Genomic DNA, 144,179 nt, shown 5'->3' with positions numbered 1-144,179 from the left:
AATTTTATTTTGTTAGTATTTTCTTGCTGTTATTTAGAATAATGTTTTGCATCTTTTATTTCAATAAAAGTGGCAATGATAGCCTTTGCCATGCTTATTTTGCAAGTATATATGTTGCTGTCTGAAAACAGAAATGTTACGTTGTTGCAAAAATTCCTTAGAAAAGTCAGAATGTGATAAAATGTTTTTTTTTTGAAAAATGAGCTCTGATAAATTTTCTACAGTGTGGCAAATTTTCATAACTTTTGGAGTTAGGGAAGTATTGATACTCTTGCATTCTTTACAGACTGTACTGTATTGGCAGATTGCTGTTGTGTTTGCATTGTTTGCATATGTTTGCTTGTTTAATGATTCTTTTTGAGTATAGGAGTATTAAATATGAAGAGGCATTTAGTGTGCAATGCTGAATAATAATTTTAGTGATTTGCTACAGTAGAGAATGATAAGGTTTTTGCATTGGTTTATACTAACTTATCTCACGAGTCCTTGTTGACTTTTGTGTGGATGAAGCTTTTGAGATTTAGGAAAACCGTTATATGAGAAAAATTAAGGAGACACAAAAGCTCAAGCTTGGGGATGCCCAAGGCATCCCAAGATAATATTTCAAGAAGTCTCAAGCATCTAAGCTTGGGGATGCCCCGGTAGGCATCTCACCTTTCTTCTTCAACAATTATCAGTTAGTATCGGTTGAGCCTAAGTTTTTGCTTCTTCACATGATGTGTGCTATTCTTGGAATGTCATTTTATTTGTGCTTGATGTTTTTAATAAAATGCTTAGATCTGAAAGTTTTTGAATAAGAGAGAGTCCTCAAATAGCTACCTATTTACTTAACTACTCGCTTGATCTTCACTTATATCTTTTTTGGAGTAGCTCGTCATTTACTCTTGTGCTTCACTTATATCCTATGAGTAAATCGTTGAATGAATTGAATATCATGAAGTTGAAATTATATCATGCCTAGTGGTAGCTTCACATTGGGTTTAGAAAGTGAATCTTTTGAGGCTTGACAATCACAATATTGGTCATACAAGCAATTCACGAATAATTAGTATAAGGAAGAGAACTTTCACATGCAAATACACTATCATGGAAATCTTTTGTGATTGTGAGCCCCCATCAAAATATTATATGCCAAAATTGTTGACGTTGGACAAGGAAGACAACGTAATGGTATATGTTTGTTCATATTCACACAGAAGTTATATTGTCATAGATCCTTCAACATGTGGTGCTTGACCCCCATCCTTAGCCAAAAATTCGGCACCAAGTAGAGATACTACTTGTGCATCCAAAAACCCTTAATCCCAAATCTTATCTTCAAGAGTCCACCATACCTACCTAAGGATTGAGCAAGATCCTTCAAGTAAGTTATCATCGGTGCAATAAGGCAATAAAAATTACTTCTAAAAGTGTGAGATCATTTAGTGTAAGAGAAAATTGAGCGTTGTATGAACTTGTGATGGTGAAGAATAAAAGCGATAGACTGCATAATAAAGGTTGCCATCACAAGGGGCAATACAACGTGATGTTCTTTTGCACTAAGGGGTTGGGCATACAAACAAATAAGCGCATGGCAACCTCTGCTTCCCTCTGCGAAGGGCCTATCTTTTACTTTTATGTATTTACTTTTATGCAAAGAGTCAAAGTTCTTCTCTATATTCCTTTTTATTTTTCTCTTTTGGCAAGCATCATGTGGTGAGGAAAGATCTAGGAACATATGTCCAGTTGAATATGGGTAGCATGAGTTATTATTGTTGACATCACCCTTGAGGTGAATACGTTGGGAGGCAAAATTATAAGCCCCTATCTTTCTATGTGTCTAGTTGAAACGTTTTTCTCATGTGCATGTGGTGAGTGTTAGCAATCATAGAAGACTATATGATGGTTGAGTATGTGAGCTCTTACTTAAACTCTGTTGAATAAGTTGAATTACAATTTCTTGGTGACTAAGAACATAGGTTGTTGAGTTTGAAGAGAATTCATTGTTTGAACCTTAAAATGTGAATTGGTTGCTACTAGAACATGAGAAGTTTTATAAGAAATAATTGCTATTATGATGCTAGGAGAAGTGATTGAAATTGTCATTGATCAAACTTATGCACTTTGCTAGCATTCACACTTCATAAATTATTTCTTTCATCATTTACCTACTCGAGGATGAGTAGGAACTAAGCTTGGGGATGCTGATACGTCTCCAATGTATCTATAATTTATGAAGTATTCATGCTGTTATATTATCATTCTTGGGTGTTTTACAATCATTTTATAGCAACTTTATATCATTTTTTCATACTAACCTATTGACCCAGTGCCTAGTGCCAGTTGCTGTTTTTTTGCTTGTTTTTTACATCGCAGGAAATCAATATCAAACGGAGTCCAAACACAACGAAACTTTTTGGAGATTTTTTATGGACTAGAACACCCAGGATGGGCCATAGCAGCACCTGGGGGGTGCCCCGAGGGGGGCACAACCCACCAGGGCGCGCCTGGGGGCCCAGGCACGCCCAGGTGGGTTGTGCCCACCTCGGTGGCCTCCCGCACACCCTCTTTACCCTATAAATTCCCAAAAATTCCAGAAACCCTTGGGGTTAACCTAGATCAGAAGTTCCGCTGCCGCAGGCCTCTGTAGCCACCGAAAACCAATCTAGACCCCATTCTGGCACCCTGCCAGAGGGGGCAATCATCTCCGGTGGCCATCTTCATCATCCCGACGGCCACCACGATGAGGAGGTAGTAGTCCACCCTCGGGGCTGAAGGTTTGTACTAGTAGCTATGTGTTTAATCTCTCTCTCTCTCTCTCTCGTGTTCTTGAGATGTCACGATCTTGATGTATCGCGGGCTTTGTTAATATAGTCAGATCATATGGTGTTTTCCCCTCTCCATCTTGTTGTGATGAATTGATTTTTTCCCTTTGAGATTTCTTTGTTATCGGATTGAATACTTTTATGGATTTGAGAGTGAGGGAGTCCTGGACTAAGGGGTCCTCGGGCGTCCGGCCTATTGGACATGGGCCGGACTAATGGGCTGTGAAGATACAAGACCGAAGACTCTCTCCCGTGTCCGGATGGGACTCTCATTGGCGTGGAAGGCAAGCTTGGTGACCAAATATGAGATTCCTTTCTCTGTAACCGACCTTGTACAACCCTAGTCCCCTCCGGTGTCTACATAAACCGGAGGGCTTAGTCCGGATCGATATACATAATCATAGTCATACAGGCTAGACTTCTAGGGTTTAGCCATTACGATCTCGTGGTAGATCAACTCTTATAATACTCTTATTCATCAAGATCAATCAAGCAGGAAGTAGGGGATTACCTCCATAGAGAGGGCCCGGACCTGGGTAAACATTGTGTCCCTTGTCTCCTGTTACCATAGACCTTAGACGCATAGTTTGGGACCCCCTACCCGAGATCCACCGGTTTTGACACCGACATTGGTGCTTTCATTGAGAGTTACACCGTGTCGTCCTCAAAAGGTTTGATGGCTCCTTCAATCATCCACAACAATGCTGTCCAAGGGGAAGTCTTCCTCCTCGGACAGATCTTCGTGTTCGGCGGCTTCGCACTTCGGGCCAACTCGCTTGGCCGTCTAGAGAAGATCGACAGCTACGCCCCTGGCCATCAGGTCAAATTCGGAGCTTGAACTACGTCACGGATATCCGTGGAGACTTGATCTTCGACAGATTCGAGACCACGGCAGTCGCTCCCCGTCACCTCGATAAACATGACTTAGAACTGTCATCAGGCCATACCTAGGAAATTGCATATGTAACCGCTTTGGCCTTAGATCCGGAGCAGATCGCGCCATCCGAGGACGGGAAGCTCAACCCCGCCATGGAAGCCGCAGACTCCACGGCGTTAAAGCCACACACGGACCTAACCTCTGGTGATGTCTGTGTCACCGGAACCTCGGACTCGTTTCTGGCCATAAGGTCTGAACCATGTGCGTCCGCAAATGTCGAGCAGGATTGGTCTTCGATCGCCGGATTTAGTGCCGCGGACATCTTCCGGCACTCGCCTTTAGGCGACATGCTGAACTCATTAAAAAAATCTATCCTTAGCAGGGGATTCACAGCCGAACTATATCCGGTTCGAACTGAAAGCTGATGACGGGGAATTTTGCTTCCCACCCACCACCCACTTCATAGCCACTATCAAAGACTTAACCGATATGCTTGATTACGGCTCCGAAGACATCGTTGGCATGAAGACGATGCAGATGAGGAGCATGGCCAAAACCCGCCATTCACGGACGCTGGACGACCACTTCTTCGTATGATGTCTACATGGTGGATACACCTAAAGAACCTAACGATGACGACAGAGAAGATCCAGTCGAGGATAAACCTCCTGGGACACAACCTAAGCGCCGACGTCAGTGGCGCCGCTCTAAGTCACGTCGTGCAAAAGATAGCAATACCGGCACAGGAGAAGATAATACTCCGGATGGTGCCGAAGATAATGAAGACCCCGTTGAAGCAACTTCCGAACAAGAAGAACGGGAAGATGGGCAAGTTAGCCCCGATGAACAGGCCATAAACGAAGACTCGGAGGACAGTAATTATCTTCCGCTCTCCGAGGATGAGGTGAGCCTCGGCAACGAGGATTTCATCGTGCCTGAAGAACCCCTCGAGCAGGAGCGCTTTAAGCGCCAGCTAATAGCCACTGCAAGGAGCCTGAAAAAGAAGCAGCAGCAGCTTCAAGCTGATCAAGATCTGCTAAATGATAGATGGACTGATGTCCTGACAGCCAAGGAATACGGCCTTAAGCGCCCAGCCAAAAGTTACCCGAAGTGCAAATTGCTACCTCAGTTCGATGATGAGGCGCTGGAGCCCATACCATCATCATGCAATGGGGCTGACTGACCACCACATGGTTGGGATAAAGCGGCAACTCCAGCCGAACACCAGCCCGCCCCGCCTCATTATAAAGGCAGAGATAAAACAGCTCATGGTCACACATATGATGTAACATCCAAAAATTCTAAATTTTGGAATGTTATAAACACATAGATAGATTGATTGATTGTTTGATTGATTGCGTGAATTGAGTGAAATTTGAATTCTTTTTGAAAGTTAAATGAGAGGGAATAAAAGGACTTTCCCAAACTTTCATATTGGTTTTCTGATCTTCGTGAATTCAAATTCTTTTCAACACAAAACCCCGGAGAGAAGATGACATGACTTCTTCCATTTATTTAAATGACAAGGGGTGTTGAAAATATTTGAATTTCATTTGAAAATATTTCCAATTCAGAAACTTTAAGCAACTCAATGATTTTCACGAGAGAAGATAAAATGACTTCTTCAAATTATGAAATATGAGTTGGGAGTTTCAAAGAATTAAATTCAAAGTTCTTTTGAATTTATTTTTCAAATTGGAATACATTAGATCATCATGCATATCCTATTTTCTTGCATTTTGGTCGATCCTAGAAATTTCACGCAACTCAAGGACCTTCGGAGAGAGTTGGAGATTTCGTTATTTTCTTATTTGAGAGTTTTCTCAAAATTTGAATAGAGGATCATTTGATTTATTTATTTCATCTTCAATAATTTTTCCGTTATAAAAAAATATAAGAGAGGGAATAATATGACTTTCCCAAAATATAGGGAAAATGAAGATTTAATAAATAGATCAAATTTCGTTTTCCGGTGTGTGTTTGTTTTTCTTTGGATAGGGAAAAATGCGCGTTTTTGAAAATTTTATTTTAGGCCCAGAGAAAAGTTCATTTTGTTCGGCTCATTTTTAGGAGTCGGGGAAAATTTACTTTATTAGTTTTGGAATCCGGTAGATTTTGTTTTTCTGTGTTTTTCCAAGCGCGGATCTGTTAAAAAAAAACTGCAGCGCCTTGGGCCAAAGGCCAAAGCCACCAGTCGGCCGAGGCCAAGGCCATCGCTAGCGCCCTAGCCTCCCCGTGCGCAGGCGCCAGGCGCCAGGGAGCCGCCGCCTCTTTCTTTTAGGAAATCCTAGTAGGACTTTTGTCCTACTTCCGTTTATTTTTCTAGATCTTTCCTACTCTTATTCTTATTTCTTGTCCCCTACCCCAAGTCTCCTCACCCCTCCCCAATATAAATACCCAACACCCCCCTCTCCCCACACAAAATCCCAAGCCCCTCTCTCCTCTCCAAGCCGCGCCCCACCCCGCGCCTCTCACCCGCGCCGCGCCTCTCGCCCTGCGCCGCACCTTGCCGCATCGCCGCCGCCCTGCGTCACCGCCACCGCCGCACCTTGCCGCGCCGCCGCCGCCCTGCGTCACCGCCGCCGCCCTGCGTCACCGCCACCGCCGCACCTTGCCGCGCCGCCGCCGCCCTGCGTCACCGCGCCGCCGCCGCCCTGCGTCACCACCGCCGCCGCCGCCCAACGCCGCCGTCGCCGCCGTTCGCCGGAGGTACCGCGCTGCGTCTCTTCTCTCCCTCGGTTCGGTTTATCTTATAAACCGTTCCGATTCTTTTCTTCTCTACCGATTCGTTTTCTCTCCGATCCTTCGCCAAACCGTTCCGGTGTTCTAGATCGGTTTTTCGTTTTGATCTCTTTTTCCGAAAACCCTAGATTGGTTTTCGTTCTTCTTTCGGACCGTTCGTCTCAACGAACGTGATCACCGATTATTTCACGGTTAACGACGCCTGTTCGTATAACCATTCTTCTTTTTCTTCTCGTCGGATTTATTCCGCGATCGCGATCTCAGATCCGATCTTCGTTCTAGTTTATCTTCTCGCTCGTTTATCGGAATCAGGTGATTCAAGCGCCTCGAGTTTCATCTCGAAACCGCCGTTCCGTCTAATCAACTTGAACAAGCTTTTGCTACAGTAAAATTTGACCTAGTTTCAACTTGCTAGAACCGAGTTGTTTTCTTCCGCCGTTTGTTTTTCGTCGTTTGTTCGGCTCGTTCTTTCTTTGCAACCGGAGTTCTTAAGTTGAACTTTCTGGTTCGTTCTCTCGTTCGAGTTTTACTTGTGCATTAGATGAGTACTTATTGTGTGGTTACTATTGTTTGCTTACGATAGATTGACCGGAGTGTGACGAGTAGATCTATCAAGAGTTTTAAGTGCGAATCATCTTCATCTACATTGCAGGCAAGTTCACACTTTGATCATACCTTTTCTACAACCCAGTTTTATTGCATTAGATCAATCCTCACACATTGCATGATTAGGATCTAATTAAATTGTGGGATGGGAAGTAGATGAGGTAGTACCTATTACCTGTATTATTATCAAACCCTTGGGAGTTACTTCTACGTTGCTTATTATGCCATGCTATGCTAGTAGACGTGGATTGGGTGAGTGATATCCATGACAGATGTGAGATGATAATTTTAATGGTTTATCTAAGGTGGCAACTTAAACACACATCTGGGTGGATTGAGGCACCTGATGTCTATCAGGACTTGCCTGTTTTTTTTGGACCGCCACCCAGGCTCAAAGGGATCATAAGATCTTTCATGCTAGAAACTTCCGTGTGCGGCCACAAGCCATTATGGGCTCTGGCATAGTTGACTAAGTAGTGCGAACTCTTACGGGGTGGACTAGCAGATGTAGGGGATGTAGGTGTACCGGTCTACCCCACATGTAAGGTGCTAGCGCTTCTGAAAGACTATGTCTCGGTCATCCGTCTTCTCAAACACCATGTAGTGCGAGAAACCAAACGGAGGCGATCGAGTCTTGTGGGGAAAAGTGCGCAAACCTCTGCAGAGTTTACAAACTAATCATGATTAGCCGTGTCCCCGGTTATGGACAACTTGAGTATCTAGTACTTGAATATCATTGTGAATCTCATCATGTTACTTCTAATTAATGTTGTTGGGTTTTAATTATTTTTAATTGGGATTGAGAATGCTGTCAACCATTCTCAATGTTTCACAACCACCCTGATAGTAATTAATCTTATTCCTTTGCAGTAGGGAAAAATTGGCTTTACGTAAAAACCTTATAACCATAGAGCTTTTCCACCAGCCAAATATGCATGTAGTGATAGTCATTGTTCATCATTCTCTATGGTGTGAATTTGCCAGTACATTCAATGTACTGACCCGTTTCGGGCTGCAACGTCTCATGTTGCAGGTTTCTTACGACGAGTAAGTGATACGTTAGGGTTACGATTTCTACACTCAACTTTGCCGTTGGTGTTGATGGGAAACCACAACCTTGTTGCTTCCGCTATATTGGATTGAGGTAATAGTATTTACGTTACTTTATACATGTGATTTACCTCTGTTATAAATCCTTCGAGTACTGTGTGTGTCAGCATACTGATCCAGGGATGACACATAAGCACAGAGACTTGATCCATTTGGGTCGGGTCGCTACAAGATGGTATCAGAGCACATGTTGACTATAGGACATGACCCTAGAAATTGGCAAGCCCATAGCAAAGATTTTCTCTACAACTTTCCCTTTCAAAAAGATCTTTTACCTCTCTTCTCTTCTGAGCTTATTCAAAAATTCCCTTTAGTGAGACCATACCCCTTTCCCCTTTTGACCATTCGAAGATTCAACGGATGAGACCACTCCAAGAAGTACAGGATATCAGACCAGTAAGACCATTCGGAATGAAGAGGATTTTACCATACATTATGATAATGGAAACTACAGCTGTTGAAGACCGAAGACAAGTAGAATTGAAGGCTCTGAAGAATCCCCAGATTTGTATGACCTAGGAAGGCTACCCTTATGGAACTTGGCAGACTACGGAAGTTGTCAATAACCGAGATCAAGGTGTATCGGAGAAAGACTGAAACAAGGAGTATGAGAACTCGAAGTTTTGTCAAAGAAACCCTAAGGCAGGAGATATCAACTATGGAATGATAGCTCATGAATGACAAGAGCAGAAACATGGTTACCCATGATGTCATCGCCCGCTGATGCTACTGTCACCGTGCTGAGTTAAGGATGCATTTCTTCAGAATGGATTTGATGGAAGAAGGCTGATGGAGCACCTAATAGTAAGATGAAGTTTTAACCTTAGCCGGTGTAACACCAGGGTCTGGAGTAGTACATCAAGAAGTTTAAGGTGGAGCTCCAGGAAGTCGTATTAGACAAGGAAGCATTTCGTGAAGAACTTAAGACCAGAAGTTGAAAGCAGCCAAGCTAGAGAAGTAAAACCTTGAGATACCGGAGATTTGTCAGGAACTGGAGGACAGTATGACCATGGTTCATGTGAAGGATGTTGAAACCTAGAAGTTTGAAATGCAACTCCAGAATATTCAAGGATGTCATGAGAGACTTCGCGTCAACAGAGTTGATCTGGCGAAAGGACTTGAGAAAGATCAAGGACGACCGAAAGAAGCCATTGGAGGCATGAACAAGGCTTGAAGAGTTTGGAGACGTTGAAGATTTATTGACCTTTAGAAGACCAAGCCCCTGTTATATACCTACGTTAGATGCGATGATTGTGAGCTGTCATTTGTTTGATGTTTTTCGATAGCCACAACAAAAATCTGTCTTTTCAAAACTGTTGTTTGCATTGTGTGTATCCCTCTCTATCTCTCTCATCTCACCCCAAACCCATGGACCCAATAGATGATGAATGGATATGAGCTTGTATTTTCTGGACCGATGAGTCAATTGGAGACAGACCGATGGATTCAGAACATGGAGGATCATATGGAGAACAACCCTATAGTTGGAAAGGATATGACCCAGCATGCTCTTCAGTGCTTTGAAAGAGGTGCCGCTACTTGGTGGAGGATGTACCAAACCACGAATGGATGGCAAGGAGTAACCACTTGGAAAGAATTTAAGTTGACTTTGCTAAAGTCTCAGTTTGTGTCCCAGAAGTTGAAGCCTTATGGAAAGGATATGAAGAAAACTTGTGCATGCAAGCTTTGTGGAGAAATAACCCATAAAGAACACAAGGAGGAATGCCCTAATTGTGAAGGAAGTCACCCAGCTGAAGAATGCCCAACTAGGCAGATCACTTGTTTCTTGTGTGAAGGGACTACCCACTACCCTGCTCAGTGTCACATTTACCCCTTGGTACAAAGAACCATCCAGCAGAAGAAAGAAGTACCGAGAGGAGCCCTTATGGAAAGTTTAGAAGAACCTGTGATGAAGGAAGATGTGGAGGACACACCCAAAGAAGAGCCAATTAAAACCTGCACTAAGTCATGCTATTCATGTGGAGAAGAAGGACACATCTCCCAGAATTGTATGAATGGGGATCTAGTAGAATTCCCGACAGAGGAAGTAGAGTATGACCCACAGGAAATAGAAGCTCTGGTTGGAATGGAAAAATCCAGAAAGAGACGTAGATTGGATTCCAGGAAGGACCTGAGTCATATCACATGTTTCAGGTGCAAAAATTCAGGACACCACTTCAATGATTGCCCAAAAGGAAAGATGAGGACCCCAGGAGGCTATACAATCACAAGGAAACCTCGAAACTTGTCAGAAGTAATATGTTTCTGTTGTAATGAAGCAGGGCACTTTGCCAGAGAATGCCCCAAGGAGAAGGAAACTTGTGCTAGATAGTTGAGTTTGCAACAAAAGAAATGGAGTAGTAGAAGTGAGAACATTTTTCTTTTATATAGAGGTATTGAGTTGAGGCATGTAATGGAAAAACAGGAGATTGTAATCATTTGAGAAGGAATAAAGTAGCATCGTTGGTACTGATATGGATTTTATGAGTTGTTACTCTATGAAGAAGAATTTTGACCATTTTGAGGATAAGAGAAATATGGTCTATGGAAGATTGTGCATTTTAAGGGTGAAAGTACCCTGCAAGAACCTTTGACCCCCAGAAAGGATAAAGATACTCCACTGCGTGGATTTTGGACAAAATGAATACGAGTTTTGTCTCGATATGTGTGATGCCCCAAGAGTATGTGGGATGAAGTTGGAGACCGACAGTTGTTTGGACCAAATGTGATCAAGGAGTCAGAAGAGAATGTTAAGTTGATTCGAGATAGGCTGAAGGTAGCTCAGTCCAGGCAGAAGAGTTATGTAGACTCACAAACTCAAGGAGGTAGTCTATGAAATTGGAGATAGAGCATGTCTTCATGTGTTCCCTCTGCGAGGAGTTAAACGGATTGGAGTTAAGGGACAGTTAGCCCCGAGATTTGTAGGACCATACCGAGTTTTGGAGCATATGAGAGAAGTGGCCAACAAGTTGGAGTCACCCGAAGGACTGTCAGGAGTTCAAGATGTGTTTCACGGTTCCCAGTTGAAGAAGTGCCATGCAGAGATGGCCAATATTCCCCTGTAAGGACGCTTGACCCTGGAAAGGATAATGATGTGCCACGAAGTGGAATATGGACGTCATAAGTATAAGTTTTTACCTCGGTATGAGGGATATCCCACGAGGATGAAGAGACGAAGTACTATTGGATATAAAGGAGGTATGATGTTGGAAATATGGATCAATGGAAAACTCCATGATGAGTCTGAGTAAACATGTCCTAGTTTGGAGCCAATAGAAGGAAGGAAGACAGTACAATTGGATGGATTTAAGAATAATAGGAAGTTGGAACAATGGTCAGTTGCCCGATGATAAGTTCAAGGACTACAAGTGATGAGATGGGCCATAACCCACAGGCCCAGGACCTGCGAAGAAGCAAGCACATTCTTGCTGAAGGAAGAACCCTGGAAGTGGATATACCTTTGTCGATAGACGATTTTATAGGAGTTTACGCAAAACCTGAGAGTTGTGAAGGAACGATAGATGTTTGTCTGGCTTGCAGAATCCATGGATTATCCGAACTTAGTTCGTCGACAAGAGAAATTCTGCAATGCTTGTGAGGATGACCGAGTGTTAGAATGCGAGATTCGCTAAACTGTATACAGGGTAATGACTTGGGTGCGGGATGGATTGATCACCATACCGACTTACTCTTATTATTCGCCTTGTTATATGGGATGGTAAATCTGAGTGACTTGCCTATAGTAGAGAGACGACGATATTAAACCTTGTTAAACCTTAGAATGGTATAAGAATTTTCCCTTGTACACGGCAGCTTTGCCAACCGTAGGTATTACGGTGAGGATCAACCAAGACCCATTTCCTGCAGGAGAAACCATAAATTGTTGACCACCATGAGATATCGATAGTTGTTTAGTTTTGGCGCCAGACCCGTCAGCTAAGAAGACCCAATCTCGGAATAACCTTACCAAGAGGAAAGGACAGAAGAATTGAGGAAAAGATTATGCCACTACCTGAAGAGCTCAGAGAAGAAATTTTCTCGAGGATTTGAGAAGACCGACGCTGTCAAGAATATGGATGGAGTATATGAGTATTGATGGAACAGTAACGATGTTTCTAAGGGTGGTAGCACCCCAGACGCCGGAGACGATTGATGGATTTTTTTTAGGAGACCCCCAAACCCTAACCTATTTCTTGCTAGCCTCTCCGAATCTCGAGGACGAGATTCCTTTTAAGGGTGGTAGGTTTGTAACATCCCAAAATTCTAAATTTTGGAATGTTATAAACACATAGATATATTGATTGATTGTTTGATTGATTGCGTGAATTGAGTGAAATTTGAATTCTTTTTGAAAGTTAAATGAGAGGGAATAAAAGGACTTTCCCAAACTTTCATATTGGTTTTCTGATCTTCGTGAATTCAAATTCTTTTCAACACAAAACCCCGGAGAGAAGATGACATGACTTCTTCCATTTATTTAAATGACAAGGGGTGTTGAAAATATTTGAATTTCATTTGAAAATATTTCCAATTCAGAAACTTTAAGCAACTCAATGATTTTCACGAGAGAAGATAAAATGACTTCTTCAAATTATGAAATATGAGTTGGGAGTTTCAAAGAATTAAATTCAAAGTTCTTTTGAATTTATTTTTCAAATTGGAATACATTAGATCATCATGCATATCCTATTTTCTTGCATTTTGGTCGAACCTAGAAATTTCACGCAACTCAAGGACCTTCGGAGAGAGTTGGAGATTTCGTTATTTTCTTATTTGAGAGTTTTCTCAAAATTTGAATAGAGGATCATTTGATTTATTTATTTCATCTTCAATAATTTTTCCGTTATAAAAAAATATAAGAGAGGGAATAATATGACTTTCCCAAAATATAGGGAAAATGAAGATTTAATAAATAGATCAAATTTCGTTTTCCGGTGTGTGTTTGTTTTTCTTTGGATAGGGAAAAATGCGCGTTTTTGAAAATTTTATTTTAGGCCCGGAGAAAAGTTCATTTTGTTCGGCTCATTTTTAGGAGTCGGGGAAAATTTACTTTATTATTTTTGGAATCGCGATAGTTGTTTTTCTGTGTTTTTCCAAGCGCGGATCTGTTTAAAAAAAAACTGCAGCGCCTTGGGCAAAGGCAAAGCCACCAGCCGGCCGAGGCCAAGGCCATCGCTAGCGCCCCAGCCTCCCCGTGCGCAGGCGCCAGGCGCCAGGGAGCCGCCGCCTCTTTCTTTTAAGAAATCCTAGTAGGACTTTTGTCCTACTTTCGTTTATTTTTCTAGATCTTTCCTACTCTTATTCTTATTTCTTGTCCCCTACCCCAAGTCTCCTCACCCCTCCCCAATATAAATACCCAACACCCCCCTCTCCTCACACCAAAACCCAAGCCCCTCTCCTCCCCAAGCCGCGCCTCACCCCGCGCCTCTCGCCCTGCGCCGCACCTTGCCGCATCGCCGCCGCCCTGCGTCACCGCCACCGCCGCACCTTGCCGCGCCGCCGCCGCCCTGCGTCACCGCCGCCGCCCTGTCACCGCCCGCCCCACCTTGCCGCGCCGCCGCCGCCCTGCGTCACCGCCACCGCCGCACCTTGCCGCGCCGCCGCCGCCCTGCGTCACCACCGCCGCCCCTTGCCGCGCCGCCGCCGCACCTTGCCGCGCCGCCGCCGCCCTGCTCCACCCGCCGCCGCCGCCCCCGCCGCAGCCCTCGCCGGAGGTTGCCCCGCGTCTCTTTTCCTCGGATCGTTTTCTTCTAATCGTTCCGATTCTTTTCTTCTCTTCGATTCGTTTTCTTTCCGGTTCTTTTCTAAACCGTTCCGGTTTTCTAGATCGGTTTTCCCTTTCTTTTCCGAAAAACCCTAGATCGGTTTTTCTTCGGACCGTTCGTCTCAACGAACGTGATCACCGATTATCCCCGGTTAACGACGTCCGTTCGTTTAACCGTTCTTATTTTTCTTTTTGTCGGATTTATTCCGCGATCGCGATCTCAGATCCGATCTTCTTTCTAGTCTTTCTTCTCGCCCGTTTATCGGAATCAGGTGATTCAAGCGCCTGGAGTTTCGTCTCGAAACCGCCGTTCCGTCTAATCAACTTGAACAAGTTTTTGCTACAGTAAAATTTGACCTAGTTTCAACTTGCTAGAACCGAGTTGTTTTCTTCCGCCGTTGTTTTTCCGTTTCTTTGTTCGGTTCTTTCTCTCCTTGCAACCGGAGTTCTTAAGTTGAACTTTCTGGTACGTTCTCTCGTTCGAGTTTTACTTGTGCTTTAGATGAGTACTTATTGTCTGGTTACTATTGCTTGCTTACGATAGATTGACCGGAGTGTGACGAGTAGATCTATCAAGAGTTTAAGTGCGAATCATCTTCATCACATTGCAGGCAAGTTCACACTTTGATCATACCTTTTCTACAACCCAGTTTTATTGCATTAGATCAATCCTCACACATTGCATGATTAGGATCTAATTAAATTGTGGGATGGGAAGTAGATGAGGTAGTACCTATTACCTGTATTATTATCAAACCTTTGGGAGTTACTTCTACGTTTGCTTATTATGCCATGCTATGCTAGTAGACGTGGATTGGGTGAGTGATATCCATGACAGATGTGAGATTGATAATTTTAATGGTTTATCTAAGGTGGCAACCTAAACACACATCTGGGTGGATTGAGGCACCTGATGTCTATCAGGACTTGCCTGTTTTTTTGGACCGCCACCCAGGCTCAAAGGGATCATAAGATCTTTCATGCTAGAAACTTCCGTGTGCAGCCACAAGCCATTATGGGCTCTGGCATAGTTGACTAAGTTGTGCGAACTCTTACGGGGTGAGACTAGCAGATGTAGGGGAATGTAGGTGTAACGGTCTACCCACATGTAAGGTGCTAGCGCTTCTGAAAGACTATGTCTCGGTCATCCGTTTCTCAAACACCATGTAGTGCGAGAAACCAAACGGAGGCGATCGAGTCTTGTGGGGAAAAGTGCGCAAACCTCTGCAGAGTGTACAAACTAATCATGATTAGCCGTGTCCCCGGTTATGGACAACTTGAGTATCTAGTACTTGAATATCATTGTGAATCTCATCATGTTACTTCTAATTAATGTTGTTGGGTTTTAATTATTTTTAATTGGGATTGAGAATGCTGTCAACCATTCTCAATGTTTCACAACCACCTGATAGTAATTAATCTTATTCCTTTGCAGTAGGGAAAAATTGGCTTTACGCAAAAACCTTATAACCATAGAGCTTTTCCACCAGCCAAATATGCATGTAGTTGATAGTCATTGTTCATCATTCTCTATGGTGTGAATTTGCCAGTACATTCAATGTACTGACCCATTTCGGGCTGCAACGTCTCATGTTGCAGGTTTCTTACGACGAGTAAGTGATACGTTAGGGTTACGATTTCTACACTCAACTTTGCCGTTGGTGTTGATGGGAAACCACAACCTTGTTGCTTCCGCTATATTGGATTGAGGTAATAGTATTTACATTACTTTATACATGTGATTTACCTCTGTTATAAATCCTTCGAGTACTGTGTGTGTCAGCATACTGATCCAGGGATGACACATAAGCACAGAGACTTGATCCATTTGGGTTGGGTCGCTACATATGACCTTCGGCAGGACCTAAACAACAGAGCAGGATATACCAGATCGATCTACGGATCGCGAGGACGTGCCTCGACACGTGTCGACGGCTATCTATCCGGACATGACAAACCTAGTCATGCACGGGCCGAATGCCGCAGACGGACTCCATCGGAGCGACGTCGCGATGCAGCCCGATATAGAGGCGCCGCACACCCTCTTTGCTTCACTAACGAAGTAATGGATCACGAATTCCCAGAAGGGTTTAAACCCATAAATATTGAATGATACGATGGAACAACTGACCCCGCGGTGTGGATCGAGGACTTTATTCTCCACATTCATATGGCTCGTGGAGATGACCTCCATTCCATCAAATACCTCCCGTTAAAACTCAAAGGGCCAGCTCGACACTGGTTAAATAGTCTGCCTGACAATTCTATTGGCAGCTGGGAGAACTTGGAAGAAGCCTTCCTTGACAACTTCCAAGGTACATATGTCCGGCCACTAGATGCCGATGACTTAAGTCACATAGTTCAACGGTCTGGGGAGTCAGCCAGGAAATTCTGTACTAGGTTCCTAACTAAAAAGAACCAGATCGTCGACTATCCGGATGCCGAAGCCCTAGCGGCCTTTAAACATAGCATCCGTGATGAATGGCTCTCCCGCCACCTCGGCCAGGAAAAGCCGAAGTCCATGGCAGCCCTCACGGCACTCATGACCCGCTTTTATGCGGGTGAGGATAGTTGGCTGGCCCGTAGCAAAAATACAACAAATGAAACGGGCACCTTCGAGGCCAAAAATAGCAGCGGCAAGCTCCGACGCAGCAGACACAAACGCAGAAGCAATGGTGATAACACCGATGACACCACAGTCAACGCCGGATTTAGTGGCTCCAAGTCCGGTCAGCGGAAGAAGCCATATAAAAGAAACAATCAGGGGCCATCCAGCTTGGACCGCATACTCGATTGTCCGTGCCAGATCCATGGCACCCCAGACAAACCAGCCAATCATACCAACATAGATTGTTAGGTTTTCAAACAGGACAACAAATTAAACGCCAAGAACAAGGAAAAGGGATCGCAAAGTGAGGACGATGACGAGGAGCCCCAACAACCGAACACAGGGGGACAGAAGAAGTTTCCCCTCAGGTCAAAACAGTGAACATGATATATGCTACACACATCCCCAAGAGGGAGCGCAAGCGCGCGCTCAGGGATGTCTATGCGATAGAGCCAGTCGCCCCAAAATTCAATCCATGGTCATCATGCCTGGTTACTTTTGACCATCGGGATCATCCGACCAGTATCTATCATGGCGGTTCAGCCGCACTGGTCCTCGACCCAATCATTGATGGATTCCACCTGATGCGAGTCCTCATGGATGATGGTAGCAGCCTCAATCTGCTCTATCAGGACACAGTGTGCAAAATGGGAATTAATCCATCACGGATCAAGCCCACAAAGACTACCTTTAAAGGAGTCATACCAGGTGTAGAGGACCGCTGTACGGGCTCAATCACACTGAAGGTTGTCTTCAGATTGCCGGACAACTTCCGAAGCGAGGAGTTAATCTTCGATATCGTCCCTTTTCGCAGTGGCTATCATGCACTGCTCGGACGAACCGCATTTGCTCGATTCAACGCCATGCCACACTATGCATATCTCAAGCTCAAGATGCCAGGACCGCGCGGCGGCATAATAGTTAATGGAAACACGGAACACTCCCTCCATACTGAGGAGCACACCACTGCCTTAGCAGCAGAAGTACATAGCGGCCTTTTCAAGCAGAACCTCAATTTGGCGGCCGAGCCCCCAGACACTGTCAAGAGAGTCCGGACTACTCTGCAGTAGGACAGCTCAGCTCGTCAAGAGCTCGACTAGCAATTCGGCCTCCGTCCCAGTCCCGATCAAGTAGCGGCGTTCATACCCGCGCGTACATAACTACGCACTCAAGATACCATGGGCATAGACGGAGGCATAACTAGCCTGTGATCCACAATACGGCTCGACCGCTCCCGGACACACATACTCTCACTGCTTCCTTTTCTCATTTTCAGGTTTTCTTCCCGCAGGTTCCCCCTGGTGGCCCGATCATCGGTCCTTTTAAAGGATAAATATACCAAGATGGCACGAAGCACAGACGTATAGGGGAATTTTTAGGTGGTTTCTTTAACAATCACTCTACCTGTTTTCAGGACCCACACGCAGCTCTCTCTTGGTACTGGCTTAGCTCGTTGCTTATTGCACTATTTGTATCAATGCGCTTCAATGTATTAATCAAATTATAACGGAAACAGTTTGCGGCCCAAATTCTGTGGCCTTGGCTCATTACCCTTGCTCCTTTTTCTTTTTTCCTTTTCCTATTGATAACCTTATCAGATAGCACCTGTACACTTTGGTACGTTCCAATTTGCCAGGGGCTTCATAGCGCCCCACAACACGGCAACAAAGTCCGAACACTTTTTACTGTTCGGCACCCCAAATTTAGCACTATATGCACTGGCTCCGAATCATGTCTTTGGTCAATAGTTGGGTTGCCCAGCTCCTGTGCTTACTACCCTACATTCCACTATATCGGCTAGGGTAGTAAAGGGATAACTACTGCGATTGTGCCCTGGTTTGCCCAGATGAGCACCTCACTAGAGAAAGCCGAAAACTGACTGTCATGATGCAGCGAGAGCCGGACAGCTCTTCGGAGGTCTCAAATCGTTAGAGATTTTGCGCATTACGCGAGGGATTGGTACTTGCCCGATCAGGTGTTTATAGCTTCCTAGTTCGGATACCAGGGGCTGCGCCTAAATTTTTATCGTCAAACTCCTATGGCTAAGTGAGGGTGTTCAAGCCGAATAGTCTGATTGCCTGGTTCGCTGTGCTAAACACCTCCTTCAAGGACCAAACAATTGGATCAAGAGTGTTTAGATTATATCCCGAACACCCCCATACTTCCTACGTGGGGGCAAAAGTCGACGACTGGCTAACTCTCAGATTTCACACAATACGACCGCACAGGAGTTGAATTTTTTTAAACAAACATTATATTATATAACAAAATTTGTTTCATCATACAAGGCAGAGACAACATGAATATATTCATTCAAAAATAATGTCTCGCGCACATTGCGTCACCACAATGCGGGACCCCTCCAGGACGTCTTCAAAATACCGCTCCGGCGTGCGGTGCTCCTTGCCTTTAGGTGGCCCCTCGGTCACAAGCTTGACAGCATCCATCTTCACCCACCACACCTTGACGTGGGCGAAGGCCATGCACGCGCCCTTGACGCAGGCCGACCTCTTGACGATGTCCAGCCGATGGCAGGCACCTACCAACCGCTTCACGAGTCCGAAGTAGCTGCTGGGTATAACTTCGGCAGGCCACATCCGGATTATTAAATCCTTCATGGCCAGTTCGGCCACCCTATGCAGCTCGACCAACTGTCTTAGCTGATCGGTGAAGGGCACTGGATGCTATGGCGCAAGGTATTGCGACCACAACAGCTTCTCCGTTGAGCTCCCTTCTTCGGCTCGGAAGAACTCCGCAGCGTCGGACACACTGCACGGCAGATCCGCAAATGCCCCTGGAGAACTCCGAATCTGGGTTAGTAAGAAATACTTCTTCTTCACATACTTGCTTTGCATACTAAACGCCTTACCCGCCGCGATCTTCTTGGCCTCCTGGATCTCTTAGAGGGCACCCTGGGCTTCAACCCGGGCCGCTTCCGCGTTTTGGCGAGCCTTGGCGAGTTTGGTCTCTCGAGCCGAAACATCGCACTCCAAGGTCTCACACTTCTTCACAGCGTCCTGGAGCTCTTGCTGGACGTCGTTCAGCCTGGCCTTAAGCTTCTTATGAGCGGCCTGCTCCTTGACAGCTTTCCCCTCGGCTTCGGCCAGGGTCTTTTTAAGGGCCTCGACCTCGGTCATCGCTCCTACACATATCATGACACTACGGTTAATATACATCATTTATTCTTTCCGAATATATAGCGAGTCATTACATACCTTGATCGTCTTCCAACTGCTTCCTCGCTTGGTCGAGCTCCTCCTCGGCCCGCTCCGATCTCTGCTTTAGTCCAGAGACTTCGGCAGTGTGTGAGGTCACGGCCAACAACGACGCCTGTTTATTCACATAAGACACATTTAGTTAGTTTCAGGCGAAATTTAATTGATCCTCTGTCCGGCTTTTCTTTTTGAACACCGGACAGTGTCTCAGGGGCTACTGTCTATATAAGGGATTTTCCCTTTTGCGCCACTTACCTCAAAACCTGTCAGCAGGCCACTGCAGGCTTCGGTCAGTCCGCTCTTGACGGACTGAACCTTTTCAATCACCGTACCCATAAGGATACGGTGTTCTTCCACAAGGGAAGTGCCCCATAGCGCTTCCAATAGATTATCCGGCGCCTCTGGTTGGACAGAGGTCACTGGCGGGACGGGCATGCCTCCTTCTCTTGAAGGAGGCTTCTTGTCGGATTCCGGAGCCGTGTGGGTCTCCGGATCCATGCTCGGATGGGGGCCGAACTGAGCATGGCCCCCATCATCAATCTCCATGGGGTCTGTTCCCCCATGTGTCCGGTGGCTGAGGTTTCGCCCTCCGGAGCCACCATGACGACCTCCTGAACCTCTCTCTGGCCTGGGAAGGTCCTTTGGGACAGCACCTCATTGTCTCCCTTGGCCTTGGGAGAGTAAGCAGCCGGCGGTGACTCGCTGGCCATCGCCTTTGAATCCAACGAGCCTCTTGATGAGGATCGCTAGGAGCTGTCGTGGGCCGGACTGCAATAACATGATTAACCATATTAATACCATAAATTGGAGAGGCCGGATAAATGGACGCGTGCGGGTTCTTAGTACTCACGATGCGGCCAGGGGCTTGTTCCGGGGGCATCGCTTCGGACTGCTGTCGATGTCCCACGCGGAGTTATCCGCGAGAGGGCCTTTCCCCCTCTTGGGCATCTCCGCCTCCAGATTTGTGGAGGCCGCCCTCTTCTTCCCCCCCTATTAGGGGGAGAGTCACTCTCCTCCTCCGCCTCCTCGTCCTCCTCCTCGTCTTCGGCGGCAGAGGAGTGGGTCTTGTCTTCGGACATCACGTCCGAAGCGCCCTTGCGGCGGGGGCCACTCCAGATCCCCTTGGCCTTCTTCTTAGATTTCTTCTCCGGCGCCTTATAGGGTGCCGGTACCAGCATCTTCACCAGGCGCGGGATGACTGGTCCCTCGGGCAGCGGAGCCGAACACCGAATCCGCTCTGCTCTCTCCGTCCATACCTTAAATAATAAAGTTTAGATATCCTCCTTGAAACAAGTAAGTAGAGGATGTGTAAAAGGCTTACCTCGTTGGCGGAATGGGTAATGTCGTGCCCGCGGTCCGAGTCAATGGCTGGCGGCCTCTCGTTGCCTTTAAAGAGCAACTTCCAGGCATCTTCGTGAGTGGTTCCGAAGAACCTTTCCAGAGTTTGGTGCTTCTTCGGATTGAATTCCCATAAAGGGCGGCTTCGGCTTTGGCATGTGAGAATCCGGCGAACTGGCATCACCTGGATTACGTCGGCGAGCTTAACGTTTTTATCCACCATGCTTTGAATGCGCGTTTGCAGGTGATACGTCTCCGTCGTATCTACTTTTCCAAACACTTTTGCCCTTGTTTTGGACTCTAACTTGCATGATTTGAATGGAACTAACCTGGACTGACGCTGTTTTTAGCAGAATTGCCATGGTGTTATTTTTGTGCAGAAATAAAAGTTCTCGGAATGACATGAAAATGAACGGAGAATTATTTTGGAATATATAAAAAATACTGGAAGAAGAATCCACGTTAGGGGGGCCTTCACCTGTCCACAAGGGTGGGGGGCGCGCCCCCCTGCCTTGTGGGCCCCCTGACGCTCCACCGACCTCAACTCCAACTCCATATATTCGTGTTCGGGGAGAAAAAAAATCAGAGAGAAGGATTCATCACGTTTTACGATACGGAGCCGCCGCCAAGCCCTAAACTCTCTCGGGAGGGCTAATCTAGAGTCCGTTCGGGCCTCCGGAGAGGGGAATCCATCGCCATCGTCATAATCAACCTTCCTCCATCACCAATTTCATGATGCTCACCGCCATGCGTGAGTAATTCCATCATAGGCTTGCTGGACGGTGATGGGTTGGATGAGATTTATCATGTAATCGAGTTAGTTTCGTTAGGGTTTGATCCCTAGTATCCACTATGTTATGAGATTGATGTTGCTATGACTTTGCTATGCTTAATGCCTGTCACTAGGGCCCGAGTGCCATGATTCCAGATCTGAACCTATTATGTTTTCATCAATATATGAGAGTTCTTGATCCTATCTTGCAAGTCTATAGTCACCTACTATGTGTTATGATCCGGCAACCCCGAAGTGACAACCACTCCCGGTGATGACCGTAGTTTGAGGAGTTCATGTATTCACTATGTGTTAATGCTTTGGTCCGGTACTCTATTGAAAGGAGGCCTTAATATCCCTTAGTTTCCAATAGGATCCTGCTGCCACAGGAGGGTAGGACAAAAGATGTCATGCAAGTTCTTTCCATAAGCACGTATGACTATATTCGGAATACATGCCTACATTACATTGATGAATTGGAGCTAGTTTTGTGTCACCCTATGTTATGACTATTACATGATGAACCGCATCCTGCATAATTCTCCATCACCGATCCATTGCCTACGAGCTTTCCATATATTGTTCTTCGCTTATTTACTTTTTTGTTGCTATTGTTATCATCACTATAAAACACCAAAAATATTACTTTTACTACCGTTACCTTTTGCTAGCGTTACCACTACTATCATATACTTTCCTACTAAACACTTTGCTGCAGATATTAAATTTCTGGGTGTGGTTGAATTGACAACTCAGCTGCTAATACTTGAGAATATTCTTTGGCTCCCCTTGTGTCGAATCAATAAATTTGGGTTGAATACTCTACCCTCGAAAACTGTTGCGATCCCCTATACTTGTGGGTTATCAGCAGGGCTATCAGCTCGTCTGACGAAGACCAATTTGGACCCTTCTCAATCCAGGAGGTGAGCCGCATTGGAGCCCCGGAGTTGAATTCGGCAGCCGTGGCCCAGGCAGCGCCGCGGGGCTCTGTGATGTAGAACCACACTTTCTGCCACTCCTTGACAGTCTCCACGGAAGTACCTTTTGGCCAGGTGACATTGGGCAGCTTGCTCACCATGGTGCCCCCGCACTCCGCCTGCTGGCTGTCCACCACCTTCGGCTTCATGTTGAAGACCTTGAGCCACAGTCCGAATGCTGAGATGTTGACAATGAATGCTGAGATGTTGAGGAAAGAGTTTAGGGCTAGATCATGGAAGTCTAGCCCGTAATAGAACATCAGCCGCGGGTGAAAGGGTGAAGTGGAAACCCTAGCCCGCGAATGAAATGAGGGATTAATACCACCCTCTCGTTGGACGACTTGCCCCTTGGTCGGAAGATGGTGGGCGATTTCCTTCGCCAGATACCCGGCCGCCCGAAGCTCAGTAACGTCCTTCTCCTTGATGGAGGAGGCCATCCACTTGCCTTGACCTCGGATCCGGACATGGTTGAGTGCTTGCTCGAGTTAGGAAAGATGAGAGCTTGGGCGATGGAGCTCAATAATGGAAGGGCAGAGGAAGAAAGAAGGCATGGGATAAGAAAGGGAGTCCTTATCCCCTTATAAAGGCAGTGAATATAGAACGCCTCCCCACTCACCCTAAAACTCCCTATACCCAAGGGTTGTGCAAATGGCACGGTTGGATTACCCACGCCCGTATTGATGAGAATTCCGCAATAAGGGGACATGATCTCTGCTTTGACAAGGCATGCCAATGGAAACCGCATCTCGAAACACAGAACGATAGACAAAAACGGTTCGATATAATGACCGGACAGACGTGATGTCATCTTGCAAAAAGTTGTCAACAGATGGGACTCGTGAAATAGTATACTCTCTACGGCTGTGTGTGTGGTACTTGTGTTGCAGATCCGGACATCCGAAGACTATCTTGGAGTATTCGGAAAGGGGAACCCGCCTTGCAATGCCGAAGACAATCTGCGCACCGGACACCTCATCATTGAAGCCTAGTTCAGGGGCTACTGAGGGAGTCCTGGACTAAGGGGTCCTCGGGTGTCCGGCCTGTTGGACATGGGCCGGACTAATGGGCTGTGAAGATACAAGACCGAAGACTCTCTCCCGTGTCCGGATGGGACTCTCCTTGGCGTGGAAGGCAAGGTTGGCAACCAAATATGAAGATTCCTTTCTCTGTAACTGATCTTGTACAACCCTAGTCCCCTCTGGTGTCTACATAAACCGGAGGGCTTAGTCTGGATCGATATACATAATCATAATCATACAGGCTAGAATTCTAGGGTTTAGCCATTACGATCTCGTGGTAGATCAACTCTTGTAATACTCATATTCATCAAGATCAATCAAGTAGGAAGTAGGGTATTACCTCCATAGAGAGGGCCCGAACCTGGGTAAACATTGTGTCCCCTGTCTCCTATTACCATCGACCTTAGACGCACAGTTCGGGACCCCCTACCCAAGATCCACCGGTTTTGACACCGACAGAGAGCACTTGATATATGTCTTGCATTTGAATACTCGTGGTGACAATGGGGTATCATATTGATTCACTTGATATGTGTTTCAACATTCAACTCGTGGATTCCCGCGATGACATTGGGGTAATCTATGCATAGGGGTTGATGCACGTTCTCGTCTTTTGTTTCTCTGGTAGAAATCTTGGGGCACTCTTTGAGGTTCTTTCTGTTGGATTGAGTATTTTGAATCTGAAATTATTTGGTGTTATTTTAGTACGAACTCTTGGATAGATCGATCAGAAAGGATAGCTTTGAGGTGGTTTCGTACCCTACACATAATTTCTTCTTATGTTCTCTGCTAGATAGAAACTTTGTACTGATTCTTCATCGCACTTTGAGGGTGGTCATATGATCCAATTATATTAGCACTGTTGAGAGATTCCACTAGCGATAGTAAGGACCCTAGGCCTCATTTTCAAGCATTGCAACACCATTTTTGTGCTTGTTTACTATTTTCTACCTTGTTGTTTTTATTTATTCAGATTATAAAAATATATTTCTATCATCAATATTACACTTTTATCACCATCTCTTCGCCGAACTAGTGCACCTATACAATTTGCCATTATATTGGAAGTGTTGGGGACACAAGAGATTTCTTGTATTTGGTTGCAGGGTTGTTTGAGAGAGACCATCTTCATCCTACACCTCCCACGGATTGATAAACCTTAGGTCATCCACTTGAGGGAAAATTGCTACTGTCCTATAAAACTCTGCACTTGGAGGCACAACACGAGTCTACAAGAATAAAGTTGCCTAGTAGACATCAGCACCACAAAAGGACACAACATTGTCTAGCCATGTGCGGCACCCCGTCCACTGTTTACTCCCTCGGTCATATTTTCGTAGTGCTTAGGCGAAGCCCTGCGGAGATTAGACCACCATCACCATCACCACGGCGTCATGCTGCCGGACTCATCTCCTACCTTGCCGTCTTGCTGGATGAAGAAGGTGAAGGACGTCACCGAGCTGAACGTGCGCAGAATGCTGAGGTGTCGTGCGTTCGGTACCAGATCGGTTGGAGCGCGAAGAAAGTTCGACTACATCAGCCGCATTGTGAAACACTTCCGCTTACGGTCTACGAGGGTACAGAGACACACTCTCCCCCTCTCGTTGCTATGCATCTCCATGGATATATAGATCATTGCGTGTGTGTAGAAAAAAATTTGTTTTCCATGCAACGATTCCCAACAGTGGCATGATGAGCCAGGTCTATGTGTAGATGATATGCACGAGTAGAACACAAAGAGTTGTGGGCAGTGATAGTCATACTGCTTACCACCAACGTCTTATTTTGATTCGGCGATACTGTGGGATGAAGCGGCCTGGATCAACCTTACATCTCCACGCACATGAGACTGGTTCCACCGACTGACATGCAACTAGTTTTGCATAAAGGTGGCTGCGGGTGTCTGTTTCTCCTACTTTAGTTGAATCGAATTTGACTACAGCCGGTCCTTGAAGAAGGTTAAAACAGCAAACTTGACGAATCACCGTTGTGGTTTTTGCCTTAGGTAAGAACGGTTCTTGCTAGAAACTCGTAGCAGCCACGTAAAACTTGCAACAACAAAGTAGAGGACGTCTAACTTGTTTTTGCAGGGTATGATGTGATGTGATATGATCAAGACATGATGTGGTATACATTATTGTATGAGATGATCATGTTTTGTAAGATATCAGGCAACCGGCAGGAGCCTTACGGTTGTCTCTTTATTGTGTGAAATGCAAATGCCATGTAATTTCTTTACTTTATCGCTATGAGTTAGCAATAGTTATAGAATCAATACTTGGCGAGACAACCACGATGCAACAATGGAGATCAAGGTGTCGAGCCGGTGATGATGGAAATCATGACGAGGCTTTGGAGATGGAGAACAAAAGCACAAGATGATCATGGCCATATCATGTCACATATTTTGGTTGCATGTGATGTTTATCTTATATGCATCTTATTTTGCTTAGAACGACAGTAGCATTATAAGATGATCCCTTCACTAAATTTCAAGGTAAAAGTGTTCTCCCTGAGTATGCACCATTGCGAAAGTTCATCGTTTCGAGACACCATGTGATGATCGGGTGTGATAGACTCTACATTCACATACAACGGGTGTAAGACAGTTTTACACGTGCAGAATATTTGGGTTAAACTTGATGAGCCTAGCATGTATAGACATGACCTCGGAACACTAGAGACCGAAAGGGCGAACATGAGTCATATAGTAGATATGATCAACATAGATATGTTCACCATTGATGACTACCCCATCTCACGTGATGATCGGACATGGTTTAGTTGATTTGGATCATGTAACACTTAGACAACTTGAGGGATGTTGGTTTAAGTGGGAGTTCATTAGTAATTTGATTAATTGAACTTAATTTATCATGAACTTAGTCCTGATAGTATTTGCAAATCTATATTGTAGATCAATAGCTCACGATGTAGCTCCCCTATTTTTTGATATGTTCCTAGAGAAAACTAAGTTGAAATATGATAGTAGCAATGATGCGGACTGGGTCCGTGTTCTGAGGATTATCCTCATTGCTGAACAGAAGAATTATGTCCTCTATGCACCACTAGGTGACAGACCTGTTGTAGGAGCAGATGCAGACGTTATGAACATTTGGCAAGCTTGATATGATGACTACTTGATAGTTTAGTGTGCCATGCTTTACGGCTTAGAACTGGGACTTCAAAAACGTTTTGAACGCCACGAAGCATATGAGATGTTCCAAGAGCTGAAATTGGTATTTCAGACTCATGCCCATGTCGAGAGGTATGAGACCTCTGACAAGTACTCTGCCTACAAGATGGAGGAGAATAGGTCAGCCAGTGAGCATATGCTCAGAATGTCTGGGTACTACAATCGCTTGAATCAAGTGGGAGTTAATCTTCCAGATAAGATGTGATTGACAGAGTTCTCTAGTCACTATCACAAAGTTACTAGAACTTCGTGATGAACTATAATATGCAAGGGATAACGAAAACGATTCCCGAGCTCTTCGCAATGCTGAAATCGGCGAAGGTAGAAATCAAGAAAGAAGCATCAAGTGTTGATGGTTAAAAAGACCACTAGTTTCAAGAAAAAGGGCAAGGGAAAGAAAGGGAACTTCAATAAGAATGGCAAGCAAGTTGCCACTCCCATGAAGAAACCCAAAGATGGACCTAAGCTTGAAACTAAGTGCTTCTACTACAAAGGAAATGGTCACTGGAAGCGGAACTGCCCCAAATACTTGGTGGATAAGAAGGATGGCAAAGTAAACAAAGGTATATTTGATATACATGTTATTGATTTGTACTTTACTAGTGTTCGTAGTAGCCCCTGGGTATTTGATACCGATTCAATAGCTAAGATTAGTAACTTGAAATAGGAGTTGCAGAATGAACGGAGACAAGTTAAGGACAAAGTGACGATGTGTGTTGGAAGTGATTCCAAAGGTTGATACGATCACAATCGCACACTCCCTCTACCTTCGGGATTAGTGTTGAACCTAAATAAATGTTATTTGGTGTTTGCGTTGAGCATGAATATGATTGGATCATGTTTATTGCAATATGGTTATTCATTTAAGTCAGAGAATAATCGTTGTTCTATTTACATGAATAAAACCTTCTATGATCATACACCCAAAGTGAATGGTTTATTGAATCTTTATTGTAGTGATACACATATTCATAATATTGATGCCAAAAGATGAAAAGTTGATAAAGATAGTGCAACATACTTGTGGCACTGCCATTTAGGTCATATTGGTGTAAAGCGTGTGAAGAAACTCCATGCAGATGGGCTTTTAGGAATTGCTTGATTATGAATCATTTGATACTTGCGAACCATGCCTCATGTGCAAGATGACTAAAACTTCATTCCCCGGAACAATGGAGTGAGCTAATGACTTATTGGAAATAATATATACCGATGTATGCGGTCCGATGAGTGTTGAAGCACGCAACGGGTATCGTTATTTTTTGACCTTCACAGATGATTTGAGTTATATCTACTTGATGAAACACAAGTTTGAAACATTTGAAAAGTTTAAAGAATTTCAAAGTAAAGTAGAGAATCATCGTAACAAGAAAATAAAGTTTCTATGATATGATCTGGAACCGAATATTTGAGTTACGAGTTTGGCCTTCATTTAAAACAATGTGGAATTGTTTCACAACTCACGCCACCTGGACCATAGCGTAATGGTGTATCCGAACATCGTAACCGTACTTTATTGGATATGGTGCATTCTATGATGTCTCTTACCGATTTACCACTATCGTTTTGGGGTTATGCATTAGAGACAACCGCATTCACGTTAAATAGGGCACCATCTAAATCTGTTGAGATGACACCGCATGAACTATAGTTTGGCAAGAAACCTAAGCTATTGTTTCTTAAAGTTTGGGGTGGCGACACTTATGTCAAAAGGCTTCAGCCCGATAAGCTCGAACCCAGATCGGAGAAGTGTGCCTTCATAGGATACCCTAAGGAAACAATTGGGTACACCTTCTACCACAGACCCGAAGGCAAGATCTTTGTTGCCGAGAATGGAAAATTTCTAGAGAAGGAGTTTCTCTCGAAAGAAGTGAGTGGGAGGAAAGTAGAACTAGATGAGGTAATTGTACCTTCTCTCAATTAGGAAACTAGCACATCCGAGAGATCCATTCCCGTGATGCCTACACCAACTAGAGAGGAAGTTAATGATGATGATCATGAAACTTCGGATCAAGTTACTACTGGACCTTGTAGGTCGAACAGAGCACATTCTGCACCAGAGTGGTATGGTAATCATGTCCTGGAAGTCATGTTACTAGACCAAGACAAACCTACGAACTATGAAGAAGCTAAGATGAGCCCAGATTCCGATAATTGGCTTGAGGCCATGAAATCTAAGATAGGATCCATGTATGAGAAGTTGAGAACAAAGTGTGGACTTTGGTGGGCTTGCCCAATGATCGACAAGCCATTGAGAATAAATGTATCTTCAAGAAGAAGACAGACGCTGATGGTAATGACACCATTTACAAAGCTCGACTTGTCGCAAAAGGTTTTCGGTAACTTCAAGGGGTTGACTACGAATGAGACCTTCTCACCCATAGAGATGCTTAAGTCAGTCCGAATCATGTTAGCAATTGCCGCATTTTATAATTATGAAATTTGGCAAATGGACGTCAAAACTGCATTCCTTAATGGATTTCCTAAAGAAGAGTTGTGTATGATGCAACCAGAAGGTTTTGTCGATCCTAAAGGTGCTAACAAAGTGTGCAAGCTCCAGCGATCCATCTATGGACTGGTGCAAGCATCTCGGAGTTGGAATATATGTTTTGATGAGGTGATCAAAGCATATGGTTTTATACAGACTTACGGTGAAGCTTGTATTTACAAGAAAGTGAGTGGGAGCTCTGTAGCATTTCTGATATTATATGTGGATGACATGTTGTTGATTGGAATGATAAAATTTCTGGATAGCATAAAAGGATACTTGAATAAGAATTTTTCAATGAAAGACCTCGGTGAAGCTGCTTATATATTGGGCATCAAGATTTATAGAGATAGATCAAGACGCTTGATAGGACTTTCACAAATCACATATTGAAGGAAATATGCCCTAGAGGCAATAATAAAGTTGTTATTTATATTTCCTTATATCAAGGTAAATGTTTACTATTCATGCTAGAATTGTATTAACCGGAAACTTGATACATGTGTGAATACATAGACAAAACAAAGTGTCCCTAGTATGCTTCTGCTTGACTAGCTCGTTAATCAAAGATGGTTAGTTTCCTGACCATAGACATGTTTTGTCATTTGATGAACGGGATCACATCATTAGGAGAATGATGTGATGGAGAAGACCCATCTATTAGCTTAGCATAAAGATCGTTAAGTTTTATTGCTATTGCTTTCTTCATGACTTATACATATTCCTTTGACTATGAGATTATGCAACTCCCGAATACCGGAGGAACATGTTGTGTGCTATCAAACATCACAACATAACTAGGTGATTATAAAGATGCTCTATAGGTGTCTCTGAAGGTGTTTGTTGGGTTGGCACAGATCAAGATTAGGATTTGTCACTCCGAGTATCGGAGAAGTATCTCTGGGCCCTCTGGATAATGCACATCACAATAAGCCTTGCAAGCAATGTGACTAATAAGTTAGTTGCGGGATGATGCATTACAGAACGAGTAAAGAGACTTGCCGATAACGAGATTGAACTAGGTATGAAGATACCGACGATCGAATCTCGGGCAAAGTAACATACTGATGACAAAGGGAATAATGTATGTTGTCATTGCGGTTTGACCGATAAAGATCTTCGTGGAATATGTACGAACCAATATGAGCATCCAGGTTCCACTGTTGGTTATTGACCGGAGATATGTCTCGGTCATGTCTACATAGTTCTCGAACCCGTAGGGTCCGCACACTTAACGTTCGAGGGCGATTTGTATTATGAGTTATGTGTTTTGGTGACCTAGGTTTGTTCGGAGTCCCGGATGACATCGCAGACATGACGAGGAGTCTCAAAATGGTTGAGAGGTAAAGACTGATATATTGGACGATGCACTACAAAAAAAAGACACATCCATGACATTTTGGGCCGAACGAATTTTTTTCTGTCATACATATGACACTTCTATGACGATAATTGTGACAAAACCCGGTATCATCATAGATGTGTGGGCTCCTACTTCTATGACAAAAAATCATGGCAGAAAATGGGCTTTTCGACCTGGGCGGGCCGGAGACGCAGCTGCATGACATTCTTTGGGCCGTCCATGACGGAAAAAACCGTGGTAGAAGCGAGGGCGAGGAAAATTTCGGGGAGTTCCCGGTTACGGTGGGAGGTCGGGGGCCGAGCGATGCGCGTTTCTCTCGTACACGTACGCATGTGTGTGTGAGGCGTTGGCTCTAACTGAACCCGAGCGAGGCGTTGGGCTCTAACTGAACCCGAGCGATTGCACTGCAGGCTACGCGTTACTGAACCCGAGCGATCGATCGATGGCTGTTAACTGAACCCGATCGAGCGATTCCTTCGCTACTGCTGCTAACTGAAGCTGATCGATTGGATGAACAGTGAGCGTTGCGGGGGGGGGGGGGGGGTTGGATGAACAGTGAGCGGTGGCGTTGCCTCTGGATGAACAGGACCCCGTGGTGTGGAGGGCTGGATGAACAGTAGACGGTGGAGGTGTGCCCGTGGAGGGGTGGTTGAACAGGACCCCGTGGTGTGGAGGGCTGGATGAACAGTAGATGGTGGAGGGGTGGTTGAACAGTAGCCGGTGGAGTAGCACACGGTGGAGGCTGGATGAACAGGAGCCCGTGGAGGCTGGAGGAGGTCGACGGTAGCCAGTGGAGGCTGGAGGAGGTCGACGGTGGAGATGGACAGTATCCTGTGGAGTCCCGTTTTGCGGTACGCCACACCCCTCCCGATGAACAGGACCCCCGTTTGGACCGTAAGAGGCCCGTTTCGTCCGTTTTGCGGTACGCCACACCCCTCCCGATCAACAGGACCCCCGTTTCGACCGTAGGAGGTCCGTTTCGTCCTTTTTGCGGTACGCCACACCCCTCCCGATCAACAGGACCCCCGTTTCGACCGTAAGAGGTTCGTTTCCTCCGTTTTGCGGTACTCCACACCCCTCCCGATCAACATGACCCCTGTTTCGACCATAGGAGGTCCGTTTCCTCCGTTTTGTGGTACGCCACACTCCTCTCGATCAATAGGACCCCCATTTCAACCGTAGGAGGTCCGTTTCCTCCGTTTTGCGGTACGCCACACCCCTCCCCATGAACACGACGCATTCCGTTGCCTCCCCATGAACACGACGCATTCCGTTGCCTCCCCATGAACACGACGATGACGCTGTTTCTCCGTTCCGACCCAGCCATGTACACGAGCCCTCGCCGTATGTATGCGTGTGTAGGCGTTCGAGACCCTGCCCCTATGTATGTATGTGGCCGTATTTTCTTTCTTGCACCCTGGCCGCTGTACGTACGTGTACATGCTATTGTTGGAAATATGCCCTAGAGGCAATAATAAATTAGTTATTATTATATTTCCTTCTTCATGATAATCGTTTATTATCCATGCTAGAATTGTATTGATAGGAAACTCAGATACATGTGTGGATACATAGACAACACCATGTCCCTAGTAAGCATCTAGTTGACTAGCTCGTTGATCAATAGATGGTTACGGTTTCTTGACCATGGACATTGGATGTCATTGATAACGGGATCACATCATTAGAAGAATGATGTGATGGACAAGACCCAATCCTAAGCATAGCACAAGATCGTGTAGTTCGCATGCTAAAGCTTTTCTAATGTCAAGTATCATTTCCTTAGACCATGAGATTGTGCAACTCCCGGATACCGTAGGAATACTTTGGGTGTGCCAAACATCACAATGTAACTGGGTGGCTATAAAGGTGCACTACGGGTATCTCCGAAAGTGTCTGTTGGGTTGGCACGAATCGAGACTAGGATTTGTCACTCCGTGTGACGGAGAGGTATCTCTGGGCCCACTCGGTAGGACATCATCATAAGGTGCACAATGTGATCAAGGAGTTGATCACGGGATGATGTGTTACGGAATGAGTAAAGAGACTTGCCGGTAACGAGATTGAACAAGGTATCGGGATACCGACGATCGAATCTCGGGCAAGTACAATACCGCTAGACAAAGGGAATTGTATACGGGATTGATCGAATCCTCGACATCGTGGTTCATCCGATGAGATCATCGTGGAACATGTGGGAACCAACATGGGTATCCAGATCCCGCTGTTGGTTATTGACCGGAGAACGTCTCGGTCATGTCTGCATGGTTCCCGAACCCATAGGGTCTACACACTTAAGGTTCGATGACGCTAGGGTTATAAAGGAAGTTTGTATGTGGTTACCGAATGTTGTTCGGAGTCCCGGATGAGATCCCGGACATCACGAGGAGTTCCGGAATGGTCCGGAGGTAAAGATTTATATATGGGAAGTCCTGTTTTGGTCACCGGAAAAGTTTCGGGTTTTACCGGTAGTGTACCGGGACCACCGGAGGGGTCCGGGGGTCCACCAAGTGGGGCCACCAGCCCCAGAGGGCTGCATGGGCCAAGTGTGGGAGGGGACCAGCCCCAGGTGGGCTGGTGCGCCCCCCACCAAGGCCCAAGGTGCCTCCAAGAGGGAAGGGGGGCAAACCCTAGGGCAGATGGGCCCTAAGGCCCACCCCAGGTGCGCCTCCCCCTCTCCCCCTTGTGGCCGCCACCCAGATGGGATCTGGGGGCTGCCGCGACCCCTAGGGAGGGAACCCTAGGTGGGGGCACAGCCCCTCCCCTTCCCCTATATATACTTGAGGTATTGGAGGCTCCAAGACACACGAGTTCCTCTCCTTCTTGGTGCAGCCCTACCCCTCTCCCTCCTCGTCTCTTGCGGTGCTTGGCGAAGCCCTGCTGGAGTACCACACTCCTCCACCACCACCACCACGCCGTTGTGCTGCTGCTGGATGGAGTCTTCCTCAACCTCTCCCTCTCTCCTTGCTGGATCAAGGCATGGGAGACGTCACCGGGCTGTACGTGTGTTGAACGCGGAGGTGCCGTCCGTTCGGTACTAGGATCTCCGGTGATTTGGATCACGACAAGTACGACTCCTTCAACCCCGTTCTCTTGAACGCTTCCGCTTAGTGATCTACAAGGGTATGTAGATGCACTCTCCTTCCCCTCGTTGCTGGTTTCTCCATAGATAGATCTTGGTGACACGTAGGAAAATTTTGAATTTCTGCTACGTTCCCCTACAGTGGCATCATGAGCTAGGTCTATGCATAGTTTCTATGCATGAGTAGAACACAAAGTAGTTGTGGGCGTTGATTTTGTTCAATATGCTTACCGTTACTAGTCCAATCTTGATTCGGCGGCATTGTGGGATGAAGCGGCCCGGACCGACCTTACACGTACTCTTACGTGAGACTGGTTCCACCGACTGACATGCACTAGTTGCATAAGGTGGCTAGCGGGTGTCTGTCTCTCCCACTTTAGTCGGATCGGATTCGATGAAAAGGTTCCTTATGAAGGGTAAATAGCAATTGGCATATCACGTTGTGGTTTTTGCGTAGGTAAGAAACGTTCTTGCTAGAAACCCATAGCAGCCACGTAAAACATGCAAACAACAATTAGAGGACGTCTAACTTGTTTTTGCAGGGTATGCTATGTGATGTGATATGGCCAAGAAGAATGTGATGAATGATATGTGATGTATGAGATTGATCATGTTCTTGTAATAGGAATCACGACTTGCATGTCGATGAGTATGACAACCGGCAGGAGCCATAAGAGTTGTCTTTATTTATTGTATGACCTGCGTGTCATTGAGAAACGCCATGTAAATTACTTTACTTTATTGCTAAATGTGTTAGCCATAGTAGTAGAAGTAATAGTTGGCGAGCAACTTCATGGAGACACGATGATGGAGATCATGATGATGGAGATCATGGTGTCATGCCGGTGACAAGATGATCATGGAGCCCCGAAGATGGAGATCAAAAGGAGCAATATGATATTGGCCATATCATGTCACTATTTGATTGCATGTGATGTTTATCATGTTTTTGCATCTTGTTTACTTAGAACGACGGTAGTAAATAAGATGATCCCTCATAATAATTTCAAGAAAGTGTTCCCCCTAACTGTGCACCATTGCGACAGTTCGTTGTTTCGAAGCACCACGTGATGATCGGGTGTGATAGATTCTAACGTTCACATACAACGGGTGTAAGACAGATTTACACACGCGAAACACTTAGGTTGACTTGACGAGCCTAGCATGTACAGACATGTCCTCGGAACACAAGAGACCGAAAGGTTGAGCATGAGTCGTATGGTAGATACGATCAACATGAAGATGTTCACCGATGTTGACTAGTCCGTCTCACGTGATGATCGGACACGGCCTAGTTGACTCGGATCATGTAATCACTTAGATGACTGGAGGGATGTCTATCTGAGTGGGAGTTCATAAGATGAACTTAATTATCCTGAACATAGTCAAAAGATCTTTGCAAATTATGTCGTAAGCTCGCGCTTTAGTTCCACTGTTTAGATATGTTCCTAGAGAAAATATAGTTGAAAGTTGATAGTAGCAATTATGCGGACTAGGTCCGTAAACTGAGGATTGTCCTCATTGCTTCATAGAAGGCTTATGTCCTTAATGCACCGCTCAGTGTGCTTAACCTCGAACGTTGTCTGTGGATGTTGCAAACATCAGACATACACATTTTGATAACTACGTGATAGTTCAGTTAAACTATTTAGAGTTGAGGCACCGAAGACGTTTTGAAACGTCGCTAAACATACGAGATGTTTCGAGGGCTGAAATTGGGATTTCAGGCTCGTGCCCACGTCAAGAGGTATAAGACCTCCGATGATTTTCTTAGCCTGCAAACTAAGGGAGAAAAGATCAATTGTTGAGCTTGTGCTCAGATTGTCTGAGTACCACAATCACTTGAATTGAGTGGGAGTTAATCTTCCAGATGAGATAGTGATGTTTTTCCAAAGTCATTGCCACCGAGCTGCTAGAGCTTCGTGATGAACTATAATATATCAGGGACATATATGATGATCCTTGAGATATTCGTGATGTTTGACACCACAAAAGTAGAAATCAAGAAGGAGCATCAATTGTTGATGGTTGGTGAAACCACTAGTTTCAAGAAGGGCAAGGGCAAAAAGGGATACTTCATGAAACAGCAAATCAGCTGCTGCTCTAGTGAAGAAACCCAAGGTTGAACCCAAACCCGAGACTAAGTGCTTCTGTAATAAGGGGAACAGCCACTGGAGCAGAATTACCCTAGATACTTGGTAGATGAGAAGGCTGGCAAGGTCGATAAAAGTATATTGGATATACATTGTGTTAATGTGTACTTTACTAGTACTCCTAGTAGCACCATGGTATTAGATACCGGTTCGGTTGCTAAATGTTAGTAAACTCGAAATAAAAGGCTGCGGAGTAAATGGAGACTAGCTAAAGGTGAGCTGGCAATATGCGTTGGAAGTTTTTCCAAGCTTGATGTGATCAAGCATCGCACGCTCCCTCTACCATCGAGATTGGTGTTTGAGCATAGACATGATTGGATTATGTCTATCGCAATATGGTTATTTATTTAAGGAGAATAATGGTTACTCTGTTTATTTGAATAATACCTTCAATGGTCTTGCACCTAAAATGAATGGTTTATTGAATCTCGATCGTAGTGATACACATGTTCATGCCAAAAGATATAAGATAGTAATGATAGTACCACCTACTTGTGGCACTGCCACGTAAGTCATATAGGTATAAAACGCATGAAGAAGCTCCATGTTGATGGATCTTTGGGCTCACTCGTTTTGAAAAGTTTGAGACATGCGAACCATGTCTATTGGTGTATATGCATGAAGAAACTCCATGCAAATGGACCGTTTGGACTCACTTGATTTTGAATCACTTGAGACATGCAAATCATACCACATGGGCAAGATGACTGAAAGCCTCGTTTTCATTAAAATGGAACTAGAAAGCAACTTGTTGGAAGTAATACATTTTGATGTGTGCAGTCCAATGAGTGCTGAGGCGTGTAGTGGATATCATTATGTTCTTACTTCACAGATGATTTGAGTAGATGTTGAGTATATTTACTTGATGAATCACGAGTCTGAATTATTGAAAGGTTCAAGTAATTTCAGGGTGAAGGTGAGAGATCGTCATGACAAGAGGATAAAATGTCTATGATATGATCATGGAGATGAATATCTGAATTACGAGTTTGGCACAGAATTAAGACATTGTGGAAATTGTTTCACAACTAATACAGCCTGGAACACCATAGTGTGATGGTGTGTCAGAACATCATAACTGCACCCTATTGGATATGATGCATACCATGATGTCTCTTATCGAATTACCACAATAGTTTATGGGTTAGGCATTGGAGACAACCACATTAACTTTAAATAGGGCATCACGTAATTCCGATGAGATGACACCGTATGAACTATGGTTTAGAGAAACCTAAGCTGTCATTTCTTAAAAGTTTGGGGCTGCAACACTTATGTGAAAAAGTTTCAAGCTGATAAGCTCGAACCCAAAGCGGATAAATGCATCTTCATAGGACACCCAAAAACAGTTGGGTATACCTCCTGTCTCAGATCCAAAAGCAATAAGGGATTGTTTCTAGAATCGGGTCCTTTCTCGAGGAAAAGTTTCTCTCGAAAGAATTGAGTGGGAGGATGGTGGAGACTTGATGAGGTTATTGAACCGTCTCTTCAACTAGTGTGTGGCAGGGCACAGGGAGTTGTTCCTATGGCACCTACACCAATTGAAGTAGAAGCTTATGATAGTGATCATGAAACTTCAGATCAAGTCACTACCAAACCTCGTGGGATGACAAGGATGCATACTACTTTAGAGTGGTACGTAATCCTGTCTTGGAAGTCATGTTGCTAGACAACAATGAACCTACGAGCTATGGAGAAGCAATGGTGGGCCTGAATTCCGACAAATGGTTAGAAGCCATGAAATCCGAGATAGGATCCATGTATCAGAACAAAGCATGGACTTTGGTGGACTTTCCCAATGATCGGCAAGCCATTGAGATAAATGGATCTTTAAGAAGAAGACGGACGTAGACGGTAATGTCACCGTCTATGAAGCTCGACTTGTGTCGAAGAGTTTTTCACAAGTTCAAGGAGTTGACTACGATGAGATCTTCTCATCCGTAGCAATGCTTAAGTCCGTCAGAATCATGTTAGCATTAGCTGCATTTATGTAATCTGGCAGATGGATGTCAAAACGAGTTTCCTTACCAGTTTTCGTAAGGAAAGGTTGTATGCGATACAATCAGAAAGGTTTTGTCGATCCTAAGGATGCTAAAAGGTATGCTAACTCCAGCGATCCTTCTAAGGACTGGAGTAAGCATCTCGGAGTTGGAATGTACGCTTTGATGAGATGATCAAAGATTTTGGGTTTATACAAAGTTTATGAGAAACTTGTATTTCCAAAGAAGTGAGTGGGAGCACTATAGAATTTCTGATGAGTATATGTTGTTGACATATTGTGGATCAGAAATGATGTAGAATTTCTGGAAAGCATATAGGGTTATTTGAAAAGTGTTTTTCAATAGAAAACCTGGATTAGGCTACTTGAACATTGAGCATCAAGATCTATGAGGATAGATCAAAAACGCTAAATGGTACTTTCAAATGAGCACATACCTTGACATGATCTTGAAGGTGTTCAAGATGGATCAGTCAAGGAAGGAGTTCTTGCCTGAGTTGTAAGGTGTGAAGTTAAGACTTAAAGCTCGACCACGGTAGAAGAAAGAGAAAGGACGAATGTCGTCCCCTATGCTTTTGTCATAGGCTCTATACGGTATGCCATGCTGAGTACCGCACCTGATGTGTGCCTTGCCGCATATTTGGCAAGAGGGTACAAAGGTAATCTAGGAGTAGATCACCAGATAGCGGTCTAAATTATCCTTAGAGGAATAAGGACATGTTTCTCGATTATGGAGGTGATAAAGAGTTCGGCGTAAAGGGTTACATCGATGCAAGCTTTAACACCTATCCGAATGACTCTGAGTAGCAAACCGGATACGTACAGTGGAGCAACCATTTGGAATAGCTCCAAGTGGAGCATGGAAGCAGCATTTATAATATGACCTAGAGATTTGCAAAGTACATACGGATCTGATTGTTGCAGACCCGTTGACTAAAACCTCTCTCACAAGCAAAACATGATCAAACCCCAGAACTCATTGAGTCTTAATCACATGATGATGTGAACAAGTTTAGTGACACTAGTAAACTCTTTGGATGTTGGTCACATGGCGATGTGACCTGTGAGTGTTAATCACATGGCGATGTGAACTAGATTATTGACTCTAGTGCAAGTGGGAGACTGTTGGAAATATGCCCTAGAGGCAATAATAAATTAGTTATTATTATATTTCCTTGTTCATGATAATCGTTTATTATCCATCCTAGAATTTTATTGATAGGAAACTCAGATACATGTGTGGATACATAGACAACACCATGTCCCTAGTAAGAATCTAGTTGACTAGCTCGTTGATCAATAGATGGTTACGGTTTCCTGACCATGGACATTGGATGTCATTGATAACGGGATCACATCATTAGAAGAATGATGTGATGGACAAGACCCAATCCTAAGCATAGCACAAGATCATGTAGTTTGCATGCTAAAGCTTTTCTAATGTCAAGTATCATTTCCTTAGACCATGAGATTGTGCGACTCCCGGATACCGTAGGAATACTTTGGGTGTGCCAAACGTCACAACGTAACTGGGTGGCTATAAAGGTGCACTACGGGTATCTCCGAAAGTGTCTGTTGGGTTGGCACGAATCGAGACTGGGATTTGTCACTCCGTGCGACGGAGAGGTATCTCTGGGCCCACTCGGTAATGCATCATCATAATGAGCTCAAAGTGACCAAGTGTCTGGTCACGGGATCATGCATTACGGTACGAGTAAAGTGACTTGCCGGTAACGAGATTGAATGAGGTATTGGGATATCGATGATCGAATCTCAGGCAAGTAAAATACCGCTAGACAAAGGGAATTGTATACGGGATTGATCGAATCCTCGACATCGTGGTTCATCCGATGAGATCATCATGGAACATGTGGGAACCAACATGGGTATCCAGATCCCGCTGTTGGTTATTGACCGGAGAACGTCTCGGTCATGTCTGCATGGTTCCCGAACCCGTAGGGTCTACACACTTAAGGTTGGATGACGCTAGGGTTATAAAGGAAGTTTGTATGTGGTTACCGAATGTTGTTCGGAGTCCCGGATGAGATCCCGGATGTCACTAGGAGTTCCGGAATGGTCCGGAGGTAAAGGTTTATATATGGGAAGTCCTGTTTTGGTCACCGGAAAAGTTTCGGGTTTTACCGGTAGTGTACCGGGACCACCAGAGGGGTCCGGGGGTCCACCAAGTGGGGCCACCAGCCCCGGAGGGCTGCATGGGCCATGTGTGGGAGGGGACCAGCCCCAGGTGGGCTGGTGCGCCCCCCACCAAGGCCCAAGGCGCCTCCAAGAGGGAAGGGGGGCAAACCCTAGGGCAGATGGGCCCTAAGGCCCACCCCAGGTGCGCCTCCCCCTCTCCCCCTTGTGGCCGCCACCCAGATGGGATCTGGGGGCTGCCGCCACCCCTAGGGAGGGAACCCTAGGTGGGGGCGCAGCCTCTCCCCTTCCCCTATATATACTTGAGGTATTGGAGGCTCCAAGACACACGAGTTCCTCTCCTTCTTGGCGCAGCCCTACCCCTCTCCCTCCTCGTCTCTTGCGGTGCTTGGCGAAGCCCTGCTGGAGTACCACGCTCCTCCACCACCACCACGCCGTTGTGCTGCTGCTGGATGGAGTCTTCCTCAACCTCTCCCTCTCTCCTTGCTGGATCAAGGCATGGGAGACGTCACCGGGCTGTACGTGTGTTGAACGCGGAGGTGCCGTCCGTTCGGCACTAGGATCTCCGGTGATTTGGATCACGACGAGTACGACTCCTTCAACCCCGTTCTCTTGAACGCTTCCGCTTAGCGATCTACAAGGGTATGTAGATGCACTCTCCTTCCCCTCGTTGCTGGTTTCTCCATAGATAGATCTTGGTGACACGTTGGAAAATTTTGAATTTCTGCTACGTTCCCCTACAGCTATGTGCGCGCCTCTACTACGACACGTACGCGCCTCTACTATGACACGTGTGCGCCTCTACATCGACCAGTATATATGTACGTACACGTTCGCGACCAGAATGACAATGCTACGTACGCTTCGACCAGGTGGGTCCTGACTGTCAGGCACTTCCTTGCCTGCGAAGATGTAGCTGGTGGGTCCCAGCAGTTAGGGGGGCGAATCGTTTTGGTTTTTTTGCTTGGACGCACTTCCTTGCGTGCGAAGATGTAGCTGGTGGGTCCCAGCAGTCAGGGGGGCGAATCGTTTTTTTGTTCCCGGACGAACTTCCTTGCATGCGAAGGTTTAGCTGGTGGGTCCCAGCAGTCAGGGGGGAAACGTTTTTTTTCGTGAAATACAGTGGCCCGTCCGGTGAGTCCCTGCTGTCAGGTGGAGGAATCATTATTTTCCGTGTAATAAGGAGGAACTTCCTTGCTGTCGCCGTGGACCCAGCTGTCAGCCTCTCCACGTACAGTCCACGTCCGGTGGAAGTCGTTCCTTGACCATATTGACCACGCCGCGCCGAGAGCACCAGGGCGGTGGACGACGGCGAGGCTGTTGGGGAACGTTGCAGAAAACAAAAAATTTCCTACGGTTTCACCAAGATCCATCTATGAGTTCATCTAGCAACGAGTGATCAGATTGCATCTACATACATTTGTAGATCACGCGTGGAAGCGTTCAAGGGCGGGGATGAGGAAGTCGTACTCGACGTGATCCAAATCACCGGAGATCCTAGCGCCGAACGGACGGCACCTCCGTGTTCAACACACGTACGGTCAGCGTGACGTCTCCTCCTTCTTGATCCAGCAAGGGGGGAGGAGAGGTTGATGAAGATCCAGCAGCACGACGGCGTGGTGGTGGATGCAGGGCGTCACCGCAGCAGGGCTTCGCCGTTAGACTGCGAGAGGGAAAGGTGTAGCAGGGGAGAGGGAGGCGCCAAGACACAAGGGTGCTTCTGCCCCCTCCCTCCCCCCTTTATATAGGCTCCCCTAGGGGGGGCGCCGGCCCTAGGAGATGGGATCTCCTAGGAGGGGCGGCGGCCAAGGGTGGAGTAGTCCCCAAGCCAGGTGGGGCGCCCCCCACCCCTAGGGTTCCAACCCTAGGCGCATGGGGTGGGCCTAGGGGGCGCACCAGCCCACTATGGGCTGGTTCCCCTCCCCACTTTGGCCCATGGGGACCTCCAGGATGGGTGCCCCCACCCGGTGGACCCCCGGGACCCTTCCGGTGGTCCCAGTACAATACCGGTGACCCCGAAACTCTCCCGATGGCCGAAACTGCACTTCCTATATATAATTCTTCACCTCCGGACCATTCCGGAACTCCTCGTGACGTCCAGGATCTCATCCGGGACTCCGAACAACTTTCGGGTTACTGCATATTCATATCTCTACAACCCTAGCGTCACCGAACCTTAAGTGTGTAGACCCGGGTTCGGGAGACATGTAGACATGACCGAGATGGCTCTCCGGTCAATAACCAACAGCGGGATATGGATACCCATGTTGGCTCCCACATGCTCCTCAATGATCTCATCGGATGAACCACGATGTCGAGGATTCAAGCAACCCCGTATACAATTCTCTTTTTCAATCGGTACGTTACTTGCCCGAGATTCGATCGTCGGTATCCCAATACCTCATTCAATCTCGTTACCGGCAAGTCACTTTACTCGTACCGTAATGCATGATCCCGTGACCAGACACTTGGTCACTTTGAGCTCATTATGATGATGCATTACCGAGTGGGCCCAGAGATACCTCTCCGTCATACGGAGTGACAAATCCCAGTCTTGATCCGTGTCAACCCAACAGACACTTTCGGAGATACCCGTAGTATACCTTTATAGTCACCCAATTACGTTGTGACGTTTGGTATACCTAGAGCACTCCTACGGTATCCGGGAGTTACACGATCTCATGGTCTAAGGAAAAGATACTTGACATTGGAAAACTCTAGCAAACGAACTATACGATCTTTGTGCTATGTTTAGGATTGGGTCTTGTCCATCACATCATTCTCATAATGATGTGATCCCGTTATCAATGACATCCCCATGTCCATAGCCAGGAAACCATGACTATCTGTTGATCAACGAGCTAGTCAACTAGAGGCTCACTAGGGACACATTATGGTCTATGTATTCACACATGTATTTACGATTTCCGGATAATACAATTATAGCATGAATAAAAGACAATTATCATGAACAAGGAAATATAATAATAACCATTTTATTATTGCCTCTAGGGCATATTTCCAACAGCCCACTTGCACTAGAGTCAATCATCTAGTTACATTGTGATGAATCGAACACCCATGGAATTCTGGTGTTGATCATGTTTTGCTCTAGGGAGAGGTTTAGTCAATGGATCTGCTACATTCAGGTCCGTATGTACTTTACAAATCTCTATGTCTCCATTTTGAACACTTTCACGAATGGAGTTGAAGCGACGCTTGATATGCCTGGTCTTCCTGTGAAACCTGGGCTCCTTGGCAAGGGCAATAGCTCCAGTGTTGTCACAGAAGAGAGTCATCGGGCCCGACGCGTTGGGTATGACTCCTAGGTCGGTAATGAACTCCTTCACCCAGACTGCTTCGTGTGCTGCCTCCGAGGCTGCCATGTACTCCGCTTCACATGTATATCCCGCCACAACGCTTTGCTTGCAACTGCACCAGCTTACTGCCCCACCATTCAAAATATATACGTATCCTGTTTGTGACTTAGAGTCATCCAGATCTGTGTCGAAGCTAGCGTCGACGTAACCCTTTAGGACGAGCTCCTCGTCACCCCCATATACGAGAAACATTTCCTTAGTCCTTTTCAGGTACTTCAGGATATTCTTGACCGCTGTCCAGTGTTCCTTGCCGGGATTACTTTGGTACCTACCTACCAAACTTACGGCAAGGTTTACATCAGGTCTGGTACATAGCATGGCATACATAATAGAACCTATGGCTGAGGCATAGGGGATGACACTCATCTCTTCTATATCTTCTGTCGTGGTCGGACATTGAGCTGAGCTCAATTTCACACCTTGCAACACAGGCAAGAACCCCTTCTTAGACTAATCCATATTGAACTTCTTCAATATCTTATCAAGGAATGTGCTTTGTGAAAGACCTATGAGGCGTCTTGATCTATCTCTATAGATCTTGATGCCTAATATATAAGCAGCCTCTCCAAGGTCCTTCATTGAAAAACTCTTATTCAAGTAGGCCTTAATGCTGTCCAAAAGCTCTATATCATTTCCCATCAAAAGTATGTCATCTACATATAATATGAGAAATGCTACAGAGCTCCCACTCACTTTCTTGTAAACGCAGGCTTCTCCATAAGTCTGCATAAACCCAAACGCTTTGATCATCTCATCAAAGCGAATGTTCCAACTCCGAGATGCTTGCACCAGCCCATAAATCGAGCGTTGGAGCTTGCACACCTTGTCAGCATTTGTAGGATTGACAAAACCTTCCGGCTGCATCATATACAGTTCTTCCTTAAGATAACCGTTAAGGAATGCCGTTTTGACGTCCATCTGCCATATCTCATAATCATAGTATGCGGCAATTGCTAACATGATTCAGACGGACTTCAGCTTTGCTACGGGAGAGAATGTCTCATCGTAGTCAACCCCTTGAACTTGTCGATAACCCTTAGCGACAAGCCTAGCTTTATAGATGGTCACATTACCATCCGCGTCTGTCTTCTTCTTAAAGATCCATTTATTTTCTATGGCTCGCCGATCATCGGGCAAGTCAGTCAAAGTCCATACTTCGTTTTCATACATGGATCCTATCTCGGATTTCATGGCTTCCAGCCATTTGTCGGAATCCGGGCCCGCCATCGCTTCTTCATAGTTCGAAGGTTCACCGTTGTCTAACAACATGATTTCCAAGACAGGGTTGCCGTACCACTCTGGTGCGGAACGTGTCCTTGTGGACCTTCAAAGTTCAGTAGGAGCTTGATCAGAAGTATCTTGATCATCATCATTAACTTCCTCTCTAATTGGTGCAGGCACCATAGGAACATTTTCCTGAGTTGCGCCACTTTCCGGTTCAAGAGGTAATACTTCATCAAGTTCTACTTTCCTCCCACTTAATTCTTTCGAGAGAAACTCCTTCTCTAGAAAGGATCCATTCTTGGCAACAAAGATCTTGCCTTCGGATCTGAGGTAGAAGGTATACCCAATAGTTTCTTTAGGGTATCCTATGAAGACGCATTTTTCCGACTTGGGTTCGAGCTTTTCAGGTTGAAGTTTCTTGACATAAGCATCGCATCCCCAAACTTTTAGAAACGACAGCTTAGGCTTCTTCCCAAACCATAATTCATACGGTGTCGTCTCAACGGATTTCGACGGAGCCCTATTTAAAGTGAATGTGGCAGTCTCTAAAGCATAGCCCCAAAATGACAGCGGTAAATCGGTAAGAGACATCATAGATCGCACCATATCCAATAGAGTGCGATTACGACGTTCGGACACACCATTACGCTGAGGTGTTCCAGGCGGCGTGAGTTGTGAAACTATTTTCTTAAGTGTGTACCAAATTCGTGACTCAAGTATTCTCCTCCACGATCTGATCGCAAAAACTTGATTTTTCTATCACGTTGATTCTCAACCTCACTCTGAAATTCCTTGAACTTTTCAAAGGTTTCAGACTTGTGTTTCATTAAGTAGATATACCCATATCTACTCAAGTCATTAGTGAGGGTGAGAACATAACGATAGCCACCACGAGCCTCAACACTCATTGGACCGCACACATCAGTATGTATGATTTCCAATAGGTTGGTTGCTTGCTCCATTGTTCCTGAGAACGGAGTCTTGGTCATCTTACCCATGAGGCATGGTTCGCACGTGTCAAATGATTCGTAATCAAGAGACTCTAAAAGTCCATCTGCATGGAGCTTCTTCATGCGTTTGACACCTATGTGACCAAGGCGGCAGTGCCACAAATATGTGGGACTATCATTATCAACCTTACATCTTTTGGTATTCACACTATGAATATGTGTAGTATTACGCTCGAGATTCATTAAGAATAAAACATTCACCATAGGAGCATGACCATAAAACATATCTCTCATATAAATAGAACAACCATTATTCTCGGATTTAAATGAGTAGCCATCTCGAATTAAACGAGATCCTGATACAATGTTCATGCTCAAAGATGGTACTAAATAACAATTATTGAGGTTTAAAACTAATCCCGTGGGTAAATGTAGAGGTAGCGTGCCGACGGCGATCACATCAACCTTGGAACCATTCCCGACGCGCATCGTCACCTCGTCCTTCGCCAGTCTTCGTTTATTCCGCAGCTCCTGCTTTGAGTTACAAATGTGAGCAACTGCACCGGTATCAAATAACCAGGAGCTACTATGAGTGCTGGTAAGGTACACATCAATTACATGTATATCACATATACCTTTCGTTTTGTCGGCCTTATTGTCCGCTAAGTATTTGGGGCAGTTCCGCTTCCAGTGACCACTTCCCTTGCAATAAAAACACTCAGTCTCGGGCTTGGGTCCATTCTTTGGCTTCTTCCCGACAGCTTGCTTACCGGGCACGGCAACTCCCTTGCCGTCCTTCTTGAAGTTCTTCTTACCCTTGCCTTTCTTGAACTTAGTGGTTTTATTCACCATCAACACTTGATGGTCCTTTTTGACTTCTACCTCTGCTGATTTCGGCATTGCAAATACTTTAGGAATGGTCTTTTCCATCCCCTGCATATTGAAGTTCATCACAAAGATCTTGTAGCTTGGTGGAAGCGACTGGAGGATTCTGTCAATGACTGCGTCATCCGGGAGATTAACTCCCAGCTGGGTCAAGCGGTTATGTAACCCAGACATAGTGAGTATGTGCTCACTGACAGAACTATTTTCCTCCATCTTACAGCTGAAGAACTTGTCGGAGACTTCATATCTCTCGACCCGGGCATGAGCTTGGAAAACCATTTTCAGCTCTTTGAACATCTCATATGCTCCGTGTCGCTCAAAACGCTTTTGGAGCCCTGGTTCTAAGCTGTAAAGCATGCCACACTGAACGAGGGAGTAATCATCAGCACGTGTCTGCCAAGCGTTCATAACGTCTTGGTTCTGTGGGATGGGTGTGTCACCTAGCGGTGCTAGTAGGACATAATCTTTCTTGGCAGCTATGAGGATGATCCTCAGGTTCCGGACCCAGTCCGTATAGTTGCTGCCATTGTCTTTCAGCTTGGTTTTCTCTAGGAACGCGTTGAAGTTGAGGACAACGTCGGCCATTTTATCTACAAGACATATTGTAAAGATTTTAGACTAAGTTCATGATAATTAAGTTCATCTAATCAAATTATATAATGAACTCCCACTTAGATAGACATCCCTCCAGTCATCTAAGTATAACATGATCCGAGTTAACTAGGCCGTGTCCGATCATCACGTGAGACGGACTAGTCAACATTGGTGAACATCTTCATGTTGATCATATCTTCTATACGACTCATGCTCGACCTTTCGGTCTTCTGTGTTCCGAGGCCATGTTTGTACATGCTAGGCTCGTCAAGTCAACCTAAGTGTTTGCATGTGTAAATCTGTCTTACACCCGTTGTATGTGAACGTTGGAATCTATCACACCCGATCATCACGTGGTGCTTCGAAACAATGAACTGTCGCAATGGTGCACAGTTAGTGGGAACACTTTCTTGAAATTATTATGAGGGATCATCTTATTTACTACCGCCGTTCTAAGTAAACAAGATGCAAAAACATGATAAACATCACATGCAATCAAATAATAATAGTGACATGATATGGCCAATATCACATAGCTCCTTTGATCTCCAACTTGGGGCTCCATGATCATCTTGTCACCGGCATGACACCATGATCTCCATCATCATGATCTCCATCATCGCGTCTCCATGAAGTTGCTCGCCAACTATTACTTCTACTACTATGGCTAACGCGTTTAGCAATAAAGTAAAGTAATTTACATGGCGTTTCTCAATGACACGCAGGTCATACAAAAAATAAAGACAACTCCTATGGCTCCTACCGGTTGTCATACTCATCGACATGCAAGTCGTGATTCCTATTACAAGAACATGATCTCATACATCACATATATATCATTCATCATTCATCACAACTTTGGCCATATCACATCACAAAGCACTTGCCGCAAAAACAAGTTAGAGGTCCTCTAATTGTTGTTGCAAGTTTTACGTGGCTGCAAAAGGGTTCTAGCAAGAACGTTTTCTTACCTACCTGATTTGTCAACTTCTATTTACCCTTCATAAGGACCCTTTTCATCGAATCCGCTCCAACTAAAGTGGGAGAGACAGACACCTGCTAGCCACCTTATGCAACTAGTGCATGTCAGTCGGTGGAACCAGTCTCACGTAAGCGTACGTGTAAGGTCGGTCCGGGCCGCTTCATCCTACAATACCGCTGAAGCAAGATAAGACTAGTATCAGCAAGAAAGTTGACAACATCTACGCCCACAACAAATTGTGTTCTACTCGTGCAAGGAGAACTACGCATAGACCTAGCTCATGATGCCACTGTTGGGGAACGTTGCAGAAAACAAAAAATTTCCTACGGTTTCAGCAAGATCCATCTATGAGTTCATCTAGCAACGAGTGATCGGATTGCATCTACATACCTTTGTAGATCACGCGCGGAAGCGTTCAAGGACGGGGATGAGGAAGTCGTACTCGACGTGATCCAAATCACCGGAGATCCTAGCGCCGAACGGACGGCACCTCCGTGTTCAACACACGTACGGTCAGCGTGACGTCTCCTCCTTCTTGATCCAGCAAGGGGGGAGGAGAGGTTGATGAAGATCCAGCAGCACGACGGCGTGGTGGTGGATGCAGGGCGTCACCGCAGCAGGGCTTCGCCGTTAGACTGCGAGAGGGAGAGGTGTAGCAGGGGAGAGGGAGGCGCCAAGACACAAGGGTGCTGCTGCCCCCTCCCTCCCCCCTTTATATAGGCTCCCCTAGGGGGGGCGGCGGCCCTAGGAGATGGGATCTCCTAGGGAGGGGCGGCCAAGGGTGGAGTAGCCCCCAAGCCAGGTGGGGCGCCCCCCACCCCTAGGGTTCCAACCCTAGGCGCATGGGGTGGGCCTAGGGGGGCGCACCAGCCCACTATGGGCTGGTTCCCCTCCCCACTTTGGCCCATGGGGCCCTCCGGGATGGGTGGCCCCACCCGGTGGACCCCCGGGACCCTTCCGGTGGTCCCGGTACAATACTGGTGACCCCGAAACTCTCCCGATGGCCGAAACTGCACTTCCTATATATAATTCTTCACCTTCGGACCATTCCGGAACTCATGACGTCCAGGATCTCATCTGGGACTCCGAACAACTTTCGGGTTACTGCATATTCATATCTCTACAACCCTAGCGTCACCGAACCTTAAGTGTGTAGACCCTATGGGGTTCGGGAGACATGTAGACATGACCGAGACGGCTCTCGGTCAATAACCAACAGCGGGATCTGGATACCCATGTTGGCTCCCACATGCTCCTCGATGATCTCATCGGATGAACCACGATGTCGAGGATTCAAGCAACCCCGTATACAATTCCCTTTGTCAATCGGTACGTTACTTGCCCGAGATTCGATCGTCGGTATCCCAATACCTCGTTCAATCTCGTTACCGGCAAGTCACTTTACTCGTACCGTAATGCATGATCCCGTGACCAGACACTTGGTCACTTTGAGCTCATTATGATGATGCATTACCGAGTGGGCCTAGAGATACCTCTCCGTCATACGGAGTGACAAATCCCAGTCTTGATCCGTGTCAACCCAACAGACACTTTCGGAGATACCCGTAGTATACCTTTATAGTCACCCAGTTACGTTGTGACGTTTGGTACACCCAAAGCACTCCTACGGTATCCGGGAGTTACACGATCTCATGGTCTAAGGAAAAGATACTTGACATTGGAAAAACTCTAGCAAACGAACTATACGATCTTGTGCTATGTTTAGGATTGGGTCTTGTCCATCACATCATTCTCCTAATGATGTGATCCCGTTATCAATGACATCCCCATGTCCATAGCCAGGAAACCATGACTATCTGTTGATCAACGAGCTAGTCAACTAGAGGCTCACTAGGGACACATTGTGGTCTATATGTATTCACACATGTATTACGATTTCCGGATAATACAATTAAAGCATGAATAATAGACAATTATCATGAACAAGGAAATATAATAATCATTTTATTATTGCCTCTAGGGCATATTTCCAACAGAGGCCTAGGAAGGGGACGACGCGGAGCCGGTGAAGACGCAACAGTGGATGCCCACACGGAGAGGAGTATGAGGGTTCACTCGTTCGGCTGCGGTGTGAGGCTGCTGTCGCCGCAGGGCCTGGCCAGCGGTGGGAATAGTAGGGGCGGTGAGGCCTCCGCGGCAGCACAGCCGGCCACGGGAGGCAGGAGAAGGTGGCACGACCGGCGCTGCTTTGGGCTGCTGGAGCAAGAAGACGAGAGGTTGAAGAAGCACTACGGCCGTTGGATGGACATCGTACGGTCACTGGAGCTAGAATCGTTCATATTGACTAAGTTGACAAAGCCCTCCGTCCCCGTCAACTTAGTAGGCCCACAAGTCAGCCTCCCACCACGGTGGGTCCCAGCTAGCAGGGGGAGTATTCATTTTTTTTGTGCGTAATAAGGAGGCACTTCCGGTGGGTCCGAGCTGACAGCGGGGGGAACGTTTTTTCGCGAAATACGGTGGCCCGTCCGGTGGGTCCCAGCAGTCAGGGGGGAAACTTTTTTTCGGGAAATAAGGTGGCCCGTCCGGTGGGTCCCCACTATCAGGTGGAGGAATAATTATTTTGCACGTAATAAGGAGGCACTTCCTTGCGGCCGCCATGGACCCAGCTGTCAGCCTCTCCACGTACAGTACTCTTCCGATGGAAGTCGGTCGTTGACCACGTTGACCACGCCGCACCGAGAGCACCAGGGCGGTGGATGACGGCGAGGCCTAGGAAGGGGACGACGCGGAGCCGGGGAAGACGCAGCAGTGGAAGCCCGCGCGAAGAGGAGTACGAGGGTTCACTGGTTCGGCTGCGGTGTGAGGCTGCCGTCGCTGCAGAATAACATGGGGTGTGGGTGAGTGGAGGGATGGCCTGGCCAGCGGTGGGAGTAGTATGGGGGCGGTGAGGCCTCCATGGCAGCACAGCCAGCCACGGGAGACAGGAGCAGGCGGCACGACCGGCGCTGCTTTGGGCGGCTGGACCAAGAAGACCAGAGGTTGAAGAAGCACTACGGCCGTTGGATGGACATCGTACGGTCACTGAAGCTAGAATCGTTTATATTGACTAAGTTGAAAAAGCCCTTGGTACGCTCCAACTTAGTAGGCCCATAGGTCAGCCTCCGAAACGGTGCACCCCAAATGTCAGGGGGAGGAATCATTTTTTGGGCAGACGAAGCTTAGAATATCTGAGATTGAAGAAGAAGTACGACATCTGTTGGATAGCCATCTAACAGCCACTGATGCTAGAACCGTGTGTTTTCTATAATAAGTTGACAAAGCCTTGCATACGCGTCAACTTATTTTTTTAGGGGACGCGTCACTTAGTAGGCCCACAAGTGTGTGGCAGAGAACTTATAGCCCATTTGCGTTTTGTAAGAATGTACAACCCATTTTTGAATTCTAATAGAATTTACAACAACCCATTTACAGTTTGTTAAAAGTACAGCCCATTTTCTAGCTAGGACAACGATTAATAATTTCAACCAACCGTTGAAGGCAGAATTCAATAAAATTTCTCACATTTTGATGGGATCCGAAATATTTTTATCCCGAAATTTCTAGTCAGATTAAATATAAATTTGTATTACGGAAAAATCCAACGAAACATTGTGCGTGCAACAATAAAAATTTAAGATTTTCAAAATCCATAAATAATATTTTATAAACTAATTTCGTGTTTGGTGCATTTTTTATAGTTACTGCCCAGTTTTTATAATTACAACCCATTTATTATTTTTAAAGCCCATTTTCCTGTTAAGCCTAATGCATCCCTCCTAGGAAAGAGTTGCAGCCCAGCAGGGCAGAGAATAACAAGTTGACCTTGCCTGGGTATTCCTCAAAAATATGTATAGCTGGGCTAGCCATTTTCATCTTGAAAAAATTAGTATCTGGGCTGGATATCTGGCCTGGGCTAGACGGGCCACAGCCCGCCCAGTTAATACCCTGCTCTCCTCTGAACAACAACAAAATCATCGCCAAGAAAAACTCTACAGTGCTCACACCTCAAAAACACAAATACTGTTCGAGCTGCTTGGTCCCAGCTGTCGGCCGCACCTTGTGCAATTCTCTCATTTATATTGACTACATAGGTTGACAATGGTGTGGGACCGTGATGTCAGGAAACCAGGAGAAAGCAAAAAAAATATAGTTGTACATAATAAGGAGGCACTTGCGTACGTACGGCTATGGACCTAGTGGGTCCCTAGTGTCATCCAGTCAAAATAAAGTCATCTCCTGAATCCTCATGTTCGTTGACGATGTTAACAATGCTCGGTGCCACGGCGAGCGCAACAACTCGAAGGACAACGGAGAGGGCCTCGCGGGCCCTACGGATGGTCTGATAGAGCGCCCGCCGCTCATTCAGGAAGCCAGGATCATCGGACACCTATGAGCACCTTCGAGAAACTGAGACGGCATGAAACGGTAAGGCCGCGCTTGGGAGCTCTAGTTTATTTCAAACCTGTATTAACATACAAGTGTAATTTACTCGTCATCGGAAACAACGCGTAAAATACAGGCGTAATGAAACAGAGGGCCCGAGGTCTGTAAGTAAAACCGGCGGGTTACGCGTGTAATTTGAGAGACTAGTGTATATTTTACGAGCACTGCTATATGGACGACATTACCAGACAATACATGCACGACATGCGTATCATGCCATCCATGGGCAAGGCTGAAACAGCAGCTAACGGCTGGATTAGCAATCATCCGAGTGTCGTTCAGCGTTTCTATTGTGTGTGAAGTACTTCCGATATTTTACTAGTCGAAATCGACCAACCAAGCGGCCTAGCCCAAGACCATCTGCTTTAATTTACAAGCGTCAGTTTTACAAGCGGGTTTGGTTGGAAAACGACGATCTAATCACGGCCTAATATCATGAGTTGGTCGGAAGATCATATGGTTTCACGTCTAACCTACCCGACTTGTCGTATAGGCTATGAATGAAACATCAGACTTCTTAAGCATGGAAACAACAGAAGAGGATGATCTTCTTAAGAAGCAAATCACTGGCATTAGATCGACATGCAAAACAATACGAAGCATTATTCTCAGGAGGCACGGTGAACAGCTCATGATGCCGCATGCCACAACATTCCAAGCTCAACTTTGCAATCAAACACAAGGCCTGGCATTACATAGACAATATTCAGAACAAACTCTTAACATAGGAATATCTCAGTAGAGTAACTATTTACTTCTAAAATGAACACATGAATAGGAAAAAACACTCGACGCTGCTCACAGCAAAGGCCTCCCACTCAAAAATATCAAATGTATGTCTTCTGGCTAACATCAATGAGCAAATTTTGACAAGGTTTTCCAATTCCAATATATTAAACTAACGTCTTCTTGCTAACATCAATGATTAAACTTTGACAAGCTTTTCCCATTCAAAATATGTAATGCCTATGATCGTGGAGTCCTGTCATAGCTTCTTGTACTTGTTTGGGCACTTCTTGCCCAGGGCACTCCACGTGTTGTTAAATTGCCAATGGTCTCTGCAGACTAGTCATGTCACCGGTGTCTAATAATACTCTGTAAAGCTTCTAGGTCATTCCTTCTGTAATGTAGCGCAAACAGTGACTGCTTCTTTCTGCAAAGTGGAACGACCAACTAGACCGAGTAATGCAGCAGTTTGCCTTACACATTGGCTCCTTTTGTGCAGTTCAACTAAAATCGAAGTCGGAATAAAACCGAGCTTTAATTTTGATATCCCTATAAGCAACAATAGGTATAAGGGAAACAATTACTGAGAAATAACGGTTGATGACTTGTACTCCCAGAAGAAAAGCATCTACTGATCTACTTTATCTTAATGGGAAACAAAGCAGGAAAGTAGCAATTCTCCATCAGTGTGATTCATTCATATTGACTGAGACATTATCTTAACAATGCCTTGTTTCAACATGTATAAAGAACGACAAAGCAGAAAAGTACCATTCCTAAAACAATGCAACTGATTCATTTTAACAGAGACATTATCTTAACAATACCTTGGTTAAACATGTAGAAAGAACTACAAAGCAACCATTCCTAACAAGTGTTGCAGTTTTGAACTAAGATTCAGTAGTTAATTAATTCTGAGAGTAGCATTGCTTAATTTTACCAGCAGCATTAGATTAACGAAAAGCATAAACAGTTCCAGGGGAGAGTGGGCGCAACAACATTATGTGCTTCCATCTACTTATAAAGGGGGTGATGCAGAGTTTGTTGTAACAAAGCAACAAGCATCATGTCTGGGTTGGTCCCATTTTTGTTCACTACTTAATGGGAAAAGACAGCAATACAATAGCTTCAATTCAACATTTATTTAAAACAGTACCAATACAAGTAGCGCAACATCTCAAAGCACACTGCACAATCATGTGGATAAAGGCCTGTACTGACCTTTCATGAGACGGACAAGATAAAATACGAATCTGTCAACACAAATAGGAAATCCAATCTCGTTTTGTGCAGTTGCACTGAAATCAAGCAAAGTGTTTTGCGTAGCGAAGCAAAATGTCGCAATAGCAACAAGTTGAATAGATATCCCTGTTTAAATAGAGGCAAAAAAGGAATCAATTACTGGCTAATAAAGGGGATGAAACATGCAGCCACAAAAATGGTAATCCCGCCAATCCCTAACAAGTGTTGCAGTTTTGAAATAAGATTCAGTAGTTAATTCTGAGAGTGGCATCAATTATTGGCTTATAAAGGGGTGATGCTGAATTTGTTGTAACAAAGCAACAAGCATCATGTCTGGGTTGGTCCCATTTTTGTTCACTACTTAATGGGAAAAGACAACAATACAATAGCTTCACTTCAACATTTATTTAAAACATTACCAAAACAAGTAGCACAACATCTCAAAGCACACTGCACATCATGTGGTTGAGACCAAGATTTGAAACAACTCGCCACGAAGACTGGAAACAAATCTCGATCTCCTTTTGTGCAGTTCCACCAAAATTAAGCAAATTCATCGGTGTGACATTCAAGTTGAACTGCACAAAACACTCTTAAAACATAAGTGTTTCGAATAGCAAAGCAAAATGTCGCAATAGCAACAAGTTGAATCGATACCCCTGTTTTAACAGAGGCAAAAAAGGAAACAATTACTTGCCGATAAAGGAGGATGAAACAAACGGTGACAGAAAGAAGCATCTAACTTATCTTGGATGGAAAACAAAGTAGGACAGTAGCATTTCTAAAACAGTTGCATTGATTCATATTAACAGAGATATTCTCTTGAAACAACATTCGTTAAAAATGTAATTTACTTTTAACAGTGGCATTGCTTCAATTTTCCGGCGGTATTCTTAGATTAACAACAGCAAAATAGCTGTATGGGACATGCCAGCACCATGTGCGTCCACATGTATAAATGGGTGATGCAGAGTATGTAGCCAAGCAGCATATATAAGCTGGTCCCATATTTGTTCTCTTTGAACCTTCTTCCTATGTGATGGCAGCAAATCTAGTCCTGCACAAACTACCCGACCCCCCAGTTTCTTTCCCATTTCAACAAAGATATCAGTTCCTTACAGATGTGTGTACTGGGTTACCCCCCTTTTCCCTTTTCGACCTACAAAGCGGCTGGATAGCCAGTCTATACTACTTTCCGCCCCTCCTTTCCTCATTGAACCACGTCCTAGATTCTAGCTCCAGCCCATCGCACCCTTCTTTCCTCTTTGAACCAAGACCTAGATTCGACTACAGATCGAAAAAGATCCACATGCAGCTAGAGCAACGACGGTTTCAAAGAAACTTATACCTTAGGGTTGTCGGGATGTGGCAAAGCATGCGGCGGGAGGCCGGATCTACCCACACTACGTACGACAGCGAGGAAGAAGGGGTCGGTGGCCCTCCCGCACAGGCGCTGGGTGAAAGAGAACAGCACCGCCGACAGTGGATTGCCTTCCTCGCCGAAGGCGATACAGTGAACGCTGCACCTCCTCCCCTTCCCGGTGCGACGGGATATAGACGCCTCCTTCACCAGCTGTGAGGGGGGAGAGAGAGACAAGAGGCCAACGCAGTCTTGTTTAGATCTGGTGAAGAGAGGGTGAGAGACTGTGAATATAGCAAACCCTAGCAAATGAACGCTGAGCCTCCAGCGTGTAACATATATTTAGTGCGGCGAGCGTGTGGAGAGTGCAAACCCTAGCGAACAAGCGCTGAGGCTCCCGCTTATATATATACTAATGTAGTACGGACTGAGCTCCGGTGCCTGCACTGCACCTGCTTTTCGCTGTATGACAGGTGAGCCAACCACATTTTGGGCCCACCTGTCATAAATCCAAATGCAGGTGCACTAAGTCAATTAAGCTGCATTCATATAGTACTCTCGTGTATATGACTAATATATAGTGGAGTGGTTTTCTTATTCTCTCCATAACAATCGTTTTAAATTGTGTAAGTATGAAACGAAACTCTTTATTTAATGTACAGTGAAGAAAACTAGTACTACTTCCGATGAACTAACGATCCACGCCCACGCGTCCTGGTCGCACTTCCTGTCCTTCACGTGTGGTACACTACCCTCCCTTAAGTGAACAACCACACGTGCACCAAATTATCGGAAACGTGTGAGAGTGTGTACAAATAAAGAATTTTAATTTCAATTATCGGAAAGGTTTGAGAGTATTACAAAGTTTGACTTCAGTCAAATCTAATATGCGGAGTAAATAAAAATGGAGGGCTACTACGTCCATCCGGGTTTTTAGTCCACACCATTTTTTAAATCAAAGTTAATAGCTGGACAAATAAAATTACAAGGGAGCTACAGACAAAGTTGTGAGAAGGCTTAGAAATCAATACAAAACTTACTCTTAGTACCAACGTCGATCCTTCTTCGAGGAAACATTTGGTTCATAGCCAATTGTGTGATAAAATTGCACCAACGTGAAAGACGACTGCGTCTCCAACGCAACCAAGGTGAACTAACGAAGGATATCATCTTTGTGCGTAACAAGCAAAGAGCACTGATGGAAGACAACTTGTTTTTCATTGAAAATCGACCAGCTTCACTAGCCGACGCAACCATGAGGCGCAACCATGAGCATCGATAGGTCATCGTGGTGATGCATCATCCATTTGGCATCAAGTTTGGGTGAGGCACCTATGAAGTTCGACAAATCCTCACTGTGGTCTGTTTCTTCTCAGTAATCAAGCTCGAGGAAGGAAGAACCACGTGGTAGAGGACAGTGAGGCGGAACAACAATGGCCATCCAATTTTGTGCAGTTCCACTAACATTGAGGAAGACATGCCCGGGTATGGAGACAGGCATCGCTGTTTCCAAAAATATAAAAAAGGGTTAGCAACGACATCTCAATTGTCAATAAGAATTAATGAAAAGTACACCAACAAACAGAAGCATCATAATTATCTTGATGGGAACTAAACCAGGATACCCGAGAAAAAAAGCATTTCTTCATTTAACCAGTGATAGTACTACCACCATATGGACAATGACCGCACAACCACCATGTACTTTTTGTCGAAACAACATGTATACCTCCACCGAGGCATAAATCAGGACAACTTTTCGAGTGACATTTCCTCTATAATAGTACTAGTAGGTGATGTTGGACCAGCCGACGAACCCTAGCTACTATGCATGGGGAGCTGGGGAGTAGTCGCATAGAAGAAAACCCGCACGCAGCGACCTGGGGAGCTGGACCAGTACAAGAAGTTATACCTCAGGTGGGCGAGATGTCGTTTAGGCGAGCGGGCGGGATCTGCCCACACGACGACAGCGAACAAGGGCGCGGAGGATCTTCGTCCGCGCCAGCGCCGGCTCCGAGAGGACAGTGCGCATCGGCTTCCTCCATCGCCGACAGCGACAACGTCAATGCTGGACCTCCTCACCTCCTGCAGCAGACGGGATTCGGCCGGATCTGTGACCACCGGTGAGGAGAGAGATAGAGTGGACACTGTCATCTTGTTTTGATATGGAGAGGGTGAGAGAGCGAGACACGAGAAACTCTATCAAACAAGAGGCTATAATGGAGTAAAAGAATTTCTCCATAGTAGTGGTTTTAAATAGAATATGCGCGTTCCCGGAAAAAAGAAATGAAAACTGGCGGACAATTTTTTAAGGGTCTGTCTAGGACACATCTAGATGTGACATAGTTATGTCACATCTAAGTTGATGTCCACTCTGTTTGTGGTCTATTTTTTTCCCAGTTTTTTTGTTTCTTGTTGCTACATTATATACTTGTGGGAGCTTAGATGTGATATCCTTAAATAACATCTAGGTGTGAATTAGACAAGCTGATTTTCTAACGTACCAAGAAATAAAACTCGATCAAAAACACGCCCCCGCTTCCAGGTTGCGAGAGTCGTCGCGCACACACACATAGACATAGACATGCATATCCGTGTTTACGTAAAATTCCATTTCCATCTCCATCTCCAATCATATTTGTCCAACTGGCACATTATTTACGTTGTTAATTATATACGCAGCAATATTAACGTACAACATCTCTTGTTTGCGCACGCCCGGAGCGCTGCCACGACCAGTCCTGACCAACCCGAACCCTCTTCATCACCCGCGCGTGCTTCCCGCCCGAAATGCTCAGTGCCGCATTCATGCCCGGCCAGAGCGGACGCGACCTCTCACTGGCGCCGGCATTGAAGCGGCGCGCCGGCCGAGAGAGCGTCGCCTGCGCCGCTTTCGGGTGCACGCGGCTGCTCCGCGGTCAAAGGTCGCAATAGACGGCTACAACATGCATGTAAAAAGTTCTTGGGAGTCCGTGCTACAGCTAGCTGTCCTCCCCCAACTCGTCAATCTCTTCCAGTAGTGCTAGTACTCCATGGCGCGATCCATCGACAAGCAGGCGAGAAAGTTATCGTATACTCGGTTTGCGGTGAGTGGCATGCCGAGCAACCATGTGGGGTAGAGCCGTAGAGGAGGGTGAGACACGAACACGACAGACGTTATTTAAACGTTGGTTTTGCTCGATGGCGCGATCCAACAAAACAAAACATTGGTTTCTCTCCGTTTCCATTTTTTCTCCGGAAAAACGGAAACTTTCCACTCCATTTTCATTCCTATTCCAAGGTTGCCCTGTTACAACATTCCATCAAATACAAAGGAAAACTACCACGCATGCTGATGCATCTCAATGATTCACAGATCATAGCCAATATTTACTTCACAACTGAAGAAAAAAGTTGTGAGAGCGTGTACGAAAGAAAAACAACTGATGGGGTCACTACGACTTAAACCCTAAACCCTAAACATGGTTTAATTTCCTGGCCAGGTAGAACCTGTCGAAGGAAAGACGGCTGGCACCCTCGGATCATACGATGCTTTTGTGCAGTTCCACTAAAATCGACCTGAGCATCCCTCATGGCAAAGATATTGAAGAAGTGTGATTAGAATAATAGTACTGGCACTAGTTCATGAGACATAAACTCATCACAAGTAGAAGCCGGTAGAAGTACAGAAAGATCGACATGGAGATGGAGCTACGGCAGTGGAGCAAGCCGGCTCCAAAAGGAAGATGGACTACCTGGGACGTCGGGCTGTAGCTAGAAGGGCGGTTGGGATGCGACATCGGCCCATACCGCGGTGACCCCCGATTGGGACGCGCCGACTGTGGGTTTTCTCCCTCGCCGATGTCGACCGCGTCTACGCAGAACATTGTTCCCTTCCCCCAGCTGCGGGATCAGGCCCGTCGTTCTATGCTTGTGAAGAGAGCAACCTAAGCAAGCAGGCTTGTAGCTTATGCTCCTACTAGTGTATATATAGTGGTTTTCTTTTTCTCTCCATATCAACCATTTTATATTGCGTACGTGTCATTCAAGAGTGAAATGATGGTTGCTTCTTCCGACTAACTTACTGTGTGATTTGACTGCTCCTTAGTGGCCCCTACACGTGCTCCCCCTACGTGTATGCAACAGTCACACGTACACATGGACGCAAAAACGCGCGCGACGCCCTAATGCATGCATGTCCGAGCACACGAAGGAACACACACGGTCACGCTCAAGTGCTCAACCTACATGTGCATGCACACACATACTCAGTCAGGGTGAGCTAGTGACCGTATAAACACCGGAATATATATATATATATATATATATATATTGAGCGCAATGAGCGTATTATGAAGTCCAGTGACCGTATTTTTACAAATATACAGTGACAGACAGTGTATTTATCTCGTTTGAAATTAAGCCATATTAACCGTAGAGGAGGCAGTATGGACTAGCATTACTTTGCTGTGTCCCGTCAACTTGCCGAACGAGGAGAAGGTTGCAGGATGGGAGAAGCTTGCGCGTGGTGGCTCGTAGGACAAGGAGAAACTTTTGACTAATGCAAGCTCTCCCTCGCTCAGGCGGTGGACGTGCAACAGTTAATTCGGTGTCAGATTGCCAGAAGCATACACTATACTACTAGTGCTATTATTGTTCGACTTCCTGAATAGGCGAACAGCCAAGCACAAAGTTTACTAGTACTACTACTATAGTCTATAAAGGTACGTACTATACTAGCAATAGGAACCAGATGGAGGAGCGTCTGCACTCTTATTATAATTTTAAAATGTGATAAAGCAATCTTCAACACATTTGGTTCTCTTCGAGGGTTCTCGCATGTGATAATGGAAGTTGATTGCATGGATCACTCGCCACAATTCTCGCTTTCTGGCTCATATCCTATTACAAATAGTAGCGCTCGATAATATTTCCTCTTTTTTTGTTATTCAGCATGTAAACAGGTCAGCAAACCTTGCGGCGCATCTTCGTGCGAACCGTGCTTGCTACACTTTGAATGTGGCCGAGAGCTGGCTTGATGAAACACTTCGCTTCCTACTTCTTTTTTTGCGGGGTACCTCACTTCCTAGTGACCAGTGTCTTGGCTGATCGTCCTAAGAATGCTTATATATATATATATATATATATATATGAATAAAGCTCTCTCATTTACCCGCAAAAAAGATTAAGCCATATTAACCAGAAAGGAGGGAGTATGGACTAGCACTACTTTTTGGTGTGTCCCATCAACTCGCAGAACGAGGAGAAGCTTGCAGGACAAGGTGAAGCTCACTTACGCCTTTTGACTAATGCAACCTACCCTCGGTGGACATGCATCAGTCCATTCGGTGTCAGATTTTCAGAGGCATACACTGTAGTACCCAACATGCGGAGTACCATCATTGTTCGACTTCACGAAGAGGCAAAGAGCCAAGCTTAGTAGTACGAGTAGTACTACTACTAGAACCGCATGGTGGAGCGTCTGTACTCTTATTTTTTTATCTCTGATAAAGTACACGTTTATTCTGGAGAAGGGCGGAAAACGGCAGCCCAACATGTAATGAATGATATCAATCAACCAACCATGCTCAAACATATCTTCGCCTCTGTGCGAGCCCGTCTGTGTGTTCTCGCTCCTCATCTCTCTCAAGGAACGGCGAATTGGCTCTTTGCTGTCAATTGAGATCGGTTTGCTCACACTCCTGTCCCACATGTCAGTGATATGCCAAGAGGAGGTGCGTTGACCGACTGGCCATACGCGTACTTGGTTTTGCACCTTCATACTACTCCTCCCTCTGTCATAGTTTACAGGGCGCGCTTCATTATGATGCATTTCTCTCAATGCATTTCCACCACTAGAGAGACTTTAGACGCGTTTGGTTTAATGCTCAATTAATTAGGGCGTGGTAACCGCAATCAAGTCCACAATTTTCTCTCCATGTACTATACTACTACGGAGTGGAGTAAGTGCATGCATGTGTGTACCCAGGGTGGAAGCACTGCATGCATGTGTGTACGCATTATTCCCTCTAGTAATAGACGCCGTTGGTCCCACAGATTTTTTTCTTTTTTCTGAAGCGCGCTGTATAAACAGTGATGGATGGAGTAGTATGAGCGGATTCAAAGAAGACCATATTGATGGTTGCTTCTTCAGAGCAACTTACAGTGGGAAAGGTGGGGCTTATGATTTGACTGCTCATTACTCACTATTAATGCGGCGCAACGACCGGGCTGAGTCTCCCATGCGGTTGTGCACTACCCCCTCGGTTCTTAAATATACTCTGGAGTATTTGTCTTTCTAGAGATTTCAATGAGTGACTACTCAAATATTTGTCTTTTTAGAGATTTCAAATGGACTGGCACATACAGATGTATATAGACATATTTTAGAGTGTAGATTCACTCATTTTTCTCCGTATGTAGTCACTTGTTGAAATCTCTAGAAAGACGAATAGAATATTTAGGAACGGAGGGAGTACACATACGAAGCAAAATGAGTGAATCTACACTCTAAAATATGCCCGTTTGAAATTTGTAAAAAGACAAATATTTAGGAACGAAGGAGTATAATTTTGTGCATGGCACATGGACCCGGATGATGAAGAGGCTTCTGGCAATGCTATCAAGCTTCCATCATTTGTTTACATAATTGACGTACTATACAAATAATTTTCCAGCGACATGAAATTGTACAATGGTGTGAGCTTTCAGCTTTTGTTTCGCGTGTCTTGCCATCGATGCTCTTTCGAAAACAATAAAAAACTAACTTCCTTGCTAATGCATGTCAATTATTAGCAGATCAGAGCTAAAAATTACATCACAACTGAAGACAGAGTTGTGAGAACGTGTTAAATTAAAATTGATCCATGCTTTCATTAGCAGCAACGTCCCCCAGCTCTGTCTAAATCAACAAGGCATGTTGGGAAAAAGTAGCTGTCTGGAGCATGCAACATTCCGATCATTTTGTGCAGTTCCACTAAAATAGAGCTGAGCGTCCCTGTTCCAAAGATATTAAGTGTGATTACGATAATAGAGGACTTTTGATGAAACAATAAACACACAAATAGAAGCCGGTCACCTTTGCTGTCTCTCTTAAGACTAACTAGTTGGAGAAGAGTAGTCTCAGAGTTGGATGAGGAGGATAGAGCAAAACCAATCTCCCTTTGTGCAGTCGCACTAAAATGTAGAGACGTTGCCCGTGTGAAATTTTAGTACAACTGCACAAAACACTCTTAAGAAAAAAGTGATTTGTGCAGTTCACCAAAAGGTCGCAATAGCAACGAGGTGAAATGGATAGCCCTGTTTGCAAAAAAGAGGTAGAAAGGAAACAATTACTGGCCAATAACAATTGATGACACATGCGACGACAAAAAAGAAGCATATTCCTTGTCCTAAGGGAAGATAACAACACGGTTGTATTTGTCTAAAACGATGTGAGGACGAGAATGCAATATGGAAAGTACGCCGGACGAGCTACGTTTTGGGCAAAGAACTATGGAAGATCCACATGCAACGACGTGGGAAGACGGGCAATGGAGCAAGGCCGGAGGGGATACCTGGAGGTCGTCGGGATATAACTAGGTGAGCGGCGGCGGGCGGAATCTGCGAGCAGGTGGCGTAGGCCCTGCCGCGCCGGAGCTTGGTCAGAGAGAACGACGTGTACCGCAGATCGGGACGTGCTGCCTCGGCGCTGTCGAACGGAGAAATGATGCACTTTCTCCCTTTCCCCGGCGGACGGGATGCGACCGGATCAGTGACCAACGGTGAGAGAGAGAGAGGCCACCGCACTCCCTTTCCCCCGGCGGACGGGATGCGGCCGGATCAGTGACCAACGGTGAGAGAGAGAGAGGCCACCATAGCCTTGTGTGAGATGCTCTGAAGAGCGACAAACCAGGCAGGTAGGCTCCATTGTATATAGTGAGCGGACTACCTTTTTCTCCATAAAAATCATTTTATATTCTGTGTACGTGCCATTGAGCGCTATAACTTTATTTAAAAATAACGCGGCAACGCGTCAAGTTGAACTTTGTTTCGTGCACGCATGGTACACGACCTCCCTAGGTAAACAACCGCTACAGGCGCTCAAATTAGCACGTGGGCTGCCATTTCGGAAAGAAATGAGCTCTACCGTGTACCCACGCGGGTGTGGCTGGGCACGAAGCGTGAGTACGTGCATGGTGCACCTATTCTCTTCCTGTATACGTACACCACCTACGTGGGGTTGTGTGAGAGAGATACAAACCTAGAGAGATATAGTCTATGGGTTCTTGAGAGTTTTTTTGGGGGGGTGGTCAATCAAAAATGTAACATATGCAATGTGTGTGAAATAGAGTCCTGGATATAACATATATATAGAGGGGGCGATCCACGAGAAGAGAGTGGAGGTATCATCGGCTTGAGGTGTCCATAGAATCGAAGAGAGGGATGATGTGTGTGTGTGTGTGCGGGCACGGTCGATAAAGAGTGCCATCGAATTTTTGTGTGCCCACGTCAAAGATATAGAGTGGCTGGCCTACTGGAATGTGAGATGGGACATGTGCAGTTTGTCTCTGTGGCATGGATACCTACCTCAGCGCTCGACTATCGGTGTGTGGTGGGGGAAGAGGGAGGCCCAATTAACTATAGAGGTATAATGGCTGGTATATGTCTGGAGGAGGAGAGAGGCCTACCTCATGTATTAAGGAGATCGATCTGCCTCATGTATTAAGGGAGATCGATCGGCATCCATGCATATGTGCAGGAGAGGAATAAGGTTGGGAGAGAGACAGAGCTAGAGTGTTGGAGGGGGTGGTAGTGGAGTTTCTTTTAACAAATGGTGGGATAGGCTTGCTAGACAAACAGAGGGCACGCCCGGAATATCAATAAGAGAGGAGATGGCTGCTTGTTGTCTATGCACGTGCGTGTGAGAGACGGGTCAGGAGGCATGCACGAATGATGAGGGGGGACGATGTGGCTGTGGTAAGCAGACGTAACTACATAGGAAGATCAATCGCCCTTTGTTAGAGAAAGGAGAGACATAACTTGTGAGGTACGTCGATCGATGGGGGGGTAGTTAAAGTCGATCTAGGTATATGTTGGGAGATCGATCGGTATACATGCATGTGTGTGTTAGAAGCAAATGAGGCACGAGGAGAAGGATAGAGAGAGAGGGATGCATGTAGGAGGTGGTACGAGAGGCATACTATATCGAGGGGGGAGGAGTGTGCGAGTATGAGAACGATGAAAAGAGTGGTGGGAGTGAGGCATGGACGGTGACAAGAGAAGAGGGGAAGCTTGTGTTTGTGCTAGGCACACCTGGCTAGAGAGGCATATCGATCGATGTGTGCCGTAAACAAGGAGCTGGGGGGGCCTACACACACCGTGGGTGAATGACCTAAAGTGAAAAGACGAATTTGCGCGATGGAGCTAGAGAATGCTGAGGGAGGGTGAGAGGGATGCGAGCGTGTGCATGCACAAGAGAAAGTTAGCGCTAGCTACAAAGATAAGAGGGTTGTGTGGGTGTAAAAGACGAATAGAGATCATATATAATTCATTATAAAAAGCGAATTCAGATATTTGAAGAATTTATCATAGTGTTTCAAACCGCCGCATGTGTGAACATATATAACGGTGATACACATGGTGTGGTTATGAACATGTTATACTACATTTAATATATTTTATCTCTACTCTTATAAAAAATGGAGTTGTTGATGATGGTGTGCCTGCCATCCTGCATTATAGGCCATCCGATTTATATCTGGCGGATAGCAAGGAAACTATGATGGTTGAAGTTGGCAATAATCATGATTGTAGATTCTTATTGAAACAGAGAAACGAATTCAAATTTAGTTTGAATTGCAGCGGCAGTATAGACATTTGGAATGCACTAAAATGTTGGTATGAGTAGGTTACATGCATTATACAGCAAGCGAAAAAATTTAATCGGACATAACATGGATTCATACTCCCTCCTTCCATCTATATAGGGCGTAATGAGATTTTTAAGACCGCCTTTGACTATTGACAAGATTAATAGTACATGACATGCACAATGTGAAAATTATATCATTGAAAGAACCTTTCATAGACGAATTTAACGGTGTGCTTTGTGTAAGTTGCATGTCATATATCATTGCTCTAATATTTGGTCAAAGTTAGCATCGAAAAATGCATTAGGCCCTATATAGATGGAAGGAGGGAGTAGCTTCGAATAGCATTTGTATAGTAAAACGGGGCAAGACTCTCTCTTTGTGTGGTGTGAATAGTTTTATTTTTTTCGTTTTCTTTTTGGTTGAGGGAAGTGCGAATTGATTTGGTACGTACAAGTACAATATTACTACACGTTAGGCTTGTCCCTAAAATTCAACCTGCGTCTTGTTATATCCCGAAAATTCAGATATCGTGCTCCCAAAACTGGCGCCTTCACAACCTGTGCCTTGCTATCCCGAAATTACAACGCACGTGAAAACTCCCTCCAGCTGCCAAATCCCGACACGCGAAATCCCCCTTCTAACCCTGAGCCGAAAGGGCCGCTAGTTCAAATTGGTGGGGGGGGGGGTACTTTTGTAACACACCCTACATTTTGGACAAGCGCATCCCTAAGTCATGCTTCACCCCCTCCCATCGCCCCCTTTTCGCCATTCGAAATCCCAGGCCGCCATAACCTCTCCGCTCCAGCCGTGAAACCCCACCCTCCTCCGTCCGCCACGTCACCGGTGCTCAGCCGGAGCCTCTTCCCCAACGACGTCGTCCACCGCAACAGCTCTACGTCCCTCGTCCACCTCCCTGGATGAGGATCCGTCGTCCATCTCGTCGTCCCGCCGGTTCAGCCGCCCCGTACTCCACCTCCAAGGAGCTGCTCCGACGATCGCCTCGTCTATCGCGGCTGCTCCATCCCCACAGCGCCGCCTTAACCTGCTCCACCGGAACCGCAACATCCTCACCGACTCCTCGGACGAAGCCGAGGCCTACTTGGCGCCACCAAAGAGGTTGTACACTCATCGCATCGCACCTTCTCCTTAACTCGACCTCCCGACGGCGACGGTGCTCCATCTCGCACCCCCATGGAGCGGCTACCTTGAAGCCAGCTTCGCGGGTGACATCTCCACGGCGGCTCTCCCCCAGTGCGAGGCCCCTTCGGCGGCAGCATCCATACCAGCCGGATCAACTGCTGCTGCTGCTCCGGCTCTCGCTCGCTCGCTCGCGCTGCTGCTGCTCCGGCTCTCGCTCGATCGCTCGCTCGCCCAGCTGCTGCTGCTGCTCTCCCCCTCGCTCGTGCTACTGCTCTACTCCGATTAAGCCACACTTCAGTCGACTGAATCGAATTTTGGGTCAGTCAATTTTCAGGGGTTGGGGGGCTCGCCGAAGTTAAGGAAGAACCACCCGCAACGGGGACGGGGGCTCGCCGGAGAGGTACCCCACTATCTATCTTAGGGTTCAGGGTGGGGGGAGCCTAGAGGGCTGGTCGGGGCGGCGGTGGCGAGTTGTTTCGGGGCGGCGAGGCGGCGCTGGGGCTGGCGGTTCGGCCGGTGGTGGCTGGCGGCTCAGGGGGGTGCAGGTTGAAGATGAACTGCGGGCCCTCCCTAAACTACATGTCAAGTGCCTCTCTGCTACCATTGCGTTCAGTTTCGACAGTAGCATTCAGATTCCACAGTAAATTTCAGTTTTGACAGTTAAGTTCAGAGTCAATAGTTTTTACCTCATCTGTTGTAGTTAGGTGGTTTTTGGTGATGTTAATTTTACATCCATTTTACATCATCTATTGGAGATGCTATTAGAATCCCACTTGAGATTGACGATGTCTGTCTTGTGCTGCTTCAGCCTTGACGTCTTACGGCTCACCGGAGCTGCTCCAACGACAGAATGATCCATCACAACAGAGCAGTGCCCTGGACGCCATATACAGATTCCTCAGATCTTCCTCCACACCTCCGACAGCCACCTCTGCCTCAACTGCTTCAGCGACCAACCCAATGATGCTGAGGTCGACACGACTATGGCAAAGAGGTTGTACACTTGTTGCATCACTTATTACTATACATTCACGTCGATCCATTAGGGCTATTTTGGTTCAATGGAAAAAAGTCGATCCACTGGTTGTTACCATCACTCTAAATTTCTGCATGCTCTCCATACATAATCTCACCATATTTTTTCGTATGCATTTCAGATATTGTACATAGTCATGCTGAACATGTAGAGAAAAACAGAAGAGTTTTGCGCGGAAATACAATGTCATGCATACATCACTCCATGGTGGGTTCAATGGCAAACCCTCCCCACCCCTCTCCAGATTGTAATCCAGAGGAAGATATCTGTTCTGAGGCGGATTCAGACGCCGCTGATCACTCATATTTACCCCCCAAGGTGTTTGCTCTACCTTGGCATGATGATGTTAGTCATATCATGCATATGTTGCCTTGCAGTGCCTACTTTTGACATCATATATGTCATCTGCTTAGTTTAGACATGTTCTGTAATGCCACCTATTTAGTTTCTATATCATATATGGGAATTATGCAGCCCCATGTCTTTTAGCCAGCCATAATATATGTGAAATGTGCAATGCCATCCTATTTAACCAGGCATCATATATTTGAATGATATCTTGCCCATCCTTTTCTTCATTACATTTCCATTTGTAGACAATGTTTGTACATTAAACTACTCTTCCTGTGAATCAGCCATTTGGGTGGGAGATGAAAAAAATCTGGAGTGAAAACAAGGCCTTCAGAGCAGACAGTGCTACCTGTCGAAGCAGATCTCTTGTTGGGTCCCGATAGCTCCTCAGAGATGGATTCATAGACAGATAACCAGTCCTATTCCCCCATTGAGGTGTATGCTCTAACTTGGCACGGTTATACTACTCATATCATGCATACGGTGTCTTGCATTGCATAGTTTAGACATCATATACACAATATTCAACACCATGTTCTTAGTTCAGACATCATATCGAATGCCCTCTGTTTAGCATATAAATCACATATGTGAATTAAATGATGCGATCCTGATTACTTAGATAACATGTAGGTGAATTATGTCATGCGATCATGTTTAGTTATTCATCATATCTTTGAATTATGTTATGCTATGCTATCCAGTTTAGATAGACATCATATATGTGAAATTATGTCATGCTATCCGTTTTAGTTAAACAATATACATGTCAACTATTTCATGCCCTCTTTTTTCCACACTATCTATTGCATCTGTCTCTCATACAATGTCTGTACATTCAACTATGTTTCCTGTTTATCAGCCATTTGAATTGGAGCGGGTGATGCCAGTATCTAGTGGACTAAAAACATGGTCTTCAAATAAAACAGTGCTACCTCTTGGTGGAGATAGCACCCTGATTGTACATGCACAAGAACCAGCCCTACCACACATAACCCAAACTCTCGCAGATTGTACCCCTACTACGATGGACAGAGAACCAGCTTCGCCCAATCTAACCCCAACCCCAGCCGATAGTAACCCAGTTCCTGTTGACACAACACCATCTCCACCACAGAGCTCCCAAACAAGAGCAGTTAGTAAGGCAACTCCAGTGCCCAAAGGGCAAGTACTATCACGGCGAACCCCAACTCCACCAGTTAGTACGCCTATTCCTGTGGAGGAAGCACAACCAGCTAGTCGTAGTTTAGCATCTATCGCATTTGATGTTGTTAAATCGTATGTGCGTATCTTCCCATCTTGGAAATATTATACTGAAGATGAAGGAAAATGCAGTTGCAGGTGTTTGTCCAGGAGTTATGTGTAAGTAATGTTATTCATGGCAATTACTTTGCTTCGTCCCATACATCCTACCTCCATGATGATTATAATACAGCAAATTTTCCCATTTTTCTCTATAGAGAAGGACCGATTTGGAAACTCAGGATGAGGTAACCTGTGCTAATACCTCTGCTATCTTCAAGAATGCTTGGTGGCAGTATCAGAATTACCTGAAGAAAACGTACTTCACCGACAAAGAAACTCATCAAATTCCCTTACGTTCTCCTGAGACACATTTACTGGACGATGACTGGGAACGCCTTGTTCTGTACTGGTCCCAAACCAAGAATGTGGTAAGGTCTATGAGCTCATTTTCTATTTTTAAGTATTATGTTCTTGCATCTTACTGTACTCTGTTCATGTAGAACAAGTGCCTAAACCTGAAGAACAACTGTTCTAATTTAAGATTCCATTGCTATCATAGTTCAAAAAAGCGCTAGGCGTTAATTGTGCGTTTTGCCACCGCCTTGCGCTTTACTGACCAAAGCGCATGCTTATGCGCAGTTATGCACAGATTATGCGTAGTTATGCGCAATGCGTTTTGCCAACGCCTAGAGCCTAGGCGCGCTTAAGCGCTCGCTTAGGCGCGCCTTTTTAACTATGATTGCTTTGCTCTTGTATCACTGTATTTACTCATACAAACTTATTTTTAAATTGAAGGATCCAATCGAAACTCCAATGGCACAACAGGTATGTTCACGCATGTTTCTTTAATAGGTTTGCTCTTTTTTTAATATGAACAGTAGGGGAAAACCCCACTGCAATTTTTATATTAAAAGAACAAAGAACAGTTAGCACTGTACAAAAGAAGGCAAAAGAAAAGAAAAAAACTAACTAAAAACTAAGCTAGCTAAAAGAAGAGGACAAGAGGGCTTGAGGTGAGCCCCTAAAAAGAGAACTAAAAGAACAAGGAAACAATTACAGAGATGAGCTATCCTCAAGAGGAAAGCAAGATTTCCAGCCAAGAGTTGAAATCATTGGCATACTTATTCTTAATTTTGTGGGACAACAGCTTCATTTCCTCAAAATAAATGTGCTTCCATCTTTGAAACGAAGGTTGAATGTTCTCAAAATTCTTGTTGTTTTTGACAATCCAAATAGCCCAAGAACTCAGAATGATAATTTCCATGAAGAAGGGTACTCTCAACTTATCCTTTAAATCTTGGAAAGCTTCAAGAACAGACAAATTTGGAGATCTCTGTGGACATATGAAATCCCAGCAATTCCTTGAAAACTGACATCCCCAAAATAAATGATGTAATGTCTCTTCTTGCTGGCAGTTCAACACAGCACAGTTGTATTCCTCCAAAACAAAACTTTTCCTTCTCAGCAAGTTTCTTGTGTTCACTCTATCATGTAGAAGCATCCAGAAGAACATTTTGTTCTTAGGTTGGCATGAAGATTTCCAAACCCAAGAAAAATGAGGTGGAACTTGTTTGACTCCGATGATCACATTGTATGATTTTGAGGCAGTGAAGGCACTGCTTCCCCAAATGTAACTCCAAGTGTCAGTCATACCTTGAAAATCTGATTGTCTTAGAACATGACATTTGTCCTCTAGCTGGAGAAACTGTTGATGGGCTTGAATAGATAGAGGTAAGTGGAACAAATCTTCAAGGTATTCTGTGTTCACCACTTGTTGCACTGTCATAGTGGAGTCTCGCACAAAGGAGAACATGTGAGGATATTCTTGCTGCAATACCACATTGCTCCACAAATCAGTCCAAAAAAGAGCAGTACTTCCATCTCCTAGGTGGCATCTGGCCATGGATTTGTATTGATCAGTTAGTTGAAGAATAGATTTCCACCAAAAGGACCCTACCAAATCTTGACCTGGAAGTTTATTGTCATGGTAATGTGTTTCCCAAATGAGGTTAACCCAAGGAATATCATGCCTGTTGTAGAATTTATGCATATTTTTCATTAGTAGAGCTTTATTCTGAGCAAAAATGTCCATAACTCCCAAACCTCCTTGGTTCTTTGGTCTGCAAACTGTGGTCCAAGCTACAGAAGCAGGTCTATGATCTTCCATGTCAGAACCTCTCCATAGAAAATGCCTCAGGTATTTGATCACTTGGTGTTTGATTGTAACTGGAACATCCAGACAAGCCATGAAAAAGATTGGTAGAGAAGCCAGCACAAACTTTACCAGTAATAATCTTCCAGCACTTGTCATGAAAGTGGCCAAGCCTGCCAGTCTTTTTGCAATTCTTTGAACCATTGGCATACATTGCTCTACACTGGGCTTAGACAAACCGAAAGGGAGACCCAAATATGTGAAAGGGAAAACTCCTCTTTGGCAGTTTAAAGTATTAGTAAAAATCTCCACCCTTTCCTCATTGATGTTAATTGGAACCATGATGGATTTCTGGTAGTTTACCTTAAGCCCGGTGGCTGTGGCAAAGGTATTCAGGAGAGCTTTAAGACAAAAAAGTTCTCTGGCATCAGCTTTCATAACCAGCAAAGTATCATCAGCATATTGAACTATTGGAAAATCAGGGCAAGAATTTATTTGTAGAGGAGCAGTAATAAGCCCAAGATCTCTTGCTTTATTTAAGATAGATTGGAGTAAATCTGCAGCTAGGACAAACAGAAGTGGTGACAGAGGGTCTCCTTGCCCGACTCCCCTTCTGCAGTAAAATCTCTTGCCAGGGACTCCATTTAACATGACAGCAGAAGAAGTAGAGTTAAACAGCATTTGTATCCAAGAGATCCATCTCTCCCCAAAACCTTTTGCTCTCAAAATATCAATTATGGCTTGGTGTTCAATAGTATCAAATGCCTTTTCAAAATCCAACTTGAGAACCAGTAGCTCCTTCCTTGACTTGTAACACTGATGCAAATACTCATAGGACCATCCTAGACAATCTTGTATCACCCTGTCTTTTAAAATCCCATACTGGTTAATGTGAATCAGTTGTAGAATAACTTTTTGTAGCCTGTTTGCCAGCAACTTTGTGATAATCTTGAACACACCATTTAAGTAAAGAAATAGGTCTGAAGTCATTTGGAGTCATAGGCACATCTTTCTTTGGAACCAATGTGATGTAAGAAGTGTTAATTCTTTCAAGAGAAATATTACCAGCATGAAAAGTATGGATGAGATTCTTGACATCTTGCCCTAGGATATCCCAACAAGACTTAATGAATTAATTATTGAAACCATCTGGGCCAGGAGACTTGTCATGTGGCAACTCTTTCACAATCTGATTCATCTCCTCATCAGAGAAAGGCTTTTCTAAATCTTGGAAAATCTCAGGATTGCTTTGCTGACTCAATAAGTTGTGTAGGTCAAAATGCATGGTGTGCCCCTCTGATTTACCCAACCTTTTTTAAAGGCTTCCCAAAGAATTCCAGCTTTACCAGCATGGTCTGGGATTTCTACATTGTCCTCATTTCTCAGTATTGCAATTTTATTATGCCTAAAGTTGATTGAGGCTTTTGTGTGGAAGAACTTTGTGTTCTCATCTCCAAACTTAACTCCCTTAATCTTTCCTTTTTGTTTCCAGTAAATCTTTTGATTGTTGAGAATGGTCAATAAGTGTTCCTTCAACATGTTTCTGTAATTCCACTCAAATGTGCTGAGCACTCTGAATTCCTCAAAGAAATCAAGCAGGTAAATGCATTCATTAATTTCAGCAATTTGTTTTCTCATACAAGGCAGGTCCTTGATCCATAGTTTGATGCTTCTTCTGAGGTGCTTCAACTTTGCATTTATGATTTTTGCAGGTTCAGTAAACCCCACAGGAATGTCCCAAGCATTTTTAACAAGATCCTTGAAAGATGAATGCTTCAACCAGTAATTTTCAAACCTAAATACTTTTGATCTTGGGATTGTAGTCCCCACTTTGATCATACAAGGCAGATGGTCAGAGATTGGCCTAGCAAGTGGTAGGGCTGTAGAGTCAGGATAGGAAGTCATCCAAGCAGGAGAAGTGAAGAACCAGTCCAACTTTTCAAGTAAAGGATTCTCTTGCATATTACTCCAACTATACTGTCCGCCTTTCAATGGTAGTTCAACTAGCCCCAAATTGTTGATAGCTTCATTAAAGAGAAGCATTTGATTGATGTCACCCCCAAGTTTATTTCTGTCAGAAGGAGATATGATGAAATTAAAATCACCCATAATAATCCAGTCCTCTTCAGGAGGCATTTCAATATTACTAAACCAGCTGAGGAATTCCACTTTGTCAACTTGTTCACAGGGTCCATAAATGTTTGTCAAGATCCATGATTGAGCAGAACTGTTACACGTGAACTTAACTGATAAAGAGAATATGTTAGAAAACATTAGTTCCCCTTTGAAAAGACCTTCATTCCAAGCAATCAGAATCCCTCCAGAAGCTCCAATTGAAGGAAGAAATTCAAATTTATTAAATCTCTTAGGACAAAACTTATGGATGTATGGCAGATCAAAATTTTCTCTCTTTATTTCTTGTAAACAAAGGATACCAGCAGCACTCTCTTCAATTTTTTTCTTAATAGCCATCCATTTATTATCTGAGTTAATACCCCTGATGTTCCAATTTAAAATACTCCAAGATCTGTTGTTATTCATGACTGAAAACTGAATGTTTTTGAGCAGCACTCAAGGTCCAGCCCTTGAGACAAAGAATTATATGAGGCCTGGAACTACTAAGAAAAAAGGCCCTTGATTAGAAACTGAGCAGTTGTCCACCAAGTGAGGCCCTCACATGCAGACAACAAAACATGTATGGGCCAATCCACACAACTAGAGGACCAGATCCTAACACATATCAAAATCATGGCAGGAAGAACAGGGGCCTCAATATAGCAAGGAGCATTAAGTAACATCATAATCCAACAGTGACAGACACCCAAAATAAGGGAGTTACAGACCCATAGAAACACAATCTGACAGACCCAGATAAGTACCAGAAACAGAGCAAAAGTTGCAGCCACCACAGGTGCACTTCTAGGGCTATAAAAACTAATCATTAAGAACTATCTCCTTTGTTGTCCTCCTTGGCCTTGGAAACCATGGCCAACTCTTCATTTTCCATCTCCTTGTTCTTTGGCCTTTTAGCCAGCTTCTCCTGGAGCTCCTCATCAGCAACCTTGCAAGAAGATTTGGTGAGGTTCTTAACAATCTTATTCTGAATGATTGGGGGAGCAGCATTGCATGGTAAACAATCCTTGCTAGCACATGAATTTCTTTTGAACCCATTATTCTCCTCCCCAATTCTACCACTTCTTATTACCTAGTTTTCCACTAAGGGCCCCTTTCCTCTTCTTTTCTTGGAGATGGCCTCACCAGCAGGTAGAAGAATTATGTTGTTTGGGGAGATTCTCCTGAGAGGACTGCTGGCCTTAGAGGAAGAATGAGCTGCTGGGCTAACTCCATCATTCTCTTTATCTTGATTAGCAAAAATAATTTGCTGGCAAACAGGGGCCTGGTTCATAGCACAAGTATCAGGAATTATGAATGTCATAGTGCCATAAAGGAGACTTAAGCAGTTTCATAGCCCAGTCAAATCTATCGGGTGTAAGTAGCTGGTTTAGAATGAAGTTGAACCAACTTACAGGGATTTCAGCTGTAATAGAATTATGCCCCTCCTGAGAAGTTGGAGCAAAATGCTTAACCCACAGATCCAAACCTTCTTCAGAAATTAAGTGATCTCCATTAATAACTGAGAGAGCATGAGCTTGCACTAAGTTGCAATAGTCAAAGGAAGAAAGTGAGTGAACCATCTGAATATTACCTTTAGATGTAGCAGGAATGAGAGTATTGTCTTGGGATGCACCCAAGTCCACATCAGAATCATTGAATTGTTCCTGAGAAGCAAACAATGTATCCTTCTGAGTATAGCCAGCCTGACTGTTTACCAAATTTTCTGTAGCTATCTCAGGAGCAGCAGGACCTATAGTTGCCTTTGTGGTCTCCTACTGAACTGAAACAGGAGGGCCAGACTGCAGCAAAGAGATAGGCAGAGGCAGGTGGTCAGCATCTTGAGCAATCTGAGCAGGCTCCTCGTGATTAAGTTGAGAAACAACAGCAGGTGCCAGTGGAGCAGTAGCAGCAGGAATATCCATAGGAATCAAGGCCTGCATTGGTTCAACTAACTGCTGAAAATCATTCTCCTGAGCAACAGCTTGGACTAGAATGGCAAAATCATTCTGCTCCTCCAAGTCAGATGGGTATGCTTGCAGCAAATTCTGCAGACCAACACCCAATTGGGGACCAACATCTCCAACAGTAACCTGATTAACTTCATCACTATGGTTTACCCCTCCCAAAACATTGTGTGACATGATCCCATCTGACAGAGATACAATAGTAGTGATGTTGGGCACTGCCTCATTCTCATCCACCATAACTTATTCTTGCTGCACATTCATAGGCTCTTGCAAAGGTTGAGGGAAAGCCCAATGCCCCTGCTCCTCCCAATCATCCCACTCTTCCTCATTCTCTTGCAAGTTATTGATCTGTGCATGATGAAAACCAGGAAAATCATTTGCATTAAGGGGAACGTGGTGTGGATCAATTCCAGGTGGTGGGATAGGGTCTTCATCAGGTGGGCCTCCTCCCAACATTTCCTCCATGAGCACTTCAATTGAACTTGTGAGAGATTCACCCTCAAACATCTCACCCTCAGTCCATCTTAAACTTTTAGGAATTTCAAGCAAGTCTGTAACTCTAGCCTTAACAAGAACCTTCCCTTTCAGAGCATCCTCTTTCTCCCAACTAATAATCTTCGCAAATCTCACAATTGCTGCAGCAACATCTTCAGTGTTGCAGTTATCAAAAGGAATACCCACGATCAACAACCAACAAACCCTATTGAAATTGACTCTCCTCCAGTTGCGGCCCTCATTGTGTCTAGAGAAGGAAATAAGCACATCCCCAAAAGCATGCGGGCTATCCCTAACCAGCCTATCTCTGTCGCGCACATGCCAGAAATGAACATAAGCTTCCCCAAACGGGCATGGCTGGATGTCTCTGACACCCACTTGAGCCACATGATCATGCTGCAGGAAATCCTCTAGGACCTCTCTAACATTAGGAAATAGTACCTCATCTGGCAGGTTTTGTCTTATCACTAGCTCTGTTGATTTCAATTTCAATTGTGTATACAGTTGACTTTCATATCATGCACATTACTAGCATCACAACAGAGCCAATAGTGTTGTTGTACATGTAGACCCCTGGTACCCATCTAAAATCTTGTTATGCCGTGTAGTTTCCCACGCTTTGTATTCTTTCACTGTTGCTTTGTCTTGAACTGATATGATTTGAACCGTGTCTCTATTTTGATTTGGCAAGACAATGCAGTGACCATAGGACATAGATATATGTTTGTTTGATGCTTTTATTATGTATAGAAAAAGGGCCCGTGCGTTGCAACGGGAGAAAAGTATATCGCATGCTCTTATAATCTAAAAAAGTTGATATACAATTTAATAATCTGTTCCACAAGTCCAGCTCTTCTATTTCAACATGGCTTGCATGTACATTTAAAAAGTACATGCAAAATGGGCTAGGGATAATCCATTTATTCATGACATGCGTGAAATGAGGTGTTATTATGGGTAAAGGAAAATGACAAGAACAAATGATGATACATTAGCACACTACGGAGACATGCATGCATCATGGACGGTTTTCGGTTCAAGCATCACCAACTTATGCCATGTTCAACGACATTCCTATTGTTAGCTCCCCTCCATGACCTCAAGCTCATCATCACACCTTCGTCCCGAGCTCGTCATTTATTCACTCTGACGTGAAATATTGCTTTGGAACTTCTCATGCCTCCTCTATGCTTGTCCAGTTTTGTTCGTCAACATTGTCTGCCTAATAATTCCCATCCCTCTACTAATGGGTCACTTGGCTTGTTATATACAATCTATCTGAAAAAATATGTTGGTGCTTGCAAATATTTCTATTGCAATGCTTGGATATATTGTTAGCATACGTATTTATCAAAGAAAATACACGAAGTGGTTTTTTAATGCGTAAATAATATTTGTGTTTAATGTTTGTAGACGCATGTATTATACTGCCCACATCCCATATATTTATCGGATCTTCTCGGATTTCCTTGCCATGCGTCCTTTCTTTTATTTGTTTTATATAGCGCAGCACATCCCACATCACATCTTAGCAAATGTGCCTGTGCGTTGCTACGGTTAATAATGCATCAAATATACAAAGAAATGACGAATTGAATTGAACCGACCGAATGAAGTTGATGCGGTCACAGACTAAATTGAAAATAATAGGGCATGACAAAGCTCTTGAAGATGCCGGAGCTGACGAAAACATGATCTAGACACTTTAAAAGATGCAGGTAGGGAAAGTTAATTACTAAGTACATCATATCAAATCACATAAACATTTGGTTTTCACCAACTTCTCCAATTTTGGATCATTATTTCCCTTATTTGCAAAGATAAAACATTCTACAAACTATATTGTGCATAATACAGGATCCAAAATAGTGAAAATTAAATAATTGTGAACAAACATGAATAATGAATTACCTCGTTGTAACCAAACAGCTCCTAGGTCGTTAATTCATTGCAGCAACCGTACTTATTAAAGAATTCGTGCACTTAGGTGAAGCTTTGCTTTGTATTTTTGTCGTATTCAACAAAAGGAGGTCAATCAGAGCCCCAAGCTAGCTTCACGGAGGGGAGTATCCGGCGAGATGCGCAAGTGCCGCTAGTTCCTGTAGATCAATCGAGCTGTGTGCTTGGTAGCTTAGCATGCATGGCCACCATGGGCGCGGTCGCTGCTGGCTGAGGTGCCGGACATCCATGTCGTCGCACCCAAACAATGCTGGCGGAGGCGACGGAGGCATAGTAGGAGAACTTGTGGCCGTCGAAGATGCCCTTGGTGCCTTGTACAGAGCTGACGGCGTCGAGGATGACTATTACGCCGGTGGTGAGCGAGAAGGTGACGGGGGTGAGCGAGAAGGTGTAGAGGGCACCACTGGTGAGGCTTGTGTAGAAGGCGCTGCCGGCCTTAGCCCCCGTCTTGGGTCGATCCCTTCCTCTTTCCCTCGTGCGCCGCACCAGAAGGGGAGTGCCACATCCTCGTCATCGAAGCAACCATGGCGCCGCCCCGGAGAACCCCTAAGCCGCTCGCCTGGATCCGGATGCCACCGTCTTTTTGCGTGTTGAGCCCGTGCGCCGCTGCCACCCTTTGCGGATGTCGCTCGATCCGGAGCCGCCTGACGCCCCCCTGCTCGTTGACCCGCATCGATTAGATCGAATCACGGGGTGAATATACCAAACGACGACGGTTTTTTTCTTTTACTTAGGGGTGGCAGCGTGTAAATATAGACTTCCAACGAATAAGGGAAAAGAAAGGCAGGCTCATCTCGACCCATCTGGCCCATGAATGTGCCGGAAAGAAAAATCGGACATGTACGTTATTTTAGTACCACCTCGTTAGCAGCGGCTTGTGCAAACTGAAAGCGTAAATTCACGGGAAGAAAGCATATTGTGACGGTGAACCCACAGAGTCGATCCGTGCTTTATTATTAGGGATAGACTAGTACTTGGCAATAGAAGACTTGGTAGTTTAATCCTGTCCACCTTACTAATGAACTGGTTCACCGAAATGAGTTTCATATACTAGTACATGCTAAACTTGTTATGTGTCTGCTTGTTTCTTCTTTTAGAATGCTGACAGAATATTGGGGAAGAGTGCCTTATTAAGCAATGGTAAAGGAACTAATGCAGATAAGGTTCAGGATAGTGACATATCCTTGTTGGTCTCCAACAAAGCTGATAAAACAGCTAAGGAAGACTATCTTGAAGACAGCGAGACAACCCCAAAGTCCTGTCTTGGTTTAGTGTTCAAGTTACTGGCCACTACCGCTTGCACAAGCTATTCAAACTCACTGTCTAAATCAGTTCGGTCTCTTGAGTCTCAACTGCAAGCTGAAAGACATCAATCAACTGTGCTGCGACAAGAAGCGGAAGGACTGCGGAAGTCCCTGGAGCATTCAGATACATACTTTCTGGTGCAACAGCAAGCGTTGCAGGATTTTAGTGCCAAACAGGACAAAGCTAATCAGCTTGCTAAGCTTATTGCTAGCATGGTGGATACCCATGATAACGTTTCTTGAGCTCTTCTGAAGTTGTTTCAGTTATGCTCTTGTTTTGCTGCCGCGTTTATTTGCACTGGTGGCCAATTTTGATGGCCAGTGTAAGTAATGTGCTGCTTTGTTCCCTATATTTGCACTGGTGGCGAACTTTGATGCCCAGTGGATGTAATATGTGTAATAGCGGTAATAGGCTAGCGTTAATTGCTTGCTTATTTATTTCCTTATTGTCTGGTTTAGTTGTTTGCTTGTAGTCACTGCAGTTCTTTTTCTGTTTTTTTCTAGTGGCCACAATAGCCTATTTTTGGTAACTAGGCCAAAATAATCATGGCAACACACGGACTGTTGTAACCATGGGCCTCCTGCAGGCCGTATGATCCATGGGCCTTCGTCCGGCCGTAGGATCCATCGATCTTCTATACGAGCCTTAGGGTCCATGGGCCTTCTACGTGACGTAGGGTCCATGGGCCTTCTACGGGCCGTAGGGTCCATGGGCCTTCTACGGGCCGTACGATCCATGGGCCTTCTATGGGCCGTAGGGTCCATGGGCCTTCTACGGGCCGTAGGATCCATGGGCCTTCTACAGGGCATATCATCATTTCGCCAATCATGGGCCGTACTATTCGTGGACCATAATGGGCCGTTAATAGGCCGTATTTGATAACTCTATGAAAACATCCCAACGGTTTTTTTTACATGAAAACGGCCCAACGTATTAACGGTCCAGAAACGGGCCGACTGTAACGACAGGCTAAATTTGGCCCACAAGCAGAAAATGACAGTAATGGGCCGTATGTAACCGAATGCTGCAAATGAGCCCAAGAATCAATGGGCCCTGAGAAGGCCAAAAGATAACTTGGGCTGGAAATGGCCCAATGGAATAACGGGCCGTTAATGGGTATAAAGTATACACTGTTCATTACGGGCCAGTTTCAGCACGGGCCGTTAATGGGCCAAGAGTTACAAAGGTCCTCATATGGGCCGAAAGAAGTCATGGGCCACACATGGGCCGGAAGTTAAAACAGGCTGAATCATATTGGACGGCCCGGATGACGCTAATGGGCCTAATTCAGATAGGGCGTAACGGGCCCTGGGTTAGCGGGCTGTAAATGGGCTATATGCGAACAGGCCGTTAATAGACTTTCCGTGGGCAGGCCCGCCACCTTTTGACCAAGTCAAACGGGCAGGCATTTTCACAGGAATGGGCCTCTGTTGGGCCGTGCCACGTGTCGCTGTATCATAGGCGCCTTCGGTCCAATGAGCGGATGACATCTGTCCCAACGGTGAGCCGACACATGTTTCCTCCAGCCAATGATGATTTTACACGTGGAAAATCCCCATTGGTCGGGGCTGTTAACGGGTTATCGGATCCAAAACCCGACCCGATAGCTTAACGACGTTCCGTTACGGTGGATGCCACGTGTCAGTCACCCTTGACGAAAGCACTTCTGTGACGCGCTTTATCGTCATGGAAGTGGACACTTCCGTGATGATAATTTTGGTAAAGTCATGGAACACTTCTACGACAGCACGGGTATGACTATCTTGATTCTGTCATAAAATCGTCATGGATGTACATGCATGACAAAAAACGCGACCTACTGTGACAAACACGTATCATCACGGAAGTGTATTTATTTTGTAGTGTCAATTTCAAAAAAATTCTTACGCTCACGCAAGATCTATCTAGGAGATGCATAACAACGAGAGGGGGAGAGTGTGTCCACGTACCCTCGTAGACCGAAAGCGGAAGCATTTGACAACGTGGTTGATGTAGTCGAACTTCTTCTCGTTCCGACTGATCAAGCACCGAACGTACGGCACCTCCGAGTTCTCCACACGTTCTGCTTGATGATGTCCCTCGAACTCTTGATCCAGCAAAGTGTCAAAGGAGAGTTCCTTCAGCACGACTACGTGGTGACGGTGATGGTAAAGTGATCCGCGCAGGGCTTCGCCTAAGCACTACGTGAATATGAACGGAGGAGTAAACTGTGGAGGGGGGCGCTGCACACGGCTAAGAATGTTTGTTGTCTGTTCTAGCGGTGCCCCCCTTCATATATATAGGTTGGAGGGGAGGAGAGGAAGTCAAGGGGGCGCCCCAAGTAGGAGGAATCCTACTTGGGGTCCTCCCAATTCGGCCTCCCCCTTTCCTATTCCTATTCGGAGTAGGAAGGGAAGAGGGGGAAGGGGGAATCCTATTCCCTTTTTCCTTTCCCCTTCCCCTTTTCTACTCCAATTTGGCTAGCCCATATGGTAGGGGCGCACCAGCCCCTTAGGGGCTGGTCTGTCCCCCTCTTTTCCCATTAAGGCCCATGTAGTTGCCGGGGGGGGATGCCTGGTACCCCTTCGGGTGACCCGATATGCACCCGGTACCCCCGGAACACTTCCGGTGTCCGAATATCATCGTCCAATATATGAATCTTTACCTCTCGACCATTTCAAGACTCCTCGTCATGTCTGTGATCTCATCCGGGACTCTGAACAACATTTGGTCACAAAATGACATAACTCATATAATACAAAATTGTCATGGAATGTTAAGCGTGCGGACCCTACGGGTTCGAGAACTATGTAGACATGACCAAGACGCCTCTCCGGTAAATAACCAACAGTGGAACCTGAATGCTCATATTGGTTCCCACATATTCTATGAAGATCTTTATCGGTCGTACCGTAATGACAACATACGTTATTCCCTTTGTCATCGGTATGTTACTTGCCCGAGATTCGATCGTCGGTATCCTCATACCTAGTTCAATCTCGTTACCGGCAAGTCTCTTTACTCGTTCCGTAATGCATCATCCCGCAACCAACTCATTAGTCACATTGCTTGCAAGGCTTATCATGATGTACATTACCGAGAGGGCCCAGAGATACCTCACCGATACTCGAAGTGACAAATCCTAATCTCGATCTATGCCAACCCAACAAACACCTTCGGAGACACCTGTAGAGCATCTTTATGATCACCCAGTTATGTTGTGACATTTTAAAGCATACAAGGTGTTCCTCCGATATTTGGGAGTTGCATAATCTCATAGTCAAAGGAATATGTATAAGTCATGAAGAAAGCAATAGCAATAAAACTTAACGATCATTATGCTAAGCTAACGGATGGGTCTTGTCCATCACATCATTCTCCTAATGATGTGATCCGTTCATCAAAGGACAACACATGTCTATGGTTAGGAATACTGTGTTTAGTAGAGGCTTACTAGGGATACTATGTTTTGTCTATGTATCCACACATGTATCAAGTTTCCGCTTAATACAATTATAGCATGAATAATAAAGATTTATCATGATATAAGGAAGTATAAATAACAACTTTATTATTGCCTCTAGGGCATATTTCCTTCAGTCTCCCACTTGCACTAGAGTCAATAATCTAGTTCACATCGCCATGTGATTAACACCAATAGTTCACATCTTTATGTGATTAACACCCATAGTTCACATCGCCAGGTGACCAAAACCCAAAGGGTTTACTAGAGTCAATAATCTAGTTCACACCCTTATGTAATTAACACCCAAAGAGTACTAAGGTGTGATCATGTTTTGCTTGTGGGAGAAGTTTAGTCAACGGGCCTGCCACATTCAGATCCGTATGTATTTTGCAAATTTCTATGTTTACAATGCTCTCCATGGGGCTACTCTAGTTAATTGCTCCCACTTTCAATATGTATCTAGATTGAGACTCAGAGTCATCTGGATCGGTGTAAAAGCTTGCATCGACATAACTCTTTACGATGAACTCTTCATCACCTCCATAACCGAGAAATATTTCCTTAGTCCTCTAAGGATAATTTTGACCGCTGTCCAGTCATCTACTCCTGGATCACTATTGTACCCCCTTGCTGAACTCATGGCAAAGTACACATTAGGTCTGGTACACAGCATGGCATATCGTATAGAACCTATGGTTGAGGCATAGGGAATGACTTTCATTCTCTCTCTCTATCTTCTGTCGTGGTCGAGCTTTGAGCCTTACTCAACTTCACACCTTGTAATACTGGCAAGAACCATTTCTTTGACTAATCCATTTTGAACTTCTTCAAAACTTTATCAAGGTTTGTGAAAGTCCAATTAAGCGTCTTGATCTATCTCTATTGAAAAACTTTTGTTCAACTGTCCTTTTATGCTTTCCAGAAATTCTACATCATTTCCACTCAACAATATGTCATCCACATATAATATTAGAAATGCTACACAGCTCCCACTCACTTTTTTGTAAATACAGGCTTCTCTGAAAGTCTGTATAAAACTACATGCTTTGATCACATTATCAAAGCGTATATTCCAACTCCGAGATGCTTGCACCAGTCCATAAATGGATCGCTGGAGCTTGCACACTTTGCTAGCACCTTTAGGATCGACAAAACCTTCCGATTGCATCATATACAACTCTTCTTTGAGAAATCCATTAAGGAATGCAGTTTTGACGTCCATTTGCCAGATTTCATAATTATAAAATGCAACAATTGCTAACATGATTTGGACAGACATAAGCATCGCTACATCATAGTCAACTCCTTGAACTTGTCAAAAACCTTTCGCAACAAGTCGAGCTTTGTAGACAGTAACATTACCATCAGTGTTAGTCTTCTTCTTGAAGATCCATTTATTCTCTATGGCTCGCTGAACATCGGACAAGTCAACCAAAGTCCACACTTTGTTCTCATACATGGATCCTATCTCGGATTTCATGGCCTCAAGACATTTATCGGAATCTGGCCTCATCATCGCTTCCTCATAGTTCGTAGGTTCATCATGGTCTAGTAGCATGACTTCCAGAACAGGATTACCATACCACTCTGGTGCGGAACGTGCTCTGGTTGACCTACGAGGTTTGGTAGTAACTTGATCTAAAGTTTCATGATCATTATCATTAGTTTCGTCTCTAGTTGGTGTAGGTATCACATGAACAGTTTTTTGTGATGAGCTACTTTCCAATTCAAGAGAAGGTACAATTACCTCATTAGGTTCTACTTTCCTCCCACTCACTTCCTTCGAGAGAAACTCCTTCTCTAGAAAGGATCCATTCTTAGCAACAAAGGTCTTGCCTTCGGATCTGTGATAGAAGGTTTACCCAATAGTTTCTTTTGGGTATTCTATGAAGACATATTTCTCCTATTTGGGTTCGAGCTTATCAGGCTGAAGCTTTTTCACATAACCATCGCAACCCCAAACGTTAAGAAACAATAGCTTAGGTTTCTTGCCAAACCACAGTTCATATGGTGTCGTCTCAACGAATTTAGATGGTGCCCTATTTAACGTGAATGCAGTTGTCTCTAATGCATAATCCCAAAACGATAGTGGTAAATCAGTAAGAGACATCATAGATCGCACCATATCTAATAAAGTACGGTTACGACATTCAGACACACCATTACGTTGTGGTGTTCCAGGTGGCGTGAGTTGTGAAACTATTCCACATTGTTTTAAATGAAGGCCAAACTCATAACTCCAATATTAGCCTCTGCGATCAGATTGTAGAAACTTTATTTTCTTGTTACGATGATTCTCAACTTCACTATGAAATTCTTTGAACTTTTCAAATGCTCCGTACATGTGTTTCATTAAGTAGATATACCCATATCTGCTCAAATCATCTGTGAAGGTCGGAAAATAACAATACCCGCCGTGAGCCTCAACACTCATCGGACCGCATACATCGGTATGTATTATTTCCAATAACTCAGTGGCTTGCTCCATTGTTCTGGAGAACAGAGTCTTAGTCATCTTGCCCATTATGCATGGTTCGCAAGCATCAAATGATTAATCAAGTGATTCCAAAAGTCCATCCGCATGGAGATCTTCATGCGCTTTACACCAATATGACCTAAACGGCAGTGCCACTAGTATGTTGCACTATCATTATCAACTTTGCATCTTTTGGCATCAATATTATGAATATGTGTATCACTACGATCGAGATTCAATAAACCATTCACTTTGGGTGTATGACCACAGAAGGTTTTATTCATGTAAACAGAATAACAATTATTCTTTGACTTAAATGAATAACCGTATTGCAATAAACATGATCCAATCAAATTCATGCTCAGCGCAAACACCAAATAACATTTATTTTAGGTTCAACACTAATCTCGAAGGTAAAGGGAGTGTGCGATGGTGATCTTATCAACCTTGTAATCACTTCCAACACACATCGTCACCTCGCCCTCAACTAGTATCTGTTCATTTTGCAACTCCTCTTTCGAGTTACAAATCTTTGCAACTGAACCGGTATCAAATACCGAGGGGCTACTATGAACACTAGTAAAGTACACATCAATAACATGTTATATCAAATATACCTTTGTTCATTTTGCCATCCTTCTTATCCGCCAAGTATTTGGGGCAGTTCCGCTTCTAGTGACCATTTCCTTTGCAGTAGAAGCACTCAGTTTCAGGCTTGGGTCTAGCTTTGGGCTTCTTCACGGGAGTGACAACTTGCTTGTCATTCTTGAAGTTCCCTTTCTTTCGCTTGACAGGATTTTCACAAAGCATATACTGAAGGAAATATGCCCTAGAGGCAATAATAAAGTTGTAATTTATATTTCCTTATATCATGGTAAATTTTTATTATTCATTCTATAATTGTATTAACCAAAAACTTGATACATGTGTGAATACATAGACAAAACAAAGTGTCCCTAGGATGCCTCTACTTGACTAGCTCATTAATCAAAGATGGTTAAGTTTCCCGACCATAGACATGTGTTGTCATTTGATGAATGGGATCACATAATTAGGAGAATGATGTGATGGAGAAGACCCATCTGTTAGCTTAGCATAAAGATTGTTAAGTTTTATTGCTATAGCTTTCTTCATGACTTATACATATTCCTTTGACTATGAGTTTATGAAACTCCCGAATACCGGAGGAACACTTTGTGTGCTATCAAACATCACAACATAATTGGGTGATTATAAAGATGCTCTACAGGTGTCTCCGAAGGTGTTTGTTGGGTTGGCATAGATTGAGATTAGGATTTGTCACTCTGAGTATCGGAGAGGTATCTTTGGGCCCTCTCGATAATGCACATCACGATAAGCCTTGCAAGCAATGTGAGTAATGAGTTAGTTGCAGGCTGATGCATTACAGAATGAGTAAAGAGACTTGCCGGTAACGAGATTGAACTAGGTATGAAGATAGCGACGATCGAATCTCGGGCAAGTAACATACCGATGACAAAGGGAATAATGTATGTTATCATTGCGGTTTGACCGATAAAGATCTTCGTAGAATATGTAGGAATCAATATGAGCATCCAGGTTCCGTTGTTGATTATTGACCGGACATATGTCTCGGTCATGTCTACATAGTTCTCGAACCCGTAGGGTCCGCACGCTTAATGTTCAGAGTCCCGAATGAGATCACGGACATGATGGGGAGTCTCGAAATGGTTGAGAGTTAAAGATTGATATATTGGACGATGGTATTCGGACACCAGAATGGTTCTGGATCGTTTCGGGTATTTTTCGGAGTATCGGGAGGTTACCGGAACCCCCCGGGGAAGTAATGGGCCAACATGGGACATAGGGGAGAGAGTGTTGGGGAATGTAGCATGCAATTTCAAAAAAATTCCTATGCTCACGCAAGATCTATCTAGGAGAAGCATAGCAACAAGAGGGGGAGAGTGTGTCCACGTACCCTCATAGACCAAAAGCGGAAGCGTTTGACAACGCGGTTGATGTAGTCGAACTTCTTCTCGTTTCGACCGATCAAGCATCGAACGTACGGCACCTCCGAGGTCTGCACATGTTCAGCTCGATGATGTCCCTTGAACTCTTGATCAAACAAAGTGTCGAGGGAGAGTTCCGTCAGCACGGCGGCGTGGTGATGGTCATGGTAAAGTGATCCTCGTAGGACTTCGCCTAAGCACTACATGAATATGACCGGAGGAGTAAACTATGGAGGGGTGCGCCGCACACGGCTAACAATATTTGTTGTGTGTTCTAGCGGTGCCCCTTCATATATTTAGGTTGGAGGGGGGAGAGGCAGTCAAGGGGGCGCCCCAAGTAGGAGGAATCCTACTTGGGGTCCTCCCAATTCAGCCTCCCCCATTCCTATTCCTATTTGGAGTAGGAAGGGAAGAGGGGGAAGGGGGGATCCTATTCCGTTTTTCCTTTCCTCCTTCCCCTTTTCTACTCCAAGTTGGATAGCCCATATGGGAGGGGCGCACCAGCCCCTTAATGGCTGGTCTGTCCCCCACTTGGCCCATTAAGGCCCATGAAGTTGTCGGAGGGATGCCCGAAACCCCTTCCGGTGACCCGATATGCACCCGGTACCCTGGAACACTTTCCGTGTCCGAATATCATCATCCAATATATGAATCTTTACCTCTCGACCATTTCAGGACTCCTCATCATGTCCGTGATCTCATCCGAGACTCTGAACAACATTCGGTCACCAAATCACATAACTCATATAATACAAAATTGTCATCGAACATTAAGCGTGCGGACCCTACGGGTTCGAGAACTATGTAGACATGACCGAGACACCTCTCCGGTCAATACCCAACCGCGGAATCTGGATGATCTTATTGGTTCCCACATATTCTATGAAGATCTTTATCGGTCGTACCGTAATGACAACATACGTTTTTCCCTTTGTCATCGGTATGTTACTTGCCCGAGATTCGATCGTCGGTATCCTCATACCTAGTTCAATCTCGTTACTGACAAGTCTCTTTAATCATTCTGTAATGCATCATCCCACAACTCACTCATTAGTCACATTGCTTGCAAGGCTTATCATGATGTGCATTACCGAGAGGGCCTAGAGATACCTCACCGATACTCGGAGTGACAAATCCTAATCTCGATCTATGCCAACCCAACAAACACCTTTGGAGACACCTGTAGAGCATCTTTATAATCACCTAGTTACGTTGTGACGTTTGATAGCACACAAGGTGTTCCTCCGGTATTCGGGAGTTGCATAATCTCATAGTCAAAGGAATATGTATAAGTCATGAAGAAAGCAATAGCAATAAAACTTAGCGATCATTATGCTAAGCTAATGGATGGGTCTTGCCCATCACATCATTCTCCTAATGATGTGACCCCGTTCATCAAATGGCAACTCATGTCTATGGTTAGGAAACTTAACCATCTTAGATTAACGAGCTAGTCTAGTATAGGCTTACTAGGGACACTGTATTTTGTCTATCTATCCACACATATATCATGTTTCCGGTTAATACAATTCTAGCATGAATATTAAAGATTTATCATGATATAAGGAAATATAAATAACAACTTTATTATTGCCTCTAGGGCATATTTCCTTCAGAGAGAGGGAAGCCACAAGGCCCCCCCATGGGCTGTCCGAATTGGACAAGGGGAAGGGGGTGCGGCCCCCTTTCCTCCCCCCTCTCCTCTCCTTCCCCTTTCCCCCTCTGAAAGAAAGGAAGGGGGCGACTTGGACTAGGAGTCCTAGTCGGTTTCCCACCCCTATGGCGCGCCCCTTGGTCGGCCTCCTCCCTCTCCTCCTTTATATACGGGGGCAGGGGGTGATACGTTTCCAACATATCTATAATTTTTTATTGTTCCATGTTGTTGTATGATCAATCTTGGATGTTTTATAATCATTTTATAGTAATTGTATATCATTTTTTGGTACTAACCTATTGACATAGTGCCAAGTGCCAGTTGTTGTTTTTTGCATGTTTTTTTACATCACAGAAAATCAATACCAAACGGAGTCCAAATGCCACGAAACTTTATGGAGATTTTTTATGGAACAGAAGACACCTAATGGGCCAAGGCTAGCCCTGGGGGGTGCTCCGAGGAGAGCACAACCCACCAGGGCGTGCCAGGAGGCCCAGGCGTGCCTGGTGGGTTGTGCCCACCTCGGGTGCCCCCCGGACCACCTCTTTGCTCTATAAATACCCCAATATTCCAGAAACCCTAGGGGAGTCGAGGAAAATCAATTCCAGCCGCTGCAGAGTCTAGAACCACCAGATCCAATCTAGACACCATCACGGATGGGGTTCACCACCTCCATTGGTGCCTCTCCGATGATGCGTGAGTAGTTCTTTGTAGACATTCAGGTCCATAGTTAGTAGCTAAATGGATTGCTCTCTCTCGTTTGATTCTCAATACAATGGTCTCTTGGAGACCCATATGATGTAACTCTTTTTGCGGTGTGTTTGTTGGGATTGGATGAACTTTGAGTTATGATCAGATCTATCTTTTTATATCCATGAAAGTATTTGAGTTTCTTTGATCTCTTTTATGCATGATTGCTTATAGCCTCGTATTTCTTCTTTGATATTTGGGTTTTGTTTGGCCAACTTGATCTATTTATATTGCAATGGTAAGAGGTGCTTTGTAGTGGGTTCGATCTTACGGTGCTTGATCCCACTGATACAAGGGGAGCCGACACATATGTATCATTGCTACTAAGGATAAAATGATGGGATCTATCTATACATAGATAGATCTTGTCTACATCATGTCATCGTTCTTATTGCATTACTCATTTCTCCATGAACTTAATACACTAGATGCATGCTGCATAGCAGTCGATGTGTGGAGTAATAGTAGTAGATGCAGGAAGGAGTCGGTCTACTACTCTTGGACGTGATGCCTATGTAATGATCATTGCATGGATATCGTCATGAGTATTTGAAGTTCTATCAATTGCCCAACAGTAATTTGTTTACCATTTGCTATTTTTCTCGAGAGAAGCCACTAGTGAAACCTATGGCCCCGGGGTCGCTTTCTCATATTATTTGCCTTCGCGATCTATTTTATTTGCCTTTTATTTTCAGATCTATTAAACCAAAAATACAAAAATACCTTGCTGCAATTTATTTTATTTGGTGTTCGAGCTATCAATATTTACAACTCTCTCACGTCCGTTTGCCAATTTCTGGCACCGTTACCCGAAAAGGGTAGACAACCCCTTTTACACGTCGGGTTGCGAGTATTTATTATTTGTGTGCAAGTGTTGTTTACATTGTGTTGCTTGGTTCTCCTACTGGTTCGATATCCTTGGTTTCATATCTGAGGGTAATACCTACCGCCGTTGTGCTGCATCATTCCTTCCTCTTTGGGGAAATACCGACGTAGCTTCAAGCGACATCAATGTAATTTCTGGCGCCATTGCCGGGGAGCATCTTCAACATATACCAGGTTCCTAATCACAAATCTCATCTCCTCACAATTTACATTATTTGCCATTTGCCTCTTGTTTTCCTCTTCCCCACTTCACAAAAATTTGTTGTTTTATTCGCCCCTCTTTTTTGTTCATCGTTTTCTTGTCAGATCTATCCTTTGCTTGCAATCATGAGAGATTTCGGTATGGCACCAACAGATGATGGCCTAATTCCTAAGACTGGACGTACGGGCAATCTAGATGCCAAAACTTTTATGTTGGGTCAAGGGAATGTTATGGGAAAGGAACGTATCCAAGAAATTTTCAATTGTGTAGGAAATCTAAGTCTTGATGACGCTCCTATACTTAGGACTACCAGATCTTATGCGGATGCTATTTCAGCGCTAGTTCTGAAACTTGAAAGCAAATTTATCTGTACTCATCCTATTTTGCAAAGATTGTTTTTTGAGCTCCCTGTTATAAAGAATCCTAAGGCTAAAAAATTGGCCACTCTCGTTCTTATGAATGAGTTTGACTACATCATACGGGTATCCAGGGAAATCTTTGATTTTTACGGTATGAATCGTGAAAAGCCCGTTGATACGTACATTTTGCATCATGCTTTTATATCGATATTTATTGCATTATGGGCTGTTATTACACATTATGTAACAATACACATGCCTATTCTCTCTTATTTTACAAGGTTTACATGAAGAGGGAGAATGCCGGCAGCTGGGATTCTAGGCTGGAAAAGGAGAAAATATTAGAGACCTATTCTGCACATCTCCAAAAGTCTTGAAACTTCACAGGAGCACATTTCAGAATATATAAAAAATATTGAGCGCAAGAAGTACCAGAGGGTAGCCACCCACCAGCCACGAGGGTGGGGGGCACGCCCTACCCCCTAGGCGCGCCCTACCCCCCTGGGTGCGCCCCTGCCTCGTGGGCTCCCTGGTGGCCCTCCGATGCCCATCTTCTGCTATATGAGATCTTTCGTCCGAGAAAAAAATAAGAAGCAAGCTTACGGGACGAAACTCCGCCGCCACGAGGCGGAACCTTGGCGGAACCAATCTAGGGCTCCAACGGAGCTGTTCTACCGGGGAAACTTCCCTCCGGGAGGGGAAATCATCAGCATCGTCATCACCAATGATCCTCTCATCGGGAGGGGGTCAATATCCATCAATATCTTCACCAGCACCATGTCATCTCAAATCCTAGTTCATCTCTTGTATCCAATCTTTGTATCCAAACCTCAGATTGGTACATGTGGGTTGCTAGTAGTGTTGATTACTCCTTGTAGTTGATGCTAGTTGGTTTACTTGGTGGAAGATCATATGTTCAGATCCATTATGCATATTAATTTCCCTCTAATTATGAACATGAATATGCTTTGTGAGTAGTTACATTTGTTCCCGGGGACATGGGAGAAGTCTTGCTATTAGTAGTCATGTGAATTTGGTATTCGTTCAATATTTTGATGAGATGTATGTTTTCATCCCTCTAGTGGTGTCATGTGAACGTCGACTACATGACACTTCACCATTGTTTGGGCCTAGAGGGAGGCATTGGGAAGTAATAAGTAGAGTGACAGAAGCTTAAACCCTAGTTTATGCGTTGCTTCGTAAGGGGCTGATTTGGATCCATATGTTTCATGCTATGGTTAGGTTTACCTTAATACTTCTGTTGTAGTTGCCGATGCTTGCAATAGGGGTTAATCATAAGTGGGATGCTTGTCCAAGTAAGGACAGTACCCAAGCACCGGTCCACCCACATATCAGATTATCAAAGTACCAAACGTGAATCATATGAACGTGATGAAAACTAGCTTGACGATAATTCCCATGTGTCCTCAGGAGCGCTTTACTTCATATAAGAGTTTGTCCAAGATTGTCCTTTGCTACGAAAAGGATTGGGCCATCTTGCTGCACCTTATTTACTTTTATTACTTGGTACTCGTTACAAATTACCTTATCACAAAACTATCTGTTACCAATAATTTCAGTGCTTGCAGAGAATACCTTACTGAAAACTGCTTATCATTTCCTTCTACTCCTCGTTGGGTTCGACACTCTTACTTATCGAAAAGGCTACGATAGATCCCCTACACTTGTGGGTCATCAAGACTCTTTTCCGGTGCCGTTGCCGGGGAGTGAAGTGCCTTTGGTAGGTGGAATTTGGTAAGGAAAAATTTATATAGTGTGCTGAAATTTACTATCACTTGTTACTATGGAAAGTAATCCTTTGAGGGGCTTGTTCGGGGTATCTTCACCCCGACCGGTAGAGCAAATAGTTGCTCCTCAACCTATTGGACCTACTGAAAATGAAAATGTTTACTTCGAAATTCCTTCGGGTATGATAGAGAAACTGCTGGCTAATCCTTTTGCAGGAGATGGAACATTGCATCCCGACTTACACTTAATCTATGTGGATGAAGTTTGTGGATTATTTAAGCTTGCAGGTATGCCCAATGATGTTGTAAAGAAGAAGGTCTTCCCTTTATCTTTGAAGGGAGATGCATTGACATGGTATAGGCTATGTGATGATATGGGATCATGGGACTACAAACGGTTGAAATTGGAATTCCATCAGAAGTTTTATCCTATGCATCTTGTTCATCGTGATCGTAATTATATATATAATTTTTTTGCCTCAAAAAGGAGAAAGCATCGCTCAAGCTTGGGTGAGGCTTAAGTCAATGTTATATTCATGCCCCAATCATGAGCTCTAAAGAGAAATGATTATTCAAAACTTTTATGCTCGGCTTTCTGACAACAATCGCTCCATGCTCGATAGTTCTTGTACTGGTTCCTTTATGATGAAGAATATTGAATTCAAATGGAATTTATTGGAGAGAATTAAACGCAACTCTGAAGATTGGGATCTCGACGAAGGTAAGGAGTCAGGTATGACACCTAAGTTTGATTGTGTTAAATCTTTTATGGATACTGATGTTTTCCGTAAGTTTAGCACTAAATATGGACTTGACTCTGAGATAGTAGCTTCTTTTTGTGAATCTTTTGCTACTCATGTTGATCTCCCTAAGGAGAAGTGGTTTAAATATAATCCTCCCATTGAAGTAAAAGTAGTTGCACCTATTAAAGTTGAAGAAAATACTATCACTTATAATGATCATATTGTTCCTACTGCTTATGTTGAGAAACCACCTTTCCCTGTTAGAATAAAGGATCATGCTAAAGCTTCAACTGTAGTCAACAATACTAATATTAGGACACACAAACCCCCTGAGCCAGTTAAAGTTGAACCTAATATTGCTATTGTTAAAGATCTCTTGGCTGATAATATTGATGGGCATGTTATTTACTTTTGTGATGAGACTGCTAGAATTGCTAAACCTGGTGCTAAAGATAAACATAGACCTGTGGTAGGTATGCCTGTTATTTCTGTTAAAATAGGAGATCATTGTTATCATGGCTTGTGTGATATGGGTGCTAGTGCTAGTGCTAGTGAAATACCTATTTCCTTATACAAATAAATTATGCATGATATTGCACCAGCTGAGATAGAAGATATCGATGTTACCATTAAGCTTGCTAATAGAGATACTATTTCACCAATTGGGATTGTTAGAGATGTTGAAGTCTTGTGTGGGAAGGTTAAATATCCTGCTGATTTTCTTGTTCTTGGTTCCCCACAAGATAGCTTTTGTCCCATTATATTTGGTAGACCCTTCTTGAATACTGTTAATGCTAAGATAGACTGCAATAAGGATATTGTTTCTGTTGGTTTAGGGGATATGTCTCATGAGTTCAATTTTTCTAAATTTCTTAGACAACCCCGTGATGAAGAATTGCCTAATAAAGATGAAATTATTGGTCTTGCTTCTATTGTTGTGCCTCCTAATGATCCTTTAGAACAATATTTGCTAGACCATGAGAATGATATGTTTATGAATCAAAAAAAGGGAAATAGATGAAGTATTCTTTAAACAAGGACCCATTCTGAAACACAATTTGCCTGTTGAAATCCTAGGGGATCCTCCTCCTCCCAAGGGCGATCCCGTGTTTGAGCTTAAACCATTACCTGATACTCTTAAATATGCTTATCTTGATGAAAAGAAGATATATCCTATTATTATTAGTGCTAACCTTTCAGAGAAGGAGGAAGAGAAATTATTGAAAACTCTGAAGAAGCACTGTGCTGCTATTGGATATACTCTTGATGATCTTAAGGGCATTAGTCCCACAATATGTCAACACAAAATAAATTTGGAGAAAGACGCCAAACCAGTTATTGATCACCAACGATGGCTGAATCCTAAGATGAAAGAAGTGGTAAGAAAAGAAATACTAAAGCTCCTTGAGGCAGGTATAATTTATCCCGTTGTTGATAGTCAGTGGGTAAGTCTTGTCCATTGTGTCCCTAAGAAGGGAGGTATCACGGTTGTTCCTAATGATAAAGATGAATTGACCCCGCAAAGAATTATTACAGGTTATAGGATGCTAATTGATTGACGCAAATTAAATAAAGCTACTAAAAAAGATCATTACCCTTTGCCTTTTATTGATCAAATGCTAGAAAGATTATCCAAACATACACATTTTTTGCTTTCTAGATGGTTACTCTGGCTTCTCTCAAATACCCGTGTCAGCTGATGATCAAGCAAAGACCACTTTTACTTGCCCTTTCGGTACTTTTGCTTATAGACGTATGCCTTTTGGTTTATGTAGTGCACTTGCTACCTTTCAAAGATACATGATGGCTATATTCTCTGACTTTTGTGAAAAGATTTGTGAGGTATTCATGGATGATTTCTCCATTTATGGATCCTCTTTTGATGATTGCTTGAGCAACCTTGATCGAGTTTTGTAGGGATGTAAAGAAACTAATATTGTTCTAAATTGGGAGAAATGCCACTTTATGGTTAATGAAGGTATTGTCTTGGGGCATAAAATTTCTGAAAGAGGCATTGAACTTGATAAAGCTAAAGTTGATGCTATTGAAAAGATGCCATGTCCCAAGGACATTAAAGGTAAAAGAAGCTTCCTCGGTCACGCTGGTTTTTATAGGAGGTTCATTAAGGACTTCTCAAAAATTCCTCGGCCTCTGACTAGTCTATTACAAAAAGATATTCCTTTTGTCTTTGATGATGATTGTGTAGAAGCATTTGAAATACTTAAGAAAGCATTGGTTTCTGCACCTATTGTTCAACCACATGATTGGAATTTACCCTTTGAAACTATGTGTGATCCTAGCGATTATGTTGTAGGTGCTATTCTAGGGCAAAGAGTTGATAAGAAATTAAATGTTATTCAATATGCTAGTAAAACTCTAGACAATGCCTAGAGAAATTATGCTACCACTGAAAAAGAATTTTTAGAGTTGTTTTTGCTTGTGATAAGTTCAGACCTTATATTGTTGATTCTGAAGTAACTATTCACACTGATCATACTGCTATTAAATACCTTATGGAAAAGAAAGATGCTAAACCTAGACTTATTAGATGGGTTCTCTTGCTACAAGAATTTAATTTGCATATTATTGATAAAAAGGGAGCTGAGAACCCCGTTGCAGACAACTTGTCTAGGTTAGAAAATGTTCTTGATGACCCACTACCTATTGATGATAGCTTTCCTGATGAACAATTAGCTGTCATAAATGCTTCTCGCACTGCTCCATGGTATGCTGATTATGCTAATTATATTGTTGCTAAATTTATACCACCTAGTTTCACATACCAGAAAAAGAAATCGTTCTTCTATGATTTGAGACATTACTTTTGGGATGACCCACATCTTTATAAAGAAGGAATAGATGGTATTATTAGACATTGTGTACCTGAGCATGAACAGGAACAGATCCTACGCAAGTGTCACTCCGAGGCTTATGGAGGACACCATGCTGGAGATAGAACTGCACATAAGGTATTGCAATCCGGTTTTTATTGGCCTACTCTCTTCAAGGATGCCCGTAAGTTTGTCTTGTCTTGTGATGAATGTCAAAGAATTGGTAATATTAGTAGACGTCAAGAAATGCCTCTGAATTATTCACTTGTAATTGAACCATTTGATGTTTGGGTCTTTGATTATATAGGACCATTTCCTTCCTCTAATGGGTATACACATATTTTAGTTGCTGTTGATTACGTTACTAAGTGGGTAGAAGCTATTCCAACTAGTAGTGCTGATCATAACACCTCTATTAAGATGCTTAAAGAAGTTATTTTTTCGAGGTTTGGAGTCCCTAGATATTTAATGACTGATGGTGTTTCACATTTTATTCATGGTGATTTTCGTAAAATGCTTGCTAAGTATGATGTTAATCATAGAATTGCATCTCCTTATCACCCACAGTCTAGTGGTCAAGTAGAATTAAGTAATAGAGAGCTCAAATTAATTTTGCAAAAGACTGTTAATAGATCTAGAAAGGATTGGTCCAAGAAACTTGATGATGCATTATGGGCTTATAGAACTGCATATAAAAATCCTATGGGTATGTCTCTGTATAAAATGGTTTATGGTAAAGCATGTCACTTACCTCTTGAATTAGAACATAAGGCATATTGGGCTATTAAAGAGCTCAACTATGACTTCAAACTTGCTGGTGATAAGAGGCTTTTAGTTACCGCCACTCTTTTAGTTAACATTCGTCCGTGTCGTCCTCGGTGGAACTACGCCCCTCACCACCTTCTCTTCGGTACACCATCGTCCTATGATGGTCTCCGCATCTTTGGGTGTCTCTATTATCCTAGCACCGTGTCCACCACGCCACACAAGCTCGCACCCCGATCCATCCCATGCGTATTCCTTGGCTACCCTCCCAACACCAAAGGTTACCGGTGCTATGATCCTATAACTCATCGTATGTACACCTCGAGGCACGTGTACTTTGTCGAGATGGTGTTCCCTTTTTTTCAGGTTCCCCCAGCCGCGGATTCTCCGGCGCCAGCCCTCGCGCCCCTACTTGGAGCAATGCGTGGCGGCATCCCCCGGCGCCCCCCGGCCCGGCGCCTTCTGCCGCCCCCTCCCGGGTTCTCGACTCCCTCCCCCGAGGTTGAGTCCGACCGGGCCCTCGGGTCCCCAGCTCCCTCCTACGAGGTCGAGCCGGTGGGCACACCGCCTGCCACCCCGGCCGGCGCCGCCACCCCTATGACGGGCTCGACCTCGACTTCGCCCGTCGCCTCCTCCGCCGCTGGCTCGGCTGGCTGTGCCGACACCGCAGCCCCGGCCGCCGTGGGTGCACCCGTCGTGGCCGCCGCCCCCGCCACCGTTGTGGCCCCTGTCACCGCAGGACCCACCGCCATCGCCAGCCCGGTTGCTTCGCCGCTCGGCTTGACTACCCGTGCCCGTGCAGGAGTGCATCGGCCGAGCACGCGCTACTCCTCCGATGAGTATGTGTGCACTGCCTCGACATCGACGCCATCACCCATCCCCACCTCCGCTCGTGCCGCCCTTCGGGATCCCCATTGGCTGGCTGCGAAGCAGGAGGAGTTCGACACCCTACAGCGCAACCGCACGTGGCAGCTTGTTCCGCGACCCCCCGAGCCAACATCATCTCTAGCAAGTGGGTGTTTCGCCACAAGACTCGCCCGGACGGTTCTCTCGAACGCTACAAGGCTCGATGGGTGGTTCTTGGCTTTCAGCAGCGCGCGGGCGTGGACTTCACCGACACCTTCGCCCCGGTTGTGAAACCGGGAACGATCTGCATCGTTCTCCAGCTGGCGGTCTCGCACGCCTGGCCTGTGCATTAGTTGGACGTTTCCAACGCCTTCTTGCATGGCCATCTCGTCAAGCAGGTATTCTGTGAGCAGCCTACTGGCATCGTCGACGCCGACCACCCCGACTTTGTGTGCTTGCTCTCCCGTTCTCTTTATGGGTGGAAGCAGGCACCTCGGGTTTGGTACCAGCGTATCGCAGCCTTCCTGCAGTCTTTGGGATTTCGCTCTACTCGCTCTGATGCCTCACTCTTCGTGTATGATCAGGGCGCTGACACTGCCTATCTGCCGCTCTACGTCGATGACATCATCCTCACGGCGTTCGCCCCCGATCTCCTTCAGCGGCTGACTACTCGTCTTCGTGATGAGTTCACCCTCAATGACTTGGGGGCCCTGCCCTACTTTCTCGGCATCGAGGTGATCCGCCGGGCTGATGGTTTCTTTTTACATCAGCAAAATTACGCCCACAAGCTCCTGGAGCGTACTGGTATGCTTAACTGCAAGCCAGCGCCCACCCCCATCGACACGAAGGCGAAGGTATCTACCATGGAGAGGTCTCTCGCGTCCGATGGAGCATTTTGTCGCTCTATTGTCGGTGCTTTACAGTACTTGACGCTGACTCGACCCGACCTGCAGTATGCCGTTCAGCAGGTGTGCCTCCATATGCACGCCCCGCGTGACTCTCACTTGACCTTGGTGAAGCGTATTCTCCGTTATATACGCGGCACCATGTCCTTGGGACTCACCCTGACAGCCTCCGCCTCCATCGACCTCGTGGCCTACCTAGATGCCGACTGGGATGGTTGTCCCGACACGCGTCGCTCTACGTCAGGCTACTGCGTCTACCTTGGGCCCTCGTTGATCTCCTGGTCATCGAAGAGGCAGCCCATGGTCTCCCGCTCAAGCACTGAGGCAGAGTATCACGCCGTGGACGAATGCTCTTGGGTTTGTCAGCTGCTCCAGGAGTTGCTTTGTGATCTTCACAAGGCCACTCTTGTCTACTACGATAACGTCAGCGTGGTCTACCTCTCCGCCAACGCGGTGCACCATCGACGGACGAAGCATATTGAGCTCGATATTCACTTCGTGCATGAGTAGGTCTCCCTTGGCCGTGTTCGGGTTCTTCATGTGCCGACGACGCAACAGTTTGCTGATGTGATGACTAAGGCATTGCCTACTCCTGTCTTCAAGGAGTTTCGGTCCAGTCTTTGTGTCTCCGGCGACGCTTCGACTGCGGGGGGGGGGGGGGGGGGGGGTGTTGAGTATGTATTTTGTACTGCACGTGTATTGGAGTTGTGGCCCACCTCGTAGTCTTATATAGTTGAGGTAGAGGCTTTCCCTTGTATTATATATGCGTGCACCAGCACCCCATCAATATATCGCATTGCAAATTATATGTCTACAGAATTGGTTTGATATAGCACTTATAGTAGTTATTTATTTTCTTATACTAACGGATCTCATGAAGGTTTTGTTGAGTTTTGTGAGATTGAAGTTTTCAAGTTTTGGGTTATCTTACGATGGATGAAGGAATAATGAGTAAGAAGAGCCTAAGCTTGGGGATGCCCCGACATCCCCTGCTATTTTCCAAAAGAGAGCAAGCCACTAATCTTAGGGATGCCCCCGAATGGCATCCCCTCTTTCTTCTAACAACCATCGTTATTTTACTCGAAGCTACATTTTTATTCGTCACACACTATGTGTTTTGCTTGGAGCATTGATGACCCACAAGTATAGGGGATCAATTTTAGCTCTTTTCAATAAGTAAGAGTGTCAAACCCAACGAGGAGCAGAAGAAAATGACAAGTAGTTTCCGGTAAGGTATTGTCTGCAAGTGCTGAAATTGTAAGTAGCGAGTAGTTTGATAGCAAGATAATTTGTAACGAGCAAGTAACGATAATAGTAACAAAAGTGCAGCAAGATAGCCCAATCCTTTTGAGGCAAAGGACAGGCCAAAACGGTCTCTTATGATAAGCAAAGCATTCTTGAGGGTACATGGGAATTTCATCTAGTCACTTTCATCATGTTGATTTGATTTGTGTTCGCTACTTTGATAATTTGATATGTGGGTGGACCGGTACTTAGGTGATGTTCTTGCTTGAAAAAACCTCCTACTTATGATTAACCCTCCCGCAAGCATCTGCAACTACGAGAAAAGTATTAAGAATAAATCCTAACCATAGCATTAAACTTTTGGATCCAATCGGTCCCTTACGGAATAGCGCATAAACTAGGGTTTAAGCTTCTGTCACTCTCGCAACCCACCATCTAATTGCTACTCCACAATGCATTCCCTTAGGCCCAAATATGGTGAAGTTTCATGTAGTCGACGTTCACATGACACCACTAAGGGAATAACAACATACATACTATCAAAATATCAAAAACATAGCAAGTTCACATGATTACATGCAACATGGTTTCTCCCGTGACCTCAAGAACAAAAGTAACTACTCATAAATGATAAACATGTTCATGATCATAGGAGTACTAAATAGCATAATGGATCTCAACATATAATCTTCCACCAAATAAGTCATATAGTAATCAACTACAAGATGTAATCAACACTACTAGTCACCCACAAGTACCAATCTATAGTTCCGGTAACTGAACATAAGAGATGAACTAGGGTTTGAGAGGAGATGGTGTTGTTGAAGATGTCGATGGAGATTGCCCTCCCCAAGATGGGAGAGTTTTTGGTGATGATGATGACGATGATTTCCCCCTCCGGGAGGGAAGTTCCCCCGGCGAAATCGCTTCGCCGGAGGGCAAAAGTGTCCTGCCCAAGTTCCGCCTCGAGGCGGCGGCGCTTCGTCCTGAAGGTCCTCTCCTTATTTTTCTAGGTCACAACCACTTATATACCAGAAGATGGGTACCGAAGGTGGGCCGAGGAGGCCACAACCCACCAGGGCACGCCTGGGGGGCCTGGCGCGCCCATGTGGGTTGTGCCCACATGGTGGCCCCCCTCTAGTATTTATTGGCTCCAGTATTTCTCAAATAATCCATAAAAAATCCCCGTGAAGTTTCAGCTCATTTGGAGTTGTGCAGAATAGGTGGCCTGACGTAGATTTTCCAGGTCCAGATTTCCAGCTGCCGGAATTCTCCCTCTTGGTGTGTTCCTTGAAAATTATGAGAGAAAAGGCATTAGAATTGCTCCAAAAAGCATTATTATGGATAAAAACATTATAGATAATAGTAAGAAAACATGATGCAAAATGGACGTATCAACTCCCCCAAGCTTAGACCTCGCTTGTCCTCAAGCAAAAACCGAAATTGAAAAACATGTCCACATGCTTTGAGAGAGAGGTGTCGATAAAAACAAAATACGGATATAGAAGCATCATGTTGATTATTATAACAGCAACAAAATTAAACACATGACTTTTATCATGGAACTTTCATCATATACTTCTCATGAATAAGTAATAGTTCATCACACAATCGAAGTATAAAGCAAAAACTCTATTAGAAACCAACAAACTATGTTCTCAGTCAACTTTGCAACTATAATTCATCATCTTTTCAGGAAGAGTCACGTGTTAGAGCCTTTAGGCAAGTCCACATACTCAACCATCATATAGTCTTCTATGATTGCTAACACTCAACTTGTACCCATGACCAAAACGTTTCAACCGGACACATAGAAAGATAGGGGCTTATAGTTTCGTCTCCCAACATGCTCACCTCAAGGGTGATGTCAACAATAATAACTCATGCTATCTGTATTCAACTGTACATATGTGCCTAGATCTTTCCTCACCACATGATGCTTGCCAAAAGAGAAAAATAAAAGGAATAGAGGGAAAACTTTGACTCTTTGCATAAAAGTAAAAGATAGGCCCTTCGCAGAGGGAAGCAGATGTTGCCATGCGCTTATTTGTTTGTATGCTCAATCCCTTAGTGCAAGAGAACGTCACATTGTATTGCCCCTTAAGATGAAAATTTATTATGCAGTGTGTCGCTTTTATTCTTTGTCATCCAAGTTCGTACAACGCTCAATTTTCTCTTACCCTAAATGATCTCACACTTTTTAGAAGCATTTTTTATTGCCTTTTTGCACAGATGACAACTTACTTGAAGGATCTTGCTCAATCCCTAGGTATGTATGGTGGACACTTGAAAAAGATTTGGGTTTAAGGGTTTTTGGATGCACAAGTAGTATCTCTACTTAGTACAGAATTTTTGGCTAGCAAAGATAGAAGGCAAGCACCACATGTTAAAGGATCTATGACAATATGACTTCTATGTGAATATAAACAAACATAAACCATTAAGTTGTCTTCCTTGTCCAACATCAACAATTTTGGCATATAATATTTTGATGAGGGCTCACAATCACAAAAGATTTCTCGGATAGTATATCTATATGTGAATCTTCTCTTCCCTTATTAATTCTTTCACGAGTTGCATCATTGACTAATGTTGTGTTTGTCAATCTCTAATAAAATTTTCTACTTATACTTTTCCTTATGTGGTGATATCACCTACCATAGGATTAGTATATAATCTTTTCATTATTTATTTCCTTTCTTCGTTTATTTTCTTTCTCTTTTTCTTTCTTTCTTATTTCTCTTCTTTATTTGCAACATGAAAGTAAAGAAAGCAAAAAACTCAAACTAACTTTATTATATAACTTGCACACGATTACAAGGATAGATCACTAAGCAAACTTTCAAAGAAGAAAGGACCGAACTAAACTTTTATTCATCTAAAGCAAAAGGATAGAACTAAAATAAGTAAAAGCAAAAAGATAGTGGGATGATACGATACCGGGGCACCTTCCCCAACCTTGGCAGAAGCCAAGGGGAGTGCCCATACCCGATACTCAATTTTCCTTTGGCGGTGAAGAAGATGATGGTGGTGATGAAGTAGAAGAAGCCTTGTCCTTAGATTTCCATGGCAATGGTGGTGGTGATAAAGTGCGGTGTTCCCCTTTCGCTTCCTCCAGCTTCTGACGGAGAATAAAATTTTCCATCATCAACTCACAATTATCGATCTCGAGTTTTATTATCCTCTTGCATAACGCCTCCATGCTCTCATCCTTGAACCGGGAAGGAATAGATTCATATTCTTCCTCCTCGGAGGTCCAGCTATAGTGACCCTCATCCCCATAGGACTTAGGGTTTGCAATGAGATAAGCAACATAGCTCTCACCCTCATAGTCTTGGGAGGTCATATTTTCAGATCTGCACAGAAAACAGCAAGAAAAGAGAATAGAGGATTTCTCCTTGATACGGTGATCAATAGGTTCGGGGAGTATATATAGATTTTTTATCTTATAGGAGAAGTACATGGTAGAAAAACAGAGTACGGGGGGTGTCCCAGGTGGGCACAACCCACTTGGGTGCGCCAGGCAAGCCTGGCGTGCCCTGGTGTCTTGTGCCCACCAGGGGATGCTTCCTAGAAGTTTTTTTATTCCCAAAATTTTAAAATATTCCAAAACTGATAAAAAAAAATTGCGGATTTTTCGGAGTCCGTTTACTTACTGTATCACGTACCTCCTTATTTTCACGATTCTGGAGTGTTCCGGAAGGACTCTTTTATGTGCTCTTCCGATGTCAAAGTTTGGACAATGTTACTTTCAACATTGATAGGCATACCTGAGATATAATGCTTTATTTCGTTGCCCATTGACAACCTTCGGGTTAGTACCTTCGAAGTTATTTATTTTGATGGCACCAGATCGGTAAACCTCCTCGATGACATATGGGCCTTCCCATTTCGAGAGGAGCTTTCCTGCAAAAAATCTAAAACGAGAGTTGTACAAAAGAACATATTCTCCAACTTTAAACTCACGCTTTTGAATTCTTTTGTCGTGCCATCTTTTAACTTTTTCTTTGAATAACTTTGCATTCTCATAAGCTTGGGTTCTCCATTCATCTAAGGAGCTTATATCAAATAACCTCTTTTCACCGGAAAGTTTAAAATCATAGTTGAGTTCTTTAACTACCCAATATGCTTTATGTTCTAACTCAAGAGGCAAATGACAAGCTTTTCCATAAACCATTTTATAAGGAGACATACCCATAGGATTTTTATAAGTTGTTCTATAAGCCCAAAGTGCATGATCTAATTTCTTAGACCAATTCTTCCTGGACCTATTAACAGTCTTTTGCAAAATTAATTTTATTTGTCTATTTCTAAGTTAAACTTGACCACTAGACTGAGGATGATAGGGTGATGCAATTCTATGGTTAACATCATACTTAGCAAGCATCTTACGGAAAGCACCATGAATAAACTATGAACCACAATTAGTCATTATCTAGGGACTCCAAACCTTTGGAAAATAACTTCCTTAAGCATTTTAATAGAGGTGTTGTTATCAACACTACTGGTTGGAATAGCTTCTACCCATTCAGTAACATAATCAGCAACAACCAAAATATGTGTATACCCATTAGAGGAAGGAAAAGGTCCCATGTAATCAAATCCCCATACATCAAATGGTTCAACAGCAAGTGAATAATTCATAGGAATTTCTTGACACTTACCGATATTACCTATTCTTTGACATTCATAACAAGAAGAGACAAACTTACGGGCATCCTTGAAGAGAGTAGGCTAATAAAATCTAGATTGCAATACCCTGTGAGCAATTCTATCTCCAGCATGATGCCCTCCATAAGCCTCGGAGTGACATTTCCATAGGATTTGTCCCTATTCATGCTCAGGTACACAACATCTAATAATACCATCTACTCCTTTTTAAAGATGTGGGTCATCCCAAAAGTGTCTTAAATCATAGAAGAATATTTTTCTTTTGCTGGTATGTAAATCTAGGTGGTAAATAATTAGCAACAATGTAATTAGCATAATCAGCATACCAAGGAGTACTATTAGCAACATTTATTGCAGCTAACTGCTCATCAGAAAAACTATCATCAATAGGTAGTGGGTCATCAAGCACATTTTCAAGCCTAGACAAATTATCAGCTACGGAGTTCTCAGCTCCTTTTCTATCAATGATATGTAAATCAAATTCTTGTAACAAGAGAACCCAATGAATAAGTCTAGGTTTAGCATCTTTCTTTTCCATAAGATATTTAATAGCAGCATGGTCTGTGTGAGCAGTTACTTTGGAATCAACAATATAAGGTGTAAATTTATCACAAGAAAACACCACTGCTAAGAATTCTTTTTCAGTAGTGGCATAATTTCTTTGAGCACTATCTAGAGTCTTACTAGCATAATGAATAACATTAAGTTTCTTATCAACTCTTTGTCCTAGAATAGCACCAACAACATAATCACTAGCATCACACATAATTTCAAAAGGCAAGTTCCAATCAGGTGGTTGAACAATAGGTGCATATATTAAAGCTTTCTTGAGTGTTTCAAAGGCTTCAAGACAATCATCACCAAAAACAAAAGGAATGTCCTTTTGCAAAAGATTAGTAAGAGGCCTAGAAATTTTAGAAAAGTCTTTGATAAATATCCTATAGAAACCAGCATGACCAAGGAAACTACGAATACCTTTGATGTCCTTAGGATATGGCATTTTCTCAATTGCATCAACCTTAGCTTGGTCCACTTCAATACCTCTTTCAGAAATTTTATGACCCAAGACAATGCCTTCATTAACCATAAAGTGGCACTTCTCCCAATTCAAGACAAGATTTGTTTGTTCACATCTCTGCAAAACTCGCTCAAGATTGCTTACACAATCATCAAATGACTTCCCATAAACAGAAAAGTCATCTATGAAAACCTCAACAATTTTTTCACAAAAGTTAGAGAATATAGCATTCATACATCTTCGAAAGGCAGCAGGTGCATTACATAAACCAAAAGGCATACGTCTATAAGCATAAGTTCCAAAGGGACAAGTAAAAGTAGTCTTTTCTTGATCAGGTTGAGAAACAGGTATTTGTGAGAAGCCAGAGTATCCATCTAGGAAGCAAAAGTGTGTGTGCTTAGATAATCTTTCAAGCATTTGATCAATAAAAGGCAGGGGGTAATGATCTTTTCTAGTTGCTTTGTTTAATTTTATGTAGTCAATTACCATTCCATAGACTGTAACAATTCTTTGTGGAATAAGTTCATTTTTATCATTAGGAACAACAGTAATACCTCCTTTCGTGGGGATACAATGAACAGGACTTACCCATCTACTATCAGCTATATGATAGATTATACTCGCTTCCAGAAGTTTTAAGATTTCCGTTCTTACCACTTCCTTCATTTTTGGATTCAACCGACGTTGGTGATCAACAACGGATTTAGCATCAGGTTCCATATTAATTTTGTGCTGACATAGAGTGGGACTAATGCCATTTAAATCATCAAGAGTATATCCAATAGCAGCCCGGTGCTGACATAGAGGGTGGGGGGCGCGCCCTACCCCCTGGGCACGCCCCCTACCTCGTGGGCCCCCTGGTGGCCCTTTGATGCCCATCTTATGCTATATGGAGTATTTCGTTGAGAAAAAAATCATAAGCCAGCTTTTGGGACGAGACTCCGCCGCCATGAGGCGGAACCTTGGCGGAACCAATCTAGGGCTCTGGCGGAGCTGTTCTACCGGGGAAACTTCCCTCCGGAAGGGGGAAATCATCGCCATCATCATCACCAACGATCCTCTCATCGGGAGGGGGTCAATCTCCACCAACATCTTCACCAACACCATCTCCTCTCAAACCCTAGTTCATCCTTTGTATCCAATTCTTGTCTTTAAGTCCGGGATTGGTACCTGTGGGTTGCTAGTAGTGTTGATTACTCCTTGTAGTTGATGCTAGTTGGTTTATTTGGTGGAAGATCATATGTTCGGATCCTATATGCATATTAATACCCCTCTGATTACGAACATGAATATGCTTTGTGAGTAGTTATGTTTGTTCCTGGGGACATGGGAGAAGTCTTGCTATTAGTAGTCATGTGAATTTGGTATTCGTTCGATATTTTGATGAGATGTATGTTGTCTCTCCTCTAGTGGTCTTATGTGAACATCGACTACATGACACTTCACCATTATTTGGGCCTAGAGGAAGGCATTGGGAAGTAATATGTAGATGATGGGTTGCTAGAGTGACAGAAGCTTAAACCCTAGTTTATGCATTGCTTCGTAAGGGGCTGATTTGGATCCATATGTTTCATGCTATGGTTAGGTTTACCTTAATACTTTTGTTGCAGTTGCAAATGCTTGCAATAGGGGTTAATCATAAGTGGGATGCTTGTACAAGTAAGGACAGCACCCAAGCACCGGTCCACCCACATATCAGATTATCAAAGTACCGAACGCGAATCATATGATCGTGATGAAAACTAGCTTGATGATATTCCCATGTGTTCTCGGGAGCGCTTTTCTCTATATAAGAATTTTTCCAGGCTTGTCCTTTGCTACAAAAAGGATTGGGCCACCTTGCTGCACTTTATTTACTTTTGTTACTTGTTGCTCGTTACCAATTATCTTATCACAAAACTAGCTGTTACCTATAATTTCAGTGCTTGCAGAGAATACCTTGCTGAAAATCGCTTATCATTTCCTTCTGCTCCTCGTTGGGTTCGACACTCTTACTTATCGAAAGGACTAGATAGATCCCCTATACTTGTGGGTCATCAAGACTCTTTTCTGGCGCCGTTGCCGAGGAGTGAAGCGCCTTTGGTAGGTGAAATTTGGTAAGGAAAAATTTATATAGTGTGCTGAAATTTACTGTCACTTGTTACTATGGAAAGTAATCCTCTGAGGGGCTTGTTCGGGGTATCTTCACCCCGACCAGTAGAGAAAAGAGTTGCTCCTCAACCTATTGAACCTACTGAAAATGAAAATGTCTACTTTGAGATTCCTTCGGGTATGATAGAAAAATTGCTAGCTGATCCTTTTGCAGGAGACGGAACAATGCATCCTGATGAGCACCTAATATATGTGGATGAAGTTTGTGGATTATTTAAGCTTGCAGGTGTGCCCGATGATGTTATTAAGAAGAAGGTATTCCCTTTATCTTTTAAGGGAGAATCATTGACATGGTATAGGCTATGTGATGATATGGGATCATGGAACTACAAATGATTGAAATTGGAATTTCATCAGAAGTTTTATCCTATGCATCTTGTTCATTGTGATCGCAATTATATATATAATTTTTGGCCTCGCGAAGGAGAAAGCATCGCTCAAGCTTGGGGGAGGCTTAGATCAATGTTATATTCATGCCCCAATCATGAGCTTCCAAGAGAAATAATTATTCAAAATATATATGCTCGGCTTTCTGATAATAATCGCACCATGCTCGATACTTCTTGTGTTGGCTCTTTTATGATGAAGACTATTGAATTCAAATGGGATTTATTGGAAAGAATTAAACGCAACTCTGAAGATTGGGACCTCGACGAAGGTAAGGAGTCAGGTATGACACCTAAGTTTGATTGTGTTAAATCTTTTATGGATACCGATGTTTTTCGTAAATTGAGCACTAAATATGGACTCGACTCTGAAATAGTAGCTTCTTTCTATGAATCTTTTGCTACTCATGTTGATCTCCCTAGGGAGAAGTGGTTTAAGTATCATCCTCCCATAGAAGTAAAAGTAGCTACACCTATTAAAGTTGAAGAAAAGACTGTCACTTATAATGATCCTATTGTTCCTACTGCCTATGTTGAGAAACCACCTTTTCCTGTTAGGATAAAATATCATGCTAAAGCTTCAGCTGTGGTTCGTAAAAGCAATACTAGAACTTATACACCTCCTGAGCAAGTTAAAGTTGAACCTAATATTGCAATTGTAAAGGATCTCTTGGCTGATAATATTGATGGGCATGTTATTTATTTCTGTGATGAAACTGCTAGAATTGCTAAACCTTGTGCTAAAGATAAACATAGACCTGTGGTAGGCATGCCTGTTATTTCTGTTAAAATAGGAGATCATTGTTATCATGGCTTGTGTGATATGGGTGCTAGTGCTAGTGCAATACCTATTGACTTATACAAAGAAATTATGCATGATATTGCACCTGTTGAGTTAGAAGAAATTGATGTTACCATTAAACTTGCCAATAGAGATACTATTTTACCAATGGGAATTGTTAGAGATGTTGAAGTCTTGTGTGGGAAAACTAAATATCCTGCTGATTTTCTTGTTCTTGGTTCCCCACAAGATATATTTTGTCCCATTATATTTGGTAGACCTTTCTTGAAGACTGTTAATGCTAGGATAGACTGCAAAAAGGATGTTATTACTATTGGTTTAGGTGATATGTCTCATGAGTTCAATTTTTCTAAATTTCATAGACAACACTTTGAAGAATAATTGCCAAGTAAAGATCAAATTATTGGTCTTGCTTCTATTGCCGTGCCTCCTAGTGATCCTTTAGAACAATATTTGCTAGACCATGAAAATGATATGTTTATGAATGAAAGAAGGGAAATAGATAAAGTATTCTTTAAACAGGAACCCATCCTGAAACACAATTTGCCTGTTGAAATCCTAGGGGATCCTCCTCCACCCAAGGGTGATCCCATGATTGAGCTCAAACCGTTACCTGATACTCTTAAATATGCTTATCTTGATGAGAAAAAGATATATCCTGTTATTATTAGTGCTAACCTTTCAAAGCATGAAGAAGAGAGATTATTGAAAACTCTGAAGAAGCACCGTGGTGCTATTGGATATACTATCGATGATCTTAAGGGCATTAGTCCCACACTATGTCAACACAAAATAAATTTGGAGAAAGATGCCAAACCAGTTCGTGATCACCAACGACGGCTGAATCCTAAGATGAAAGAAGTGGTAAGAAAGGAAATACTAAAGCTCCTTGAGGCAGGTATAATTTATCCCGTTGCTGATAGTCAGTGGGTAAGTCATGCCCATTGTGTCCCTAAAAAGGGAGGTATTACTGTCGTTCCTAATGATAAAGATGAATTGATTCCGTAAAGAATTATTACAGGTTATAGGATGGTAATTTATTTCCGCAAATTAAATAAGGCTATTAAAAAAGATCATTACCCCTTACCTTTTATTGATCAAATGCTAGAAAGATTATCCAAATATACACATTTTTGCTTTCTAGATGGTTATTCTGGTTTCTCTCAAATACCTGTGTCAGCTGATGATCAATCTAAGACCACTTTTACTTGCCCGTTCGGTACTTTTGCTTATAGACGTATGCCTTTTGGTTTATGTAATTTACCTGCTACCTTCCAAAGATGCATGATGGCTATATTCTCTGCCTTTTGTGAAAAGATTTGTGAGGTTTTCATGGACGATTTCTCCGTCTATGGATCCTCTTTTGATGATTTCTTAAGCAACCTTGATCGAGTTTTGCAGAGATGTGAAGAAACTAACCTTGTCATGAATTGGGAGAAGTGCCACTTTATGGTTAATGAAGGTATCGTCTTGGGGCATAAAGTTTCTGAAAGAGGTATTGAAGTTGATAAAGCTAAGGTTGATGCTATTGAAAAGATGCCATGTCCCAAGGACATCAAAGGTATAAGAAGTTTCCTTGGTCACGCTGGTTTTTATAGGAGGTTCATTAAGGACTTCTCAAAAATTTCTTGGCCTCTGACTAATTTATTACAAAAGGATATACCATTTGTTTTTGATGATGATTGCGTAGAAGCATTTGAAATACTTAAGAAAGCATTGATCTCTACACCTATTGTTCAACCACCTGATTGGAATTTACCCTTTGAAATTATGTGTGATGCTAGTAATTATGTTGTAGGTGCTGTTCTAGGACAAAGAGTTGATAAGAAATTAAATGTTATTCAATATGCTAGTAAAACTCTAGACATTGCCCAGAGAAATTATGCTACTACTGAAAAACAATTCTTAGCAGTTGTATTTGCTTGTGATAAGTGCAGACCTTATATTGTTGATTCTAAAGTAACTATTCACACGGATCATGCTGCTATTAAATATCTTATGGAAAAGAAAGATGCTAAACCTAGACTCATTAGATGGGTTCTCTTGCTACAAGAATTTGATTTGCATATTATTGATAGAAAGGGAGCTGAGAACCCTGTTCCAGATAACTTGTCTAGGTTGGAAAATGTTCTTGATGACCCACTACCTATTGATGATCGCTTTCCTGATGAACAATTAAATGTCATAAATGCTTCTCGTACTGCTCCATGGTATGTTGATTATGTTAATTATATTGTTGCTAAATTTATACCACCTAGTTTCACATACCAGCAAAAGAAAAAGTTTTTCTATGATTTGAGACATTACTTTGGGATGACCCACATCTTTATAAAGAAGGAGTAGATGGTGTTATTAGGTGTTGTGTACCTGAGCATGAACAGGAACAGATCCTATGCAAGTGTCACTCTGAGGCTTATGGAGGACACCATGCTGGAGATAGAACTGCGCACAAGGTATTGCAATCCGGTTTTTATTAGCCTACTCTCTTCAAGGATGCCCGTAAGTTTTTATTGTCTTGTGATGAATGTCAAAGAATTGGTAATATTAGTAGACGTCAAGAAATGCCTATGAATTATTCACTTGTTATTGAACCATTTGATGTTTGGGGCTTTGATTATATGGGACCTTTTCCTGCCTCTAATGGATATACACATATTTTAGTTGCTGTTGATTACATTACTAATTGGGTAGAAGCTATTCCAACTAGTAGTGCTGATCATGACACCTCTATTAAGATGCTTAAGGAAGTTATTTTTCCGAGGTTTGGAGTCCCTAGATATCTAATGACTGATGGTGGTTCACATTTTATTCATGGTGCTTTCCGTAAAATGCTTGCTAAGTATGATGTTAATCATAGAATTGCATCTCCCTATCACCCACAGTCTAGTGGTCAAGTAGAATTGAGTAATAGTGAACTCAAATTAATTTTGCAAAAGACTGTCAATAGATCTAGAAAGAATTGGTCCAAGAAACTTGATGATTCATTATGGGCCTATAGAACTGCATATAAAAATCCTATGGGTATGTCTCCGTATAAAATGGTTTATGGAAAAGCATGTCACTTACCTCTCGAACTAGAACATAAGGCTTATTAGGCTATTAAAGAGCTCAATTATGATTTCAAACTTGCCGGTGAGAAGAGGTTATTTGACATTAGCTCACTTGATGAATGGAGAACCCAGGCCTACGAGAATGCTAAATTATTTAAAGAAAAAGTTAAAAGATGGCATGACAAAAGAATACAAAAGCGTGAGTTTAATGAAGGTGATTATGTATTGCTATACAACTCTCGTTTAAGATTTTTTGTAGGAAAACTTCTCTCTAAATGGGAAGGTCCTTACGTTATCGAGGAGGTCCATCATTCCGGTGCCATAAAAATCAACAACTTCGAAGGCACAAATCTGAAGGTGGTGAACGGTCAAAGAATTAAAATTATATCTCAGGTAATCCTATAAATGTTGAAACCAATGTTATTGAAACCGTAACCCTATAGGAATACATAAGGGACACTTTCCGGAATGTTTCAGACTCCGAAAAGGAATAGGTATGTAGTACGGTAAGTAAACCGACTCCAAAACAGTTCTAATGGCAATTTTCCTCCGTTTTGGAATATTTAGAAAAATAAAAAAATAAGAAGCTGTCCGGGAAGGACACGAGGGCTCCACGAGGGTGGAGGGCGCGCCCTACCCCCCTGGGCACACACCCCTACCTCGTGGGCACCTCGTGTGCTCTCCGGACTCCGTTTTCTTACATGTCACGTATTTTGGTCGGTAAAAATTCATTATATAATCCCCCGAGGGTTTTGACTCCCGTACCATGCAATTATCCTTTGTTTGTGTTTTGAGCTGTTGTTGCTGCACATTAGAGCAAGATGTCTTCGCAAGAGTCAGTCGGGGAGAGCCGGGTGTCTCATCTGGCACCGAGATCAATGACAAACAACAATGTTGACCACTTTGGGCCAGCAACGGAGGAAGAGATGGAGGCTGATTTGAAGAGGATAGATGCCATGGAGGAGGATCAAGAAGTCACTTCCCGCTTCCGAGATGGATTCACAATGGGGGAACTGCAGAGCTCGGCTATTCCAAACTTGGTTATCCCTTCCAATGTTAGATTTCATTCTTATGGGAATATGAAAAAGATTGTCACTGGTTCTCCCGCAGCTATGCAGCACCCTTGGGTGCAGGGAGCTTTGGCTGTTATAGGAAAACTTCGAAAGGAAATAATGGACCTCAAGCAGCAAGTCAATAAGCTCAAGGAGGAGAATCGTATCCTGAGGGGCATCATCGCCAAGAATATCACATCACCATCCTCGAAAAGAGAGATATAATCACATGGTTACGGGCACTCCCCTTGGCAACTGCCAAGCTTGGGGGAGTGCCCCGGTATCGTATCACCATCACTTTCATCTTTACCATTTTTCTTAGTTCGATCCTCTTGATAGTATATTGATCTAGTAGAATAAAGTTTTAGTATGATCTAGTTGTGAGTTTTGCTTTATGATCCTTCTATGTAATAGAGTCTGTGAGCTATATATAATAAAGATTACTGTTGAGTCAATGGCTTGATTATTTTTCCATGATCTTGAGTGGATAAAAGAAAAGAGAAAGAATAAAAGGAAATAAAAGAGATCATATGGATCTTATGGAGAGTAATGAGCTCACATATAAAAAGTATGATGAATAAAAGTTGTTGAGAGTTGACAAACATAGTTTTGGTCATCATTGCAATTAATAGGAAGTAATAAAGAAAGAGAGGTCTTCACATATAAATATACTATCTTGGACATCTTTTATGATTGTGAGCACTCATTAAAATATGACATGCTAAAGAGTTGACGTTGGACAAGGCAGACAACGTAATGGGTTATGTTTTCTTACATCCGAGATAAATTATATTGTCATGGATCATCCAACGTGATCGAGCTTGCCTTTGCCCCTCATGCTAGCCAAATTCTTTGCACCAAGTAGAGATACTACTTGTGCTTCCAAACACCCTTAAACCAGTTTTGCCATGAGAGTCCACCATACCTACCTATGGATTGATTAAGATCCTCCAAGTAAGTTGTCATCGGTGCAAGCAATAAAAAATTCTCTCTAAATATGTATGACTTATTAATGTGGGAGAAAATAAGCTTTATACGATCGTGTGATATGGAAGAAATAAAAGTGACGGACTGCATAATAAAGGTCCATATCACAAGTGGCAATATAAAGTGACGTTCTTTCGCATTAAGATTTTGTGCATCCAACCATAAAAGCGCATGACAACCTCTGCTTCCCTCTGCGAAGGGCCTATCTTTTACTTTTATCTCCTACCTTACATAAGAGTCATGGTGATCTTCACCCTTCCTTTTTAAATTTTATCTTTTGGCAAGCACAATATGTTGGAAAGATCCTGGTATATATGGCTAATTGGATGTGAGTTTTCATAAACTATTATTGTTGACATTACCTTGAGGTAAAACGTTGGGAGGCAAAACTATAAGCCCCTATCTTTCTCTGTGTCCGATTAAAACTCCATACCCATAAGTATTGCGTGAGTGTTAGCAATTGTGAAAGGCTATATGATAGTTGAGTATGTGGACTTGCTGAAAAGCTCTTATATTGATTCTTTCCTATGTTATGATAAATTGCAATTGCTCCAAGGACTGAGATTATAGTTTGTTAGTTTTCAATGAAGTTTATGATTCATACTTGAAATTGTGATTGAATTGTTACTCTAGCATAAGAGATCATATGACAAGAATTATATAAGTTGTTGTTCTAAGAATGATCATGATGCCCTCATGTCCGTATTTTATTTTTATCGACACCTCTATCTCTAAACATGTGGACATATTTTTTGATTTCGGCTTTTGCTTGAGGACAAGCGAGGTCTAAGCTTGGGGGAGTTGATACGTCCATTTTGCATCATGCTTTTATATTGATATTTATTGCATTATGGGCTGTTATTACACATTATGCCACAATACTTATGCCTATTCTCTCTCATTTTACAAGGTTTACATAAAGAGGGAGAATGCCGGCAGTTGGGATTCTGGGCTGGAAAAGGAGCAAATATTAGAGACCTATTCTGCACAGCTCCAAAAGTCCTGAAACTTCACGGAAGTCATTTTCAGAATATATAAAAAATACTGAGCGCAAGAAGTTTCGGAGGGGGGCCACACCCTACCCACGAGGGTGGGGGCGCGCCCTACCCCCCTGGGCGCGCCCCCTACCTCGTGGGCCCCCTGGGGCCCTCCGATGCCCATCTTCTGCTATATGGAGTCTTTCGTTGAGAAAAAAATCATAAGCCAGATTCGGGACGAGACTCTGCCGCCATGAGGCGGAACCTTGGCGGAACCAATCTAGGGCTCTGGCGGAGCTGTTCTGCCGAGGAAACTTCCCTCCAGGAGGGGGAAATCATCGCCATCATCATCACCAACGATCCTCTCATCGGGAGGGGGTCACTCTCCATCAACATCTTCACCAGCACCATCTCCTCTCAAACCCTAGTTCATCTCCTGTATCCAATTCTTGTCTTTAAGTCCGGGATTGGTACCTGTGGGTTGCTAGTAGTGTCGATTACTCCTTGTAGTTGATGCTAGTTGGTTTATTTGGTGGAAGATCATATGTTCAGATCCTATATGCATATTAATACCCCTCTGATTATGAACATGAATATGCTTTGTGAGTAGTTATGTTTGTTCCTGAGGACATGGGAGAAGTCTTGCTATTAGTAGTCATGTGAATTTGGTATTCGTTCGATATTTTGATGCGATGTATGTTGTCTCTCCTCTAGTGGTGTTATGTGAACGTCGACTACATTACACTTCACCATTACTTGAGCCTAGAGGAAGGCATTGGGAAGTAATAAGTAGATGATGGGTTGCTAGAGTGACAGAAGCTTAAACCCTAGTTTATGCGTTGCTTCTTAAGGGGCTGATTTGGATCCATATGTTTCATGCTATAGTTGGGTTTACCTTAATACTTATGTTGTAGTTGCGGATGCTTGCAATAGAGGTTAATCATAAGTGGGATGCTTGTCCAAGTAAGGACAACACCCAAGCACCGGTCCACCCACATATCAGATAATCAAAGTACCGAACGCGAATCATATGATCCTGATGAAAGCTAGCTTGATGATATTCCCATGTGTCCTCGGGAGCGCTTTTCTCTATATAAGAATTTGTCCAGGCTTGTCCTTTGCTACAAAAAGGATTGGGCCACCTTACTGCACTTTATTTCCTTTTGTTACTTGTTGCTCGTTACCAATTATCTTATCACAAAACTATCTGTTACCTATAATTTCAGTGCTTGCAGAGAATACCTTGCTGAAAATCGCTTATCATTTCCTTCTGCTCCTCGATGGGTTCGACACTCTTACTTATCGAAAGGACTACGATAGATCCCCTATACTTGTGGGTCATCAGATATTTAAACCACTTCTCCTTAGGGAGTTCAACATGAGTAGCAAATGATTCGCAAAAGGAGGCTACTATCTCAGAGTCAAGTCCATATTTAGTGCTAAACTTTTGAAAAGCATCGGTATCCATAAAAGATTTCACACAATCATACTTAAGTTTTATACCCAACTCTTTACCTTCCTCGAGTTCCCAATCTTCAGAGTTGTGTTTAATTCTTTCCAAAAGATCCCACCGGAATTCAATAGTCTTCTTCATAAATGAACCGGCACAAGAAGGATCAAGCATGGTTTGATCATTACGAGAAAGCAGAGCATAAAAATTTTGGATAATAATTTCTCTTGAGAGCTCATGATTGGGGCATGAATATAACATTGACTTAAGCCCCCCCCCCCCCCAAGCTAGAGCGATACTTTCTACTTCATGAGGCTAAAAATTATATATATATAATTCCGATTATGATGAACTAGATGCATAGGATAAATTTTTTGGTGGAACTCCAATTTCAAACGATTCCAATTCCATGATCCAATATCATCACATAGCCTATACCATGCCAATGCTTTTCCCTTCAAAGATAAAGGGAAAACTTTTTTCATCACTTCATCCCTGGGTAAACCTGCAAGCTTAAACAATCCACAAATTTTTTCCACATATATCAAGTGCATATCAGGATGTTCGGTTCCATCTCCTGCATAAGGATTAGCTACCAGTTGTTCTATCATACCCGAAGGAATTTCATATTCAATATTTTTAGTAGGTGCAATAGGTTGAGGGGTTACTAATTATGGTTCTGGACGAGGTGAAGATACCCCGAACAAACTCATCAAAGGATTGTTTTCCATAGTAACAAGTGACAATAAATTTCAGCACACTATATAAATGTTTCCTTACCAAAGGAGCTTCACTCCCCGGCAACGGCGCCAGAAAATAGCCTTTATTACCCACAAGTATAGGGGATCAATTGTAGCTCTTTTCGATAAGTAAGAGTGTTGAACTCAACGAGAAGCGGAAGGAAATGACAAGTAGTTTCCGGTAAGGTATTGTCTGCAAGTGCTGAAATTGTACGTAGAGAGTAGTTTGATAGCAAGATAATTTGTAAGGAGCAAGTAAAGATAATATTAACAAAAGTGCAGCAATATAGCCCAATCCTTTTTAGGCAAAGGACATGCCAAAACGGTCTCTTATGATAAGCAAAGCGTTCTTGAGGGTACACGGGAATTTCATCTAGTCACTTTCATCATGTTGATTTGATTTGTGTTCACTACTTTGATAATTTGATATGTGGGTGGACCGGTGCTTAGGTGATTTTCTTACATGAACAAACCTCCTACTTATGACTAACCCTCCCACAAGCATCCACAACTATGATAAAAGTATTAAGAATAAATTCTAACCATAGCATTAAACTTTTGGATCCAATCGGTCCCTTACGGAATAGCGCATAAACAGGGGTTTAAGCTTTTGTCACTCTCGCAACCCACCATCTAATTGCTACTCCACAATGCATTCCCTTAGGCCCAAATATGGTGAAGTGTCATGTAGTCGACGTTCACATGACACCACTAAGGGAATAACAACATACATAAGTTCACATGATTACTTGCAACATGATTTCTCTCGTGACCTCAAGAACAAAAGTAACTACTCACAAATGATAAACAAGTTCATGATCAGAGGAGTATTAAATAGCATAATGGATCTGAACATATAATCTTCCACCAAATAAACCATATAGTAATCAACTACAAGATGTAATCAACACTACTAGTCACCCACAAGTACCAATCTATAGTTCTGGTAACAAGATTGAACACAAGAGATGAACTAGGGTTTGAGAGGAGATGTTGTTGTTGAATATGTTGATGGATATGCCCTTCCCAAGATGGGAGATTTGTTGGTGATGATGATGACGATGATTTCCCCCTCCGAGAGGGAAGTTCCCACTGCGGAATCGCTTCGCCGGAGGGCAAAAGTGCTCCTGCCCAAGTTCTGCCTCGAGGCGGCGGCGCTTCATCCCAAAAGTCCTCCTTATTTTTTCTAGGTCAAAACCACTTATATACCAGAAGATGGGCACCGGAGGTGGTCCAAGGAGGCCACAACCCACCAGGGCGCGCCTGGGGGGCCTGGCGCGCCCAGGTGGGTTATGCCCACCTGGTGTCCCCCCTCTGGTGTTTATTGGCTCCAGTATTTCTCAAATAATTCATAAAATATCCCTATGAAGTTTTAGCTCATTTGGAGTTGTGCAGAATAGGTGGCCTGACGTCGCTTTTCCAGGTCCAGATTTCCAGCTGCCGGAATTCTCCCTCTTGGTGTGTTCCTTGCAAATTATGAGAGAAAGTGCATTAGAATTACTCCAAAAAGCATTATTATGGATAAAAACATTATAAATAACAGTAAGAAAACATGATGCAAAATGGACGTATCAACTCCCCCAAGCTTGGACCTCGCTTGTCCTCAAGCGAAAACCGAAATCGAAAAACATGTCCACATGCTTTGAGAGAGGTGTCGATAAAAACAAAATACGGACATAGAAGCATCATGTTGATTATTATAATAGAAACAAAATTAAACATAGGACTTTTATCATAGAACTTTTATCATATGCTTCTCATGAATAAGTAATAGTTCATCATAGAATCGAAGTATAAAGCAAAAACTCTATTAGAAACCAATAGACTACGTTCTCAGTCAAATTTTTATGAGCTATGGACTTGCTCTGGTGCTTCACTTATATTTTTTGAGCATGGTGTGCTTTAGTATTTTTGAAGAAATGCTCTCTTGCTTCACTTACATTTATTTGGGAGTTAGTAAAATTTTCAAGAAATTCTCTCTTGCTTCATGTAAATTATTTTGAGAGAAAGAAAAATTATGCTCATGATCTTCACTTATATTTGTTTGATCTTATCAAAAGCAACACGTGAAAATTAGTTTCAAAGTGCTAGATATCCAAGCAGGATATAATAAAGGGTTTTTTATTTCTGTGCCCCTGGTTCCTTAGCTCTACTAATTCATCCCCACTTTGTTAACTTTTGCTCACTTTTCCCCATTCCCTTGCCCGAAACCCTCAGAACAGGTTACAATGGATGTTGCCGTCGGGTCAATGCCTTTGACCGTTAACTCTAACGAGTGGGGATGCGTAGGGCCGAGTACACCTTTGACCATTACCCGTATAGTTGTTTCGTATGTTGATCGTGCAGGTATTCATATACGTGGGCGCATGCAACTGACCGCGGTCATGGGGTAGCATGTGTCCATGGGACATGCCTGAAACGTCCAATTGTATAAAGAGGGGCAACCACCTCCATTCCCCCTACCATTTTCCCCCAAATCCCCTTCCTATCGCATCGTCTTCCTCTCCCCCGTCTTGCTCTCCTCCACTGCCTCGACTGCACCGTCTCGCTCTCCCCACCGCATCCTCTTCCTCACCTTCATCGCCTTCACCCGGAGATGGCCGAAGCCCATGGCAATGCTGGCGCAGCGGCCGCAGATGTGGTCAAGCTGCAGGGTGCGGTGACCGCGGATGTCAGCGGCGTCCACGGCGATGCGGGGAAACTCGCAATCGCTGTGGATGTGGAGAAGGAGGTGGCGGGCTCTGCTTCAGCGCTGCAGAAGGTGACGGCGTCGAGCGGCGCAGTCAATCCCGATACCCACGATGCGCATCCTGGTGAGGATCAGGAGGTATTTTCACTTGCTTTGCTTTAGGATATTAGCTTGTAGAGTTAGTTGGATTGGTTAGATTGTGGATTCATACCGTAGTTCAGATGGTTAGAGTAGTTGGTTTGACGGATGGGCCGGTGTTTTCTGTATTGGGGGGATGGGGATTTTTGTACTAGGGTTTATTGGATAAATTCGTTGCAAAAATGCTAGATAGATCTGTTTATTAGATGTGCTTCAATGCTACACAGATGTATGCTTATTAGATTTGTTTTCAATGCTCACAGATTGAGGTTTTTAATGCTACAGACATGTATGCTTATTATATTGGGAGATTGGGTCCCTATTAGATTTGTTTTTGAATGCTACTCATATTGGGGTTTTGAATGTCATATGCCCAAATGGAATCCATTGATTAAGAAGTTATTTGATTCATTAATATATAAATTTGTCCACAATATGTAGTTATATTAGCTCTGTTCTTCAATGTGTATTCATGACCAATGATCAATGTGTTATTTGAATGTCATATTGGGGTTTTGAATGTCATATGTATTATATTAGATTTGTTTTTGAATGCTACTCGGGTTGGGGTTTTGAATGTCATATTGGGAGTATATTAGCCCTATGATTAATGTGTCATGTGTGCATATCTAAATTTTCAATTGGCTACTAGTGATGGATGTAATTGTATATTCAGGAGGATGATGGTTGGGGGGAAGAGGAAGCTGGCTGACTACGACCCATACAAGGGGGCGTTTAGTGATGATTCTGAATATGAGGTAAGCCTATCCCTTGTTCATTTAGTTCCTTTGACATGGTGTATATGAATCTATAATGTATTAATGCAATTCATTCATGTGTGCAGTATGATTCCGGAGATGATGTGTACAAGGGCAACGTCGCGTCCTTCACAGCCAAGGAGGTGGAGAAGATCAAGGCCATGGGAGTTGCTTCCTTCTACAACCGCAAGTTCAACAAGTGGCACTGCCCCTACTGCAGCACCAAGCCAAAGCCCAAGGATGGCCGCTTCGATCACCTTATGTCTCATGCAGAGGATGTAACGATCCGCGGGGAGGACTACATGATCAAGGGGAAGCATGATGCGCTCGTGAAGGCCCTGACTCCGGCGTGAAGTGATGTGATGATGTGATGCTATGATGGTGTGATGCTGTGAACTGAATCTTAATCTTTTGGGTACTTTGGGTCCAGTTACTTTTGGTGAACTGAATGTGGCTGTTTATGGTGTGAACTGAATCTATGGTGATGCTAGTAATGTATTATTCTATCTATATTTGTCTGTCCTTATATTTGCCTGTGGTGTATGGTTAGTTCTGTTTAGATGTTGTGAACTATGAGTTTAGGTGCTGCAATGACCAGACATGTTGTTTCAGTGTTGCTTCACTGATCACACATGTTGCTTCAGTGTTGCTTCACTGATCACACATGTTATTGGTCTCATGTTTATTAATCAAATCAAATGCATGCTTTTTCCCACCAGCATGTTTCATTATCCGATGTTTTGAACTGACATTCGACGGGACGGTATAAATTTAAGAAAATGCAAAGAAAACATTGGCAAACTATATATGCTTGTGTAGGAGATCATGTGTGCAAAATTTGAGGTGATTTAGAGGAGGTCAAAGAAATTTAAATTTGAGAAATGTGCTCCAAATAAGTGATGTAGCATACAATACCACATATATGCCTAGCACACATGACATATTGACTACGCCAGTCATTAACAAGGACCTATGGACGGTTGCAAAGACCATTGAGAAAGGGATTCATACAGAAGATATTGTAGATGAGGCCATGATAGTGCAGGTCGAGGAGGCGGAGGTCAGAAAGAAAGTACGGAACAAGGATGACAAAATTATGGAGAAGATGGCACATCTTAGCAAAGGGAAAGATGGGCACTTGCGTATATTATGTGGTCCCGAATTTGTGCCGATTATACACAAAGGAGCCCACATTAAATGTGAGCGCAAGGCTACATTAGATGTTTCCATGCAAGTGCATGCATGTACACAACTAGAAAGCAATTATTTGTTTCCTAACCGACTTGCAAAAGAATACCATCCATGCATTTGGAGAAATAATAGTACGTGGAGAACATGAAGAATAAAAAGGAAGCAGACTACAAGCACCAGATTCGTTAGTTGTGCATTCCCAAATAAACAAATGGCTGATCTGCATGTGCTAGAAAAAAGGAAGATAAGGAGCATGCACATACATGCTAGGGATATGTTTTTAAATCGGTCAACTATGTACGTTTGGAAAGAAAAATAAAGGAAGAAGATCATAATGGCAAGGAGATCGGCAGTGCTACAACAAGTCACGCAGTGGAAGGTAACTCAGTTACGTAATTGGCCTGCGTACCTTTTTTAGGCGGACTAAGTCGGTTTGTACGGGCTATATATATTCTTGGTTACCGATGCTTTTAGTTTAGGTTATTTTCTAGAGTTTACAGAACAGATTATGAAGCGGCCCTCTGGGCGTTCGTCTTGTTTTTCCATGTGAGATTTCTATTAAGAAGATTACACTTTGGCGAGAGGATTCTCGTGATTGAGAATTTGCTAGCTATCGGTTTGAGGTCCATCCGCGGCGACGGATTACTTGCCGGCTACTTCTACTCCAACGGGAGGTGCCTTGTTTGCCGAGGTATTGCTTGTCAGTTGTTGTTACCATAGTTTCAGGTTGCGTGTATCGTTCGCGTAATTGGGAACTTTTATCAGTGAAATTTAGTTGCGGTTCTTGCACCATGAAAGATCGGGACAAATCAGTGGCACGTCCGAGGTCGTGCTCACATCAATAAGCTCCCAGGCTAGGGTAAACGGCCCAATTGTAATCAAGTTTTTTTGGACCTACTCTAAATGAGCCAAATGTTTTTTTATTAACACCTATTCAATCTATATAGTGTAGATTCGAAGTCTCACTATTTTTTGAATTAATCTTCATATTTTTACGTTTTCTTTTGAAAAATATGCTTTAATATAAAAACTATTAAAAACACGTTTAAAATATGAAAATGGAAAACTAAGTTCAGATCCTTCTTATTCACTTTGAAATAAAGCTTTGGTGATTTTTTTATTTTTTTTAATTTTTCAAAAACAGAAGGTAACCCTACCTCATCTCCTTGAACTCTATGAAATATTGTAGGTGATAGCTCATATGTGTGAAGGTTTTCTCATGAAAATGACCATAGACCAAGTTTATGATTTTTGGTTGGTAACATGTCACAAAAGACAACATTGTGCGCGGGTTTCATTTTTTTTCTAAATTAATGATGCTCATTTGACCTCGATCGTGCTAGCTAGGGTTTTTTTTCATGAAAATGACCATAGACCAAGTTTAGTATTTTTTTCCTCGTTAGTGTGTCTTATAAAATAAAACGACGAACGGCGAAGGTTTCATGTTTTTTTGATTTTTTTTAAATTAGTTATGCTCAGTCAAAGCTTTCGTAACCTCGTTGACCAGCTCAAAACCCCTCTAAACCCCACGGGGTTTCGCCTAACCCTAGCTCCGAACGTCAGTCATCCGATCATACCCTGGCGCCAAGCGACAACCCTCAGATGTGGTCTTCTAGAAGGATTCGATGGGAAGGCTGCGTGTAGGCTCCGGGCTGTTGGATCACAAGGATGGCTCCGCATCGTTGGATCGTGGGGCGATCCGCGAGAGGTGATCCTGTTGGTTGTGCTCGGACGCTCGCCCACCACTGACTCCGTGAAAAAAATGTTGTTATTGGGCCCTAAAGGAAACCAAGCTCTGGTTGGGCCGTCGAATTGCGTCGTTTTTTTGTGAATGTGATGGCTCTGTTTTTTTTTTGCATCGTTTGAAATTACACAACAATTGACATTGCGTATAAAATTTAATTATTTTTGTTCTATACAAATACAAAATGACCAATTTATAAGGGCTAAATTTATTTTTATCATGCAAAATGGCCACAAACTTTTAAAAAATGGGTCATTTTGCATTTGTATAATGGCCACAAGCCCTCTATCTTTTTTTATCATGCAAAATGACCAAAATTTTAAGGTCCAAATTTATTATTTTTATCATGCAAAATGGCCACAAGCCCTTAAAAATTGTCTCTTTTTGTTCATATAATATATATATGACCACAGATTCCCACGCGTGCAATTAGCTTCTTTTTCTTCTTCTTATCAAACCATCGTTTCCCACGCGTGTACACTCACGATGTTGCAGTGGGTTTGACAAACGGGCTACTAACTTCACATTTGACCCCGTTATTACCACGGCCAAATAACACGTAGCACTATGGCTATTTACGCCACACTCTGCCTCTGCCATCTCCCACCATCTGCCTCTGCCATCCCTCATCCATCTGCCATTCTTACTCTTCGGCCCCTTCTCCTTCTTCTGCACATCCCTCAGCCATGCAGTACACCGGACCAACCTACCGCTTCCCACCCACCGTGCCGGAGAGGCTCTACCCTACCGGCGTGTACGTTGGTCGCACACTACGTGTGTGGGCGATATCAAGGCTGAGGACCACAAGGAACTTCACCGAGTTCTTCCTTGTGTCCGGCTACCACCACCTTCCGAGGGGATCTCCAACGATGTTCCACGTCGAGGAGGCCATCCAAAAATGGGTGGTGGTTGCTCTCCTTACCCACTTCACCAACACATTCGACGCCTTCTACCTCCTCGGCCGGGTGTTTTGGTGTGGCTGCGGGTCCATCGCTTTCACCACCCACAACAGGTTCATGGAGTACACCAACATCTCCCCCACCGCGGCGCGCATGCACACTCTACCGTACCCCATCGACAACGCCCTATAGGAGCAATGAAAAGGGCGCCCGGAGGAGGAGCGAGGTGGAGAAGGCGGCGGCTAGGGTTCTAAACCCTCTATCTTTTTTTAGTCTATGTTATGTTAAGTTGTAATTCAACTATATTGGAGTTTCTATGGGCTTGTTGGCTTAAGTATTCTATCTATTCTATTATTATTTTCTTCCTAGTTTGAACTATGTGATTGTGCTATGGGCTTGTTGGCCCTATCTACATATTGGGACTACATATTGGTTGATTGTTTTCTTATAGAGCTCGGCTTGTTAGTAGGGTTCCCTTGTTAGTAACCACCTAGTGCATGCAAGCAAGCTTTGTTAGTAGGGAAGACTGAGTAAAGCTAAGCAAGGGAGTGGCTCTTTTTTACACAAGCCACAAATATGTAGCCACCTAGCTAGAAGAGAGGAACCAGCGGCAGTGACCGTCGCTGCATCTGTGGCGGCGCATCGTGGGATCTGTTGGGGAATGCAGTATTTCAAAAAGTTTCCTACGATCACACAAGATCTATCTAGGAGATGCATAGCAACGAGAGGGGAGAGTGTGTCCACGTACCCTCATAGACCGAAAGCGGAAGCTTTTAGTAACACGGTTGATGTAGTCGAACGTCTTCGCAATCCAACCGATCCAAGCACCGAACGTACGGCACCTCCGTGTTTAGCACACGTTCAGTATGATGATGTCCCTCGAGCTCTTGATCCAGTTGAGGACGAGGGAGAGTTCCATCAGCACGACGGCATGGCGACGGTGATGATTAAGTTACCGGTGTAGGGCTTCGCCTAAGCACTATGACGATATGACCGAGGTATGTAACTGTGGAGGGGGGCACCGCACACGGCTAAGAGAATACTTGGTGTTGTCTAGCGGTACCCTCCCCACATATATATAGGTGGGAGGGGGAGGGAGCAGCAGGAGGCGCACCCCAAGTAGGAGGAATCCTACTTGGGGCCTAATCCTATTCGGCCTCCCCCCTTTCCATCTTTTTCGGAGGGAGAAGGAAAGAGGAGGGGGGAGAGAATGAAAGGGGAGGCTGAATTGCCCCCCTTCCTTTCTATCCTCTCCCTTTCCTCCCCCGCCCCTTATCCGGCCATGTATGGGGTGCACCAGCTGAAGGAAATATGCCCTAGAGGCAATAATAAAGTCGTTATTTATATTTCCTTATATCATGATAAATGTTTATTATTTATGCTAGAATTGTATTAACCAGAAACTTAGTACATGTGTGAATACATAGACAAACAGAGTGTCACTAGTATGCCTCTACTTGACTAGCTCGTTAATCTAAGATGGTTAAGTTTCCTAACCATAGACATGTGTTGTCATTTGATGAATGGGATCACATAATTAGGAGAATGATGTGATTTGATTGACCCATCCGTTACCTTAGCACTATGATCGTTTAGTTTACTACTATTGCTTTCTCCATAACTTATACATGTTCCTATGACTATGAGATTATGCAACTCCCAAATACCGGAGGAACACTTAGTGTGCTATCAAACGTCAAAACATAATTGGGTGACTATAAAGATGCTCTACATGTGTCTCCGATGGTGTTTGTTGAGTTGGCATAGATCAAGATTAGGATTTGTCACTCCATGTATCGGAGAGGTATCTTTGGGCCCTCTCGATAATGCACATCACGATAAGCCTTGCAAGCAATGTGACTAATGAGTTAGTTGCGGGATGATGTATTATGGAACGAGTGAAGAGACTTGCCAGTAACGAGATTGAACTAGGTATTGAGATACCGATGATCGAATCTCGGGCAAGTAACATACCAATGACAAAGGGAACAACGTATGTTGTTATGCGGTTTGACTGATAAAGATCTTTGTAAAATATGTAGGGACCAATATGAGCATCCATGTTCCGCTGTTGGTTATTGACCGGAGATGAGTCTCAGTCATGTCTACATAGTTCTCGAACCCGTAGGGTCTGCACGCTTAACGTTCGATGACGATCGGTATTATGAGTTTATGTGTTTTGATGTACCGAAGGTAGTTCGGAGTCCCAGATGTGATCACGGACCTGACGAGGAGTCTCGAAATAGTCGATACATAAAGATCGATATATTGGAAGGCTATGTTTGGACATCGGAATGGTTTCGGATGAGTTCGGGCATTTACCAGAGTATAAGGAGATTACCGGAACCCCCCGGGGGTCAATGGGCCTTATTGGGCCTTAGTGGGAGAGAGGAGGAGGCGGCCAAGCGGAGGCCCCCCCCCCAAGCCCAATCCGAATTGGGTGGCGGGCTGGCCCCCCTTTCCTTCCCTCTCTCTCCCTCTTCCTTCTTCTCCTACTCCTACTAGGAAGGGAGGAAACCTACTACTACTGGGAGTAGGACTCCCCCGCTTGGGCGCGCCCTATGAGGACCGGCCCTCCCCTCCTCCACTCCTTTATATACGGGAGAGGGGAGCACCCCATAGACACAATTTGATTGTTTAGCCATGTGCGGTGCCCCCCTCCACAGAATTCCACCTCGGTCATATCGTTGTAGTGCTTAGGCGAAGCCCTGCATCGGTAACTTCATCATCACCATCATCACGCCGTCGTGCTGACGAAACTCTCCCTCGGCCTCGGCTGGATCAAGAGTACGAGGGATGTCACCGAGCTGAACGTGTATAGATCGCAGAGGTGCCGTGCGTTCGGTACTTGATCGGTTGGATCGCGAAGAAGTTCGACTACATCAACCGCGTTTCAGAACGCTTCTGCTTTCGGTCTACGAGGGTACGTAGACATACTCTCCCCCTCTCGTTGCTATGCATCTCCTAGATAGATCTTGCGTGATCGTAGGACTTTTTTTGAAATACTACGTTCCCCAACAATGGCATCTGAGCCAGGTCTATGCATAGATGTTATATGCACGAGTATAACACAAAGGAGTTGTGGGCGTGAGTATATACATATTGCTTGCCGTCACTAGTTGATTCTTGATTCAGCAGTATTGTTGGATGAAGCGGCTCAAACCGACATTACGCGTACACTTACGCGAGACTGGTTCTACCGACGTGCTTCGCACACAGGTGGCTAGTGGGTGTCTGTTTCTCCAACTTTAGTTGAATCGGATTCAATGAACAGGGTTCTTTCTGAAGATCAAAAAGCAATCACTATACCGCATTGTGGTTTTTGATGCATAGGTAAGAACGGTTCTTGCTAAGCCCGTAGCAGCCATGTAAAACTTGCAACAACAAAGTAGAGGGCGTCTAACTTATTTTTGCAGGGCATGTTGTGATGTGATATGGTCAAGACGTGATTATATAAATTGTTGTATGAGATGATCATGTTTTGTAACACAGTTATCGGCAACTGGCAGGAGCCATATGGTTATCACTTTATTGTATCAAATGCAATCGCCATGTAATTGCTTTGCTTTATCACTAAGCGGTAGCGATAGTCGTAGAAGCAATAGTTGGCGAGACGACAACAATACTACGATGGAGATCAAGGTGTCAAGCTGGTGACGACAGTGATCATGACGGTGCTTTGGAGATGGAGATCAAAGGCACAAGATGATGATGGCCATATCATATCACTTACATTGATCGCATGTGATGTTTATCCTTTATGCATCTTATTTTTCTTAGTATGGCGGTAGCATTATAAGATGATCTCTCACTAAAATTTCATGGTATAAGTGTTCTCCCTGAGTATGCACCATTGCTACAGTTCGTCGTGCCGAGACACCACGTGATGATCGGGTGTGATAAGCTCTACGTTCACATACAATGGGTGCAAGCCAGTTTTGCACAAGCAAAATACTCGGGTTAAACTTGACGAGCCTAGCATATGCAGATATGGCCTCGGAACACTGAGACCAAAAGGTCGAGCGTGAATCATATAGTATATATGATCAACATAGTGATGTTCACCATTGAAAACTACTCCATCTCACGTGATGATCGGACATGGTTTAGTTGATATGGATCACGTGATCACTTAGATGCTTAGAGGGATGTCTATCTAAGTGGGAGTTCTTAAGTAATATGATTAAATTGAACTTTAATTTATCATGGACTTAGTACCTGATAGTATTTTGCATGTCTATATTGTTGTAGATAAATGGCCTGTGTTGTTATTCCATTGAATTTTAATGCATTCCTAGAGAAAGCTAAGTTGAAATATGATGGTAGCAATTACACGGACTGGGTTTGTAACTTGAGGATTATCCTCATTGCTGCACAGAAGAATTACGTCCTGAAAGCACCGCTGGGTGACAAGCCTACTGTAGATGCTGCTGACAATGTTAAGAACGTCTGGCAGAGCAAAGCTGATGACTACTTGATAGTTCAGTGTGCCATGCTTTACGGCTTAGAATAGGGACTTCAACGACGCTTTGAACATCATGGAGCATATGAGATGTTCCCGGAGTTAAAGTTAATATTTCAAGAAAATACCCGGACTGAGATATATGGAGTCTCCAATAAGTTCTACAACTGCAAAATGGAGGAGAATAGTTCTGTCAGTGAACATATTCTCGGAATGTCTGGGTACCACAACCGCTTGACTCAGATGGGAGTTAATCTTCCTGATGATAGTGTCATTCACAGAGTTCTTCAATCACTGCCACCAAGCTATAAGAGCTTCATGATGAATTATAATATGCAAGGGATGGATAAGACAATTCCCGAACTCTTCGCAATGCTAAAGGCTGCGGAGGTAGAACTCAAGAAGGAGCATCAAGTGTTGATCAACAAGACCACCAGTTTCAAGAAGAAGGGCAAAGGGAAGATGGGGAACTTCAAGAAGAACAGCAAGCAAGTTGTTGCTCAAGTGAAGAAGCCCAAGTCTGGACCTAAGCCTGAGACTGAGTGCTTCTACTGCAAAGGAACTGGTCACTGGAAGCAGAACAACCCCAAGTATTTGGCGGATAAGAAGGATGGCAAAGTGAAAGGTATATTTGATATACATGTTATTGATGTGTACCTTACTAATGCTCATAGTAGCGCCTGGGTATTTGATACTGGTTTTGTTGCTAATATTTGCAACTCGAACAGGGGCTACGGATTAAGCGAAGATTGGCTAAGGACGAGGTAACGATGCATGTGGGAAATGGTTCCAAAGTCGATGTGATCGCCGTTGGCATGCTACCTCTACATCTACCTTTGGGATCAGTTTTAGACCTGAATAATTGTTATTTGGTGCCAGCATTAAGCATGAACATTATATCTAGATCTTGTTTGATCCGAGATGGTTATTCATTTAAATCAGAGAATAATGGTTGTTCTATTTATATGAGTAATATCTTTTATGGTCATGCACCCTTGATGAGTGGTCTATTTTTACTAAATCTTGATAGTAGTGATACACATATTCATAGTATTGAAGCCAAAAGATATAAGTTTGGTAATGATAGAGCAACTTATTTGTGGCACTCCCGTTTAGGTCATATTGGTGTAAAGCGCATGAAGAAAGTCCATGCTAATGGGCTTTTGGAATCACTTGATTATGAATCACTTGATGCTTGCGAACCATGCCTCATGGGCAAGATGACTAAAACTCTGTTCTCCGAAACAATGGAACGAGCAACAGACTTACTGGAAATATACATACTGATGTATGCGGTCCAATGAGTGTTGATGCTCGTGGCGGGTATCGTTATTTTCTGACCTTCACGGATGATTTGAGCAGATATGGGTATATCTACTTGATGAAACATAAGTCTGAAACATTTGAAAAGTTCAAAGAATTTCAGAGTGAAGTGGAAAATCATCATAACAAGAAAATAAAGTTTCTACGATCTGATCATGGAGGAGAATATTTGAGTTACGAGTTTGGTATTCATTTGAAACAATGCAGAATAGTTTCGCAACTCACGCCACCTGCAAAACCACAGCGTAATAGTGTGTCCGAATGTCATAACCGCACTTTAGTATATATGGTGCAATCTATGATGTCTCTTACTGATTTACCACTATCATTTTGGGCTTATGCTTTAGAGATGGTTGCATTCACGTTAAATAGGGCACCATCGAAATCCGTTGAGACGACACCTTATGAACTGTGGTTTGGCAAGAAACCCAAGTTGTCGTTTCTTAAAGTTTGGGGCTGCGATGCTTATGTGAAAAGGCTTCAACCTGATAATCTCGAACCCAAATCAGAGAAATGTGTCTTCATAGGATACCCAAAGGAGACTGTTGGGTAAACCTTCTATCACAGATCCGAAGGCAAGATATTCGTTGCTAAGAATGGATCCTTTCTAGAGAAGGAGTTTCTCTCGAAAGAAGTGAGTGGGAGGAAAGTACAACTTGATGAGGTAACTGTACCTGCTCCCTTATTGGATAGTAGTTCATCACAGAAATCAATTCTAGTGATTCCTACACCAGTAAGTGAGGAAGTTAATGATGATGATCATGAAACTTCTAATCAAGTTGCTATCGAACCTCGTAGGTCAACCAGAGTAAGATCCGCACCAGAGTGATACGGTAATCCTGTTCTGGAAGTCATGTTACTTGACCATGACGAACCTATGAACTATGAGGAGCGATGATGAGCCCAGATTCCGCAAAAAGGCTTGAGGCCATGAAATCTGAGATGGGATCCATGTATGAGAACAAATTATGGACTTTGGTTGACTTGCCCGATGATTGGAAACCCATAGAGAATAAATGGATCTTCAAGAAGAAGACTGACGCAAACAGTTTTTGACAAGTTCAAGGAGTTGACTACGACGAGACATTCTCACATGTAGAGATGCTTAAGTCTGTCTGAATCATGTTAGCAATTGCCGCATTTTATGATTATGAAATTTGGCAAATGGATGTCAAAACTGCATTCCTTAATGGATATCTTAAAGAGTTGTATATGATGCAACCATAAGGTTTTTGTCGATCCAAAAGGTGCTAACAAAGTGTGTAAGCTCCAGCGATCCATTTATGGACTGGTGCAAGCATCTCGGAGTTGGAATATATGCTTTGATAGTGTGATCAAAGCATATGGTTTTATACAGACTTTTGGAGAAGCCTGTATTTACAAGAAAGTGAGTGGGAGCTCTGTAGCATTTTTGATATTATATGTGGATGACATATTATTGATCGGAAATGATACTGAATTTCTGAATAGCATAAAAGGATACTTGAATAAGAATTTTTCAGTGAAAGACCTCGGTGAAGCTGCTTATATATTGGGCATCAAGATCTATAGAGATAGATCAAGACGCTTAATTGGACTTCCAAAAAGCACATACCTTGATAAAGTTTTGAAGAAGTTCAATGGATCAAGCAAAGAAAGGGTTCTTGCCTGTGTTACAAGGTGTGAAGTGCTACGTCTTGAGCTTGCGTTGGTTTTCCCCGAAGAGGAAGGGATGATGCAGAAGAGTAGCGTAAATATTTCCCTCAGTTTTAGAGAACCAAGGTATCAATCCAGTAGGAGCCCACGCTCAAGTCCCTCATACCTGCACAAAGCGATAGCTACTCGCAACCAACACGATTAGGGGTTGTCAATCCCTTCACGGTCACTTACGAGAGTGAGATCTGATAGATATAATATTTTTGGTATTTTTGGTATAAATATGCAAAGTAAAAAGTAAAAGCAAAGTAAAAAAGCAAAGCAAAATTAAAGTAATGGAGATTGATATGATGAAAATAGACCCGGGGGCCATAGGTTTCACTAGTGGCTTCTCTCAAGAGCATAAGTATTCTACGTGTAGCGACCCGACCCGAATGGATCAAGTCTCTGTGCTTAAGTGCCATCCCTGGATCGGTATGCTGACACACACAGTACTCGAGGATTTATAACAGAGGTAAATCACATGTGTAAAGTAACGTAAATACTATTACCTCAATCCAAAATAGCGGAAGTAACAAGGTTGTGGATTCCCATCAACACCAACGGCAAAGTTGAGTGTAGAAATCGTAACCCTAACGTATCACTTACTCGTCGTAAGATTCCTGCAACATGAGACGTTGCAGCCACAAAGGGTCAGTACATTGAATGTACTGGCAAATTCACACCATAGAGAATGATGAATAAAGGCTATCACTACATGCATATTTGGCTGGTGGAAAAGCTCTATGGTTATAAGGTTTTTGCGAAAAGCCAATTTTTCCCTACTACAAAGGAATAAATTTTATTTAACTATCATGGTGGTTGTTGAACATTGAGAATGGTTGACAGCATTCTCAATCCCAATTAAATAACATCATTAAACCCAACAAAATTAATTTAAAGTAACATGATGAGATCAACAGGATAATCCAAGAACTAGATACTCAAGATGTCCATAACCGGGGACACGGCTAACCATGATTAGTTTATTACACTCTACAGAGGTTTGCGCATTTTTCCCCACAAGACTCGATCTCCTCCGTTGGATTTCTCGCACTACATGGTGTTTGAGAAACGGATGACCGAGACATAGTCTTTCAGAAGCATTTGCACCTTACGATGGGTAGACTGTACCACCTACAACCCCTACATCTGCTAGTCTACCACTTTAAGAGTTCACACGACTTAATCAACTATGCTAGAGCCCATAATAGCTTGTGGCTGCACACGGAAGTTTCTAGCATGAATAATCTTATGATCCCTTTGAGCCTGGGTGGCGAACCATAGGATGATCACACGGTAACCCCGGGATCTCCTAGGACAACACTGGTATATCCCCAGGTGTCCGGGCAAGTCCACTGGTATATCCCCAGGGTGCCCCTAGCAATCCACCCAGATGTGTATTCAAGTTGCCACCTTAAGTTGAACCATTAAATAACAATCTCACATCTGTCATGGATTTCACTCATACCCAAACCACGTCTACGAGCATAGCATAGCAATGTAAGCAACGCGTAGAAGTAACTCCCAAGGGTTTGATAGTAACAGGGCAATAGGTTCCTACCTCAGTAACTACTTCCCAATACCCACATGTTATCAATGCTACTCATGCAATGTTTGAGGGTGAAACTAATGCATAAAAACTGGGTATGAAGGGGGATATGATCAAAGTGTGAGCTTGCCTTGCTGATGATCCGCGAAACCTAACGATTCGAAGTAACAGGTGGCGCACTCCGGGTATTCTATCACAGACAAACAAACAAGCATACAATAAGTACTCATCTAATGCACAGGTAAAACTCAAATAAGAGATCTAACCAGAAGGTTCAACTTAAGAACTCCAATTGGCAAAAAGAATCAAATCGAACAAAGCAATGAAAGTCAAACTGCGAAAGAAAACAACTTTGTTCTAGTAATCTGGATCTAGGGCAAATTTTACAGTAGCAAAATCTTGTTTAAGTTGTTTAAACGGATAAATGGTTTCGAGACGAATCCCTAGGCGCTTGAATCGCCTGATTCCGATAAATGAGCGAAAAATTAAACTAAAACGAAAATCGGATGAGGAATCGCGATCAGAAAAATCATGGATTTAATCCGAGAAAAAGAAAAACGACGAACACCGAATTTTTTTCTCTTCTTTTTCGACACGGAAAATGAGGTGCGACGAACCTCGGGCGGCGGGATCGTCGGCGGCGGCGGCTCTGGCGGCGCGCGCGGATCGAGGCGGGGCTGATGGGCTGGGGCGGCTCGGGGCGGCGCTATTTAAAGGCTGCCCCCGGGCGGTGTCCCGCTCGGGTACGGCCCGAAGTAGGTTCGTTTTTTTATTCCGCTCGGAATAAAAATAAAAAGAAATACTAAACGGACTCCAAAAATTCTGAAATAAATTTTCACGGGCTTCTAAAATCAAGCCGCACAAGGTGAACATTTATTTGGGCCCTAAATGCAATTTTGAAAAACGCACATTTTTCCTAAATTCAAATAAAACACCGAAAAACTCCGAAATAAAATCTTATTTGATTTTTTTATTAAATCCACAATATTTCTTTATTTTGGGAAAGTCATTTTATTCCCTCTCTCATATTTTTGTAATAGAAATAATTGATGATAAAATAAATAAAATCAAATGATCCTATTCTCAACATTTGAGAAAACTCAAATATGAAAATAATGAAATCCCCAACTCTCTCCGTGGGTCATTGAGTTGCGTAAAGTTTCAGAATTGGAAATATTTTCCAAATGAAATTCAAATATTTTCAACACCCCATGTCATTTAAATAAATGGAAGAAGTCATGTCATCTTCTCTCCAAGGTTTTGTGATGAAAAGAATTTGAATTCTCGGGGATCAAAAGAAAAAGGTGAAAGTTTGGGAAAGTCCTTTTATTCTCTCTCATTTAACTTTCAAAAAGTTTCGAATTTCACTCACTTTCAAACAATCAATCAACCAATCAATCAAATCTATCTATTTGTTTATAACATTCCAAAATTTAGAATTTTGGGATGTTACAAACCTACCACCCTTAAAATGAATCTCGTCCTCGAGATTCGGAGAGGCTAGCAAGAAATAGGTTAGGGTTTGGGGGTCTCCTCAAAATCCATCGATCATCACACGGGGTTTGGAGTGCTACCACCCTTAGAAGCATGGTTACTGTTCCATCAAAACTCATATACTCCATCCTTATTCTTGATAGTGTCGGTCTTCTCAGATCCTCGAGAAATTCCTTCTCTGAGCTCTTCCGGTAGTGGCATAACCTTTACCACAATTTTTCTGTCCTTTCATTTGGTAAGGTTATTCCGAGACTGGGTCTTCTTAGCTGACGGGTCTGGCACCAAAACTAAACAACTATCGATATCTCATGGTGGTCAACAATTTATGGTTTCTCCTGCAGGAAATGGGTCTGGGTTGATCCTCACCGTATAACCTACGGTTGGCAAAGCTACCTTGTACAAGGAAAAAAATACCTATACCATTCTAAGGCTTCAAACAAGGTTTAATACCGTCGTCTCTCTACTATAGGTAAGTCACTCAGATTTACCATCCCATATAGCAAGGCGAATAATAAGAGTAAGTCGGTATGGTGATCAATCCATCCCGCACCCAAATCATTACCATGTATACAGTTTAGCGAATCTCGCATACTAACACTTGGTCATCCTCACAAGCATTGCAGAATTTCTCTTGTCGACGAACGAAGTTCGGATATATCCATAGATTCTGCAAGCCAGACAAACATCTATCGTTCCTTCACAACTCTCAGGTTTTGCGTTACTCCTATAAAATTGTCTTATTGATAAAATCGTAACTTCATCCAGGGTTTTTCCTTCAGCAAGAGTGTGCTTGCTTCTTGGCAGGTCCTGGGGCCTGTGGGTTATGGCCCATCTCATCACTTGTAGTCCTTGAACTTATCATCGGGCAACTGATCATTATTCCAACTTCCAACTTCCTGGTATTCTTTAGATCCATCCAATTGTACTGTCTTTCTTCCTTCTATTGGCACCAAACTAGGACATGTTTACTCAGACTCATCATGGAGTTTCCATTGATCCATATTTCCGACATCATACCTCCTTTATATCCAATAGTAATTCATCTCTTCATCCTCGTGGGATATCCCTCATACCGAGATAAAACTTATACTTATTTTGTCCGAAGTCCACTTCGTAGAATATCGTTATCCCTTCCAAAGGTCAAACGTCCTTACAGGGAATATTGTCCATCTCTGCATGGCACTTCTTCAACTGGGAAACGTGAAACACATCTTGAACTCCTGACAGTCCTTCGGGTGACTCCAACTTGTTGGCCACTTCTCCCATACGCTCCAAAACTCGGTATGGTCCTACAAATCTCGGGGGTAACTGTCCCTTAACTCCAAATCGTTTAACTCCTCGCATAGGGGACACGCGAAGACATGCTCTGTCTCCAATTTCATAGACTACCTCCTTGAGTTTTTTGAGTCTACATAACTCTTCTACCTGGACTGCGCTACCTTCAGTCTATCTCGAATAAACTTAACATTCTCTTCTGACTCCTTGATCACATTTGGTCCAAACAACTGATGGTCTCCAACTTCATCCCACACACTCTTGGGGTATCACACATATCGAGACAAAACTTGTATTCATTTTGTCCGAAATCTACTCAGTGGAGTATCCTTATCTTTTCCAGGGGTCAACGGTTCTTACAGGGTACTACCACCCTTAAAATGCACAAATCTTCCATAGAACATATTTCTCATATCCTCAGAATGGCCAAAATTCTTCTTCATAGAGTAACAACTCATAAAACCCAAATCTTTACCAACGATGCTAACTTTATTGATTCTCCAATGATTACAATCTCTTGCTTTTCCATTACATGTCTCAACTCAACACCTCAATATAAAAGAAAATGTTCTCATTTCTACTACTCCATTTCTTTTGTTGCAAACTCAACTATCTAGCACATGTTTCCTTCTCCTTGGGGCATTCTCTGGCAAAGTGCCCTGCTCTATTACAACAAAAACATATTACTTCTGACAAGTCTCGAGGTTTCCTTTTTGGGCAATTGTTGAGGTAGTGTCCTGACTCCTTGCACCTGTAACAGGTGATATGACTCAGGTCATTCCTGGAATCCAATCTGTTTCTCTTCCTAGACCTTCCCATGCCAATCATGGCTTCTATTTCCTGTGGGTCATACTCTACTTCCTCTGTCGGGAATTCTACTAGATCCCCATTCATACAATTCTGGGAGATGTGTCCTTCTTCTCCACATGAATAGCATGACTTGGTGCAGGGTTTAATTGGTTCTTCTTTGGGCGTGTCCTCCACCTCTTCCTTCATCACGGGTTCTTCTAAAATTTCCATAAGGGCTCCTTTCATTACTTCTTTCTTCTGCTGGATGGTTCGTTGTACCATGGGGTAAGTGTGACACTGAGCAGGATAGTGGGTAGCCAATGAATCAAATCTACCTATTTGTTTATAACATTCCAAAATTTAGAATTTTGGGATGTTACACTATGGTGGGTGAACAAATTAATGTTGAGCAATTGACGGAATTGAGCATAGTTATGAGAATATCTAGGCATGATCATGTATATAGGCATCACGGCCGTGACAAGTAGATCAAAACGATTATGCATCTACTACTATTACTCCACTCATCGACCGCTATCCAGCATGCATCTAGAGTATTAAGTTAAAAACAGAGTAACGCCTTAAGCAAGATGACATGATGTAGAGAGATAAATTCATGCAATATGAAATAAACCCCATCTTGTTATCCTCGATGGCAACGATACAATACGTGCATTGCTGCCCCTTCTGTCACTGGGTAAGGACACCGCAAGATCGAACCCAAAGCTAAGCACTTCTCCCATGGCAAGAACTACCAATCTAGTTGGCCAAACCAAATGGATAATTCAAAGAGACTTACAAAGATAACCAATCATACATAAAATAATTCAGAGAAGATTCAAATATTATTCATAGATAGACTTGATCATAAACCCACAATTCATCGATCTCAACAAACACACCCCAAAAAGAAGATTACATCGAATAGATCTCCACAAGAGAGGGGGAGAACTTTGTATTGAGATTCAAAGAGAGAGAAGAAGCCATCTAGCTACTAACTATGGACCCGAAGGTCTGAGGTAAACTACTCACACTTCATCGGAGGGGCTAGGATGATGTAGAAGCCCTCCATGATGACGGCCCTCTTCCGGCAGAGCTTCGGAACAGTCCCCAAGATGGGATCTCGTGGATACAGAAAGTTGCAGCGGTGGAATTAGGTTTTTGGCTCCTGTTCTGATCGTTTGGGGGTACGTGTGTATATATAGGAGGAAGAAGTACACCGGAGGAGCAACGAGGGGTCCATGAGGTAGGGGGCGCGCCCTAGGGGGGGCGTCCCCCACCCTCGTGACCGTCTCTTTTGTTCCTTGGAGCAGGGTCCAAGTCTCCTGGATCACGTTCGGTGAGAAAATCATGTTCCCGAAGATTTTATTCCGTTTGGACTCCGTTTGATATTCCGTTTATCCGAAACACTGAAATAGGCAAAAAAAACAGAATTCTGGGTTGGGCCTCCGGTTAATAGGTTAGTCCCAAAAATAATATAAAAGTAGAAAATAAAGCCCAATATAGTCCAAAACAGTAGATAATATAGCATGGAGCAATCAAAAATTATAGATACGTTGAAGACGTATCAGGCATCCCCAAGCTTAATTCCTGCTCGTCCTCGAGTAGGTAAATGATAAAAAGAGAATTTTTGATGCGGAGTGCTACTTGGCATAATTTCAATGCAAATCTTCTTAATTGTGGTATGCATATTCAGATTAGAAAGATTCAAGACAAAAGTTTATATTGACATAAAAATAATAATACTTCAAGCATACTAACAAAGCAATTATGTCTTCTCAAAATAACATGGCCAAAGAAAGTTATCCCTACAAAATCATATAGTCTGGCTATGCTCCATCTTCACCACACAAAGTATTCAAATCATGCACAACCCCGATGACAAGCCAAGCAATTGTTTCATACTCTAACTTTTTCAAAACTTTTTCAATCTTCACGCAATACATGAGCGTGAGCCATGGATATATCACTATAGGTGGAATAGATGGTGGTTGTGGAGAAGACAAAAAGGGAGGGAAAGATAGTCTCACATCAACTAGGCGTATCAACGGGCTATGGAGATGCCCATCAATAGATATCAATGTGAGTGAGTAGGGATCGCCATGCAACGGATGCACTAAAACTATAAATGTATGAAAGCTCAATAAAAGAAACTAGTGGGTGTGCATCCAACTTGCTTGCTCACGAAGACCTAGAGAAATTTGAGGAAACCCGTCATTGGAATATACAAGCCAAGTTCTATAATGTAAAATTCCCACTAGTATATGAAAGTGACAACATATGAGACTCTCTATATGAAGAAGATGGTGCTATTTTGAAGCACAATATATGAAACTCGCTATATCATGGTGCTACTTTGAAGCACAAGTGTGGAAAAAAGGATAGTAGCATTGCCCCTTTTTATTTACCAGAAAAAGTGCCCGTGCGTTGCACCGGGAGAAAAAAACAGCTCACACTTTAAAAACTACATGTTCGTGTTCAAGGCTCATCGAAATCGACATCTTGTGGGATATATATAGTAAACATGCCCGTGCGTTGCAATCACCACAGTCCATGTCCTCTTCCAACACGATTCCCGCTTGCCGCTTATCCTCCTTCCGGCCCTCGCCGACAGTGAGCATGTTATCTATCTAATCACAATGCATCCAAATACGGTCAATCCCAAAGTGACGAGTTCGACGCAAGCCGATTAACTAACATCAACGCCCTCCCGGGCGTGACTTCGAGACACTTTATGCACAACCACGGCAATTCCCTCCGGCGCATGTGTGATGTTGTTTCTTCACTAACTATTATATGAAAATCGTAAATTTCAAAGCACATCTCATGTAGAGTTTAACAAATCTGTCACACGATTTTCAAAATTTCTATAAAATGTAACCCGTAAGGTTGTACTTTTCTGCATTATGTAAAAACATTAACCTTTTCTTGTTGAATTCACATGAACTACGATTAAAATAGTAATACTTTTTTCTCTTGTATTGTTACTTACTGGAGAGCACTGAACATAATAAATTTTGTAAGTTCCAACCGTACAAGACATGAAACTGAAACTGGTGTAGTCTTTTGTCTGCCAGTCTACCAGACTCTGCTCTGATAGGTTGGGGATGAAGTGGCCACACACGAAGTGAGCAACAAGGTAGCCAAGGATAGTGCAGAGGGGAGGGGCAGAGTGGTGGCCGCACTTGCTAATGCCAAACTTTCTCACATCCAGTGTTGTAGGAAGCTCCCTGCCTGGTCATGTTCTTCTGACTGAAGTTTGATGTTGCCTTGAATATAAGTGGAAGGGTGAGAAATGCAGTTACTTTCAGTCCCTGTTGTATTCAAGTTTGTCACATCAATAGAGCATAGTCATAAATACTCACTCTCTCAAAAGGATTTGAATTTAGGGGCGAAATAATTTCAGTTTCGGGGAGAAAATCATAGAAGAATGTTTTTCCATGAATCCTATGGATATCCTATGGCCCCTTGTTGTCTTCAAGCTCCTACACCACAAAACAAATATCAGTGCCCTGTTATACTAATGCAGACCAGAAATCAAGGGAGATATCATAATCTGTGCTATACTAATCCTAATCCTCCTCTGCAGGAAGCCAGCAGCTTCCTCTGCCTGTGGAGCGCCACACACAAGAACACGGACGTTGGCCGGCACACATCACACACCCATAGCAGACCGGCGCGAGCACAACACGAACACCGCGTTCTATAAAACCCGTGCAAATGCACGAGCTAGCTTTTTAAACCAATACATCAACTAAACCTTTTTGAAAAAAGAATTGCGTGTGAAAACTTGCACTAATGATCAATATAGAGGCTTGGTTATAAGCTCTTGAAAGTTTAATTATTCCAAACTACAGTTTGTTTTGTGTCTTGTGCATCAGAAAATGCTTATATTTCATTGTACAACAGATGCAACACCAAAATGTAAAAATTGCTTAGGCATCCTGAAGAATAACCAATATGTTATATAACTAAAACTCTGAAATATAAGTAAGAAATTGATAGATTCATTCATTTAACGTTTCTCTTATTGTTTCTTTTGAGAGAGTTCCGGTTAAGTATATGTTTTTTACTAATCTTAGATGAACTATGTAAGCATATCAAAAAGCCTTGAATTTCATTTTCTTTAATATCACGGCGTCTACCTACACACAGAGACAAAACCAAATGGGAACACGATATGACTTGAATTTGTTTCCCATGCAATAGTCATATTTTGTCATTTATTTTATCCACTCAGGCACGACTTAACTTTTCCCAATGACCGTGCAACAAAGTTCTGGTCTGTATGACCCTACATCAATTCATCGTATAATTTTAAGAGTATGTCCACATGGTCTACCTTATATTTTTCTCTCAAAAGTTAAATAAACAAAAAACTACCAACTTATATATTTCTTATTCCTCTCATCTAAGATTCATTTGGAAAATGATCTAAGTTGGTAAGAAAAAAACATGTAGTGATTAAATAATGTACATAGACAGATAATTTAAGATGCAAATGACAACAGTCAGGAGCGATTCAGGTGATCAGTCAGGAGTGATTCTATTGCATTATTAATGGGAGATCACCTAATAGTCTATCACATGATAGGATAACTTTCTTAGGAAAACTACCAGGTCATTTTAGGTATGAAAGGAAGGATAGTCCTTCACTTCTTCGCTTCACCAAAAAGTCAAAGGTCTGCGGAAAATAGAAATCACACTGGTTAATGTGTTTGAAAATATAATTATAACTGTCAGGTACAATAGTATTCAGATGATACAATAAAGTCGAACAAAACACTGCAATAGTTTTCTCAAATATAGTATTATAAACGGAGATTAAAAAGGTAGCAATATATCTATATAAACCATGCATGTCATATCGTACTAACAAACATCTGAACAACCATGAGCTATGAGTTATCTCAATGTTTGTATTTTGAGTAACACATGGTTTCTTGGTACATACTCATTCTATATTATCTGGGCGTAACTGAAGATAGCACACAACATATGATATCGAAAGTTTGTAATTGATTATTGGATTCATCCTTTTCCATGCCAGACCTACGCATAAATATCATGGCAACATACACATCTTGTTTTCTTTTAGATGGAAAGCCCCAACCATAATTAAATATTTGTGAGTACAATACAGTATCAGATGTTTCTCTCTATGTAAGTCATGTCAGGTCTACTGAATAATGCACATTAAAACTTGATTATATAGCAATGTGTCATACTGTCATTGTAATTACTCTGAAACCACCATTCCGTCCAAAAATAATACTGCGTAGTCTTTATTTTTTGCGGGAAAACAATACTGCTTAGTCACCATGAGTTTCATAATATCTCAACTAATCAGATCAAAGTAACTCATGGGGTGCAATAGAAAATACTTCTAGATCTGGCAGGAATATGTGAGCGCTTAGCTTATCTAACACCAGAGAGACAGGTCAAATCCAAGTAGAGCACGCTTCAAAAAATCTATGGTTGCTGCATGATCTTGATGTCCACTACAACAGAAGTTTTAACATGCACACCGGAAAGTATGTGATGAGCGAGGAGAGAGGAAGTTGAAGAGAGAGAGAACAGTAAGATGGATGCTCACACCGATCTGCTGCCGTGGCTTTCGATCCGCTGTCGCCACGTGCCCTCACTTTGCCGCCGCTGCAAGTCTCAATTGGAATCTCACGCCGTCGGCATCTCCTTGTCATCGTCCTCCACTGAGGAGGGGCGGCGCCACGCCCCTTCGTCGTCCTCCACTGCAGGAGGCTCCATCCCATCCTCCTTGTCCCCCCGCAGGATGAGATACACATCGCCGCTGCTCCTCTTGTGCTGACTGCCCACCCGCACACGGCCACGCGACCTTCATCTAGCCACTTCTCGCCACCGTCGTCCACCGCATCCTGGATCTGATCGTCGGGAACTCGTCGAGATTGATGGTTGTATCTCATGAGCAGCTGCAGCTGGGTGTCGCGCGAGATACGGTGTATCCTGCCGATCTCGTCTTGATTTGATTTGACGACCGCGGATCGAGGAAGGATGCCGCAGAGTGGGAGGGACGGCGGCGGTGGACGGATGGAGGCACGGCGGCGGAAGAAACCCTCACGCGGGGCAGCAATTTCAGCTACGGGCAAGACAGGGCTGCGTGAAACCTTTTTTCCCACTTATCGTGGACTGCGGGTTGATTCTAAATAACTTCAGGGACTTTTTTTATAAAAACGTCGTGACGATGAACTCGGAGACTCAATCTGTGCTTTATTATTAGAGAGATATTTTCTTTTTTTGGGCCTTCTTTTTTCTTTGGTCTTTCTCCCTTTTTTTGGGACAATGCTCTATTGAATGATGATCATCACACTTTTATTTATTTACAACTCAATGATTACAACTCGATTTTAAAACAAAGTATGACTCTATATGGATGCC

At 43.5% G+C, this 144,179-nt stretch overlaps 1 long non-coding RNA gene across 1 annotated transcript; it reads right to left on the bottom strand.

The window, feature by feature from the left end:
- Positions 1-140,656: 140,656 nt before the first annotated feature.
- On the bottom strand, positions 140,657-143,980 carry LOC125550632. Its single transcript, XR_007301729.1, has 3 exons — positions 143,362-143,980; positions 141,131-142,449; positions 140,657-141,034 (listed from the first exon to the last, which is right to left on the bottom strand). It is a non-coding gene; the product is annotated as an uncharacterized LOC125550632 (long non-coding RNA).
- Between the last annotated feature and the right edge of the window lie 199 nt (positions 143,981-144,179).

The sequence above is a fragment of the Triticum urartu genome, chromosome 1 (genome assembly GCF_003073215.2).
Source record: "Triticum urartu cultivar G1812 chromosome 1, Tu2.1, whole genome shotgun sequence".
Lineage (NCBI taxonomy): Eukaryota > Viridiplantae > Streptophyta > Magnoliopsida > Poales > Poaceae > Triticum > Triticum urartu.
This window is presented reverse-complemented; position numbering and strand designations above follow the sequence as displayed.